Source organism: Myotis yumanensis, unplaced genomic scaffold (genome assembly GCF_028538775.1).
Source record: "Myotis yumanensis isolate MYYU_CA2020_CCGP unplaced genomic scaffold, mMyoYum1.0.hap1 SCAF_13, whole genome shotgun sequence".
NCBI lineage: Eukaryota > Metazoa > Chordata > Mammalia > Chiroptera > Vespertilionidae > Myotis > Myotis yumanensis.
Window position 1 is genome coordinate 21,343,639 of NW_027223764.1, and position 144,179 is coordinate 21,487,817.

At 39.7% G+C, this 144,179-nt stretch overlaps 1 protein-coding gene across 6 annotated transcripts; it reads right to left on the minus strand.

Annotated features, from left to right (window-relative positions):
- Positions 1–325: 325 nt before the first annotated feature.
- Positions 326–115,345, minus strand: LCOR (ligand dependent nuclear receptor corepressor). Of its 6 annotated transcripts, XM_070432596.1 has the most exons (8): positions 115,231–115,248; positions 114,125–114,198; positions 69,883–69,948; positions 69,472–69,551; positions 46,568–46,700; positions 41,272–41,559; positions 38,428–38,521; positions 326–9,495 (listed from the first exon to the last, which is right to left on the minus strand). In XM_070432596.1, exons 6-8 carry the CDS (start codon positions 41,507–41,509, stop codon positions 5,166–5,168), a joined length of 4,662 nt encoding a protein of 1,553 aa, XP_070288697.1. In that variant the 5' UTR covers positions 41,510–41,559; positions 46,568–46,700; positions 69,472–69,551; positions 69,883–69,948; positions 114,125–114,198; positions 115,231–115,248; the 3' UTR covers positions 326–5,165. The 6 variants fall into 6 exon arrangements, with proteins under 6 accessions (XP_070288697.1, XP_070288694.1, XP_070288698.1 ...); XM_070432593.1 differs by lacking the exon at positions 114,125–114,198 and having other exon boundaries at positions 115,231–115,345; XM_070432597.1 differs by lacking the exons at positions 114,125–114,198; positions 115,231–115,248 and adding an exon at positions 114,515–114,527.
- Between the last annotated feature and the right edge of the window lie 28,834 nt (positions 115,346–144,179).

Sequence of the window (144,179 nt, forward strand, 5' to 3'; positions counted from 1 at the left end):
TATATATATTTTTAAATATATTTTTATTGATTTCAGAGAGGGAGGGAGAGGAGAGAGAGAAACATCAATGATGAGAGAGAATCATTGATCAGCTGCCTCTCGCACGCCCTGCACTGGGGACTGAGCCCACAACCTGGGCATGTGCCCGGATCAGAAATCTAACCATGACTTCCTGGTTCATAGTTGATGCTCAACCACTGAGCCTAGCCAGGCTCAAGGGATGAATTATATTAATAGCTGTCTCAAAGGTTTCCCAATTCTGCTGTTTTAAATACAAATATCTTTTTATTCCCCCCCCCCCCCCCCGACGACATGCACAGGGAATACTAACCATGATGTGATGTACATAATAAACATGATTTCTTACTCACATTTTTTATTTGTTGGCTTGTCTTTAATAAAATTAATTTGAAAGAAGAGTATGGGATTGGGGGGAAAAAAATCAGTGCCAATAGTTTTATTTTCCTAGAAGCTGGCCCAAAATATTACATAATCAACAATGCTTTGGGTTTGTGATTGGACTTTGTTTCCTCTCTATGAAGACTTTTTCCATATGAATGTGAGGTTCAAGAAAACTGAACATCAACTAATGCAGTCTCAACGAATTTGGAAAGAAATAAAATCTTGACTTACTTTAAAAATAAATAAGAAGTGAGGCTGGTGTCAGGTCTATGATAGTGAAATGAGCCCTGGCCAGTTTATCTCAGTGGTTAGAGCATCAGCCCACAAGACCCAAGGGTTGCAGGTTCGATTCCTGGTCAAGGGCCCATACCTCGATTGCAGGTTTGATCCCTGGCCCAGGTTGTGTGTGTGGGAGGCAATCAATCAGTTGATGTGAGATTGATGTTTCTCTATCTGACCACCTCCTCCCTGACTTTCTCTCTAAGGATCAATGGAAAGGATATCCTGGGATGAGGACTGGAAAAAAAAAAAAAAAGTGAAATGAGAGGCCCAGGCCTCATAATTTTAGAATTCCTATTTGCTCACAGGCTGACTCTATAGGCCGTCTCGTTTTGGTTACTGTGATGGGTGATTCTAAGAAGGAAGATATGAGGCTAAGGTAGTTCAAGTTTCAGAAGATGGTATTCGTGTGCTAAAGCAATGATGTAACCTGTCTCTTCTGTTGCAAGAAGAAATTAAAAAATGTAAAGGAAGAATAAAGTTGAGGTACGATAAGGAGGAGCAGAAAAGAAGAGGACAGAGGGAAAGAGGCAGAAGAAAGGAGAAGATACATCAGGGAAGGTTGTTCCTGAAAAAGGATTATTTTCTCAAGCAAGGCTGGCAAACCTTTTCTTAAAGGTCCAGACAGTAAGTATTTCAGGCTGTGTAGGCCACATGGTCTCTGTTGCAGCTCCTCAACTCTGCTGGAATGCAGCTGCAGACAACCCAGACACAAATGGGCGCCGCTTTGTCCCAATAAACTTTTATTTACAAAAGAGGAACCAGCCCACATTCTGCAGACTTGATAAATTGTTTCTAAGCCAACAGAGAGCCTTAAAACCGAAAGGACTGGGTGTGGCTCCTGGGCCAGCATCTTGGGAAATGCCAGCCCAGTCCCAGGGACGATGACAACACCAGCCTGTTGATGGTGACACCAGAGCCTCACCAGCCTGCATCACATAGCAGTCCTTTCCTACCAGGCTCTTAGCTCCACTCATGGACAGGAACGCTGCCCCTCATGAGTGACAACTCCCGCCCTCACCACAGAATCCATCACAAGGCAGGACAGAGACCCAAATTCAACTCAAAGTAACTGTCTGGAAGTGTTTTTCTGATGACCGGTCTGAACAGGGAGAGATTCACATGCCCCGAGTGTGTGCTGTGTAGAGGATTCATGAAAAGTACCGCATATGTGAAGGGATGACTAACTGCACCTCTATCTGTAACACCTCAGCAGCCATGAGGCATGGAAGCCACAGCTCACGATTACTTCTTTAAGGTAAGGCCCAGGTAGAAGTCTTTAATGAAATACAGACACAACAGAACTGACTACCCAAGGGATGGAAGGGGCCAGCAACTGCAGATGAACAGATGCTAATAACATTCCTATGTAGGAAAGCTCAAGAGCAGAACCAAGGAGCACGGCCTTCCTGCTGCGCTACATGCCTGAGGAAGTGCGGGGTGAGGCACAGGGCGTCCTCCCAGGCCCAGGGAGCCTCACAGGATGGAAGATGTGTCAGCAGAAGGGGACCCAGCTCTGGGTGGAGCTTCAGTGATGCTTCCCAGCATCTCCCAGCTTCCCCCAAAGCTAAGAGATACTATCAGTGGTCTCTGGGCATCCACTTGGGCTCCATTAGGACAATCACTTCACTGAGCTCAGGCCCAGAAGCAGAATTTCCTTCTGATCTGGAATCCAGAATGTGGGACAGACTGACTTTGCATCTGGTGGCAAGCCATACTGTGGCGATGGCTAAGAGAAGGAGGTCTTTGCAAGAGAGGGGGAAAGGGGAGACTTGAGTCAATATCAAAGCCTGGGCTTGGAGGTATCTGGGGGACAGCATCGGCTTTAAGCGTAAAAAGGCCTTCTGGAGACAGCCCTCAAATTTCTCTCTCCCTTTCTTTCTTTCTTTCTTTCTTTCTTTCTTTCTTTCTTTCTTTCTTTCTTTCTTTCTTTCTTTCTTCTTTCTAGCAAAATTAACTGAATCAGCAAAAACAAGATTCAACAAATACAAAAATAATTCTGAACTTTTAATCTCATAATTATGCAGAATCCCAGTCTATTTAAGTGTAGTCACTACTATAGTGTAAGTTGATTTTAAAGATGATCCACTGCATTAAGTGTATAAATAAATACATACACACACATTGATAACTTTTCTCAAATGCTTTTTAGAATGGGAGAGAAGGCTATTATCTTGAAGTGAACTTTTACAAAAGAAAAAGAATGTAGAAAAGTAATGGAATGAATTATAAATCTGGAACTGGAATAGTTCCACCCACCGACTGCCTCACACCTCTCTCTAACATAATGCAAGCACCCTTCCAAGGTCGTCTATGTGCAGCTAAGGGGGCATCTTGAACGCATGTACAGGAATCCGCACACCTGACATCCTCAAACCTCAGCTATAAGTCACCACAAAAACAATATCCAGTGACGACTCTACATAAAGATTTTTTTAAACTTTAAAACCACTTTTTAAAGATTAAACGAACTTACTCAAAACATATTAATGCTTTTGTGCAACTTAATGCTGAGAAAGGGTTGCCAACATACACACTCAGCAGTTTCATTAACATAGGTAGCTCTTCATTGGCCATAGTCAAAGATATATATATATATATATATATATATAAAAATTGAGACTTATGGGATAGAGGAGACATTAGGAAAAAAAAAATCACGGCTTCACTGAAGATAGGCTTCACTATCTATGAAATTCAATACAACTCTCCATTTCCCATGAATCAAATGCTTTTTTCCAGGCCTATCCAATCATCAGAAGTTTTCATTGTACATATACAGCAAGCCTTTTACAGATTGGATAGAAGGCCTGTTTTATCATGATCTAAACAAACTAAAGCATAAAAAAAGTCCATCTGGGTTTATCTAAACTGGTCTGAAACAATCTAAATGGAACAATTTTTAATAGAAAGGACAGAGCAGCAGCTGTCCTTTTAAGCCTGTGTTGGTGACAGAGCATGTTTGAGAAACTGGTTGAGGCTTTAACAACTAAGCCTTTTTGTAGAATGGCCCAATGGAAATGTTGAGTACACACGGTGTTATAATGGAGCAATGTTATAGGCACCAAGGTAAAGCCAATGCACCCATTTGAGGCTTCACCCGGGAAAGGCAAACATTATCAATTACAAATACTGCAGCTCTCACTTTTGAGCCTGACATGGCAAAGGCAGGAGTGATACTACAAGCATGAACTATGAGTACGGTGCTAACCAATCAGAATGGACCCCATTCTAAACTTGTACTTCCACATGAACATTAGCTCGGGTGCAGGCCATGTGGGGCCACTATAAGATACTGGAGCTGCTTCCTCCAACTGCAAGTCTGCTGTGGCCTTTACATAACTCTGTGCTCTTTTGACCTTTCTGAGCCCAGTGCCAGAACGGTTTGCAGGATGTTCACAGAAAGCCTTGGCACCCAGTTCACGAATCCCCTAGCACAGAACATGGGGAAGAAAGAATTTACTGTGGAACTGGGGTTAGGAGACATTTGTGGCCAACAGCCAGAGGCAAATGTACCCAAATGCACATGCACACACACTCTTAAACTTTTCTACTACTGGAAATAACATTTTGGCTCTTTTTGAATATGGAAGTACTCAGGGTAAAAAAGAAAATTAGCATAGTCACTTTCATCCTAATTGGCATATTACAGCTATAAGCGGGGGTGGGGGGACTTTGTTAGAGTGCTAGCAAGCTCAAGGCCCAAAATGAAAATGATGGTAAGGACAAGAATTGCAAATAATTTTTAGAGGTCATAAACCAAAATCAATACCTGGTAACACACCTTCTGTCTCATGGGCACATAATTTAGAATCCATTTTTTTTCAAATGACAAAAGATCAAAGGTAGGAGTGACCTACAATGAATATGATTTTTAAAAAAGGGGTAACAGAAATATTAATCTTTTACAATAATTATAAATGCCCTCTGCATTCTCCACATACCATAAAAATGATTTGGTTTAGCTTTCAAATATCATTTAAACAGACAAACCAGACAGAGAGGGAAGTTCACTGCTAGGGTTGTAGAGAGGAGCGTCTGCTCACGTACAGACTGCAGGGAGCTGCTGGAAAGCTACTTTATGTGCATGACGGTGGTCTTCTCGGCTACAGTACAAGTGCTTGTGCATCAAGTATAAAATACAAGCCTTTATCACATAGATCAGCTTTTTAGCTTTTGTAAATTTTAAACACAAAAGGGATAAATAAGGCACTGTACTTTTAAAAACTACAACTGCTTGGTTCCAAGTTTAAAACCCAAGGAACAACCAGAATATAATATATAACTTCCCTTACTCAGCCTCGGAGAAAGACTGCAAGCTTCCTTCTCCATCTGAGATGCATTTTCTGGCATCTTAAATTGTGGTGTTCTCCATTAACTGCAGGTTTGAAAGGCTTGATAAGCTTATAAAAGCGGATTTAGTTAATGCAAAATAAAGGGTTCCTTCTATAGAACAGTTTTACTCTTGGCTGCCACCCCTCAGATCACTTTGCGTCCAGCCGCTGCCGTTTGTTGTGGGAAGAGTCCAGCTTTGCCTTCAGCTTTCGCTTTCGCTGGGCTGCACTGTTCTCTGCGCTTTTCATCAAGGGTCTGGCCCCAGCCTTTCCACTGTTCTGCTTTCTGTTGGCGGCTTTCTGTGGCCTTGAAGAGGATTCATTTGCACCTTTTTGCTTTGCAGGTTTAGTCACTGTCTCTGAGGCGGGGGACTGGGTAGGTCTTTTGTTTGTGTTCTCTTTTTCTTTCCTGAAGGGAGGGCAGCTCTTCCCAGAGGACTTTTTAGGGATCTTCACTTTATTTTCTTTCAAAGATGTCTTTTTGGGCAGGTTGCTGACTCTGTCCCTTGCAGCTGGCTTCTTGGCAGCAGGGGTTTTGGTGGCTCCATCAATACGTTTTTCTTTGCTGGCTTTCATCACCAGTCCCTTGTCCTTTCTGTCCTGAGTGCTGCCACCTTCGGTCCTCTTGCGTTTATTCTGAACTTCTGCTTTCGGCAAGATTTCAGATATCTGCTTCCCTTTCCTTCCCTTTGTTCCATCAGCACGCTTGGGTTTAATGGGAAACCCGTAGGCATCCACCTGCAGGGCATGCCTGGGGGACATCAGAGGGTGGATGCACACACTTTTACAACTCTGTCTACCTTCCACAGCCAGACCAAAAGGGCTTTCCTTTTTCTCGTTCTTGATCAAGCGCTGCTGAGCTCTGAGCTTTCCTCGAATATTGGAATACTTTCTAAGGATCCGGGTACTGGCTGGAGTAGGTGAGCTCGTAGAAGGATGGCCATTTCTACCTTCCTTGACTTCCTCTTTTCTGTCTTCAGAACTGGGGCCACGGTTGACGTCACTGCCATTCTCTGGCTCCACTTGGTCAGGATTCTCACGAAATTTGGCCCAGAGCTTCTGCATTTTCCAGTTGTTCTTTGCAGGAGTAGCTCCGGGAAATTTCTTCAAGTGTTTTTTCAAGCGTTCGGCCTGCAGTGAGCTGGGGTACAGGCTGGAAGGTGAGTACTTCTGAAGAGGATGCTTGACAGGAGGTGTGTCTCCCGGAAGACGAGTGTTGAGCTTCTTCACAATGACCAGCGACCGGGTTTCAGTTGTCTCTAAGAACCATTTACAAACATTAGATAATTTAAAGTTTGTCATAAACAGCATCTGAACAGGAGAAAACTTTTGAGCTTCCAATGGACCCTTACATTTCCGTGACCTTTTCTTGCTTTTCCAAATCTCCTTCAGCTTATCCGACCTGTTCCTTGCTCTTGGTGTTGGCTGGCCTTCTTTCTCCAGCTGGATCCAGCCTTTCTGAACTTTCATGTATTGGGCATTGAAGTTGGCGATGAGCTCTTGGTTTTCCTCCTCGGCACACCATTCCATAAACTTGGGCTGGTCGTCGACCACTGCTTCCCCATCATCCTCATCTATGGGATCTCCAATCTCTGAAGCTTCATTGTCCTTGGGTACTGGGTTTTCTTGTGCTGCTTCCTTTTCTGAAGTCATTTTTGTGGTATCCAAGGAGTCCAGAGAATGAGCATGTCTTAGGTTGTAGTTCGAAGACGTCTGTCTCGTGAGCCTTGGTACCCATTTTGAGGGCCCAGCATCATCATCACTTCCACTGCTTGACAACGCGAGCACGATGGATGGCTCATCATGATCATCACCTTTATGCTGGGCGTTCACACTGTCCATCTCACTTACAACCTCCTCCACGTCTTGTGCAGGAACAGGTCCTGGCTTCTCTTCTGACTGCTCTGGGAAAGGACATGGAACACTTTCTAAGAGGTCACAGGCATTTTTCTCACCTAACTTAGACTGGACATAGATTTCCAGTCTCTCTCCAGGCAGGGGCTGGCCAACTGTGGTAATAGGATCACTGTTGGGGAAAATATCTCCTTCTTCTTTTTTGGCCTCTTTTGCCAGCATGTTTTTAAAAGTCTGCCTAGTGATGATCCCACCTTCTTCGCCCTCCTGCTCAGCATTCTTCTCAGAGGGATTTTCATTGACATATGGGTTTTCGGTGTCATCCATAGCTTTTGGGTGGAGACCCTCGGTCAGAAAGTCCTCCGGTGTTGTTCCACCAGGGTACTCTTCTTTTTCAGAACATTCTGCACCAGGATTTTTAGAAACCTTGACCTCAGGGCAAGCAGAGGAAGAATCTGAACTTTGATTTCTTAGGTCCTTATCGGCAGAGGAAGAATCTGAAAGTTGACTTCTTAGGCACCTATCTGAGGCCTCAGGACATTTTTTACCCTTTTTCTTCTTGTCCGAGTTCTCTTCAGGTGAGTCAATGGTTTGTTCACACATATCTTTTTCTGAAGGATGTTTTCTATCATCACCTTCTTCCTCTAATTTTCCTGTACTACTTGCTGCCTTACTTTCCTCAATGTCACTGGGGTTTTTCTTAGTCAAAGTGCTGCTTTCCTTCGAGAGCGGGTGAGAATCCAGCTCCTGGGCATCTTCAGTCTCGGTCTCAGTACTGATGCTTTGTTCATCCTCAGCCTTTCCCAGGCTCGCAGGAGGCTCCAAGCTCACGGGGGCACTTTGATTTTCTAAGCACAGAGGACTTTCTGCCCTTCTGACTGTTTTAGGAGAAGAACTAGGCCTAGACACAACATCTTCTCTGTCTCCCTCAGAAAAGCTCTCAGTAGAGGGAACCAGGGGACAGTCTTCAGGTTCACTCGTCCCCTTTGCATCAGGCAGTTCAGCTGGGCATTGGTCTCGTTCAGGGGAAGCTATCCCACCTGCTGTGGGAGCTGCGACCAAGGAGCTGCCTTCGGGCATGGCCTCTTCCGGAAGGTGAGCTGGGAGAGGCCATGCCAAGCTGGAGGCTGTTGCTTCCTCTGACCTTGGGGAGCTGGTTGGATTGGGTTGGTTCACTGTGGGGCAAACCTCAGGCTCTTGAGATTTCTTCTCAGATGAAGCATCGCTGTCTCCTTCCTTGGGGGAGGTTATTTCTTCACTAGGCTCTTCAGTGTTGTCCTCTCTGGGAAGCTGCACATCCACGGTAGGTCTCGGGGCTGAAATGATGAGGGTCTGTTTGGGAGTGACCAATGCCTCTGATGCCAGTGTCGAGCAGCTTGGTTTTTCTTGGGAGTGTAAGTTTCTGGCCAGTGTGCGAACAGTCGGCAGCTCGCAACAATCACCATTGAAAAAGTATCCTCGAGTACTTTTTCTGGCTGTTTTCCGAGAAGACAACATCGATCTCTGATTCTCAAAGTGGCATTCTGTTATTGGCTGACTGATATAAACGACATCACATTGGTTATCATAATCATTTATCCTCAGCCCTGATGCCCTTTTACTCTTCCGAGCTGTCTTGATGGAGGCTGATAACATCTTGGTTCGAGAGTGTCCATTGGATGCTTTGTGCACAGCTGGCATGGGGCTGGGGACTAACCAACCATCTTTGGAATGATCATACTGGCCCTTATCGCTGGGATGCAAATGGTAACCCACCTTATTTCTTCCTAGTGAGTGAAGATGGTTCTCTTGCTTTGGCCTTGAATCTTGTTCACTTGCCTCTAAATCCTGGCGCAAAGGCATTCTGGAGCTACATTGTAAAGTATTCTCTTTGTCAGCAGTTCTAGATGAATTCCCTGTAAACCCCGAGTCCCAAGCCTCTTCTGATAAAGCTCTGAATGAATGTCTTTGAGAAACAATACAGGTGCTGTTCTCCTCACTAGTCTCAGTTGCCGATTTTCCTGCAACCAGACTTTCTACTAAAGCTGAACTCTGCATATGGTCTTTACCATCCTCACATACTTTCACATTTGTGTCTTGCTCCTGTCCAGTGGTTTGCCCCTCCACGCTCTCAGAGGTGTGATGGAGGTTGAACGGGGAAGAATTAGATGTACTAAGGTATCCCAGAGTGGGACTATCCGTTGAACTCCCAGAATTAGGTTTAGTGGTTGGAAGTTCAGAGGGATCTTTCTGTACATTAGTCAAGGCATTCTCTCTTCCATCTACAGAGTTCGTCTCAGGAGGAGGCTCCTTCAGGGCCTTTTCTGCCAAGGGTAGAGGACTGTGAGAGCCTGATGAGTCTATCAAATCTACAGAATGAGGAGACTTCATATCGAGACACAGAGCATCATTTTCCTTATGTCTGGTGCCTAGCTGGGCACAGCCAGCATTGCAAGTGGATGCATCCATTGTTCCAGAATCAGAATGTTGTAGGTCCTCGGTGTCTGGCTGAGATTCGGTGTACAGATCGTTCAGAACACGAATGAACTGCTTCTGATGATGAGTGCACAATTTGACCATAAACTTCTCCAGGGGGGACTTCGACTGATTGTTAGAATCTACTGCTATTGCCTCTGTTGCGTTCTCACTAGATAGACAAAGAGAAAGAAGGAATTAGAATGGTCATTCTCCAAAGAACCATTTTTACATTTTGAAATTCACCAGATGTTACTCATGTTGTAAAGAGAGTGAACACTGCAGTCAAAACTCCTTCTAAATGCCTATATACTTTTGCTTCAATAAATCAATCTTTAACTAATTAAGTATAAGGCTGTTCTACTCTCAATTTTTAGTGACAACATCCTTCATACTTTTTAAGTGATCATTCACAAATAATTTTTATCTTCTAAAGAAGAAATATTGAAAATAAATCTTTTTTCAAAAAATTAAATTTTGGTCACATTAACTCATTAGTCAATATATACTTTTGTTTTAGATCTGGGTACTACTGTTAAGTAATTATTGCTTTATAAGTCCACAAAACTGACAAAAATTCAGGTACATTACATTACAAATCTTGGTGTAGAAATACTTTGAGAAATTATAGTTTTAATATGGTTTCTCAGCATGACCAATTGGCTAGCCTTTCTAATTCTGCAAATAATAATGCAGGAACCCTCTACCCCTTTCCTGGGGCATGGATGAACTGAGATCAATAATTTCACATTTCATACACATTGAAAAATGGAATGACAAGCCATTCCTGATTCCTGGCCTCTAAGTGAGAAAACAGATGTGAAATGACATTGTAAGCTGTAGGGCTTTGTCAGTGCAAGGCGGTATTATGTCTTTAGTCAAACCCCAACTGTGGCATTGTCTTAGACCTTCAATAACCATTTATAATAATCCACAGGAAAGTCATTTTACATTAAAGAACCCCTTTCACACTTTATAAGTCATCCAGGACACTTCTTAGAGTTTAACCTGGACAGTGGGGGCAGCAGGAAAGGACCATACAAGGTTCAAAACAGGCTAAAGGCAATTCCTGGCTAGACAGCCAAGAGTTTGCAAGAGAGGCTCAGTGTTTCTGGATGTCTGGGTCTTACTAAGCCCATGCAGCTGGAGTGCTCCAATGCTCTGGAGTTTTATACAATCTCTCAATCTCTCTCTCTCTAGATTACATTTCTTCAGGAGCCTATTATCTGACTCTTTATGTAACATGGCAGAGCACTGAGGGCAGCTTAATAAATGTGCTGAACAGATGTTGTTTGATAATATCTCCAAGGTAACTCTTCTTTTCTTCAATCTGTGACATTATCTCCCAGCCATGAGGTGCCTTATAGGAAGGTTTACCCTAGCCAACCTACGCCAGCCTCCTACTTCCCCATCCTCCTCTGGCCTCTGAAGCAGTAGGGTTTTATTGAAAAGAGCACAGATTGTGGAATCTGAAAAACTTACATTCTACTTCTCACTCTGACATTTACTATTTACAGAATCTGGGGCAAATTAACCTTTCTGAACTTGGTTGCTTCGTGGGTAAATTGCACCTGAATATCAGTATTTCAAAGGATTGTTGTGAGATATTAGATAATGAACATAAAACACAAAGCACCAAAAGAGGTCTCCATTTCAGTTTCTCTGTTCCTGACTCAGGGAGAATTTAGGACCAAGTGGTGAAAAGTTGCTGACACACGTCTAAATACTGAACGAAATGAAATCAAGAAACTATTGGTGAAATCTGTTGTTAAAACTTTTACAATCAAAAAGGTTAGACTGTGTTTTATGTTCACAACTAGCAAGAGAGCACTTTTCTTCAGCAGTTCCATGGATATCTGAACGGGTCTACGTTAGGCTCCGGGTTAGATGGGCATGTCTTGGAAAATGCCTACCTCAAACTTGAAACTGATCATGGAATTGTGAGTAAACCACAAAACAATATTATTACAGAAATATTATCACAGGTGTAGGGGATGGTAAACTTTAAAGTACATGATGGCAATGGGGCAACAGTCTAACAAAAAGAAGAAAAGCAACTACAAAAACTCATTGGGCAGTACTCCTATGATACGTGTATTTTTCTTTCTATATATTGTCCTTCAGGAGAAAGTTTTTAAAAGGCAACAGCTGGAAGGGCAACAGAAAGAGTCTCCTCCTGCTGTGTAAGAATGGCAATAACCTCCTTCCCTCAGAACAGGGGAGACACCAATGACACCCTCAGGTGGGGGACTATTAAGTCATGCCAACTCTAGGACTCAACGAGATGCACACAGGAGCTTAACTCCTCATGCAGCTGCAGACTTTGCAGCTGGAGGAACAGAGGGCCCCTGCCAAAGGACCCCACCCAGAAGGTACTTTGGGTACCAACAGTATACTAGTAATACAAGCATATAAACATATTTTTAAACTTATATAAAAATAACGCAATAAAGCAAGTGTCACAATATAGCAAGTCCTAATCATTTTGTTGGTGGAGGGTCTTGCCTTCAGTTGGTAAAAACAAAAAACAAAAAACCACAATATTTGTGAAGTGCAATAAAACGAAGTATGCCTGTATTTGTTACAGGATATAGCACTGTGAGATAGTGGAGAGTAGTCACCACTTCTGGTTGTGTGATCTTGGTCAAAACACTTTACCATTTTGGTTAACCTGCCCCATCTACCACATAGAATTTCTACAAAGAAAAGCCTGCAAAGTTTATACCAATATCAGTTATCATCATTGTATGCCAATCATATTAAATATGCTCCAGTAAAAATAACTTAGAGATCAGGAATGCACATTAACATTTCCTTACAAGTTCATTCCTAATTTAAATGAATTTTCTGTTTTCCCTTCAAGTATCAAATATTTTAAAAATTTTAAATCTTTTTGATGGAAGTCTTAAAAAGTATATCCTCCTCTGAACACAATTTAGTCCATTTAATGACTCAGGGTCATTACCATGTACACTATTATTAAAGTTAGTCATGCTTTTTATTATTCTAAAATGAACTACATTGGTAGTTTTGGGGGCTACTCAATTGAGTGAGTTTGTCTGCCGAAATACAGAAAAGCCACAGTGGCAGTCTGTATTTTATGAAAATCTGTCTTCTTACTGGCTTCCAAATAGAAGCTGTGTGTAGGCGCCCCACTCATACCTTTTGTAGAATACCTCTGCTCACTGTAAGCAAAAATAAATAGGCTCAGAATGAAGGTTTGAGGAATAGTTTTATATGTAAAGTATGTGGATTTTCTAACAACAACTTCAACTGCTCAGAGGCCTTTATCCCTCAGTTTTTGGTTCTTGGATGTGTTTCTGATGTTTCTGAATACGTGACTACACATAAGTGCGATTTTCGACCTTTCCAATGCATCAAAGGTACTCTAAATGCATTTTAGCAATCCACAAAGAAGGCAAAAAGGTTGGTAACAGTGTATGAGATAGATAAAGAAATATCCTGGAATCTTATTGTAGGAAAAGCTGAAGAGAAATGGTTGTCCCCAACTCAAGAAGCATAGTCATCACCAAGTTTGTGAAAATCTTTGGGACACTGACTTATGCCTGAGACTGCTCTGGAAGCAGGCTGTAGCACTTGGGATGAACAGAACAATACGCCTGAGATTAATTAAATCAAGGCATGTGCCCAGTAAGAGGACAGAGTGCTCTGAAGAAAACTGAGGAAGTATTTTCTTCTAAAGTGATGCTCACATAAAATAAAAAACTGAATAAGTCTCAAGTGATCTAACTTCCTTTAAGGTTGTAAGAGTTGGATCTGCTGCTGTTACATATTTCAATAATTTAATAGTGCTTCAATATTTAGTTATTCCAAAGAGCCATGCAACCAACCCTGAAGCAATGGCTGTGGCAATGTGGCTCAGACCACAGGTAGGTATGAGCTAAACTGCAGGGTCATAGTAAGGGGAGGTGGTGTCTTCACAACCAAGGCATTAGTACCCACTGAACTCTGTCTAACCTGGAACACTGCAGTGCAGCACTTGGATGCTGAAACACAGCACCAGAGAGGCGGACACAGGCAACACCAGCCTTAAGAGGCATTTACAGCAGTGGTTTAGGGAAGCTCAGGAGATAAAAATATTAAAGTTGCAAATGGCAACCTGCGTGTGTGTCTTCTTGGTAGAAAGGATCAGGGCTGATGTACTAGTGAACCACAGGTCATCAGAGCAAGCCATAGGATGCTCCTTACCAGTTACACCCTTGGCTACCACAAAGCGATCCCACCTGGAGTGACTGCACGTGTTCCTGAAATCCTATGCCATATGGTTTCATAAAATTCACTGGCAATTATAAGGGGTCTTGTATACTTATTCTATAATTTGTATCTTTTACTGACTCAATTTGTCTGTCTTTGTCTTAGCTTTCCAAGCAGATGTAAGCTATATGTATGTACATAGGGACCACATTTCTGGTTTTCTCTTAGCAAGAAAGAAGGGAGGGGAGAGGGGAGCATCAAGGATGCCTCTGGGTTTTCTTCCTGGGCAGCACCACTTAGTGAGATAGGAACAAAGGCAATGGAGCTGGCGGCTGGTGATTGGTGGGGTGTGTTGTGTATGATGGGTTCTGTTCTGTACACACTGAGTGAAAGTGTTTCTAAGATTTTGAATCTGAGATGTCTGGTTGGCAACTGGACACACAGGCATGAGCCCACTAGCAGCTTCAACTGGGCCTGAAAACCTTGACGTTAATACTAACCGTGTCATTTAGTGGCCCTGCCATAATAGCTAACTTTATAACTATAGTAATAAAATCACTTTTGACTGTGCCTCTGCATTATCCAGATTCCTACCTTGATATTTCTCTAGAAATCTTCTCAATAGTTTTAGATGAATTTTAATTTCATCTCATTTGAATATTAATTTTAAAAATTAACCTCAATTCCCGAAGTTTAATTCTATCACAATTTTTTTCATGTTTAAACGATGGGTGCTAGCCAGTTGTACCCTAGTTTTAAACAGTTAGTCTTTACCTTTGCTTCTAGTTATTTAATTTTTCCAATAGCCTTGGGCCTTTAGTAGAGCCAAAAGGTATCATTTACCCTGATGTAGAATCCTCGGTATAGGCAGTAAGCAGGGAAAATAGAGAGGGTGAGTTTCTGTCCTGCAGACCATTCACTCAATCAGCCAAAGGGGAAGCCCTATGTTTTAGTTCAGTGTTATAGTCAACACCACAGCATGTCCCTCACATCTGACTATATCAGATCTTTGTAAGAATAATAGTTCATCGCAGATTTTGAAGTCACTTGTTTGAGTTCATGTTTTTTCCGCTCAACAACAGGACTCTCTGTAAGAGTTAAGTGAGTTATTTATGAATCAGAAATTACTTTACCACCACCACTGAAGAGCAGTAAGATTCTAGGGCAGCCGTGGGCAAACTACGGCCCACGGGCCGGATCCGGCCCATTTGAAATGAATAAAACTAAAAAAAAAAAAAGACCGTACCCTTTTATGTAATGATGTTTACTTTGAATTTATATTAGTTCACACAAACACTCCATCCATGCTTTTGTTCCGGCCCTCCGGTCCAGTTTAAGAACCCATTGTGGCCCTCGAGTCAAAAAGTTTGCCCACCCCTGTTCTAGGGTCTGGTAAATGGTAGAAAGGGCTGTGGAAAGAGGGGGACTTGATTTCTGACTATCTGGACTAGTTTTGAGTTTCTTATGGCGAGTAATGGCCTTCATGACCTTACATGTCAAATTCTTAAGGGTGTGGTAAAAGGATAAGATAATATTCATAAAAACTTTGAAAGGCATAGTTTAAGAATGATGTTATTTCACAATCCTATCTGTAATGATTTACTCAGCAATGTTTTTCTAGATCAGAGGTTAGACACAGAAGAACTCACCTACTTTGTCAATACTGCAATACTTAAATTACCCCTGTGGAAAGCATTCCTGTGGTTAATATAAATGGTGGATCGTCAGCACTTATGTTATTTAGGATAAAACACAGATCAAATAGAGATGTGGCAGAGAGCTGAAACGACAATTTTAAGAGTCTAGAATTTGGGATTGGTAGATTCAGGTAGTCAATATCTGTTCTCTACCAATAAAACTGCTTGATGGCAAGATTAACATAATTAATAATCAAAATATATTCTTCTTGACTAAAAAAGATCATTAGAGACAGTGAACGATATTTGGATGGGGGCTAGTCTTAGTAGCAGGAAAAGGTAGTTGCAGTAAATGAGAAGGGGAGAGAAAGCTAGAGAATACATTAGACAGAGTAGACCCAATAGTCAAGAGCTGTAAATTTGGCTTAAGTCTTCTCTTTAAATATAAGAAAACATAAACATAAAAATGCGTCATCAGCCCCCCTTCAAGGCAATAAATCTTATTTAGTGTTTTGTTTTTTTGCCAAACAGTAATCTGAAATTATGTTCTCTAATTCCTTACTCTGATTCTTTTAAATAAGTACCAAAAATGTTAAATGTATTCAAGGGCCTGAATAAGTCTGCTGACAAGACTTTGCCCTACACTGGGAAATGCATCTACCCTTGGGGGGAGGGTTCAGAGGCTGTGAAAGACATGGAATTTTGAACCAGATGGCATACATTTAAAAAATTATAGTTGTTGGAAGTGGGGGTGGGGGTGGGGGGGAATATCCCTAAGTGATATAACTAAGTACTAAGTGATATAAACTAAGTAATAATTTAAGTACCTAAATTATTAATCTAATGAGTAGTATAAGAATTCTTTTTTTTTTAATATATTTTATTGATTTCTTACAGAGAGGAAGGGAGAGAGATAGAGAGTTAGAAACATCGATGAGAGAGAAACATCAATCAGCTGCCTCCTGCACATCTCCCACAGGGGATGTACCCGCAACCCAGGTACATGCCCTTGACCGGAATCGAACCCGGGACCCTTCAGTCCGCAGGCCGACGCTCCATCCACTGAGCCAAACCAGTTTCGGCAAGAATTCTTAAAAAACACTGAAATATTCTTTAAGAAATAAGATAATGATTTCAGACAAAGGGGACAGACCTCTGCCCAGGGCTGAATTGAACAGAAAAAGAGTGTCTATTACTAGCCTGCCTAAGTTAGTGGAACCAGATTAAAGAGAGATCTGGATGTTAAAGGCATAACTGGCATAAGGTTAGGCTTACATGGGAGCTCATGACAAGCTAGTAAGACTGGCGCGCGCGCGTGTGTGTGTGTGTGTGTGTGTGTATGCGTGCACACGCCAGGTAGGGGATTAACAATCTATGTTGTTCTTTGGGGGAAATTTCCCTTTAATTCCCAATTTAAATGACAAGGACCATAATAGATTAAAATAATACCACTGCTTAAGCAGAATATAGAGGTGCTCACTCTCTAAGTGAGAGAAAACACACCATATCACATGCTCTTTTAAAGACGGTGGAGGGAAAGAAACATTTGCCAAGGTCTAATAGAGGCCAAGGACTGCACAATTTCCCTGGAGTGGGACTGAGAGAAGTCAGAGTCCAGGCAAGATTCCCATTGCAATGGGAATGCACTTCTTTTGAAATAATAATGATGATGACAATAAAAATAAACTCAAACAAAAACCCACACCACCACCTTGCAGGGCAGTGTGTATGCAGGGGGGACGAGAGGGACCTAAAGGAGGCATGGGGAACATAAACCAACAAAAAGACATTTAACAGTCAAATATTCCTAGTTTCTCTTAGGGCAGCTAGCAGATTATATATCTAAATATGCAGTTATTTGATAGCATCCTGAAGTTTTCATGATTTTATGGGATCTTTTTGAGGTTCTTCATCTCCATTCTTGAAACCATACTAATCTGTGGCATGATGCTTAAAAGTGGCAAGTTCTACCCGTGTTGTCATATAGTAAAATCACTTAAAACTGACACAATGATGGCATTCTTAAGAAATAACTATAATTAAAGGACCCAGACCATCACTTTATAAAACATAAAACATTAAAAGGATTTCTAGGATACCTTCTCAAGATTTAATATTATTTCCCATTTGTTCACCTCATTTATGTTAGAGGATATATATATATATATGTATATATATATATATATATATATATACACACACACACACACACACACAAATAAAATACAAACATGCAAATTGACCGTACCTTTGCTATGCCTTAAGCCACGCCCACCAGCCAATCAGAGCTACTATATGCAAATTAACCCAACCAAGATGGCGGCCGGCAGCCACGGAGCTGGAGCAAGCAGGAGGCTTGGTTGCCCCAATGATGGAGGAAGCCAACATCACGCCTGCCACGGCTGGCTCTGAGCTCCACTCAAAGCAACAAAGTTTCAATTATGTTAGGTAAATAAACCCCAGATACCTGCTGTCAGCCGGCCATGGCCACAGAGCTGGAGTGAGCAGAAGGCTTCCCTCCTGCCCGCCCTGGCCGGCTCTGAGCTCCTCTAAAGGCTACAAAGTTTCAATTGTAGAAGGTAAATAAATCCCAGAATAAAAAAGAAAAAAAGAAAAAAAGGAGAGGCTGGGAGCTTCCATTGCTGGAGGGGTTTGGCCAGCCTGAAAACGGCCCTCAGCCCCTCATCCAGACTGGTCAGGCACCCCAGTGGGGACTCCCACCCTAAAGGGGATGTGGCCAGCCTGAAAACAGCCATCAGCCCCTCACCCAGGCTGGCCAAACCTCCATGGAGTGAGGGTCCCCACTGGGGGGGGGCTTGGCCAGCCTGCAAACAGCCATCAGTCCCTCACGCAGGTTGGCCAGGCACCCCAGTGGGGACCCCCACCCTGAAGAGGGTGTGACCAGCCTGCAAACACCCATCAGTCCCTCACCCAGGCTGGCCAGGCACCCCAGCGGAACCCCCACCTTGATCCAGGGCACCCTTCAGGGCAAACCAGCCGGCCCCCACCCATGCACCAGGCCTCTATCCTATATAATAAAAGGGTAATATGCAAACTGACCCTAACAGCAGAACGACTGAGAATGACTCGTCACTATAACACACACTGACCACCAGGGGGCAGACGCTCAATGTAGGAGCTGCCCCCTGGTGGTCAGTGCGCTCCCACAGGGGGAGCTCTGCTCAGCCACAAGCCAGGCTGACAGCTGCCAGTACAGCGGTGGTGGTGGGAACCTCTCCTGCCTTCTCAGCAGCGCTAAGATGTCCGACTGCAGCTTAGGCCTGCTCCCCGCTGGCAAGTGGACATTCCCCGAGGGCTGCCGGGCTGCCAGAGGGATGTCTGACTGCCAGTTTGGGCCCAATCCCCCAGGTGGACATCCTCCGAGGGGTCCCAGACTGCAAGAGGGCATAGGCCGGGCTGAGGGACCCCCCCGAGTGCACAAATTTTTGTGCACCGGGCCTCTAGTGTGTGAGTGTGTGTGTGTGTGTATGTATGTATATATATATATATATATACACACATATATACATATTTAAAATATAGGGATAAGCAAAGTACTTTTATATCTACCATTCTCTCTGGGGTGCTGTCAGAATTAACAGTCCTTTATAACCATCCCATGCACCTCTCTTTGGAAACACTCAAGACTACTGTTGGAGATGTACTAGTAGAGTGAACCAAGCAGAATCATCTGAATATTCAAGTCTTTACTCAGGAATATTGGAAAACAAAATGTAACTAAATGTACATACACACACACACACACACATACACACACACACTAGTATATACATACTCAACTTAGGTATTTATTATACCTCAGTCTTATCCCTAGTTCCATGACCTCTCTTGCTCCCAGTTCAATTACACTGATTCGACTTCCCTTGGAGAATACTATATTCTAAGCTCCCTGCCACTAGTCTTCCCTCATTTTAGACTTTGCTTCATATTATCCAGAACAGCCATCTTCTCAAAGATTAAAATCAGCTTCGTACTGCTCACACTCTATCCTCCTCAGCACCTCTTCCCCGGGGCTGTTAGATACTTCTCTGCTCTCATGCTTTGTTTCCACCTTTTATTCAATAGCACTTATGCTGAATGGAACGGTTGACTTGGCTGTCTCCTCCTCTGGATAGTGAACCATCTCTAGGTCCAGGACTAGGGAGCGTCGCTGCCTAAAACTTCGGGCTTAGCTCAGCTCAGGCGTAAGTAACTAATGAATAAGTTAACCCAATAAATTACTATAGAGTGAAAATAATTTTCCTAAGACACTTTTCAAAGGAATTGAAAAGGGCAGAGGAAATATTTTGACACATAATCATAAGGGAAAAGAAGAAACTTTCAATGAAAATGAATTCAAATCAATGATGTAGGGAAAGAAGAGGGAATCTTAAAGGTCCGACAGTCCTACTGTAAGCGCACAGGAGGTGTGCTAGTATATTCTCCAAGGTATCAGAAAAACAGGGATGAAAGATATGATTTACATAATGGCTTTCAACAGCAATTTGATTTTGACTGCAACCCAGAATAAATACTTTTTATAAAGTGACCCAGTATGTATATCCCAGTTTTGTATGTGTATAACACACAACTTTTAATGAAATAGTATTTATCCTAATGTACTCTGATCTTTTCTCTTTTTAAAATGTTGGTTAGGACCCACAAAATTGATCTTACAACCAATAGGTTGCAACTAGTTGATCCATTTTGAAAATCTGGTCTACACAGACTCACTAATTCCTAGCACCTCATAAGAATTTGCTATTCTGGTTACTTTCTTTTTAAAAAAAATATATTTTATTGATTTTTTTACAGAGAGGAAGGGAATGGGATAGAGAGTCAGAAACATCGATGAGAGAGAAACATCGATCAGCTGCCTCCTGCACACCCCCCACTGGGGATGTGCCCGCAACCAAGGTACATGCCCTTGACCAGAATCGAATCTGGGACCCTTCAGTCCGCAGGCCGACGCTCTATCCACTGAGCCAAACTGGTTATGGCTATTCTGGTTACTTTCTTAATCCATCTCTGTCTAGCTAAAGTTACAGTGCCAGGTTTTCCTGACTGTCTCAAGTCAATTTAGTAGACACTGGAATGAACACCTTGAACTGTGCTAGCTAGGATCCGAATTATCTGTTTGAAATGTGCAGAGCTCCCATTAGATAAGAATGCAACTAAAACCACATTAAATAGGCAGAAGATCCCCCAAATTATTTCACTGGAAAACTAAAGTTTTGATGATTAAACACTGTGCATGCACAAATCCCCATACTTCTACACTTAGCTAAGTGATCTTTCTAGTATATACCAAGTTGAAAGAAATTCCAAGTACCAAATAATCCCTTATCATTTCATATTGCTGATCAAATAAAGCTAAAGAGTGCAATTAACATTCTAAAACTACTAGTCAACAAACCATAGCATTCTTACATGCCTATAAAAAGCTCCAGACTCAATATTTAATACTTGGAAATTCTGATTTATTTTTGCTTACTTTCCAAGTAACTCTAACTAAATCATGGCTTAAACTATTAATTATATAGTAATCAACCTTTTAAAAAGGTCTTGTTTTGAGAACATCTTTTCCAAACTTCTGAAAACAAGCCTATTTCACCTGTAAATGCAGTCTGATACTCACTACCACTTCTCCCCAAAACAAAAAGTCAACAACTTATAAATTGAATCTGATAAAATTCTGTGTTAAAATGCTTACCATTTGGAAAATGATAAGCATTTTATCATAATGATAAAGTGGACACTCAATACAAGAAAGGTTATTTACTATGTTACTTAATGAATATTTTCTATTAAAGAAAGGATTTTTTTTCACTTCTTTCAGCTACAAAATCTAACATTACATGACTTGGGTATATGTTTTTACATTTGAATGCAAATATCTGGTGAGAAAAATTCAATCCTTGGGAAAAAATAATTCCACAACTCAGAAAATGGCAGAAAGCAATACCGTTTTCCATTTTTTCCACTCCATTTCCCTGATGCAATTTCCCTGACTCCTGTACTTTAAGACGAAGGGTGCCTGAAATAATTTGAATATCAGGAGAATCAGAGAAGAAAATTCTGGATTAAAAGAAATAACTTTTTTTTTTTTTTAAATCCTCACTGGAGGATATGTTTTATTGATTTTTTTGAGAGAGGAAGAGAGAGAGAAACATTGATGTGAGAGAAACATCCATTGGTTGCCTTATGTGCCCAACCAGGGATCGAACCCACAACTTAGGTATGTACCCTGATCAGCAATTGAACTCACAACCTTTTGGTGCACAGGAGGAGGCTCCAACCAACTGAGCAACCTAGCCAGACCTTTTTTAAAAATAAGGTTGTAACAACTGAAGAGATAAGTATCAATTTGAAGAAAAGAGAACTAAAATTCATTCATTTGTGAGATGCTAGATTATAAACCTATTACACCGATCAAGCCACCAGTTTAGAATAGATAATGACAAGATACGGCTCAGTTGGCTGAATGTCATCCAAGAGGTTGCTGGTTCGATTCCCAGTCAGAGCACATGCCCGGGTTGGAGGCCCGATCCCCGGGACAGGGAAGGCAGGAGGCAGCCAATCGAGGACTCTCTCTCATCGATATTTCTATCTCTCTTTCTCCCTCTCTTTTCCTCTCACTACAAAATCAATGGAAACAATACAAACAAAAAAAGAGAAATAAGTAGTTATAGCTTTGAAATTTAGTAAGGAATAATAATTAGTTTTCCAGAAAAATGTTCTATAAAGATGTGGCATTATTTTCCAATTTTATAAATACCAGACCAAAAGGCAGAAGTAGCTAGAGAGTCAAAGAAGAAAAAATCAACTAGAAGATAGTCTATAGGCCAATTACCAACAATAGCATTATTTTTTAAATATAAAATATCATTAGAAATGATCAGAAGTCGCTTTTAATTACATATATATTATGAGCTTGACAAGTTTTCTAAAATATATTGATATCATTTCTACTTTGTATTATTTTTTTTTAATATATTTTATTGACTTTTTACAGAGAGGAAGGGAGAGAGATAGTTAGAAACATCGATGAGAGAGAGACATCGATCAGCTGCCTCCTGCACATCTCCTACTGGGGATGTGCCCACAACCCAGGTACATGCCCTTGACCGGAATCGAACCTGGGACCTTTCAGTCCGCAGGCCGACACTCTATCCACTGAGCCAAACCGGTTTCGGCTACTTTGTATTATTATAATCCAGCTGTTCTTCCCTATCCACTTTACGACAGGAATCTATTCTATACTAATAGAGAACTATGCAAATTATGTTACAGTGTCCCCGCCCTCTGCTCAGGCAGCTGCAAGGGCCCGGGGTAGGATAGGATACGATAGATAAGAAAGGAGAGGGAGAGGAAGGCAGGCCTGTATGTAGACAGGCCAAGAGGAGAAAGAGAAATACAGAAAGGGAACAAGAAAAAGATGCAGGAATGGAAAAGGGAAAGAAACGCAGGGCTGCACGCAGGAAGGGGTGGTGACTGCAGCAGGAGCAGGTGTGCCCGGTGAGGGGTGGGGCAGGAGCACTGCCCAGACACGGGAGGTTTGCCTTGGCCCCCGGTGCAGGCCGTTGGTGGGTAGGTGCCCATGGGTCCAGAACGGAGTGGTAAACGGTCTGAGGCCTTCTGGGCAGAGACGCTCCTGCTTCGCAGCAGCAGCAGCAGTGCCCGGGCTGCCTGGGCCTCTGCCACCCTTGCTGGGCTGGGCGTCCCGGGCAGGGAATGGGAGGACAGTGGTGGGGAGGCCAGGGAAGGAGGGGTGGTGAACAGCTGGCCGGGGCTGAAATCTTGCTGGGGGTTAACGCCCCCCCCCCCCCCCCTCACAGAAGCTGTAAGAAGGGAAGGAGGGAGGGAAGAACTTTATAAAGGAGTCTGTAGAGAGCAGAGTTACAGGAGGAAAGAGGATGTATGAGTGAACTGTAAGAGCTATAATGAAAATCAAGTATAGTTGTGTACTGGACACAGATTTTAAAAGTAGGAGTCAGAAAAGAAAAAAGATAAATGACAGTGAATAATTAGGCAGGTAGATAGATATTAAAACAGTGGAAGTAAGTAGAGAAGAATGTATGGCAAAGGTAGGATGAGAGAGAAAGAGGGAGGGAAGAAAACTTTTAAAGGGGAGCCGGTAGAGCTTAAAAAGAGAATGGGAAGAAGGAAGAAATGAGGGAGGGAGCAAAGCAGGTCCGGGGAGGAAGTGAAGGAAAAAATTAAGGTGGGAAGGAGGGCAGGGGTAAAGATAAAGGAAAGAAGGAATGTGGGGAGGGAGGGAGGGAGGGTAGGAGAAAGATGGGAAGAAAGAAGTAGTAAATAAGGAGGAAAGAAAAGTTTATAAATGATTCAGTAGGAAAAAGTGTTACATAAAGGAGAGAGCAAAATTGTGTGAGAGGGAGAAGCCAATAAGGAAGTCAAATACAATTGTGTGTAAAGGGGATAAGATTTTTTAAAAAAGTTAATAGGGTCAACCAGGCCAGCAGGGGAGGGCAGTTAGGGGGATCAGGCCAGCAGGGGAGGGTAGTTATGGGAATCAGGCAGGCAGGCAGAGTGGTTAGGGCAGGCAGGCAAGTGAGCAGTTAGGAGCCAGAGGTCCCAGATTGCGAGAGGGCTCTCGGATTGGAGAGGGTACAGGTTGGGCTGAGAGACGCCCCTCCCCCCATGCATAAATTTCGTGCACCGGGCCTCTAGTCAATTTATAATATGAAACTTCTTTATACACCTAGTTTCTAAAAACCACAACATAAATATTGAGCAAGATACAGGGTAGGGCAAAAATAGGTTTACAGTGGTCTGAATAGAAAATACTACAAATAAATAATAATACAAAAATAAACTGTTTCCCATACTCACAACTGTACACTTACTTTTGTCCCACCCTATATATGCTGTTCTTTGTCCTGGTAAAAGGAAATACTGTACTAGCACCTTCCCAAGAATCAGAACTGCTATGATAGCTTTCATTAACTGATAGTTATTTTCATACTTATGTCTCAAGAAAAGAGCAAACAATTAGCAAACCATTATTCCTTTTAACAAGCAATCTCAACATAAAGTTTTACTCTAAAAAATTATGAAAAACTAAGCATAGCAAACAGGTCTTATTTAGCTGGAAATATTTTTAAGTGAATAATTCAATGCTGAGGCAGGGAAGTATCCAATTAATAAAGGTCAAAAGTTCCAAGGCAGAGAGACCAAGATGGCGGCATAGGTAAACACCAGAGACTGCGGCCGCAAACAACCACTTCAAAAATACAACTAAAAGACGGAACGGACATCACCCAGAACCATAGGAAGGCTGGCTGAGGAGAGACTCTTCAACTAGAAGGAAAGAGAACAGCATACCGAGGCTCAGAGGAGGCGCAGTGTGGAAAATACAAAGGTGCGGAGGTGTGCGTGCAAAGCGGGCTGTTGGCTGAGGGCGCGGTTGTCGTTTTCAATCAGGAGGAAGTCTCAGACTCTGAGCTCCAGTTCCGGGCGAGTCTCTAGGGACTCAGACTCAAACGGGAGAGGTGGGATTGTCTGGCATCAGTTGGAACGTGAGGGCAGCTTTCTCTCTGAGGTTTGCAGCGGTTGCTGGGGTTCTGAGAAGCAGAGCCTCTGGGAATGGGACTGAGAGCAGCCATAACTGCTCCCTCCGCCCGCCATGTTGATCCCCTGCGACCCGCCCCGCCCAAGCCCTACGCAGAGCCATTGGCTGGATAGCCTCAGGCAAAGGCTAGATTAGCACCTCTCCAGAGGACAGAAGTTTTCCCACTGCAGATACAGGTGATTCTCACAGCCAGTCAGCCTGGTGGTCAAATCCCTCTAGTATTAACTACAACAATCAAGGCTTAACTAGAACAAGACTGTGCACAAAGACCACAAGGGGGTGCACCAAGAAAGCATAAAAAATGCGGAGACAAAAAAAACATGACAGAAATGGAGGATATAGAGCTAAAAAACGCAATCTTGAGGGCTTGCAATAATGTGCTAGAAGCTGCCGATAAACTTGATGAGAGCCTCACGAAATCTAATGAGACCCTCGATGCTGTGATAAAGAACCAACTAGAAATTAAGCATACACTGACTGAAATAAAGAATATTATACAGACACCCAATAGCAGACCAGAGGAGCGCAAGAATCAAGTCAAAGATTTGAAATGCGAAGAAGCAAAAAACACCCAACTGGAAAAGCAAAATGAAAAAAGAATCCGAAAATACGAAGATTGTGTAAGGAGCCGCTGGGACAGCTTCAAGCGTACCAACATCAGAATTATAGGGGTGCCAGAAGATGAGAGACAGCAAGATATTGAAAACCTATTTGAAGAAATAATGGCAGAAAAATTCCCCCACCTGGTGAAAGAAATGGACGTACAGGTCCAAGAAGCGCAGAGAACCCCAAACGAAAGGAATCCAAAGAGGACCACACCAAGACACATCATAATTAAAATGCCAAGAGCAAAAGACAAAGAGAGAATCTTAAAAGCAGCAAGAGAAAGAGACTCAATTACCTACAAGGGAATACCCATATGACTGTCAGCTGATTTCTCAACAGAAACTTTGCAGGCCAGAAGGGAGTGGCAAGAAATATTCAAAGCGATGAATACCAAGAACCTACAACCAAGATTACTTTATCCAGCAAAGCTATCATTCAGAATTGAAGGTCAGATAAAGAGCTTCACAGATAAGGAAAAGCTAAAGGAGTTCATCACCACTAAACCAGTATTATACGAAATGCTGAAAGGTATCCTTTAAGAAGAGGAAGAAGAAGAAAAAGGTAAAGATACAAATTATGAACAACAAACATGCATCTGTCAACAAGTGAATCTAAGAATCAAGTGAATAAATAATCTGATATACAGAATGAACTGGTGATTATAATGAATCAGGGACATAGAAAGGGAATGGACTGACTATTCTTGGGGGGGGGGGAAGGGGAGTGGGAGATGCGGGAAGAGACTGGACAAAAATCGTGCACCTATGGATGAGGACAGTGGATGGGGAGTGAGGGCGGAGGGTGGGGCGGGAACTGGGAGGAGGGGAGTTATGGGGGGAAAAAAAGAGGAACAAATGTAATCTGAACAATAAAGATTTAAAAAAAAAAAAAGTTCCAAGGCAGTATTGAATACAAATACTGAAGCACGATTTTGAAGCTGCAACTTCTAGTTATCTAAGAGATTTCATCTTGAAAGAATTTATCAGAAAAAATTACTGACATTGATTACCATGTGCATTTACAGTACATTTCAAAATTTCACCCCCTTTGTGGATTTTTAAACGAACAGCATTAAAATCTTAAGAAGCAGATACCAAACTTTTAAAAGTTTTTCACAACAAATTTATTAGAAGAATAGTGGTTTTGAAAAGTCTAGCATCCAGTGAGAACTACCATACACAACATTACAGCTGGGAATGTTTCTCCAAAATGTCATGGTCAAATAATACAATGGAACCATTAAATCTTACACATGCACGAAAGAACTAGCGCTTTTGACATACAATGCAAAAAAAAGGGGATCACATGGATTAAAGTTTTAAGTACTCATCACATACATTAAGACACAGCTTATTTTAGTCCAGTCAAAAATCAGAACTGCATTAAAAAATTTAATGTAGTGCAATCAAACCAAAAAACTTAATTTGTGATCGTAAGTGCTCTACTACATAAACATTGATCATAGCAAGGAACAAAAAGTTCAAATCACACAGTACAAAAAAATCTGTAAATAAATATAAACTACAGTACAAGAGAAATATTAAATTATACAATTCCGTCAAACTGTAAACAGTATATTGAAATGAGGTCCATAAGAGTAAAGGGGGTTCCTGTTTTGTTGAGTGACACTTGGAACTTCTAGAAATTTGAAAGATGCCATTTTCCTTATCTTCAAGGCTGTGGGTTTTGTATGTGGAGAATTCCTTTTAGATGTAAAATATCAAATATTAAAGCAGAGGAATAATCTATTTTGTTAACCACAGATAGTGCTGCAGAAAACAAAAGGAATATTAATGAATAAAGACCTCTAGTAGACAAGTCTTAACATTAAAGATGCAAAGGGCTAAAACTCTGGAATTAGAACTTCACATCAGAAGAAACTTGTCACTGAGGACTTCAAGGCTGCAAAATACATCGATAAAATCGTCTGCCGATAGGCAGACCCAGACCTCTGCTAATTTTTTGACATTTACATACTCATGTTACAACACCAACTTTGGCAGAAACACTACTAATAAACTCAAAGCACTCCTGGCCCAATGGTTCCATCACAGTGGCCAGTGCACAGAATTCTCTAAAGACATTGCATAAACTAGAATGTAGAGGTCAGACACCCAAGGACCAGTGCTTGAATTTAGTAGTAGTATGGTGAAGAACGAAGAGCCACATCAAGAAGGAACTGCATCTGTTATAGTTTCAGAAGCAGCAAGGAATGTTGTTTAATTGTGCTGGTTATTTAGTAGCATTTAAAAATATATAGTTTAACTATGTGTGTGTCCCATGTGCTGGCTATAGATTTTTGCACATTTTGTTTTGTCTTTTAAATACACTGTTAACAGGAACCCCCATATTATCTGCTCAGTAGTAATAACTGAATATATAGAATGCCACTATAAGAGTGTGAGGCACCGTGTGCTGGAGTTATATGCAGCTTTAAAATGTTTGGCTGAGTTATACCTGGATACCTGAACTGAGTTTTTAAGTTGACATTCATCAAGGATGTGCTACCAGCACGTCGAAATAAAAGTAAAACAGAAAAATACAAGTCACTGTTAGGTTTAAGAATAGCATCAAAGTACCTGAATTGAGTGAGAATAGTGTGTAAACTGTCCCTGAGGGTTTTTAAACAGTGTGTACAAGTTGTATTCCTAAGAACATTAGTTTTAATCAACAGTGTGGACTGATAAAATACCAATGTCTGACAGTTTAAAGTGGAGGTTATAAAGAATTATATGCAAATACTCCAAATGTATAGTTTATACATTTCTTCCCGAAGCAGCAGTAAGCTGCTGTCTGTATACATCCCATCAGAACAAGCAACATGTGGGCGTCAGATAAAGGTTTCTACCTCAGTCTGGTTTTCTGACAGCACAGCATATCAATACCCAATGACTATATCTTTCCTAGATCAGAATGTAACTAATTTCGACTAGCAAGATAGGATTAGACTTTTAATCAAACACTTTGCTATTACATACTAAAATTCCTTAAACTTACTAATGCTGGTATACTAACCTAGTTAATCACCCACCCCCCATTTTAGAAATATACCCTTCCACAACTTAAAAACATTAAGATCCATTTTCAGTCCTCTGATGTAAAAAGCATGTCAGTGAATTAATATTAAAAATTTACACAGTAAAAAGGCTTGAATTTCAGCCAAAGATTCTAAATACTGCTCATTCCCTGAAGACTTAAAGGGAGAGAGAATCCCTACCCATTTTCCTAGTGATTTATTTTTTTAAAATGGTCTGACACAATTTTTCATATTGGGGAATTTTCCCCTCACCTCCTCTCAAATTCCAAATTCTTAAGCCTGAAATGCTTAATAAAATGGGGAAAATGAGGCAATCACTTGAATTACTTGACAGGTACAAAATGTTATTGTCTTTTTTTAATAAGACAAGATATATAGAAATGTGATTTGACCCCATATTATGTAGTATGTCTTACATTTGTAAGTAATCACTCTAAAACTTACAGTACCTAAGACTGAAGATAAATTAAGACTTTAGTGTTGTAACTGAAAAAGTGCTAAATTATCCCTTTTCTAGTATTTTAAACATTTCAAACAAGTGCTTTCCTAGTGACAATAAAGTTTACTATATACGCTTCCACCAAGCAGAAAAAAAAATGTCACCTGGATGAAAGAAAGTATTTTTAGGAGTGTAGCACCGGTTATTTACTGAGTAATAGATAATGTTTCACTCATTCTGAGGGGGTAAAAATAATCTAGATTGAAATTCTATTTGGCTATTGAATGTTAAAAATCCCTGCTCTTACTGAGTCAGTGTCCTGTGTCCAACCCCTATCCCTGCCCCCCTCCCCAAGTCCCCTTACACACTATCCACTGAGAAGCTAATCTCTAAAGAGATTATTTTAAAATTTATGTTTTCAGGACATACCTGAGAAAGGGTGCAATTATGCAGAACGAGGAACCCAAGACTGTACTAATACTGGTTATAAGTTCATAAATTCTTTCCCAAGACAAGTCTAAAGTCTAAGAGGTATGGATCTTCAAATATGTCTTAACTGCTTTAGATTTTTTTGGTATGTGTGTAGGGTCATTTCCAGTGTTAAAAAGATCATCTTGGCCTGTTCAATGACAGTTCAAGATAGGATAAAGAGTTCATTTCCATATTCAAACAATAAAGGTTAAATATTATAATTATAATATTTGCTTTATCCAATAAATCTATGATTAACTAAAAGTGCTTGCTTTACGGCTTTTGATACAGATCTAAATGAACTGGAAACTTTAAAATTATACCCCTCCCCCAACAGTTGCAGAATTAATGTTATGGTTTGTCAAATCAACATTAGCCTTGATTCTCATTTTCAAACAATCTAAAAGATTTTTCTGCTATCAAATGAAGATGGCCCAACTTCACCACATTATCTATCCTGTGACTCATTTTTAGTATTATAGGACAGAATCTTTAGCCTTTTCTCAAGTCTACATACTTTCCCATCCTACTTTCTTTTTAATCTTTCCCCCAATCTCCTTCATACCACTGAGGGCACACAGCTACAGGGCTGATATCTGCTATTTAAAAGGCAACTGAGACTTTATCTGGGAGTAAGAGACAGAGGATATGCACAGAATTTCCTATTTTCTCTTCAGTCACCACATCAACAAATCCTACTCAAGTCTCAGGGGCAGAATAATCCAAACAACAAACAAACAAACAAAAAATCTAAGATGACTTTGGAGGTCTGCATTCCTTGTACCACAATTATAAATTTTTCCATTTCAGTAGAGTTTCAAAGCAATTACATTAAAAAATAAAAATCCTTATACAGCTTAATAGTCTCCTAAATGGGCTATTTGGCTGAAGCCATTAAGTTTTTAATAACACTGGCCTGACTGTAGTATTAATGAAGACCTAATTACAATGGAATAGTAACAAGGAAAATTATCTTTGATAGCTTCATGAAGGTCAAAATTTAACCTATAACTTTCAATGTCTCCTATAAAAGATTAAGTGGAACAATTCAGTCTATTGCCATATTCTATTACCAATGACAGCAACCTGAATATATAGAAAAGGGTGGTTCATATGAAAACCATCTCTGGAGTTTAAAAAAATAATAATTACAAAAGCAAAAATATGTGGTTTCAAATTTAAATCTACGGGGATAATACCTGTTAAAGAAAATGATATTGAACTGTCATAGATCTACTATAATGAAAAATAATTTCAGGTTCTGACACTGGGTGACTCATTAATTTGTTTTATAAAAATAACTGAATCCAAGCTTCACTATTATGGGACAATGAAATGTAAGAGAATCACAAAGTCTTAGAACCAGGCCTTGCACCATGTGCTTACTTGGGATAGGGGGAGAACACAGCTCACTAGCAGCTCCAGGGTTGCTATGTACTGCCTAATGAGAGAAGGTAGTTATGTATGATACGGGCCTTTGCAGGCAGTCATTTTTCATCTAATTTAGAGTTCTCTCCAGAAAACTGGGAACTAAATTTCTCATTGTGCCTTATTTGTTTTACTATCTGATCCCATATAGCTCACCTTATAGCTCAGGTAAAATGTTGAAGAATGGAAATGCCAATTGGTTGAGGTAATGGTTTATATAAGATAACCAGAGTTCTAAAAGCACTTCAATATTGTAAAGTAAAAGTGTACCAAATAAAGCTAACACACACTTCACACTTGTTAAGCTTGCTCACCAGAACTGAACAGTAATTAACTTCACATAAGGACCCCTATTATTACACAAAGCCTTACTCATATTCATGATCTGCTGTAGTAAAGGTTTATCAAGCAACATCTAAACTTCAGAATAACAACAAACTTAATATTAAAAAGTATTATACACAAATATAAATTATTCTTCCTGAAAGAGACCTTGTCCTTCATGGTTCTTGGGGGACAGAAATAAACGTATAGCTCATCACAAACAGTTCAGAGTCACTTATAAGCTACTGAACAAAGTATTACACTACTTTACTGTCAAGTTTGATGACTGACTCAGAAATGAGAAAACTAATGATAAAAATACCAACTAGATATCCTTCCACAGAATTAGTGTTTTTTATTTATAGCATGATAGCTTATCTACTCTATGTGAATGCTCTCTCATAAAAAATGCAAGAACTGATCTTAAATACATTATCTCCTAACATTAGTCTGAATACTATCATATAGTAATGTCATCATCTGCTACTGGAAAATGCAAGGAGAAAAGGCTTTTGTGACACAGACAGTTGTGAACTATACTTTCCCATATCATAAAAATGGTCAACTGTTGTTTGAACCATGCAAAACTCTGATGAGCAGAAATTAAGCATGCGAATAGACCAATTTCTTTTACACCTTTATGAGGACGTCCCCAAACTAGAATATCTACACTGAAAGTGCCAAATCAAGAGAGAAATCAAATATTAAGGGATCACTGCGGCACCAAGACTGACAGCCAGCCATCATGTGATGAGCCACCTTCAAGAAATACATGGTATAATGGAACTCTGAACACAAAAGTTAACATTAAAAGTGCACCTGAATATTACAAACTAACTTTACAAAACCTACAATAAGGTAAAATATATATTTTTTGAAATATTCAGCAGCTTTCTGTATTTTTTTTAAGTTTTTTTTTTTGAGAGGCTCATGAAATTTAAAAGGGACCACTATCTAATTTCAACCATGCTTCACAAAACAATAATGGCTATTTTATATTGCAGTTACCAATGTAATGCAATTAGTGCTTTAAAATAATCTACGAAAAAGAAAGAGACCGACCGACCTTTGGAGGAAATATACTTATTCAAAAGCTTCTTGGAAAAGAAAATTTACCTGAATATCAAGTCATGACTGATCTCAAGTGTAATGTTTAAAAGCTTCACAGACATGAATATTACAATCTTCAGGTCTCAGGACTTTTAATCTGGGAAAGTTTAGAGTTTGGTTTGTTTTTAAAATTCACTTTCTAACCAAAACAAATAATAGAAAAACTCAAATTTTCACTATTTACAACTCTCAGCCTACAATCTGAAATGACATAATACAAGTTCTCTTATTTAAACTGCAGCATTAAAGGGTAGGCACACCATTCTTCTGCTGCTCGATTGTCATCCACTGAAACACACATAGAAAATATTTATGTTAGTAAAATGATCACTCCATGTACACTACTGTGACAAATTTTACATAACTCAACTCATACATCACTTTATAGACTACCACATAGGATAAAACCTCTCTGAACAGTAAAACTCTACAAAAGTTGAACTTTTACGGCCAAATTTTTAAATGGGCCACTTTCTGAGAGAGGATAAAAGCAAGCACAAATTAATTGCTCAAAGTACCTTTTTGCAGCAATCATGGGCTACTGAATACCCCAAACATCATGCAAAAAGGTACCACGGCTACAATTAATTGTGTGCGACAAATTATTGAGTGTGGAACAAAGGAGGCTTTCCTTCATAAGCTTAGCCCTTTGCTTCCTTCAACTGCAGATGAAAACCATGTTTCAGAGTATTTTTATTGCAACTTCCAGCTAGGCTAGAAAATACTGCAGTCATATACACTGCTCTTTCTGTTGAGAAGACTAGAAAGCTAAGAGGAAACAGGCTTAGTCATCCACCGAATAAATAACCAAACCGAAAGAGGAACACAAGCCCAGGCTATGTAGTATGAGCAGTGCATGTATTTTAAAAACAGCAATGGTGTGCCTAACCTTTGAACACATAGGTTGCTGAGGGAAAACTATCCTTAACTTAATAAACTGCTCTGATGTTTCTAGGCAAGAATTTATGCCTTGGGAATATCTGGACCTACTTCTCCTCAAACTGTTAGTATCCACCTGAAATCATCAGCCTCAATTTTAATGCTCTAAGTTTGATTTTATACAAAAACTTCAATGACTTTTTAAATTTTTGGTTAAGCGTTTAGAAGAGCCAGACCACCTTTCTCAGCAGATTAGAATAAAGGGTGAATGTGGTATGATTTTGTTTTGCACAAACAGTAATTTCAATTTGGTCACGATGCAAAATTAAATTTCATGGGCATTATCAGGTATTCTTGCAAAAAAAAAAAAAAATGTGGAAAATAAACGTCCCCAACTTAATTAGTGTAATTTAAAAAGCCCATCTCAGAAAAAAAGGACCTGCAACACTTTCAATAATAAAGATAAATTATTTTTTAAAAGTCCATCTAAAAAAAAGCAAAAAGCTTAGATGTTCTTCAAGGAGTGCTTGTTCAAACATGATCTGAAAGGTCTTGAACTGTGTGCTAAACAACCATAAAAATAAGCAAATACCAGAAAAAGTTAAAAAGGGGATATTATGGATGCCAAATAAAGAAAAAAAGATTTAAAGCAATGAATTAACTAAAAACACCCGCCCCCTTGTACTAGTATTTGCATTAGTTAAAAAAGAAACTCTTAATGAGCTTGATTTCTGATTGAATTATTATTAGAATTGAAATGCAACCTAAATCATAATAGGTTGCCTTGGGGCTGTGTTTTTTCTCTCACCACAAATATGGATCCTTCATTCATGTGGATATTTGGGCGGACTACTGAGGCTGTAAAATCTAGATACCATTTTACAATATTATAATTACTTATACACATTTCTTTTCCTATTTCTCCCATTCCCCAATAAACAGATCTTGATTATTTTAAACTAGTTGCTGCAAGGACATTCAGTCTTTTGTTAGCATGTGATCAAATTTATAAAAGGAATTAAGAATACAAAGAAACTGAGTTTGCTAAAATGAGGCATCCTCTATTGTTATGTAATGTACCCTGACTGCTCCTGAGTAAGAACGGAGCTCGTCCTCCATGAGATAAGGCTATATCCTCACTTGTTGGTGAGACCAAATTCTACCCTTAGAAAATCCCAAATGAAATCACAGCAAAGGTAGTGTTACAAAGTAATTAACCGAAGCATTTCTGAAGGTAGTGTGTGCACCTTTTCCACCTTCTTCCCCTCTGGGTGAGCACTAAACAGACTGCTAATTTGTTATGTAAATTTAACAGTGAGAATAAAATCATAACATGTAAAATTGACCCAAATAATTATTTATCATGGAATAAACAAATTTCTTAAATTCAAAGGTTCATGTTCTTAAGAGATTTTTCTTTAGTTTAATCCTTCAATTAGTTGAATCGTAGAAGAAAAAATGTGAATAATTTTATAAGATGGCTTCCAATTTTCAGTGATAAAGCTCCCCGTATACAGAGGTGGTTTCTAAAAGAGGGGCTTTTTATCGTTTTTAAATAAAGGCAAATATAACTTAAAAGAAAGAATAAAAAGCATGCAGGCTCTACAGGCAAGGAGTCCGCTTCCATGTATCTGTTCTCTGTGAGGTAACTCAGTTCTCTTGTAGAGAAACATGCAAAAGGCCAAACAATATCCCGAGCCATACTGCACATGAAAAATTTTAAATATGCAACATTCAGAAAGCACCTTTCACCTCTGTACACACAAGTTAATGCAAAATCTGCAGAGAAACAAGCGTCACAGTAAATGAAGTTAGGTGCAAGCAATGACAGCAGTAGTGCTCACCCAGTTTGTACAGTAATTGGCACTCTACAATATTCCTACTCATTTTTTGATTCATTTGCACTTTGTGCTGCCTCTCCCTGGGGATCTAATTCAATCTTTACGGAAACATCTGGCCCCTCCGACCTCATTAATTTCATCTTTTTCTTTGGAGGGTTTTTCAAAGTGCCCAGCCTCTCCTTTACTTTGTACTCCAGTGTACTGTGGGGAATCCCATAAATACTCTGAGCTTTGGAAACACTCATTTTTCCACTCATAACCACTGAGATTGCTTCCTCCAGTATCTCACTGTTGTACTGTCTGTAACGCCCTCTTTTCTTCCGAGGCTGCTTGGAGCCAGGGTCTCCTTCTTGATCCGATGTGGGATATGGCTGTCCAGAGGTAGACTGCTCAGCATCTGAGCCCCAAGAATCGGGTCCAGCATCTAACATGCTTTTTCTATTTTGTTTTGGAAGAATAGCCCTCAATTTTTTACTAAGCGCGCTCTCCGTTTGTGAACCCATTACCAAAGAGCTATAGCTGTACTGATCACCAGTGCGAGATTCCCAAGAAAGATCCATTCCTCGAACTTGTGGTATCTTTAAATCTACAGGAGATGAATGGCTCACATCCTTTTTTCCATCTTGTTTTGCTTGAAGTGCCACTTTTGGAAAGGCAGAGTTTTCTGCAAGAAAAGGAAGGTCACTGATGTTGCTGAGTGCACCATTTCCCCTGAACTTCACACGGCTGAGGTTGAACTCATAATGTGGTTTTGCCCAAGAGGCTTCCCTGGATAATATTAAGTGCTGTCCATGATTCTGTAATCCAGATGGCCCAAGGCTGGCAGCTGTGGACAATTGGTTTCTGCTCAGTAGTTCTTCACTAATCTGCAGGGATCGAGCCAATGGAACTTTGAGTGATGTGGAGTGTCCAAAACCTTCCCTGGTTCCATCCTGTAAGCTTCTTGGAGGTACCCCATCACCACTCCGAAGTCCGTCTGGGCGGTACTGGCTGGGTCTCCCAGGTCGCCTAATTGGATGGAAGGAAACTGATGTGAGCAGGACTTGCACAGGTAGGGAGGGATGGGTGAGGGGACCACTCCTTTATTAGAAGGCCTTGCTTGGGTAACATCACTTTGTGTTATTTATTTATTTTTCTCTAAAATTAAAAAAAAAATGGTCTCAGCAGTTAGTTTTAAAACGTGTTCACAAAAAAAGAAAAAGGAAAAAAGAAAAAAAAAAAAACAGGAGCTTTTTGGGCAAAGAAAAATTAAACCTGTCAGCTGGTCTCTGGTTGGGTTCACAAATTTTCGGAGAAAAAGTTTCGCGCAACTGTCTGAAAATAGCACCTTAATTATTAATTACAAAGTAATCATCAAGTCTCCATAAATCTACACAGAATTGTGTTATCAATGTGACGTTACCACTAAACAAGTACAGTAATAAAAGAGTAAGCCAAATTATTTATTTTAATGTAACATTTCCAACATTCATAACAACCAGTCATAAAACTGGAACCATTTACATTGGTGGAACCCATAGATAATTGTTCATTTATCCCACAAACAAGTTGATGTTCACTATAAAAATCAAACAACTCCAAATGACATTTCTTATTTGTTTGGGAAAAAAAAAAATATGGCTACCAGCCCCAAGAAGGAAAAGTACCCCAAACCAAAATACCCATCGCATTATAACTTACCACACTTCTTCATTTTAAAACACTATTAGTTGCAGATACATGAGTACCACTGATTCTCCATTTGAAATAACCCAAGCTTTAAAGAAACTATACTTTATTTCCCCCAAAACTTTGTTCCTTAAGTTCTAGTCAAATAATTTTCACAGGTATATAAGCAATTTTGTAGTCTTCTTTATAAAAAACACCTCTCTTCTTAAAATACCAAACATCAATTTTGAAATTTGAAGTAAATAGCTTTTGAATAATATTTAAAAAGTCAATTACTTACACAAAGTTAATTCTTAAGGTTTTCTATTTCACAATAGAGAAAGATTACCATTGATAAAACTGGCAACTGGTAAAGCATGCCCAAGGGGAATTATATTACACAGGCACCAAAGTGGAACTTTGCAGAAATAATGATAAACTAGCTTTGTTCTCCAAAAGTCTACAAGGATTCTGTGCTATTATCAGTAAATAACAATAAGATAACAATGAATATTCAACTAAAAGATGGGCAGTACTGTCAGTGCTTTTGTCTTCCAGAAAACAATACCACAAAGAAAACTCTTTCCATTTACAAGGATAAACACAGCAAGTTCAACCATATAATAATACATGAACCTGATGGCCAAGCTTAAAGTGAATCATAAGCAAGGAATTCATTTATACAAATCGCACTTAGGCTTCTACTTGTGTTCTGAATTATACAACTCAAATTTTTTGATATATAAATGGAATCCAATGATTTGGGACCATGATAGCATCTACCTAGTACATATAAACTACCATGAAAAGAAGAGCTTAAAGGAAAAGATTAGTAAAATATGCAAAATAGATTAAATGAATGTTATTTTTAGACTGAACATAAAGGAGAGAAAAAGGAAAATTATGGAATTTTAGAGAAAATAAAGGGCACATTTTAGCAATCAGTAAAGAAATCCTTCAATTTGAAGGTAATTAAGTATAAATTGAAACGGTTAGTACATTTAGTGTCTACTTATTCCTATACCATCTAAACAATGCCCCATGTTTGATGATCGGAAAGTTAAATAAATCTAAGTATTAACTAATTTAACTTACTCAAGTTATTTTTCATATCTAGATGAAGTTGATTTTTGGTCACAACAAAGTTTTATGGAAATTTCTTCCCAATATGGCATCTATATATCTTTATTAATACCTCATTTTTCTCCAAATGGTTAATATATACACATAGAAGGAGACTTAGACAATCTTACTGTAAAATTAGGAGGTCAGAAAATTCACTTGAACCTGCTAAAGAGTTACCAAAACTATGCATGTAATAATGTCTTGACAGCATAAGATAGTTATTTGTCAATATTTACAACCAGTCTTTATCTACTTTAAAACAAAAAATACAATCAGATTTTCTGAACTGCCACACAGTTAAAATTGCAGTTCAAATCAACAAAACAAACAGCCGACACACATCCACACACTACATTAGAGATACCAAGTTAATTACTAGAGCCCAATTTTTATTCAACAACTTCAGCACACATAATACAGTACTGCCTTTACATCTGAACTCTGAAATTATTTAGGTTGGGGTTCACACTACCAAATACTCAACAACAAAAAGTCCAAAGACATTCTTGCCATGCTTCTGATTATACACTATTTGTACTAAACTGGCACAACTGATTTATACCAGCCAATTCTAGATCAGAGACTGTGCTTTTACTTGCTTGGTATACTAAAAGTAATTTTACTAAAGGTATTCCTAGAAGAGTATTACTTTGAAGAATTAATTTTTAAAACATACAAAAGAAACTGGCATCAATCTTTGATAAATTGTCCCCTAGAAAACTGTGGAAGGCTACAAATATTTTCCCTTACCCGTTCCCTGGAGTACTGGAGCAGCCTGGAGAATGGCTCAGGGAAGTGCTGCCAGCACATGGACTTTTCTTAGTGGATAGATCAAGTACACCGTCTGTAGAGACACAAAGAAACACCTGAGGATATTAAAAACTAGGAGCAAATGTGATCTGAACAGGCCAAAGATGACAAAGCAGTGGGCTTAGTCAACTAGCAGATACACTAATCATATATTTGAGCTATAAAGTCAATTCATTAATAGAGTCAGGATATTTTTCCTCTTGAAGCAACATAAATTTAGCAAAGCTTGTTATATCTAATATCTAGAAGTGTAAAATATTTTACTATAGGGCAAAATAAAAGGTAAAGCATATCACTATAGATGTTAAGATACAGTGAGATATTAGAAATAGTAGTTTATATAGTTTGAGGTTCAGCCATACAACTATTAGACTTCATTTTCTAAATAATCTTACCAAAGCACTAAAAGTACATAAAAGTTTAAGTAATAAGTAGTGCAAAAGTCATTTTAAAATATAAGTTTACATGGTTAAATTACACATATACACTCTATAAGATGAATCAGTTGTTAGCTGTTTATACAATGTGCATATATTGTAATTACGCTTTGGACACCTCTATAAAAAACTACATTTGTCAATCTTTTGAAAAATATCTGCAGAGGTTCAAAATTCACAAGCTGATATTTATAAAGGCAAAGGGTTGTTTTTTGTTGTTGTTAATAAGCTATTATAAATTTATGGGCAAAGTTTAAGGGAAGAAAGAAGAAAAAAATAGTCTTAATAATGACTGAACCCTAGAGGTTTAATGTCTTAGAAGTTAGACCAAATCCCAAGTTCATGTTACTAGAATAGAAAATCAGACAACTTTCTTTTCCCACAAAGATTTTTATTCCCCTTACAGACATGTCTAGAAAAGAAAACTTAAGAGTCTGGACAACTTTTAAAGTTGCCATTCTGTCCAAAATTAACCGAGTAAGATAATACTCAATGCACCCCTGATTTTCAGTTGGCCAGCAGAGAGGCTTAGCTATCTAGTTATGTTAAAAACTGCCCCAATATTAAACCCACTTAGAACTTGTGCCTGAAGACACTGTAGCTCCCAATTTCAGGCTCTTAGAAATAAATATTCAATTGAGTTTATAAACCCAAAAAGCCCACACTCATACAAAATAAGTATTGTCCTGTCACAGTCACTAATATTTCTAAATATATAATTGTAATTTTATAAAACCAAGTATCCTATTACACATCTAACCCAATTAGCTATCTAACAAGCAAATATACTAATTAAAATATTTCCAACCAAAGACAGTATTATTTAAAGATCTCTAAGTCCGTGTAATCAAATAGGCAACAAATTCATTTAGGAAATGTAATTTTAAAATGAAGCAATGAGCTTGTATACTAAAATCCTATCACCTAGTTCAAATTTTTCTTTTTAAGTACATGCTGTCAAAACAATACACCTTTTAAGCATACCACTAACTATACGAAGTTAAGTTAGACTAGTGGTATCTTTTTATGTTAATCTCCATTATTAATACTTTAAATACAATCTCTATGCTGTCATTCTCCCATTGTAAATTTGAAGCTTTTAGTGCAATATTTTGAGCAATGAAATTTTAATGAAAGCTACCAATTTGGTAAAGAAAAAAAATCCTCAAAACAGAAAAAAACAACTTTGCAAATATGTAATCAAAGGTACACTGATCAATGTGAACACAGAACAACTACTAGGTCTTGTACTAGGAATTCTCTTAGAAAAACCTGGACATTCTGATTGCTACTCACTATACAGAAACAGGAAAAAAGCAAAGGAAAATTATTTCGTCCATTAAGTGCAAATCCTTCGTAAATAATTTACAATAAGCAAAAGAAAGTCCTTTAAAACAGGTTTTTATAAGAATTAAACTTAATTTACTTTGTAAAATAAACATGTATTTCTCACTAATAAATCCACATATCTGGTAACTTTTCTGCATACTCTTATGAAATTTCTATGACAAAATCTCATTAGTACAGACATTACCAATTTAAATTTTCTACTTGTTTGAACAATGGCAAAGTGAAAATGCTCACTTCATCTTTGTGAAATTAAGGTAAAATGAGATCACAAAGCAACAGAAATGTTTAATCTATTTAAGAAAGTAAACTTTTCAAAGACTGAAGAATTATTTGCTAAGCAAAACTGATAACCTCTTAACCTACTACTTAATTAGGATCCTCACCAACAAATGATCTGGAAATGCTTGTGGGTTAGTTCACAATATAGTGCATATATGAAATATGTGTGTGTGTTTTTTAAATAAAATAATGAATACACTTAACAACCTAAAGTGTGTTTACTGTTTTCTCATTATTTCTAACCCTAAGAACTTCTTTTTTAAAACTGCAAATAATACATTTTTGTCTTATGATCTCATTTGCAGAATATAACTTCTTCTACCTAACAAACAAAGACATGTTTATTTCTCAGGTGCTAATCCTAGAACATTGATGGAGAAGGGGGAAAAATAATTTTTCAGGTTTTTTTTAAAAACAATGGATATGACAACATTTTGGAAAGTATAAAATGCTTATATAAATATCAAGTAACTTAAAGATCAGCAACAACTGTACCTACATAACTTTTCTGGGTGGTATATAAAACATGACTATGGACTCCTGATGGGTAAGGTAGCCAATTTATCTGAACTTCTCTATCATTGCATAGTTAGCAATTTAAGAATCACATTAGTTTTTATTCTATTATTGCTACTGGTGCCCTACTTGCCAATATTTTTTTTCTCCCCAAATTAAAGTATTCTGATTGGACAGAGGAGACCTTGACATCAAACCATACCTTGTTCACTAGGTTCTGACTGAGACTTTCTGACAGTAAGGTCCAGAGGTGAGTCTTGGTCAGCCATGAGAAGTTTGCTGAGCACAGGGTTCTGAGTAGTTGCAGCCGTGGGAGAGGTGGTGACTGGAGATGCTTTCGGCAGGCTTTGGTTCTTTGTGCTATTGGGCTGGCTGGGGTCCTGAGTAGAGCTATTTTTTGAGGTATATTCAGCAGCAAATTGTTGGATCATTCGCTGCATGATCTCACGGGCCACTAGGGGAATATTGGGGTCGGAGACCCAGGGACTGTCTGTAAACAAAGATTTATTTACTTTTAAAGTGGGACAATGTACTAAAAAAAAAAAAAGACAGCTTTTAAGCAAACATAAAATTTCATTTTATTTTTTCTTAAAATGCAGTATCCTAAAATAGCATTTCCTCATAGTTATATTTCTAATCTGTAAGCTTATGAGCTGCAGATTTTAAAAAATAACATTTTCATAAAATTAGTTATAAACATCTCCCCAAGATTATGAATTAAATAAAAGGATAACAACTATTTTGGGGGCAAGAATCACTTACCTGATACAGAAATCCCCCCAACACTCCTTTTATAAAATAATTACTACCCTACTTACTACCTCTAGGTCATATCTGTTGTTCTTATCAGCAGTTTCTTCCTAAATTGCTGAAGCATGGATTACTCAGTTCATGAGTGTTTACTTTCTGTTAAGGACTGAAGGCATACCAAGATTATAAAAGGAGATACTTAATATTAAGACCAATGATAGGCTAGGGCAATAATCCTCACACTTTAATGTTCATCCGAATCACTTTGAGAGCTTGTAGAATCAGGTCTGCCTCATTCTGCAGTTCTAGGGTGAGGCCAAGGCATTTCTAACAGGCTTCTCGATACTGCTGGTGGAGGGGCCACAACTTTAGAACCCTTGGGCTAGAAGTTTAAATGACAAATCTCATATTTCCTATGAGTTCTTTAAATACACTGTGCCAACCCCTAAACATAACAGCTAGGGAAGCAATAAAAGAAATATCTAAGTTATCATTTTGTAATCAATATTAATTTTAAAAAATTCAATTTTCAGCACTGGAAAAAGACCTTGAAGGTCAAATGGGTTAAAACAAAAGGCAAAATGTTTTGCATACATTTATTATCACATCTGTATCAATACGGATCATATCATCAGGGAGTCTCAGCTTCACCAGAGATTATGTTTATTCACCACTGTATAGTTAGCACCTAATATAGCCTGCTGTTAAGTATGCATTCATATTAGTTAAGTAATAAATGGATCAATCAAATCAATTGCCATTCAATTGCTGTGTTTTTTTAACAAATGAAGGAAATGTGCTCTAAAGATCAAATGGCCTCTTCAAATCTGTATAGATGGTTAGTGGTAGACCCTTGATTAAACCTCTCCCCCTGCCCAGCTGGTGTGGCTCAGTGGTTGAGCATTGACCCATGAACCAAGAGGTCACTGGTTCAATTCCTAGTCAGGGCACATGCCCAGGTTGCGAGCTGGATCCTTGGTAGGGGGTTCAGGAGGCAACCAATTGATGTTTCCATCTCTCTATCCCTCTCCCTTCCTCTCTCTAAAAAAATAAAAAATAAATCAATAAAAACATATTTAAAGAGGGGCAATCTGGCTCCTGAGGCCACCACAGTACACTGCCTCACCACATATTTACCAAAAAAAAAAAACCCAAACAAACAAACAAAAAAACCTCTCCCCCTGATCTTAATGTTCCAACCATGATCTTTACTTCTCCACGATACTTCTGAGGTTTTAGAAGATGGAGAACCTAAGTTTCCTTGGTCTTTAAAGATTAACTATAGAAGATAAATTACGTTACCCAGGGGTAAGGAACTTAGGTTGATTTACAAATTTAGAAAAAACTGACTCATAACTAAAATCTAATGTTATCACAAAACACACACACACACACACACACACACACACACACACCTCAAAACCTCACAGGACTCCTAAAAACAGACAATTCTTTTTCCTGAAGGACAATATTCAATACCAGAGAATGATTTAAAGTCAGAATATTTATTTAATTCTCTGGAGTTTAACAAGGTTTTGGTTCTACCAATAACAACAATACTAAAAAGTATTTTCCACCCTAAGTTTCCTCTCTATAAATAAAAACTCTGAGTATGCCAGAAAGTATAGAAATAAAGATACTCAAGTTAGGTAAGATTCAGAAGTGTTTTTTAAAAACATTTTTATTGATTTCTGAGAGGTAGGGAGAGGTAGAGAGATTGAAACATCAATCCTTGATCGGCTGCCTCCTGCACGCCCCCTACTGGGGATCAAGCCTGCAATCCAGGCATGTGACATTGACTGGAATCGAACCCAGGACCCTTCAGTCCGCAGGCCAACACTCTATTCACTGAGCCAAACTAGCTAAGGTGGTAAGATTCAGAAGTTAATATAATCACTTAAAATGGTTCCTTAAATGTTTTTAATAAACATTTTAGCTATACATTGCTTTAAAAATCTCTCTACCGAATGGGTTTTCTTATTAATATTCATTAGACTTTCCACTTAAGATCCATTTTTTTCACGTAGCATACAAGCATACAATCCTCTAAATACAAGAATATATATATATAAAAATACACACACACACACACACACACACACACTGTAATTTCAAGTTTTAATGTATTAGTGTATATTTTCCCCCTGAAAAGTTGGAGAATATGTAATACATAAAGAAGTTTCCAAACAGGAAGCAAAATGAAGTAATTTATTAAATGTCTCTTTAACTAGATTAATAAATGTAATTAAAGATTCATAAGAGTCAAAGGTTTTAGGACAAATAACACAAATTGCTACCTTTGAGCTTTAAATGGCTGCAGCATATTTTACCTTTTTGTTGCATGAATAACAATCACAAACCACAATTCATGTTTATGAATTGATGACATCTCTGCATTTGAATTTCTGTCTTTTGAAAGCTTCCTCAACACTTTTCATTCCTTCACTTTCTTGAAATATATCTATAAACCGAGTCATGTCTCAGGGAATATGCACAATTGAGTCAAATAAAAAACAGCAAATCAGATCAAAATTAAAACTACAGAAAAACATGTAAATGCTGCCTCACAGCCATCTGCATATTTCAAAAATGGAAATCTAACATTTAGACAAGTATCATATTTCCTTAACACAAGTGACAAAACACGCTGAAAAGAAATATGATCATGACAACTGCAGAAGGTATACTGTCCTTAAATTGGAATTTATTATAAAATCCATATCACAAAAGCCTACTTTTATTGCATTAATGTTTCTATTTAGTGATATAATTTTTACATACTCAATTATTTATAACATACAATTTGCAATAGTTGGAAACAAAGGACTAAATCCAAATATCTGAAGTAGTTACTAAAAACAAAATAATCACTTCAGACTAAATTGCCTGTCATATCTCTGGATAATAAACATTTTAGATATTAATTTGAAGACTATTAATACTCATCTTTGAGATGTTTCCAAGATGATTAATAAAATATCTAAAAATAACAACATTAATAAATAAAGCAAGGTAGAAGGAACTTCCAATTGCAAAGCAATAGTTCTTTTTCTGAGCATCATATTCCAGTATACAAAAATATACAAACTTAACTTTACATACAAATTTAAGGAATTCTCATCTCTTGAAGTTTATTCAAAGACTGATTTCAAGGTAACAATTCCTCCCCTAAAGGTTATGTTCTCAAAAGTTTGATTTCTAAATAAAATTTTATGAACTTCAATGTAAATTATTTCTGCATGACAAAAAATGGGACTAGTAGAAAAGTAAGCTAACTCCCTCCAAGCTACGAGTGAATGAAAAGTGGTTGCTCCATGTACATCAGGTAGAGTTCCTCTTTTCAGATAATGACATTTGCTGTAGCACTAGACCCATGATTCAGTACATAGCAGAGGAGCTGTCAAGATATTTTATTTAGTTAATAAACTGATAGACCTATTAGTCATTTACACTTTAAATGTGAATTACTAGAACTATTTGTCATTTATACTTTAAATGTGAGTTATTTTAGTAAAACAATCAAATGTTCATAAAACGAAATAACAATATTACTGTTTTGAACGTAATTTTGGAATTCTGGGTACTTTATTGAGACAATAAGGTGAGTCCAAAAGCTTCAGTTGGGAGCTTTAGTCAGAAAGTGCAAGAAGGTATTATTTAAAAGAGAAGAGAGGATGTACAAAAGATTTAATTTTGTCTAGGGAACTGATAGAAGAAATTTTTTTAAATGCCATTGAAAACAATAATCTTGTGAATTCCTTTTTCTTTCTTTTGCATTCCTTAATTTTCTACTACACTTCACCTCATACACCCTTTTGAAAATACTAATTACATTATGCAGAAGCCCAGCTGGTCTCCAAATGTAACCAACCCATTAGAATCAGCACTTATCAGACTTTTAACCAGCGTACAGGTGAACACCAGCTTTTAAACTTAAAAGGGAAGAAAGAAATTTCCAGAGGAATGACAGGTGTAAACTAGAACACTGAAGAAATATTAAAGAAAATGGAATCATTGTGTCTGCTGAAGATTAAAAATCTATTTAGAAAGAATATCTTGAAGGTAAAGACTCTTCACTAATATGGCTCATGAATGGAAACTTCCTGAAGGTCTTGGCTGGTAGCAATTATTCTTTGAGGACAGAGAAATGTAAAACAAGCCTACAAAAGTTTCAAGGAGAAAGATAAATTGAAAAATACAAGTGGTGAAGCTACTAAATGCCACCTTAAATGTATGGGGGAAAGTTTTATTTTATAATAATAAATTTCTTTTTCTAATTTTAGTAACTTAAAAAGCTAGTGAAATAAGACTACATCAAGGAGAAAAACTGCTTGCAAATCTAATTTTAAGACATAACTTTACATTTTTCTCTGCAAACAATAGTTCAGTGAGAAATTACTAGAAATTTACAGTTAGTTTTATGGTTATCACTGATAAAAACAGTAACTGTTTATGTAAGAAAATCTGACTAACAATATATAGAACTACTGAAACCTTGCAACTTTCAGACTTTCACAATAATTTTAAGAATTATTTAACTAAAACCTATCACTTCAGAATAAAAGGAGGGAGTGGGGTTGCCTTACCCTATTTCAAATTTAACTTGCCGAAGAAACATGGAGAATTATAAAGTGTATTATCAATAAAGAAAAATACTTTTTAAAGTAACTCTTTAAAAATGACATTGAAATTAAGAAGGTTAATACAAGACAAGCAGATGCTAAATGTCATTCTTTATTGGAACCAACCTTTTCTATAAAAGACTGCATTGAGGAACTCTTCTGCTTGTTTCTCGAATCGAATGATTTTTGCTTGCTCTTGTTTAAGCAGAGCTTCCCGCCCAGCTCCTGAAGCTGGTTCATCCAGACCGACTAAGTGTCCCTGCAAAAAATTTGGTGACATATTTGCACAAGTATCTATCTCCATTCAATATCAAAAGCATAGATGTTAAAAAAAGGAACATTAAAAACAGATAAGACAAATTAGCTTAATACAATTAACATATTTTAAAACTTCAAATCAGGATAAAATTTATCTCCACAAAAGTATAAAAGCAAAGTGAATATGAAAATATACTTTGGCCCTGGCTGGTCTGGCTTAGTGGTTGGAGCTTCATCCTGTGCACAAAAGGGCTGTGGGTTTGAATTCCACTCAAGGGCATATACCTGGGTTGCAGGTTCAATCCCCAGCCCTGATCAGAGCACGTAGGGGAGACAACCAATCAATGTGTCTCTCTCACATAGATGTTTCTCTCTATTTTTCTTCCTTCCTCCCTTCCTTCCACTTTCTCTAAAAATCAATGGGAAAAATACCCTCAGGTGAGGATGAACAAAACTTCTCTCTCTCTCTCTGGCTTTTAACCCAAGTGTGTGTTTTTTTAAATTATGAGTTTTGTTTAAAACTTACAAAGAAACTCTAATTAATCTATAATTATTAAAGGGAAATTTTTTGAGCATTCTATATAACGGTTCTTGGGCATCTTTTCATGTGTGTATTGGCCATGTATACTACAGCAATAGTTCAGACAACTCAACTCAGTAAAAAAAAAATCTTAAAACTCCAAGTCTCATCTGTGAATCACATCTGCCTTCCTAGTACAAGATCTGTTTTCTCCAGACACAAAACAAAAATTTGTAAAGGGCCATTTGGAGGTAAAACTCAAGAAGGATGTATTTGAATTCACAATTCTGTCCCTAGAATACTATTTTACAAACTGAAGCTTTCAAATCTTTAATGGGTTGTGAAATTAACAGGTCAAAACTCACACTAGAAAAAATAACTCAAAAACAGAGTGCATCACATGCTTTAAGGGGAAACATTTCAGTATCTTAAGGGGAAACACTTCAGTATCATATGTCATCCCACAGACTGTCAAAACCTGCTCTCAGACTGCAGGAGTATTGAACTTGGTTAACAACACTTTGCACTGCCACCCTTGTACTAATAAATAAAGAGGAAACTATGATAATAGAAAAAAGATTATAAGGAAAAGCAAAGTACATCTTTTAAGTGTTCTTAGAAACAACTATTTTGTTTTTAAATACCAGTGTTTAAAATACCAGTGCATGTAACTTACTTCAAGTTACTACAATGAATCAACACATGCATTTAGTTATATAACGGAAAATTTTAAAGTGCTCTAAAGAAGAAGATGGGGAAATACCTTGGCACAATGTCAAACAAGACACTAAAGGCATGTTATAATTCACAAATGATTTCCTCAAAAATTTTAAATACACTTAGTGATATTTGTAACCATCACCCAAATTGTGTCAACAGTGCAATAAAAATACGTATTTTTCAAAGATACATTTAGCATCAATTACAAATCATAAACAAACTAGAGGCCCTGTGCATGAAATTCGTGCATGGGTAGGGTCCCTAGGCCTGGCCGACGATCAGGGCCAATCTGTGGGGAGACTGTGGGGTGGTCAGGGGGCCCCCTGCTGGCACCCACCTTGGCCAGCCTGGTGCCACCTGCTCGCTGGCCCCCCGCTGGTGCCTGCCTTGGCTGGCCTGGGGGCCTGCGGGCAGCTCCCGCATTGAGTGTCTGCCCCCTGGTGGTCAGTGCGCGTCGTAGCTACCGGTTGTCCCACCATTGGGTCGATTTGCATATTAGGCTTTTATGGTATAGGATAGTTTAATATGAAGAACTCTCTTGCATACTCAAACTTAAACAATGGTGACTTAACAATTCCATTAAAGACATGCTAAGTTTGCCACATTGTTTAAAACTTTTTAAACAAAATATTTTAAGTATTATAAATCATTACAAAAGCCTTTATTATAGTTGCACTTCCCAACATTCTCTCTCATGGACTAAAAAATTATTAAGAAACTGAATTTTAAAAGTGAATCACAAATAATTTAATTTTGATATAGATTTACCATCTAAAATGTATTAGGAACAGGTAGATATATATACCTTGGAAATACTTCAGGTTTGGTTCCACACCACCACAATAAAGTAATTCGTAATCTTTTTGTTGGTGGAGGGCCATGACTTCAATTTGTAAAAAAACACAACATCCATAAACCATAATAAAGCAAAGTGCAATACAACAAGGTATGTCTGTATTAATTAAACAGTCCAACAAAATCCTCAACTATTGATGCCATTTCATTGTTTAGAGATTTTTTAAAAACAGACATTAAATGGCATAAACTGGACTTAAACTTAACTCTGTAGCCCTACAGTCAGTCAATTCAGTCAGACCTTGAACAAAATATCTATCCTTAAACTATGTTTCATATAGCATTCTGTGTTTAGATTAGAAAGCTACTTTCTAATCTAAATCAACACAGAGCAACTAACTAAGCATTCTGTAAGGCAGGTGATAAATGTTTTTTTCTTGAATCAAATAATTAACCATTTTATCAACCTGGCCTCTGAAATACACATGACTTTAAGCTGGTACATATCAATTATGGTCACATCTATTTCTTTTTTGTTTTTAAACAGTTTTATTGAGATATAATACATATACTATACTATTTACCCATTTAAAGGGTAAAATTAAATAGATTTCATACAACTGAAATCATACACTATTTGTGGGGTTTTTTGGGGCAAATGACTTTTCTTCTAGAATAATGTTTTAAAGATCATCCAAGTTGTGGCATGTAGTATTTACTTCCTTTTTATTCCTAAATAATATTCCACTGTATGATATACCACATTGTATCCATTCACCAGTTGATGAACATTTGGGTTGTTTCTACTTTTTGGCTACTATGAATAATGCTGCTTTTAATATGTGTAAGTTTTTGTGTGGATGTATATTTTTATTTCTCTTGGATTTATATACTTAGGAGTGGAATTTCTGGATTGTATGTTAACTATGTTTACCATTTTGAGGAAGTGCCAAACCATTATCCAAAGCAGCTACTCCATTTTATATTCCCCACAGCAATAATAGGAATTCCATTTCTCCACATACTCATGAACACTTGTTATCTTTTTTATTACACCATCCTAGTAGATGAGAAGTTGTAGCTCATGGTTTACATTTGCATTCCTGTAAGGACTAGTGTAATTGAGCATCTTTTCATGTGTTTGTTGGCCATGTAAATATACCTTCTTTGCAGAAATGTCTATTCATAAGCTTTGCCCAGTTTTTAATTGGGCTATTTACCTTTTTATTTTTGAGCTGTAAGAATTCTTGACATGTTCTGTATACAACTCTACTATCAGATATATGACTTGAAATATTTTCTCCCATCTGTGAGCTATCATTTCACTGATGCTACTGTTGGCAATACAAAATTTTTTTAAATTTTTTTTTTAAATATATATATTTTATTGAATTTTTACAGAGAGGAAGGGAGAGGGATAGAGAGCTAGAAACATTGATGCGAGAGAAACATCCATCAGCTGCCCCCTGCACATTCCCCACTGAGAATGTGCCCACAACCAAGGTACATGCCCTTGACCAGAATCGAACCTGGGACCCTTGAGTCCGCAGGCCGACGCTCTATCCACTAAGCCAAACTGGTTAGGGCAATACAAAATTTTTTAATTTTAATGAATTATAATTTATTATACTCTTAACATTTGTGCTTTTGGTATTGTATCTGAAAAACTAGTGGCTAATCCAAGGTCATGTAGATTTTACTCTTATGTTTTCTTCTAAAAGTTTTATAGTTTTAGGACTTTTAGGTCTATGATCAATTGAGTAAATTTTTGTATAGGGTATAAGAAAGGTCCAACTTCCTTTGTGAAAAACCACTGGCCATAATTTTACTTCTGGACATCCAATTCTATTCCATTAATCTATATATCTATCCTTATGCCAGTAACACACTATGTTGATAACCATCATTTTGTAGTAAATTTTAAAATTGCAAAGTGTGAATCCTCCTAATTTGTTCTTTTATAAGACTTTTGGCTATTTCAGGTCCCTTGAAATTTCATATGGAAGAGGCCAGCTGGGGAGTTTGATGGGAATGCAGATTCTGCAAATCAGTTTGGGGAGTAATGCCATCTTCATAATATTAAGTCTTCCAATTCATGAACATGCGATGTTTTCCCATTTACTGTACTTAGATCTTCAATTTCTTTTAACAATGTTTTGTAATTTAAAATATATAAGTCTTACACTATTGTTAAATTTATTCCTAAGTATTTTATTCTTTTTGATGCCACTGTAAACTGAATTTCATGTTCAGATTGTTCGCTGCTAGTTTATAGAAATAAAATGAATTTTTAAATAATGCTTTATTCAGCAGCCTTGATCTTGTTGGGTGAAGTGCTCTAGAGATGTTATGTCTCGATTCATAGTGTTGTTCAAGTCTTCCATCTTTGTTGATGTTCTGCCTATTGCTGAAAGTGGGGTGTTGATGTGTCCAACTATTATTGTTGGATTATCTATTTCCCCTTTAATTCTGTCGCATTTTGTTTCACCCATTTTAGGACTCTGTTGTTGAGGATTTAATTATGTCTTCCTGATAAACTGATCCTTTTATCATTAGAAAATGTCCCTTTTTACTTCTAGTTCATTGAAGTCTACTTGCCCAGCAGTGTGTAGCCTCTGACACCATTTCTCAGTGGATGCTGTCTTGAGCATGCACAGTCTCTCTGTCCACCAGGAATGACTGAGGTTTCAGTTGGACTCTGGCAGATTCTTTCTTGGGTCTTCCTTTTATAAGCTTCTGGCTGATCCGTCTGTAGTGGTACCATACACCGAGCTGTTAGCATCTACTAATTGTTCTATTGTTTTTGCCACACCCTGGGGCATACATAGCACCAGTCTGATCCTATAAAAGTGGGGCCTCTCTGTAGGGGTAAGGTGTTGCCAGTCTTTGAGACTTGCTCCAACCCCTTTGCTATCTTTTTTAAAAAATTCTTTTAAACATTTAACTTGTCTGCTATTTCACTAGTTGCTCTAGCATTGGGGAACTACCAGCATCCTCTTAATTGTTCACCACAAAGATTTTCAACATCTTTTTGCCAGCTCTAGTCCAAAAAAGTCAGTTCCCTTGGGAGAGCTAGTCCCCTTAAGAATTCTCTGTTCTCACCCTAACTGGTTTGGCTCAGTGGATAGAGCATCAGCCTGCGGACTGAAGGGTCCCAGGTTTGATTCCGGTCGGGGGGGGGGGGGGGGCATGTACCTTGGTTGTGGGCACATCCCCAGTCGGGGGTGTGCAGGAGGCAGCTGATTGAGGTTTCTCTCTCTTTGATGTTTCTGATTCTCTATCCCTCTTCCTTCCACTCTGTAAAAAAATCAATAAAAAAAAAAGAATTCTCTGTTCTTAAGGCCTCCTTCCTTCAGAAGAACCTCTGTGCCACGGCACAAATACTGGGGGCTGGCACAGTGTCTCCCTTATCTGAGTAAGACCTGTGTTCTATAAGTGGAGGTGCTGGATGACTTGTCCCTCCAGGCACCAGAATTTTGCCTTATGAATAAGGCATGGCCCAGGACAATGTTCTCAGCCTGCTGCACCTAGAATACACTTTCACTCAGTAAAGACTGAGTGCTGAAAGGAATCCCAGGAACAGTAGTTCTCAACCTTCCTTATGCCGCGACCCTTTAATATAGTTCCTCATGTTGTGGTGACCCCCAATTTCATTGTTACAAATTTGACATAATTAAAGCATAGTGATTAATCACAAAAACAATATGTAATTATATATGTGTTTTCCGATGATCTTAGGCGACCCCTGTGAAAGGGTCGTTCGACCCCCAAAGGGGTCGTGACCCACAGATTGAGAACCGCTGCCCTAGAAGAAAGCATCAGCAACAAGAGGCTAGAAGGTATGAGAAATGCCCTAAATCTGCTCCTCCTGCTTAGAGAAGAGCTTCCCTCAAGCCGAGCTAAGGGAGGTGGGTGGGAGTGAATCATGGTTTGAATGCCACAGATTCTTGTTGTTTGTACTGAGATTTAGATTTTTAAAAAAATAAATGATTCTCCGTTTGTTATATGCTCTTAAGTATTTCCAGAGTTCAAACGTTGTTTAACAATAATTTTCACCAAATGATTGTTTAGCTTGTTTTCTATCCAGAATAACCGAAGATAAAATATATAACACAAAGTCATATACCTTCTTCAATTGAATCTGTTCCCCATGTTAAAATTTTATAGCAAAAGCCCAGCTGATTGAGTCCCTCCCATGCACCAAGAGGTCGCCAGTTTGATTCCTGGTCAGGGCACATGGCCAAGGATTTTGGGCTCAATCCCTATGAGGGATCATGTAGGAGGCAGCTGACCAATGTTTCTCTCTCATCGATGTTTCTATCTCTCTCTCCCTCTCCCTTCTTCTCTCTCTAAAAATCAGTAAGAACATATTTTTTAAAACAGTTATAGCAATGATGTATATGCACAATATAGCTCATTCTCCCTTACTGGACATACCTGTACCAAAATTAAATGTACCAAAAAGAACAAAACTGTTCATATGACAAAGAGCTATAAAGCTAAAACAATCACTAGGAGATAGGAAGTTAAAGAAAAACAATTAAATGTCATTTCCCATCCCCCACGTCTAAATTCTAGAAGGAATCATTACATACGGTACTGCAAAATATAACAAAATGATGTGACATAATAAAAAACAATTGTTCTTCTTTTGCTTTATTATCCAGAACTAAAAAGCAATCAACTTGGAGATTTGAACTGAAATCTCCTATGAGTTGTTTCCTTCAGGATTCAGGAATTGGTTCACCTATATATACATACCTGGAACATACTCCCAGAGCTTTGATTCTGTAGCTCTGGGGTAGCGAATAGTCATTATGTTTTTTTAAAAGCTTTTTCCTTAATAAAGAACTAAAAAAAAACATATCAGTATCATACTGTGAAAATTATTTTATATTTATAGTAAGTCTTGGGAAGGCAAATACCCACTTATTTAAATTTTCTCAAATGTCCCAGCCATTCTAGCTTTATTCTTTCAGATTATACTCAAAATAACTTAAATTCTGTTCTTACCACCACCAACTCCTCAAAGAAGACAGTGTTTTTTCTTATTTTTAAAAAAAAAATAAATAGAATTATACTTATAATCAGGAATAAGTAACATACTTAAAAATATTGTCTTTTATAAAATTGCTTGTTTTATATTTATCCAAGTGGATGTTACTGAATCTCAATTAAAATTCTGTTGTTTATTTATATTGTTCCCATGCATTTATTTTACACTAGTGACCAGGCACGCGAAATCGTGCTGCCCCGCCCACCCGCCCGCTGCCCCGCCTTGACACCCTAACCTCTCCACCCAGAGCTCAAGAGAGCCTGGCCCCGCCCCCAACTCCTCTGGCCACTTCAAGCCCCGCCCTCGGTCCCCCCCCCCTCCCCCAGCTGCCTCGAGCTGGTCCGCCTCCTCCAGGTGCCTCCCCGCTTCCGCCTTGAATGAGGCAGCTTCGTCCCATCATGGTGCCAGAGGAGAGTGTGGAAGCCTCCTGCCTCCTGCCTCTTGCGGAATTTTGAGTGCCACTTCCTGCGCTGAGTGCGAGCAGTGGGAGGTGAAGGACTGGTGGTGGTGGGAGGGGGGTGTGTGTGCTATGGGGCCTCACCCCGCCCTCCCCGCCACGGGATGGTCCCGCCTCCTCCGGGCACCTCCCTGCTTTTGCCCCATCTCCAGAGCAACCCGGCGGCTCTGCCCTGCCACGCACGCAGCCTCCTGCTGAACAGTCCTTACGGCATAAGGGCGTCATGACCATTAGCATGTTAGCTCTTTATTATATAGGATTCTTTCCATCATGTAATGCTTTTATTTTATTTCCTTTATTTTCTAACTGCTAGGGCTGGCATAAATGAAGAGAATGTGTGTAAAACTTAATTTTGCATACAGCTTTTAAGGAAAAGTGTAGATCATCTTTCTTCATTTGCTATGTTCTCTGGTAACGTCACTAATTTTTGTCAATTTTCCAATATCATTTTAAGGACATTTCTTTTAAGGGAACAGTGAAGGTAGCAGAAAGGAGAGGTAAAGAGAAATGCAGAAGTCTTTAACACTTTGTGGTCTGATGATCCATCACCCAAAGGAGGAAAGGAGATATAGTACTAAATGGGTTAAGAAAAGACCTCAATTCTTTACTAAGCTTTTGGTTATCTCTACCTATATATACTCCATATAATATACTCTTTTATCATCATTTATGACCATTTTGAGATTGACAATAAAACAAATATCCAAAAGATATCTTCAAATAAAGAGTTCATACTTTTCTCTACAACTTAAAGTAGCTACCTTTAGTACTAGAAATACTAAAGGAAATTATTCAGGTTGAAGAGGAATGACACTACAAAACACTGCTAAGCAATCTTAAAGAAGACATACATAATGATGAGATAAACCATAACCAGAAATTGGAAGACTCAATATTGTTAATGTAGCCATTCTCTCTAAAATGATCTATTGATTCAAGCAAACCTAATCAAAATTCTAAAAGTCTTTTTGAAGAATTGACAAATTGATTTAAAGAAAGGTCAAGGACCTAGATTAGCAAAGCAAGTTTGAAAAACAAGTTTTGAAAAAAAACTACTTGATTTCCAGATATAAAGATAAAATAATCAAGACACTGTGGTAATGATATAAGAATAGACATACAGTTCATACACCCACATGTATATGGCCAACTGACTTAACAAAGATGCCAAGATAATTCAATGGGGGCAAGAAGGCCTTATCAACAAATGGTGCTAGAACAATTGGATTACCTTGTGAATTATAATAAACCTTAACACTTAACTCACACCATATAGCAAAATTAACTAGAAATGAATCATATATCAAAATATGAGTTAAACTAGAAGAAAATATGAGATTTTCCTGTGTTTGTCTGTGGATTGGGCAAAGATTTCTTAAATAGGACATAAAATTTTTTAAGAGAAAAAAATGACAAAGGGTTTTGTACGAATTACATAAAAACTATTACAGCTTAAAAAGTGTTTAAAAATTGGCAAAAAATTCAAACAAATGTTTCATATACGATATGTATACAGAAGGATGCTCAATATCTCATTATGAAAATTAAAATTACAATGAGATACCACTACAGATCCACTAGAATGCCTAATGTTAAAAAGACCAACATTAAATGTTGGCAAGATGTGGACCAATGGAACTCTCAAACATTGCTGATAGCCTACAAAATGGTTCAGTCATTTTGATGAACCACATGGTAGTACCTTAGAAAGTTAAATATACAATTATAATAATACTCAGTAATTCCAACTCTAGGTTTGTATCCCAGAAAAATGAAAACATATGCTCAAAGGCTTATATTTATATGTAAATAAGTCTAATAGCCAAATCTGGAAAAATTCAAAAGTCCATAAAAAAATGAATGATAAGCAAACAGCGGCATCACAATGCTATAGAGACCTACTCAGCAATAAAAAGAAACAAAAGATTATATATAAATACAAGAATGAATATAAAAAAACTATACTAACTGAGGTCAAATACAAAATACTATATACTGTATGATCCTAATATGTAAAATTCTAGAAAAGGTAAAACTATACTGACTGCCTGGGTCTGGGAGTCTGATAAAGGGATTGACTGACTACTAAGTTCAAATATGGACTTTTGAATTTTTACAGATGTTGGTTATTAAACTTATTTACATATAAATAAAAGTCTTTGAGCATATATTTTCATTTTTAGGATGATGGAACTGCCCCACACCTTAAATGTCCTGGTAGTTTATAAACTGTATACATTTATCAAAATCCACTAATCTGTACTCTGAAGTGTATTATTTATATACAAAAAATTTATTGTATATAAATATTACCTCAGTAAAGAAATCATTAAAAATAGGCTCAGGGTATTAAAGATGCTAAATGCTGAATGTATCACTGAATTTCAACTTCTGAATTAACCACTTGAAATTAAAGAAATGAACTTACATTTTAGAGTTACAAAGAAATATGACACTTATTTTTTTTTTAAAAAAAGCTCTTGTGCTATCTTTTTCTTCAAGCAAGCATACTCTTAAATTGAAAAAAAAAAAACCCAGTATCTTTTATTTGCCATGCACTTATTTGCATAGTATTCTGAATATACTGTCAGTGGCCATCATTTATGGCATTTCACAGTTTTTGCTATATCCTTATATATAAATGGTGATAAGTAGGTTGATTGTTGCCCAATCGTTAATACCACCTACTGAACTGACATCTATATATCTATATATATAAAAGGCTAAGTGACTGACCATCTGACCATCCGGTACATATGATGGGCACTGACAATTTAAAAATAAATGTTTACCACACAAATCTTTCTTGTAATTAATTTCCTTTCAATGTGCACAAATCCATGCACCAGGCCACTAGTTTTAGATAAAAGGAGACTAAAGAGTAGTGAAAATCAAATTCAATGAATGATCCTATATTGAATTTTGAATTTTAAAGGAGGGTATAAAAAACTACCAAGTCTTTGGGACAATTGGTAAAATCTGAAGATTTGTAGATAAGCACATATCAAAGTTAACTTTCCTAATTTTTGACAACTATACTATGTAGTTAAAGAAGTCGATATCCTTATTCTTAGGACACAGGGAAATATACACGAAAACATTTAAGAATAAAGAGGTATGCAGGATATACCTATATCTTATTCTCATATGGTTCAGGAGAATGTGTGTGCTACATGTAATATCTAAGAGAGAGAATGAATAATAAGGCAAATTTGGCAAAAGGTTAGCAATTGTTGAATCTAGGTGAAGGGTACACAAAAGTTTTTATACTATTCTTATAACTTTTCTATAAATGTGAAGTTATTTCAAAGAAAAAGCTATATAGTGGGTAAATGCTAACCCCTACTTTTCTCCCACAAAACAGATCTTCCTTGTCTCTTCTTCCATTGTCTCCTCCATAATCCCCAGTCTTGCCATTAAATTATATTTGCTTGTGTTATGGGTTGCTCTGATACACAGTCTGAGGAAGATGAAGAGCAAAGAGAATAATAGGTAGGATATGGAAGTTAATTTTCAGGCTTCTCTTAATATCTCAATGACCTAATGAAGATAGCAAAAAAAGAAAAAAGGAAATAAGAAATGTTCTGTCAAGGGCAAGATAGTAAATATGTTAGACTTTGTAGACCACACACAGTCTCTGCTGCATCTCTCCTTTTCTTAAAAAAAGTATTTTAGCTTGCAGTATTATAAAAACATGCTGTGAGACAGGTTTGGGAACAGACCATAGTCTGCTAACCCTGGAGAGAGAGAATTATTAAAGGTCTCCAAGAACTATAACAAAAGCTCTAGTGGTTCCTGAAATAGCAAGGACATTATTGAATAAAGCAACAAAATTATGTTGGCATGGAAGTTAGACCTCAGGGCAATAAACAGTTAAACTTTAAAAATTTTCTTTTGTAACTCTAATATTTGTCATCTTATGAGTGTGGGTGTTTTGGAGGAAACAAATGGGGGAGGACGCTTACATAGTTGATTATTTTCTTTTTCAGAGTTAACACCTCAGGAAAGGAAATGGAAGTAGTAACGACAAGTTTCACTTAGGAAAGACAAGATGGTCTAGATTTCAGTAGGATGACACAAAACTTAAGGGGTGACATTTTAGAGCCATTCCTGTCTAAATTCAAGACCATGCCCACTCTGTGCCTGAATTAATTTAAATGGTATTTAAAAATTCATACCATATGGTATAGAAAATCGGAGAATCAAAAGCATGTGTATGTATGCGGGTTTATAATAACTCCGTTAGAAAGGCCTACCTGAGTAGATCATGGGCATACAGCTACCCATTGCTTACTGACATTTTAAGCAATGAACTAAAAAGAACAGACAAGATGCAACTCATTGATTTAAATGCCACTCTCCGACGTCCTTTTAATTTAAATGCCAGCAAATCTTAGGATTTTTAAATGGCTCCACCATTTAAAAAGCTCATACTCTTTAAGATCAGTGATGTAAAAGGAATCCTTCTTACTCCATGTAAATTACTAATTTTTACATTAACAAATATGAGTTGTACTTAACGTAATTTTTACTGTATGTCAATGTTACCTTAAATTTTGTTAAGCAAACCATCAAATTAAAGAATAAGAAAATAATAAAAGTTGAAGCAAGAATTAAATATGGTATTCAAAATGCACAACAAATGGGCCATGAATGACTCAGTATATCTAATTGCTATTACTGTTCATGAAAATAAAGCCTAGAGTGTAAGTGGCAAGTGACTCTTACTGCCATTATCTTTAATTCACCAGTATCTATAATAAACATTTGCTGTTAGAGCTTTTCTTCCATTATACATGTACAAGTTATTATGAATATTAAAAGACAAATACAAGCCACCCCCACAGCCAATAGCAATGGTTTTTTATATCCTTCCAGTGGTTAGAAATGAAAAGTTTGTACTATCTCAATTCTCATCCACAACCCAATCTCAATCAGAAGATTTCCTGAATATCTATCTGCTCTCCATAGTGACTGCAGATGTATAGATGCCCAATGATATCCAACTGCATATTTGAGGCAACAGTATTATAAAGCCTGGCTGAGGGTAATCTTGCCTTTTTCAAAACTCCTACAGCACTTCATACTGCTCGGACAGCAGTGGTTTTATTACCTTTATTATATTTATACTAGAGGCCCGGCGCACGAAATTTGTGCGCGGGTACGGTCCCTAGACCTGGCCTGTGATCAGGGCCATCTTCCCTGGCTGCCAGCAGCTGGCCCTGCCCCCTGCCACCACCCACCCAGGTTCCCAGTTTGTCATCAGGCAATCAGAGCCTGAAGGCCTAGAGGGAGGGACCGAGAGGTCGGCCGATCCCACCCACTCGTGGTCCTGCCCCTGCTGCCACACACCCCGGTTCCTCGTTTGCCATGGGATGATCAGAGCCTGATGGCCAGGGGGAGGGACCAAGAGGTCGGCCATTCCCGCCCGCAAGCTGGCCCCGCTGCCACCCACCCCGGTTCCCTGTTTGCCATTGGGCGATCAGAGCCTGACGGCCGGGGGGAAGGACTGAGAGGTCAGCCATTCCCACCTGCTCGCTGGCCCCACCCCAGGTCGCCCTCTGTGTGTGGGGCGACCGGTGGGGAGGGGGCCTTGGCCTGGAGCCGCCCACATCCCCCGCCACCCACCCCCAGGTCCGCATTCACCATCAGGCGATTGGAGCCTGCTGGCTGGGGAAAGGGACCGAGAGGTGGTCAGTGCACCTCATAGAGACTGGTCAAGCGGTCATTCTGCCGTTATGGTTGCTAGGCTTTTATTATATAGGATATGTATGTATTTCTAACTTCCTCCACTGGACTATAAATTTCTTGAAAATAGCATCTGTGGCTAAAACATCTTTTTAATCACTTGAAATAATTCAACCACAGTAGCTGGCACTTTTGACATACTACTAACAGTGAAATACATAGTTGTTGATTTTAACTTTAGAAATAAGAAACTGAAGAAATTTTTTAAAAGAAAAAATATAAGCAACAAACAGGCAAAGACTTAATTTTGTTAAGATGTCAATACTACGCAAAATGATCTACAGATTTAATGCAACCTCTATCAAAATCCCAATGACATTTTTTTCAGAAATTAAAAAAAAAATCCATCCTAAAATTCATATGGAATTTCAAGGAACCCCAAAGAGCCAAAACAATCTTGAAAATGCAACAAAATTGGAGATACCACACTTCCTAATTTTAAAACTAATTACAAAACTATAGTAATCAAAATAATATGATTATGGCAAAAAGATACAGACACATAGAATAATGAAATAGAATAGAGAACCCAGAAATAAACCCCGACATAAATGGTCAAATGATTTTTGATAAGGGTGCCAGAAGCAAAGACATTCTTTTCTAACAAATGATGTGGAGAAAACTGAATATCCATATGCATAAGCATGAAGTTGGATCCTGCTTATACCATATATAAAAATCAACTCAAAATGGACCAAAGACCTAAAACTCTAAAACAGAAGAAAACACAGTGGGCTCAGGGGGGAATATTACACTGGATTTGAACCAAAAGAAGTGAGACCTATACCCATAGCCAGAAAGAAATGATAGACTCACTTAATAAACTATTTTTTTTCTTTCTCCCCACCCCCACATTCTGTTTGCTCTGGGGAAAGTCAGTAATTGTCTGACTATCTACTGTTTCTTTTCTATGAAGGTAAATCAGAGGCATGCTTAATAGACTAACAATAGACAAATTAAACCAAACAACAAAGACAGATAAAACAACAATCAACACTCATATATATGATATTTACAAGCGTGCATAACACATAGACAAGACTTAATAAATCAGATCTTTTCATGGACCTTTCAGATGTTTTACATTTGCCTGGGACTTACAGCCAGCTGCGGCCTAGGTCTCAGCCTAGGTTCACAGATCTTACCATATTCCGCTCTCTGTCGCATTGACTGGCATCTGAAGTCGTTTTAGCTAAAATCTGCCAGTCCCAAGACGTCATGTGGTAATTTTCAGATAAAGCATTAAGGAGTCCTTTTGTGAAAGGACTGTTAGCCCCATTTTCTCTAGTTGATAAGCTTCCCACACCAGAGGCGGAAGATCGGGGGCCTTAGGTTCTGTATACTTTTCTTTTCTTTATTAAGGTATTACACATGTGTCCTTACCCCCTTGTGCCCCCCCAACCCCACTCATGCCCTCACCCCCCTGGTGTCTGTGTCCATTGGTTATGCTTATATGCATACATATAAGTCCTTTGGTTGATTCTCCCCCTTACCCCCACCCTCCCCTACCATCCCTCTGAGGTTTGACCATCTGATCAATGCTTCTCTGTCTCTGGATCTGTTTTTGTTCATCAGTTTATGTTGTTCATTATATTCCACAAATGAGTGAGATCATGTGATATTTATCTTTCTCTGACTGGCTTATTTCGCTTAGCATATGCTCTCTAGGTCCATCCATGCTGTTGCAAATGGTAGCAGTTCCTTCCTTTTTTCAGCAGCATAGTATTCCACTATGTAGATGTACCACTGTCTTGGGGTGGTTTTTTTAAAAAAAATTAGAATTTATTACGAATATATATTATTTTAATGATCAAACTTAATAAATTATTCTTCAAAAAAAAAAAAAGAACAATCTGAATAGACAATTTTCCAAAGATGACATACAGATGGCCAATAGGTACAAGAAAAGGTACTCAACATCACTCATCATCAGAGAAATACAAATCAAAACCAATGAGGTATCAGCTCACAGCTGTTAGAATGGTTATCAACTAGGGGCCCAGTGCACGAATTCATGCACCTTGAAAAGAACCGTGGGCTGCGAGGTTGCGGTGGGCACAGGGGTGGGTCTTGGCCCATCCTCCACACCCCCACCCGGCCAATCCTGCTGCGGCCCCCGGTCCCGTCTGCCGGCAGCCCCACTCCCGTCACCTCCACTCCCATGAGCTGACAGCACCGGCCCTGCTCACACCCACTGACAGCGCAGAGCAATTGGGGCCGATGCCAGTGGTGGGTGTAAGTGGGGTCAGGGCCATCAGTGGGTGTGAGCAGCGGCTGCCCTGATTGCCCCTCAGGAGCAGGGGGAAGTGGAGAAGCCCTTAGGGACGACTGGGGCCAGCAGCCGCCACTCGTACCGGCTGATGGTGCCAGCAGTGGGTGAGAGCAGTGGCTCTGGCGCCAGCTGCGAGTGGGAGTGGGGCTGAAGCCGGCAGTGGGTGCAAGCAGTGGTTCCGGCACCAGCAGCAGGTGTGAGCAGGGCCGTCACTGGCAGCAGGTGTGAGAGGCAGCTGCCGGCCCCAATTGCCCCTCAAGAGCAGGGGGAGGTGGAGAAGCCCTGAGGGGCGATCGGGACTGGCATCTGCCGCTCGCACCTGCTGACAGCGCTGAGCGATGGGGACTGGTGCCGGACGCCGGCAGCAGGTGGGAGCGTCAGGTGGAACCGTGGCATGCAGGAGCAAAGAATTTTCAGTAACCACCAGAGGCTCGTCCCAATGACAGCAACCGGTGTCCCATCTTGGTCTGGCACCCCTGCTCACCTGCTCCACCATCCTGCTGCGGCCGATGCCCGCCATGTTCCACGCTCTGCTGCCTGCTGCCAACACCCGCCATGTTCCACGCGCGCCCTTTGGTGGTCAGTGCACGTCATAGCAACCGGTTGTTCTGCTGTTGCGTCTATTTGCATATTAGAGTTTTAGATAGATAGATAGATAGATAGATAGATAGATAGATAGATAGATAGATAAAGTGTTGGCTAGGATGTGGAGAAAAGGGAACCATTGTGAACTGTTGAGAAGGTAAATTAGTGCAGTAACTATGGAAAAGAATACGGATGTTTCTCAAAAAGTTAAAAATAGAAATACCATATGATTCAGCAATTCCACTTCAAAAACACTAACTCAAAAAAATATATGAACCCCCCCTGCCATGTTCACTGGAGCATTCTTTACAATAGCCAAAATATGGAAGCAGCCTAAGTGTCCATAGATAGATGAATAGATAAGGAAAATGTGTTCTATCTATCTACACACACACCCACACACACAACACAGGAATATTATTCAACCATAAAAAGAGAAAATCTTGCCATTTGTGACAACATGGATGAAACTTGAGGACATTATGCTAAGTGAAATAAATCAGACAGAAAGACAAAAAACTTATGATCTCACACGTGGAATCTAAAAACAAACAAACAAACCTACTCACAGATGCAGAGAATGAATTGATGGTTGCCATGATCGGCGTGCAAAATAAATGAGGGTAATCTTTTTTTCTTTTTTAAACATATTTTATTGATTTTTTACAGAGAGGAAGGGAGAGGGACAGAGTTAGAAACATCGATCAGCTGCCTCCTGCACACTCCCTACTGGGGATGTGCCCACAACCAAGGTACATGCCCTTGACCAGAATCGAACCTGGGACCCTTCAGTCCACAGACCGACACTCTATCCACTGAGCCAAACCGGTTAGGGCGAGGGTAATCTTTAAGGTACTAACTTTCAGTTATAAAATAAGTCCAGGGGACACAGCATGGTGACTTAGAAGCAAAGATGCTCTAGTACCAATGAATACACCCAGTGCCCAAACTTTGCTTTCTTATACAACTCACCAAATAAAGAAACTAGAGTTCCTTGAAGAAATCCAGGTTTGGGACAGGAAAAGCAAAAATAAGCCTGGAACATTTTTTGGTGCCAAAAAATAAGCAAGTGCTAAAAATAAATTATAGAAACATGTCAAAAAAGATAAGGAGCCAACCTGAAAGGGCTCTCAATAGCCAAATCTAGGATAATGTCAACTAAAAAAATAAATAATAACTGTAATGAATTATAGTCCACAGAATGAAATAAGAATCCATGAGTCTATACTGGTAGGTAAACAAATAAGTACATAAATGGAGGAGAAGGGAAAGCTCTTCCTTATAGAAGAATTACAACTAATAGAGGCATAAGAAGTAACAATAGAAAACCATCATTAATCATCATTACCACAGTTAAGTTTTTCAAGCAAGATTCATCAATGGATGCTAAAATTACTGTATGATGGAGGAGAAACTAGTATGATGACAAAAAGATATTTACAAAATCTCAAAGTGCCTCACCCCAAGATACCTTCTAAGTACAACAGGGGGGTAAAAACAGAAACCTTACATGGGAAAAAACTGGCAGACACCACCTTAACTAAGTGATTGAAGAAAACATTAACCATATGCTTCCTGATATAGAACACTAAGGATGACACCACATCAATTCTGTGAAATTCTTGCCAAAAAATGCTTAAGTGGAATTTAATAATGAGGAGTAATTAAACAAGTCTAAATTGAGGAGCACTCTACAAATCATTTTGCCAGTATTCTTCAAAAGTGTCAATATTATGAAAGGTAAAGAAAAACAGAACCATCGCAGACTAAAGGAGATTAAGGAGGTATGACAACTAAATACAAAGCGTGAGCTAGATTGGATCCTGGACCAGAAAAATGACATTATTGGGATAGCTGGCAAATTTCAAAAGGCTTGCAGATTAGATAATAGTATGGCATCAACGTTAATTTCCTTACTTTTTTAACAGTAGGTGGTTACATAAGATGTTAATATTTGGGGACTCTGAGTAAAGGGCATACAGGAATTATTTTTACAAGTGTTTTATAAACCTAAAATTACTTTTTTGAAAAGCTAAAAAAACATATAAAAGACACATGAGTAAATATGCTTGGCACATGTAAGCATTCAAAATAGTTAGCTATCTATATAATAAAAACCCAGTGGTTGCAATGCCGTAACGACCAAAGACCGGTCACCAGGAGGCTGTGTGCCTGGCAAGGCGCACGAGGGTGAGCGAGGACTTGACTCTGGGTTCCGCTGGCACCGCTGGCACCGCTGAGAGGCGCCAGCAGGACTCGGGGGAGTCCCGCAGTGCCGGCGGCACTCCGGGTCTCGTGCGATTTCACGGCTGGGTCACTAGTTCAGTAAATATTTTACTGAGTGCCTACTATGTGCCCAACAAACAGAAAAGGAAGGAAAGAAAGAAAAAAGCAAGCCAGGCAGGTAGGCAGGCATTCACTTACTAAGAGATTCTTAACACAGATGAGTGTCTATTTGAAATAAACTCATGTCTATTTACACTCATATTCTACTACTCTTTCAAACTGAGTAATTCTAAGTCTTACTTAATTCTTGCTCTCCAATTTCCATATTCCTGTTCCTAGCTTTGTTATCAAAATGAATGTTTTCTAAAAAAATGGATCAAGTCCCAGGTATTTGACTGTGCCCATAATTTAGTCACCCTTAACTTTCTTATTTCTTTATTTATAAAACTAAGATGACTTTAACCAACTTTATAGGATTGTTGTAAGAATTAAATGGGAACAAATATAAGTAACAGGCACATAGTAGATGCTCAAAAGATGTTAGTTACTTTTCCCTTAAAAATTATACAGCTGACCTTTGAACACAGGGGTTAGGGGCACCGACCCACTGGCGGAGTCAAAAATGTATAACAGTGGTTCTCAACCTTCCTAATGCCGCGACCCTTTAATACAGTTCCTCATGTTGTGGTGACCCCCAGTTTCATTGTTACAAATTGAACATAATTAAAGCATAGTGATTAATCACAAAAACAATATGTAATTATATATGTGTTTTCCGATGATCTTAGGCGACCCCTGTGAAAGGGTCGTTCGACCCCCAAAGGGGTCGCGACCCACAGGTTGAGAACCGCTGATGTATAACTTTCTATTCCCCTTAAACTTAAGTTGTTCTTGGTATCTACAGGGAATTGGTTTCAGGATGCCTCTCCTTCTGATAAATATCAAAATGCACAGATGCTTAAGTCCTATATATAAAATGATGTAGATCAATGCATATACTCAGTGGACTCCCAACCACAGATCAAACACAGTACAGGTATTTACTGAAAAAAAAAAATACACATATAAGTAGACCCATGCAATTCAAACCTGTGTGGTTCAAGTGTCAACTGTGTTTTTTAACTGTTGCAGGATCCTGAAGTGCAAACCAACAATTTTTTTTAGTAATCTCTAGGTGAATCCCTGGTTCTATTTTCCTAAGAAGTGAATTTGTATTTTTCACCTACATTTTTAAGAAATATAAATAATACTATAGTATATATTTTTTATCCATTTTAACAGCTTCAGTATCTACTAAAAATTCAAATAACTAAAAAAATGCACAGCTCCCTCCTCTTTCACAAATGTCAAATATTTCTAACAGGTTTTCCAAACATTATTTCGATTTTCTCATGCCAACCTCACACAAGATTCCAACAGCATGCTCTGCTGCCACCTATTGGCTGTTACCATACTCTCCTGATATTTCCTTCTTTTTTTGGAATCCTAAAGCAGCCTTAAAGTGCAAGCCTCAAGCCAGTGGAGTACAGTCCTTCTCAGATGAAATGTTCCAAGTGCCTGCAAAGAGTTCCAGCACAATCATTTTAAATCTAACAAAACTAAAGATATGTGCTTGACAATTCATTTTCTAGTTTCTCTTTCTCTTTCTCTTTCTCTCTCTCTCTCTCTCTCTCTCTCTCTCTCTCTCTCTCTCTCTCTCTCTCTCTCTCTCGTCTCTCCTCACCCAATAATATTTTCCCATTGATTTTTAGAGAAAGGAGAAGAAAGAGGGAAAGACAGAAAGAAATATCAATGTGAGAGAAGCACATCAATTGGTTGCCTCCTGCATGTGCCCCGACCAGGGCCCGGGCCGGAGAGGAGCCTGCAACCAAGGTACATGCCCTTGACCGGAATCAACCCGGGACCCTTGGGTCCTCAGGCCAACGCTCTATCCACTGAGCCAAACCATCTAGGGCTAGGCTCTTTCTCTTCTTATTTCCCATTATAAATGTTATGGCTGTCTCTGAAAAAAATAAACCAAGTACAGGTAGTGAGGTATCTAAGGGCAAAAAGCATCTTTCCCAGAACTAAATGTGTTGTCAACTGGAAATATTCTAATTAGAAAACCAACTAAAAATTGTAGAACAGTAAGAACAGCTGTTTTAAAACTACATGATCCCCTGCCTTGCTATTTATGTATTTTCTTCTAAAAATATTCAGTCAATATTTCACCATCATATAGCAATGGAAAACTCAATCACATTACAAGAATGTACTGTACTCAACTACTAAACATAGAAGGGCTTTCTGCTCAATACTACCCTGAAAAAAAGGTAACTAATAATTGCTCCTTCTATTAAATGACTTGCTCAGTAAATAGTCACAACATACCAACACAAACACATACACAGTTTAAAATGATGAACTTCAACTTCACTGGCGGTTGCTTAATTCTCTGGTCTCTCTTTTTCAAACCACACTAAATTTCAAAACACTTTCCTCATTAATTCAATGAAAACAGACCACCATGAATAGTCACAACAACTTTTTCATGTAGTAAGCAGAAAAAAACATGCCACCAAAGAACAGTGAGCAGCTCTTAAAAAACCTGCTTTCAGATTTTAATGCACTTGTCAACAATGGTGGTACAAGGCTACATGCAAGGGTAAAAAGAAGCATACAACATGGCTCACAGTCTTCAGAGGTTGACAATATAGTCAGGAATACAAGATTCAAACATAGAAAAGGATGCAAGAAATAATACTGAGTAATAAATGACAAATAACTGGTATAGATAATATTTACTGCAACAGCGTGAAGGGTTGAAACAGCAATAAGAGCAAAGGTTTGCCATTCATAGGAAAGGAGGGGCTTAGGCAAGAGTAAGAGCAAGGGGGATTCAAGCTATTGAGAATAACAGGAGTGCAATGCTGTAATCCAAATAGTAAAAGCATGTTGTTTAATACAAATTATCAGACCAGTTTAGCTAAAAGAAAAATATACAAAACACGAGTGGGACAGCATTAGGAAGAAAAATGAACTGTGGAGGGCACCAAGTCACTGAGTGTTAGGCTAATGTACCCAGAAGACAATGAGAAAATCACTGGAGACTCAGTATAGGGTAACATTCCCACACTATGGAGGGGTGAGGGTCAAGCCTGTAGCAGTGTTTAACAGACTGAAGACAACTGAGGGACGAATCATGCTATTTCAGTAGTTCAGAAATAATGCTAAAAGCTTGAAGTACAATGATGAATGGGGTGTGGAGGAGAGAATGAAATTTGGTGAGGGAACAACTGATATAACCTGGTCAATGACATAAAGCTAGACATGTACAAGGCAGAGGAAGGAATTCAAAATGTTTCCAAAGCTTTAAAACTGGGGACAGAAGTAGCATGAAGACAGAAAACCATTACTAATAAATTTTTCCAACAATTGAAATGTTTTTAAACCAAAATTCTACTTATGTTTTTATTTAACATAAAACAAAGCACAAACCCAAAGGTACAGCCAATTTCTGCAGTTGAATAAAAAGAGCATTCATGCTCAAATATTATGAACATCTTATACTAAAGAAGGAACCACAATCTATCATAAATCTACATAAATTAGTAGCTACTTCATCCAGATCCATGTTGCTATTCTTTTTGTCCAAATGATTCCCATTACTTGAATTACCATACACTTCATATTTAAAATAAATAACTAGGCAGAATAATTAACTGACACCCTGTTAGTTATTCTGCCTAGTGAACTATATGAATAAAAGCAACACATGCTGGACTATAGATTTCTCAAAAGGCTAATCAACAGACTAGAAACACTAAATTGCAAACTGAGTTACCATCAAATCCTTTATAAATAAACTGGTGGCCCGGTGCATGGATTCATGCACATTGAAAGGAAATTGATTAGAAGGTGGCCAGTGGGGCGGGACTGGGTGAGACAGGCTGGACACACCCTGGAGCCAGCCTCCCTTGGTCCCTCCCCACCGGCTGCATCTGGGCAGCACTGTGCCACAGCTCGAAGGGCATCTGCAGTCACCGCAGCTCGGCAGGAAACCAGATTCTGGGTGACAGTGCCCCAGCAACAACATAACCCACGGCTGGCAGAAGGTGGAATTGTGCGGCCTATGAGGAATAAGGCTCCCTCTTCTCTGGTTCTGGGGTGCGTCACCCAAGAACTGCTGCTGCCAAGTCAATGCAGCTCGGCAGCTCCTGCACTGAGTGTCTGCCCCCCGGTGGTCAGTGCGTGTCATACATACCGGCCAGTCAGCCGGTCGCTTAGCCTTTTATATATATAGATACAGACTCATACCTTTCTTTTCCTACAAGTCTCCACCAAAGTAATCAAATTTTGAAAAAATAAAAACCATAAAATATACTAGACAAGTTTCATTGAGTTTCTTGGTTACCTTTACTTTATCTCTTCTCAAGCAACAGAATAGACAATTTTCATCAAAAGTCCAATCAGAAATGCTTTCAGGTTCACAGTCTGCAAAAATAGTAGGAATAACAAATTAATAGTCACAGATGAGGATTTTTCAGGAAACAAATGAGAATGTCAAAAATATTATTTTAACAAAAAAACTTTACTTAATAGTAGACAGGTTCCTATTTATGTAAAATCTTAACAACTGCTCACTAGTTAATATACCTTCTTCATACATATACTTTGCATTATTAACTAAACACAAAAAGATGCTTACATTGATATAGCTTTAACCAACAAAACTATGAATAAAAAGGAGAAGACAGAGGCTAAAATCACCAAGGTTTCATGTCACCAGGATGATTTTTAAATAACAAAAAAATATTTTGAATACCTTTAAATAAACTGAGATCTTTTAAAAATGCAGGTCCAAACAGCCCTTCAAGAATACTTTCAAACCCTGAAAGGATGGAAAAAAATCCATTATTATAATATTCCCTATTGTAATTTAATATTAATCCATCACATGAAAAAATGATAGGGTTTTCCTCCAGTTCTCAAGGATCCCCAGATTATTACTGAAGAGATGCTAAGGGAAGAGTGTTAATGACAAATCTTAAAAAAAGGCTTTGCATTTTTATCAATGATTAACATTCAATACAAATTCAGAGCACATTCAAGAACTATATAAAACAGACAATTGCTAGAAATAACTAATAAAGGAATGGAAACTCATGGGTTCTCTTACCATCTTCCAAAATCCCAAATACCTCTTTATATAAACATTCAAAGTCTAGTTTAAAAGGTGCCTTTCCTAGTAAGAGTCAAACTGCTTCAAAGTTTCCACAACAGTCTGGATTAATCAAATAGTATGTTTCTAAAATCAACTGAGACAACATATTTTCAAGCTAATAGTTTTTTTTAAAATATGCTTTTATTGATTTCAGAGAGAGGAAGGAAAAGGGAGAGAGAGATAGAAACATCAATGATAAGAGGGAAATCACTGATGGGCTGTCTCCTGCAAGCCCCCTACTGGAGTTTGAGCCCACAATCAGGCATGTGCCCTGACAGAATTGAACTGTGACCTCCTGGTTCACAGGTCTGGTATGCTCAACCACTGAGCCACACCAGCTGGGCCAAGCTAATAGTTTTTTGAAGAAGGAAAATCCTCACTGAGAACACCAATATATCACTATAGAAAAAAGCAACTATGTAACATTTTAACAGAAAAACACTATTGTGATTATTTCACATTGCCACAATTAACTATTTACTGGTTCCTTTATGAAGTTAGAACCCACTAATTATACATACAAAAATATGAGAGCCCTGGACGGTGCAACTCCGTGGTTGGAGCATCGGCCCACGCACCAAATGGTCTCGGGTTCGATTCCCAGTCAAGGGCACCTACTTAGGTTACAGGTTGGATCCCCAGCCCAGTTGGGTGTGTGCAGGAGGCAACCAATTGATGTGTCTACCTCACACTGAGGTTTCTCTGTTTCTCTCCCCTCTCTTCCACTCTCTAATAAAGAATTTAAAAAGGAGCCCAGCCAGAGTATCTAAGTGGTTGAGGTGGACCTATGAACCAGAGGTCATGGTTCAATTCCTGGTCAGGGCACATGCCTGGATTGTGGGTTCAATCCCCAGTATGGGGACTGCAGGAAGCAGCTGACCAATGATTCTCTCTCATCATTAATGTTTCTCTCTCCCTCTCCCTTCTTTTCTGAAATCAATAAAAAAATATATTTTTTAAAATAAGGAAAAAATTAAATATACCTATACATAAATGTTTAAACTAGCATCATCTTGTACCAGTATAAAGTAGAAAATGAAACACACACAAAAAAGTTTGATTTATTTAATCAAATATTGATGATCAAAGCAATAAAAAGCAATTTAAAAATATCTTTGCCATCTTGGTGTCTATGAGTTAAGAGAGTAAGGAGGAAAAAGAGGAAGGGTATCAGACTGTATCTTTACACAACATGATAGAAACAATGGATTAGAGTAGTGGTTCCCAAATTATGTGTTGTGTGCCTTACTGGGAGCTCAAATGTATCCATATATACTTTAAGTGTGACCTTTAGAAAAAAATTAGTATGTCTTGTGTATTCAATGTACATACTACTTTTCAAATGCATAGAAATGTTACTATAATTAAGAAAACATAAAAAGTGTTACTGAACTCTTAGTAGTTAGGGGCACTATGTATTGTGTCACCCTCTACTATCACCTAAGGTTTTATAATTTTTAATATTTAACTCCTATGTTCAAAAGAGAGTGAAGCACTAATTTAAAATACTATTAGAGGCCCAGTGCACAAATTCGTGCACCAGTGGGGTCCCTTGGCCTGGTCTGCAGGATCGGGCCAAAACTGGCTCTCCGACATCCCCCGAGGGGTCCCAGATTGCAAGAGGGCACAGGCCAAGCTGGGACCCCACTGGTGCACGATCGGGGCCAGGGAGAGACACAGGAGGTTGGCCAGCCAAGGAGGGACCGTGGGTGTGTCCGGCCCTTCTCGCTCAGTCCCAATCAGCCAGACCCCAGCAGCAAGCTAACCTAGCAGTCAGAGCATCTGTCCCCTAGTGGTCAGTGCACGTCATAGCAACTGGTCGACCGGTGGACTGTCTGCCCCCTGGTGGTCAGTGCATGTCATAGCGACTGGTCAACCAGTTGACTGCCCCTGGTGGTCAGTGCACATCATAGCGAGTGGTTGAGTGGCCTTAGCATATCATTAGCATATTACGCTTTGATTGGTTGAACGGCTGACCGATCGACCAGACACTTAGCATATTAGGCTTTTATTACATAGGACTAGAGGCCCGGTGCACAAAAATTTGTGCACTGGGGGGGGGGGGGGGTCCCCCAGCCTGGCCTGTGCCCGCTCGCAGTCTGGGACCCCTCGGGAGATAACGACCTGCTGGCTTAAGCCTGCTCCCTGGTGGCAGAGGGCACGCCCAATCCCTAGGTGCAGCCCCTGGTCAGGCTCAGAGCAGGGCCGATTGGGGAGTTGGGGCGCTGCCCCCTGTCATGCACAGAGTAGGGCGGATCGGGGGGTTGCGATGCCACCCTCAGTCATGCTCAGGGTACAGCCGATTGGGGGGTTGGGGCACCGCCTCCTGTCACACTCAAGGCAGGGTCAATGGGGAGGTTGCGGCACCACCCCCTGTCACGCACAGAGCAGGGCCAATCAGGGGGTTGAGGCACTGCCCCCTGTCACTCACAGAACAGGGCCGATTAGGGGGTTGGGGCGCTGCCCCCTGTCACACACAGACCAGGGTCGATCAGGGGGTTGGGGAGCTCCCCCCTGTCACACACAGAGCAGGGCGGATCAGGGGGTTGGGGCGCTGCACCCTGTCACACACAGAGCAGGGCGGATCAGGGGGTTGGGGCGCCTTCCCCTGTCATGAACAGAGCAGGGCAGATAGGGAGGTTGTGGCCCCGCCCCTGTCACACACAGAGCCACAGGGTGATCAGGGGGTTTGGGCGCTGCCCCCTGTCACGCTGATCCTGGTGCCAGGAGGCCTCACTGCTCCACTGATCCCGGTGCTGGCAGGCATATTACCCTTTTACTATGTAGAATAGAGGTCTGGTGCACGGGTGGGGGCTGGCTGGTTTGCCCTGAAGGGTGTCCTGGATCAGGGTGGGGGTCCCCACTGGGGTGCCTGGCCAGTCTGGCTGAGGGGCTGAGGGCCGTTTTCTGGCTGGCAGGTGACTGAAGCTCCCAACCGCACCTTTTTTTCTTTTTCTTTTTTTTTATTCTGGGCCAGCTTTAGCTCTGAGGCCTCGCTGCTGAAAGCAGGTTTCTGGCCTTTACCTTCTGTATTTGATACAATGTTGCGGTCCGGCTGGCTGAAGCCCGGCTGACTGAAAGCCGGTTTCTGGGGTTTTGTTTAGCTTCTGTATTTGTTACAATGTTTCTTAGAGTTGCAGCTGAGAGGCTGGCAAGTCAGGCGGGGAACGTTGGAGTTCACCATCACTGGAGCAAGCAAGCCTCCCTGTTCGCTTCAGTGCATGGCTGCCGGCCGCCATCTTGGCTGACAGTTAATTTGCATAAGGATATGCTGATTAGCCAATGGGAAGGGTAGCGGTCGTACGCTAATTACCATGTTTCTCTTTTATTAGTGTAGATAGCCAGGCCCTAGCTCCTGTGGCTCAGTTGGTTGGAGTGTCTGTCAGTGGTGGGTTCAATTCCTGGTTAGGACACATACCCAGGTTTTGTTTCTGTCCCCAGTCCAGGGTCCATGTGGAAGGCAAACAAACAATATTTCTCTCTCTCTCTCTCTCTCACTCTCCCCGTGTGGAAGGTAAACAAATGATGTTTCTCTCTCTCCCTCTCTCTTTCTCTTCCTCTCTCTCCCCCTCCCTCCTTTTGTCCCTCCCTCTGTCTCTCCCTTTCTTTCTCTCTCAGAAATTAATTAATTACTATAGCCAGGGAATACCTGAGGTTCACACACATGTTGCATTTCCTTACCACAAATTCAATTACCATAAAAGGTTTGGAAGATAAGGGGTCAGATAAGATGGTCCCTGGGAACAGTATTTTATTTGGCTATAAGAATAACATCGTAATTTTAGGAATTTCTTTGTCCTTCACATTAAGCCATAATTAAAGAGTAATCTCTAGCAGTGGTTCTCAACCTGTAGGTCGAGACCCCTTTGGCAATTGAACGACCCTTTCACAGGGGTTGCCCAAGACCATCCTGCATATCAGATATTTACATTACGATTCATAACAGTAGGAACATTACAATTATGAAGTAGCAGCGAAAATAATTTTATGGTTGGGTCGCAACATGAGAAACTGTATTTAAAGGGCCAGAAGGTTGAGAACCACTGCTCTAGAGTTTGTCTACATTGTAGTTAGAGCGTTGATTTTTCTGCACTATTTTTTAGGTCCTAGACTTTCCACTTATTATTAAGGAGCAACTGTTTTTTGATTCTCCTTAGTTCTTTCCCATCAAAATTATTCCAAGAATATTAGCAAGATCAAACTACCCATTTAAGAAACTGGGAAGTATGTATGCCTGTTTATCATTTGCCTGCTACAATTAAAACATTTTCTACTAAATTCTTCCCCACACTAGAGAGAAGAAAGGGTTGCATTGAGGTTTTTGAGGGTGAAGAGGCAGTGGTAGGTAAGAGAATGAAAAGGACTTGCTAGATACAATCTATCTCTGCAAACTAGATATTCCCAACACTAGCCTTAAAAAAAAACCAAAAAAATCCCACATGCTGCCTCCAACTCTAAAACCCTCCTACCCCCCCCCCCAAAGGAATTGATTTTACAAATATTTCAGTATCTTGAAAGTACCAAGTACACACTGCAAATAGCTAAATGATATTACAGGTGGCTCTTATCCTGAAGAGCAAATCTAATTTGCTTTCACCTGGGTTTATAAGAAATCATAACAAATTCAAAACTTGTATGCTAAGCACAAATTCTTGAAAAGGAAAAATGTAAATACAGCAAGAACTAATATTGGGAAACAAAAACAAAACAAAGCTTTAGAAGATAAAATTTAAAAATTACAAAGGACAATGGAACCTGAAAGAATAAGAAAACAGAAAAAAACTTCATCACACAACAGACAGTAATAAAAACCAAATCACAGAGCAAAAAGCAGTGAAAAGGAAAGACCGAAATGAAACAATAAAAAAATCTGGTCATAAAGTTAGTAATTGATCAAAATACTAACTTAAACAAGTCACTTTTCTTTTGCTCATATCTGCAACAATACATTAAACCTCACACATATTTCTGATTTGACACTGTAAAGCCATATTTTGCTACCCTCTGTTAACTGAACTTAATGCCACTCAGTTTTATTAATATTAAATATTGGATTTAGCAGTTGCATAGCAACAAGGACTGTCTCATGTGCCATGCTTGACATTAACAAAAGGCAAATAAGGGAAGAACAAATGTATTCAAAATTTATACCATGATCTCATAGAAAAGCCATGAAGATCAATAACAAAATGTCATGGAAAATTAAATAAATACTGAAAAAGATAGCCATGTCATTATGTTCAATCACTAGGATTTAAAAAGCACTTTTATGTAATATATTACATATAAAGAAATACTAATAATTTTACTGAACATGACCACTATCCAAGAATTCCTATCCAACATTACAACTGGTCTCAAAGCTGGTCTCCAGATTGCATTCCTGAAGCACTGCTTTAACAATGCTACCATCTGTTCAGAAAACTTGTACATTATATAAAAAACAAATCCCAAATTCCTAAATCCAGCAATCAAAGCAGCTTATAATTTGACCCCAACCTACTGTTAAAAAGCAGCCAGTTTCACAGAACCTTCCTGCTCATTCTCACAGCTTCAGTCAGGTTGGTATTCTAATATAGTCAGTTATCATTTCTACCTCCTAATATTTTCTCAAGCCTTTGTATCTCATCTCTGCCCAAATAAATTATCTTCTTCAAGGTACTCTTCAATTTACTTAAGAAATACATATTCACTTATTCAATATACATTAACTAAGAGCCTGCCTTCCAACCAGGGTCAGTGGCTGGCACTGAGTAGGCAGTGGTGAGCAGACATGATGCCTGCCCTCATGGAGCTTCGGTTTCTAGTTTTTTCATCTTCAGAATTCATATATCATTTCCTCCTTTTAAGTAAATGTCAGTTGCCTTATGTTTTCTGTCATGTGCAAAGTACTGTCTATGTAAGTATTCTGTAAAATAAAATTTGTTATAGGCTATCTAAACCCTGTTGTTGGTTTTTTAAGAATATTTTATTGATTTTTTTACAAAGAGGAAAGGAGAGGAATAGAGTTAGAAACATTGATGAGAGAGAAACATCCATCAGCCGCCTCCTGCACACCTCCTACTGGGGATGTGCCCGCAACCAAGGTACATGCCCTTGACCGGAATCGAACCTGGAACCCTTCAGTCTGGAGGCCAACGCTCTTTCCACTGAGCCAAACCCGTTAGGGCTATCTAGACCCTGTTTTATTTTTCATACATTTGTATCTCCTCTCCTCACAGAGATTTAATGCTCCAGAAAGGATGGAAAGGTCTTCCTGTTTCCCACAATGTTTCTCTTATACTAGGGCTCTATATGCCTGATTTTGAGCTTCTGGTTTAATCAGAAAACTCTGGAAAGATAGAAGATTACAATTTATCACATATTTTCCTCTTCGATCTAAATCAGAATCTCTTCTCCATTTCTAACTAAAGGGGGAAAGGCAGGTCTTGAAAAGTAACAGGATAGGAACATATCATATACAAGCTAACTAAGGCAAGCAATACAGCTTGTACTTTTGAAATAAAGAAAAAATTACTGAATAAAAAAGGGTTCCTGGGTCTTAGGAACCTCTCCTCTGAAATACCAGATTAGCAATTTGAGAAACAAAAGGGTGCTGAAGAAAACCTAGGAGCAGATCAGAAAATTAGCTATTTTTACATCAAGGTCCCTTGGGTACCTTGTACAACTTGATGCTTGGTATAAAAGAGCTCAATTTTCAACAGAGTATTACTTTATAAAATATCAGTTCAAAGGTGCCTGCTAGTTACAATCACCTACTAATCTACTAGTATATAATACAAGCCTAAGCGACTGTTACCTTGGAACGACCAGAACAACTGGTCGCTATGATGTGCATTGACCACCAGGGGGCAGGTGCTCAACGCAGGAGCTGCCCTCTGGTGGTCAGTGCACTCCCACAGGGGTAACGCTGCTCAGCCAGAAGCTGGGCTCACGGCTGGTGAGTGCAGCAGGCAGCGGGCCTAAGCCAGCAGTTGGACATCCCCTGAGGGCCCCTGGACTGCGAGAGGGAGCAGGCCGGGCTGAGGGAGCCCCTCCACTGAATGAATTTTGTGCACTGGGCCTCTAGGGTCCTAATAAACAAAGTTGGTACTGTCATTATCTGGAGTTCTTTGCTTAAAACTCAAGGGTGTTATTACTTTCTGACATCACACTGAACTCCAAGTGAGCCCCAAAATGAAAGTAATTAAAAAGCACCAGATTTTATAATCTTTTCTGTTTTATCCAAGATAATATAAGATAATTAACAACTCTTTACTGATGTTCCAGCTATCTCAGTATGTCATGCAACTAAAGAAATGTGGATGAACTTCTACAGGTAATGATAAAAAACCAGGCTCCTCTTCTCTTTCCTTTAAGCAATCCACCCCACCATTGTACAACTACATTCATTGAGAGTTCTTCCTCTCTCTTATGGCCCAGGCACTTTGAGGAGCCCATTTGCTGACATGGCTCACTTATTACCCTCAGAATAACACAGCATGAGAAGTGATGAAAAAACCTGACCAGATATACTGAAGAGAAACAATAATTTAAGTATAACTAATGCCCAAACTGAAACAGAATTAGCAAAGAAAAAATATACTAGAACTTAAAGAAAAATTATAAATAGTATTTCTACTGAGACCAGGGAGGAATGGCATTTTTCTTTCTTTTTAAAGAGAATGCTGCTCTAAAAAGAGTGAAAAATATGTTTGGGGGAGGGGAAAAAGAAAAACAAAAATGCTAAAAGAACCAAATAGAGGTACTGAGTAGGAAAATATACAACCAACTAGTGATTTAGAAAGCCAACTTAAGAAATGTCTTCATAATGTATACTGAATCTGAAGACACAGAAATCATGAGAAAAAGATGAGAGAAGTGGCCAGAATATTCAATATCTGTAAAATAGGACTTTCAGAACAAGAAAAGTTAATAAATATAAATAAGAAATTTTAAAAAGTGGGTGGGAGGAGAAGGAAAAAAAATAAAACTTCCTAACATTAAATAATATCTTGAGTCTTGATTATCTAATGGCTCTGAGAAGTACTGAGGCAGAATCCCAGTGGTGGAAAGCACACACATACATATATAACTCTCCTGGTAAAATAACTCAATTTCAAGAATAAAAATTTTTAAGCTCCAAAGAAGGGGAATTTTTACTTAATTTTATTTGAAATAAGAGGAAAGAGACTTAGACTGCTAGTTATTTCATCAGTAAAAGTAAATGCCAAAAGCCAATGGAGCTATGTTCACAAAATTCTGAACTTTTGTACCCAATTTATTATTCATAGACAGGGGTAAAAGGAAGACATTACTAGATATGCTCTGATTTGGAAAGTAAGATAGCCATTCACTCTGAGGAAGGTTACATAAAGTAGTTTAGCTAAATAAAAAAATGACTCAGAACAAAGACCTTAAAAAAGGAGAAAATACTACACACACACACACACACACACACAGCTGGCGTGGCTCAGTGGTTGATCGTCCACCTATGAAGAAGCAGGAGGTCGTGGTTCGATTCCAGATCAGGGCATATGCCCAGGCTGCAGGCTCAATCCCCATTGTGGGGTGTGCCAGAGGCAGCCGATCAATGATTCTCTCTCATCATTAATGTGTCTCTCTCTCTCTCTCTCTGAAATCAATAATATAAAAAAAGTGGCAAGCAATATACCAGTATTAGTTAAGTGTCAATATAGGGATTCCGTTTAACATAAAAAGAATTATTTAAATAGATAAACACAATATAATTTTTAAAATTAAGAATAACATCCCAAATTATTACAACAAAATCTTGGGTGAAGTAGAGTAAAATATGTTAATTAAGATCAAGTGTTTGTGGAGGGAGCAATTTGTAATACTCATAAAATTATTATATCAACTAGTGGCCCAGAGCATGGATTTGTGCACACTGAAAGGAAATTAATTAGAAGAAAAATTCGTGCAGTAATTATGTTATTACAAAAAAATTACATCCTATATAATAACTATCCTGTATAATAAAAGCCTAATATGCTTAAGTGTCTGACCGTTCATTTGCCCGGTCGCTATGACACGCATTGACCACCAGGGGGCAGATGCTCCAACCGGTAGGTTAGCTTGCTGCTGGGATCCGGCCTATCAGGACTGGGCGAGATGGGCCAGACTCTCCCTGGAGCCCTCCCGTGGTCCCTCCCCGGGCCCCGATCGTGCACCAGTGGGGTACCTCAGCCTAGCTTGCGTCCTCTCACAATCTGGGATCCCTCAGGGGATGTCAGAGAGCCGGTTTCGGCCCAATCCCCGCAGGCCAGGCCAAGGGACCCCACCAGTGCACGAATCCGTGCACCAGGCCTCTAGTAGTATATATAATATCCGATATAATAAAAGCCCAGTGACCGAATGGTGGAAGGATCAGAACTGCTCGACCAGTCGCTATGACGCGCACTGACCACTAGGGGGCAGACGCTCAACGCAGGAGCTGCTTCCTGGTGGTCAGTGCACTCCCACAGTGGGAGCGCCGCTCAGCTGACCGGAATGAGCAGCACTCCCAAGTGGGCTGATCCCCGCAGGCCATGCCCCCGACCAGTGCACAAATTCTGTGCACCGGGCCTCTAGTAGTATTATAAAATTAAAATACAAAATATTTTAATATCGCTATTCGCCCTTTCTCTATAATAGAAGTGTCAGAGATGAAAGAAAATTAGTAAAATGTATATGAAAATAATATATAAATTGGTTAATAAACAATAACATGATATAAAAATAAAAACATGATATAAAAACATTGACAAAAACAATGATTGATAAATTGATTAATAAACAACATAACAGACATGATATAAAAACAAAATGTGATATAAAAACATTGATAAAAACAATGACTGATAAATTGATTAAACTTATTCTAATATCTCCCTGTACACCACATTAAGAGTAAAAACACTTTCAGAGTGCTTGACTAATTTCCCTTGTGATGAAGTATTTACAACTTTAACGTCACACACTCTTCGAGCTCGAGAGAAAGCAACATATAACTGACCATGTCCGAAAACGGGGTCAGGTAGGAATATTCCTACTCCGTCTAGAGTTTGTCCTTACGATTTACGAATAGTCATCACAAATGCTGGCATTACGGGAAACTGTCTTCGAATTAATTTAAATGGGAAGCCAGTGTCAGATGGGAACAAACTAATTCTTGGAATCTGAACAACCTCTTCTTCCGCAGATCCTGTTAATACTTCAGCTTTGATTATGTTAGGTCGTAATCTTTTGATAATAAATACAGTACCATTACAAAGACTCCATTTACATTCTGGCATCACATGCGATTGGCACCAGTGAGAGATTTATATGTATTGCGCATGTGCGAGGCAACGTTTATTTTTAAATTGCCAGTGCGCGTCAAATGCCAGTGCGCATCATATGTGCTGGCCAGCCGGTCAGTCAGACGGATGGTCTGTCACTTAGCCTTTTTTTAAAAATATATTTTTATTGATTTTTTACAGAGAGGAAGGGAGAGGGATAGAGTTAGAAACATCGATGAGAAAGAAACATCGATCAGCTGCCTCCTGCACACCTCCTACTGGGGATGTGCCCACAACCAAGGTACATGCCCTTGACCAGAATCGAACCTGGGACCTTTCAGTCTGCAGGCCGACGCACTATCCACTGAGGCAAACCAGTTAGGGCTAGCCTTTTATATATATATAGATTTTTTTACTGATAAGAAAATGTAGGCTTAAAATGCATTTGCTTAAAATGTATGGGTAAAGTAAAAAAATTTGGGGCGGGGGGGGGGGGGGGGGCGGGGGAGGGGGCTTGTAGGTAGAAGAATTTTTAAATCACCAGAGGATATAACAGTAAAAATGGTCAACTATAAAATAAAATTAAACAAAAAGCAGGCATACTAAATAGAAAAAACAAAAAAAATTTCAGGAATAATACCAAACATGTTTATGTTATATGTGAACTGATGGAATTAACCAAGTAAAAGAGAGAAAATTGTCAGATAGGGCTAAACAATATGTGGTTTATAAAAGTGACTCAGATATGTTGAAATTATAGAGACAGGCAAAGAAAAATGTAGAAAAAAAAGAATAGGTGGCAATGAATATCAAAGAAAAATTCAAAGATAAAAGCATAAAACAAAATGAAAAAGAATTTTTATATTACTAAAAGGGTAATCTATTTCATGAGTGGAATGGACCTATCATTTTTACCTTTTATTTCTGTTTGGGTTTGGCATCTAGCCTCCTAGAAAGACTTGGGATGCTCTCTCTTTCTTAAAAGATGGGTTGAACTCACATGCAAAACCATCTGGGGTTATTTTCTTCAAGAGAAGAGTTTTAACTATTAAATTTATTTAATACTTATAGAACAATTAAAACTTTTTATTCCTTCTTGAGTTGATCTTTGGCAAGTGTTATCTTTCTTGAATTTCAAAATTATTGGTATATGGTTGTTGATAGTAGTTTCCCTTGTCTTTTTTTAAATAGTGGTAAAATATACATAATATAAAATATACCATTTTAAGTGTACCATTAAATATACTATTTACATTGCACCATCACCAGAACTTTTTTCAACTTGCAAAATTGAAACTCTATACCCATTAAACAATAATTCTCTATTCTTCCCATGAGCCGCCTCACCAACAATTATTCTACTTCCCATTTCTGTGAATGTAACTGCTCTAAGTACCTCTTAAATAGAAATCATACAGTATTGTCATTTAGTGACTGGCTTATTTCACTTAGCATAATGTCCTCAAGGTTTATCCACGCTGTAGCATGCACTTCCCTTTTTGTTGTTGTTGTTTGTTTGTTTGTTAATCCTCACCTGAGGATATTTTTCCCATTGATTCTTAGAGAGAGTAGAAAGGGGGGGGGGGAGGGGAGAGAGAGAGAGAGAGAGAGAGAACACTGATATGAGAGACACACATTGATTGGTTGCCTCCTGCACTCACCCCGACTAGGGCCAGGGATAGAGGTATGTGCCCTTGACAGGAATCAAACCTGGGACCCTTGAGTCCATGGGCTGATGCTCCATCCACTGAGCCAAACTGACTAGGGCAGGATATCCTTTTTTTAAAGGCTGAATAATATTCCATTGATGCATGCATCAAATTTTGCTTATCCATTCATCCACGGATGGACAGGTTGCCTACCGCTTCTGGCTATTGTAAATAATGCTGCTATAAATCCCTTATCTTTTGATACCCAAACTAACCCATCCAAAGCCAGACCTCTATCTAAATCCTGTATTTCCTAAATCTCTTTAACCTATAGTTATAATCTTCATTTTGGTAATACTATTTGTGTGTTTTTTAATCAATCTTGATCAATCTTGCCAGGTTTGTTTTCTAAGGTTTTATTTTCCCCCCAAAAATCCACTTTTGACTGTTTTTTTCATCTTCTTTATCATATCTTTGTTTTCTGGTTCATTAATTTTCATTCTAAGTTTCATTATCTTTCTATTTTCTTTGGATTTATTCTGTTATTCTTTTTTAAAAAATATTTTTTTATTTATTTCAAAGAGGAAGGAAGAGGGAGAGAGATATAAACATCAATGATGAGAGAGAATCATTGATTGGCTGCCTCCTACACGTCCCCTACTGAGAATCAAGCCTGGAACCAGGGCATGTCTCCTGACTGGGAATTGAACTCTAACCTGGTTCATAGATCAATGCTCAACCACTGAGCCACTCCGGGTGGGCCTGTTACTCTTTTTCTAAGTTATGATAGCTTGGTTCACTTACTTTTTTTTTTTTCTTTAACAAAGAATGAAGTATAGGAGTGATTTAAGAGAACTAAATTTTTAATTATTTTGTATTAAGAAGCAATCTAGGATAAGTAAAATATAATATATCCAAGTAATGGAATATTACCCTGCCAAAACTTTTGATGGCTTTCCACTGACAATATTGAAAACTTCACATTCCTGGATGACATGCAAGATCACTGAGTTCTCTCTTAGTTCCAAACTACTTTTACAGTCTCCCCTACCCCTATTTTCTGTCACATAAACTATGCTCTGGCCAGACTGGTTAATCTTCTATATACATAAAAGCCTAATATGCAAAGTGTTCCCTCAGGAGTTCAACCTACCGGGAGTTCGATTACTCGCTATGATGTGTGCTGACCACCAAGGGGCAGCGCAGAATGAAGGGAGGCCCCAGCCGGCAGCCGCTAGGGACCCTACCCATGCACAAATTTCATGCACTGGGCCTCTAGTCATTACATACATATCAATACTTCCATGCTTTTTAAGCAGAGCATGTCCTCTGACTAGAATGTTCTCCTGCAAGCCTCAATCTACTTAATTCTAAGGCATCCTTTATCTCAGTGGTTCTCAACCTTCTGGCCCTTTAAATACAGTTCCTCATGTTGTGACCCAACCATAAAATTATTTTCATTGCTACTTCATAACTGTAATTTTGCTACTGTTATGAATCGTAATGTAAATATCTGATATGCAGGATGGTCTTAGGCGACCCCTGTGAAAGGGTCGTTTGACCGCCAAAGGGGTCGCGACCCACAGGTTGAGAACCGCTGCTTTATCTCATCCCATAAACCCCAGGCAAAGTTAGGAACATCATCATCAGTGCTGAAGTTGCACGGCTTATAAACTAAAATTTGGGGGGCATTTTATCCACTAGATTTTGAGCAAATAAATAGAGTCTATTCATCTTTTTCTTAACATCAGCCTGTTCCTTAAACTGCAGTCAATACTGTTTGTTGGATGAATGCAAACACAACTTTCTTAATTCCTAGATCCTTATATTTACCTGAGTGGTTTGAAATTCCACAATGACTCCATTTTGTGTATCTGGCATGTTGAAGACCCACAGAAATAGAAATAAAAGAGAAGTGTAATTGATATCTGATAGAAAAAGGATGGTTTTCTGCTCCAGCTCAACCAAGTTTCCTGTATCTATGAACTAAAACCAGAACATAATTAATGGCTTGCTTTGCTGGCCCATCACCAGAGATGACAGGACACTTTTGTGTGTGTGAGTGTGTGTGTGTGTGTGTGTGTGTGTGTGTATGCATGCGTGCGCGCACAAAGCTGTAACCACAGCCAAGACAGAAATAAAGGAAAGATGAAGTCCCTATATAACAGTGACATTAATAGATTAAGGAGAAAAAGAAATATGTATTGAACAGCTGGAACATTACCAAAATAATTTAATATAATTATATCTACATACCTAATTCCATAAATGAGGTTCTAAGATGTTAAGTAACCAAAATCATACAAATAGTAAATAGCTAGGTCAGATTAATTTAGTTCTTTGGAAATCCAAGGGCAGTTTTGGTTCATTTTTCCAGTGATATCAAACTGTCTTCAGCAGAGTAATTATGCTAAAAAGAAGCCATTTAAATGCAAATCTAAAGTTGATTAGAAATGAGTCAATTACACCAGGAGTCACAATCTATGGGCCAAAATTCCTTAGAGGAACTCAAGCCATTACAAGGTCAGTAAATCCATATGAGCACTGTTTGTAAATTAAGTAAAAATGTGCTTGCATATACAACCACTACTCTACTGAATGCATTATGCTGTGAACAAAATACATGTTTCTTTTAAAAGCATTACTGAATTCATAATGTCCTTTTATTATATTTTCTCAAAGACACTAAAAATGCAATACAATGTAAGAGACCAGAAGTTTCTTTTGCCTTTTTGATTTGTTTTGTTTTGTTTTTTAGATTAATGAAGCAAAAAGAATTTCTATTGTTTCTAAGACTCTTTTCCTTGGTGGACCAGATATTGTGTCTACTATGAGTCAGGCACTAGGAATGCAGCTATGAATAACACAGACAAAAGTCCCTATCTTGTAAACTTTATGGCAGGGGAGAGAAATGATACAAATAATAAGGATGATGATAAATGTGCGATAAGGATAAGCAGAAGTAGTAGTCAAAGAAGAATATAGCAGAGTAGGGGGATAACAAACAAACCCTGATAAACTCTGACAGATAACTCTGAGAACTGCTGGGTAGGGACAGAGTAAGGAGAATTTTTAAGGCCCAAAAAAGATTCTAGGAGGCAACATTTTGGATACTGAATGAAGTGAGGAAGCAAACCATGTAGGTATCCAGGACAGGAACATTCTAGGCAGAGGGAACAACACTAAAGCAATACATAGTGTGAAGTATGGTATATTTGAGAAACAGCAAGAAAATTGGTATGATCTGAGCAAATAACTAAGATTAAAAGTAGGAGATAAGATCAGAGATCTAGAGACAAGATCATGGTGAGGAGATTGGACTTTGAATTTAATAGAGATCCACTGGGTTTACATTTAGGTGGTGGTGGAGGTAATATGACCAAATTTATATTATTTGAGATAGCTCTAGCAAGAGATACTGGTAACTTGAACTGGTGTGGCAGTAATGGAGGTAGAGAGTAGTGGCTGGATATAGAGTATATTTTGAAGATAAAACCAACTTGTTTGGTGATGCTCTAAATGTGGAATGTGAGGGAAAGGAGCTGAAAGCAATACTTGGGCTTTTGGTCTGAGAAATGGGTATATGGTATTATAACTTTCTAAGATAGAGAAGACTGGAGGAGAAAGCTTTAACAGAGATCTATCTAGTTCAGTTTTGAACACGTTAAGTCTGACATATCTCAGAAATCAACGTGGATTTATGTAGGAGGCAATTGGATAAGTGAATCTGAAGTTAAAAGGAGATACCAGAATCAGTGATATAAAACTAGAAATCATCAAAGAGAGGTAAAATAAAGCCTTACAACTAGATGAGATTGTATTCCGTTAATAAAAGCAGATAAAAAGGAGAGGAGGGTAGAAGACTGAATACTGGAGCATTGCAATGTTTACCGATTAGGAAGAAAAAGACTGAAAATATGACCAGGTCTTATTTTGCATCTGGCAAAAAACTTAGTTGTAAGCACTCAAAAATTACTAGCTGATCTGCATTATTGTATACTAGAGGCCCGGTGAGCAAAATTCATGCACAGGTAGGGTTCCTAGGCCTGGCCAGCAATCAGGGCCGATCAGGGCCTTCCAGCTGCCAGCCAGGGCCTCCCTTTGTTCTGCGCTGCCCCCTGGTGGTCAGCGTACATCATAGCGAGCAATTGAACTCCCAGTCTCCCAGTCTCCCAGTCGAACTCCCGAGGAAACAATTTGCATATTAGGCTTTTATATATATAGATAGATAGAGGGTAAGTAATTTAAATGTAAATCATACCCCCCAACCTCATACAAGAGATGCTTTTGAAAGGAAGCACATCATTTTGTATATAATAAACACATTTAACTACATCTAATTTACATTATTAAAATCATTATTTTATAACATGCCTCCAACATAGTTTAATATATGGCTGTACAAAAGAAAAAACTTCAAGCCCTAACTGGTTTGGCTCAGTGGATAGAGCGTTGGCCTGCGGACTGAAGGGTCCCAGGTCCGATTCCGGTCAAGGGCATGTACCTTGGCTGTGGGCACATCCCCAGTAGGGGGCGTGCAGGAGGCAGCTGATCGATGTTTCTCTCTCATCGATGTTTCTAACTCTCTCTCTCTCCCTTCTTCTCTGTAAAAAAATCAATAAAATAGCCCTAACCGGTTCGGCTCAGTGAATAGAGCATCAGCCTGCAGACCATACGGTCCCAGGTTCAATTCCGGTCAAGGGCATGTACCTTGGTTGCGGGCACATCCCCAGTAGGGAGTGTGCAGGAGGCAGCTGATTGATGTTTCTCTCTCATAATGTTTCTAACTCTCTATCCCTCTCCCTTCCTCTCTGTAAAAAAAAAATCAATAAAATATATATTTTTTAAAAACCAATAAAATATATGTAAAAAAAAGAGAACAAACTTCAATCTGGCTCCCACTAGAATAAGCTTCAGCTTTTTTAGAAATATTTAAATTACACCAAAGTTTGAGTTAGTCTTCTGATTTATAAACATACTTACATATAAAGTAAATTCTTTTTTTTTTTTAAAGTAAATTCTTAATAGTTTTCCCCTGCTCAAAAACTTTCAATGATTACCTACTCTCTGCAGAATAAAATCTAAACTATGAGGTCTGGCATTTAAATCCTTCCAAAAGTGAACCTTTTCAACAATCTCTCTTCCAATAGCCTTCAACTACATTCAACTCACACTATTCTGTTTCTTGACTATAACTTGCTTTTCCTTTTCTTGATTCTTCTCCTCACCCTGTTCCTTCCACTTAAAATGTCCTTCTCACAAGTCTTGACTCTTGATCCTGCTTGGTCCTCAAAGCCAAAGATCAAAAGTCCCTTCTGACTATTATATTCCTCTCAATTGACTTCCAATATCCTTCACTTTATCTGTCTGAATTTTAAACATGACTGTGTATGTTTTATGTATCCAACTGAATTTTACACTCAGTGTTGTAATGTAATAGAAGAAACCCTAGTACTCTACAAAGTAAAGAGACTAGTGGTTAAGAGCATGGATTCTGGAGCCAGACTATTTGGGTTCAAATTTCTGACTTTGCCTTTTAATAGTTGTATGGCTTTGGGCAAGTTATTTGTCTTCTTTATGCCTCATCTTCCTTGGCTATAAAATTATTTTGATCTCAAAAGTTTAAAATTATTAAATATTTGCAAAGTGTTTAGAATAGTAGCTGAAAGCATAATAGAAGCACTATATTATAAAGTGTTTAAGGAAAAAAGGAAGGAGTTTGTATTTTGGTTTGTAATTCCTTTTTTTCATATATAATTTGAAAGACAACTACATAAACAATTACAAATCTATGTTGGGCATCCTGTATAATAAAAGCCTAATATGCAAATTGTCCCCTCAGGCGGTTGTTCAACTGGGAGTTCGACTGCTCACTATGACGTGGGGCTGCGACCTCTTACCAGCTACCTGGGGGTGGGGGTGACAGGGATGGAGGTGCGGTGAGAATGTGGAGTGTCCACCAAGCTCACTCTCACTCTCCTTGCTACCCTCCCCCAGGACACCAGGGCTCGTGCGCCGGGGAAGCCCCCATGCTCAGGTGCTAGGTGCCCGCGAGAAGCCTGCCTGCACTTGCATGCCCTCTTCCGGGTAAGCCGGGCCACAGCCGCCGGGACTGCAGGGACTGTTCGGGCTCCCCGTGGTCTGCAAGGCCGGCCTGGAGAGTGAGCGCTGTCAGCCTGGCTTCCGTGTGGCGCCGCTAGGCGGCCCAGAGGCCCACACTGTGGCCTGGCCCGCTGTGTCTGGCTGCGCTCATTGCATCTCCGCATGACTTGGGCGTCATGACTCAGGTGGAGGGGGGGGCCCGCACAGGGGCCCTTCCACACCAGATGCTCGCACTTCAATTGCAGGCCAGGCCTAGGGACCGCACCCATGCATGAATTTCATGAACTGGGCCTCTAGTATAATGTATAAAGATGTAATTTGTGATAACAACAACATAAAGTAGGGGGACAGACATATAAGAGCAAAGTACTTTGTATACTATTGAAACTAAGTTATTAATTTGAAATAGATTCTTAAAAGTTAAGAGGTTAATTATATATCCTCCAGGCAAATACTAAGAAAATAACTAAAAATTGTATAGTAATAGAAATAAAAAGAAAATACCAGAAAATATTTATGTAACACAAAAGTCAATATGGAGGACTTAAAGAACAAAGTTGACATAAGACATGTAAAAAACAAATAGCAAAATGGCAAAGATCCTTTCTTATCAATAATTACATTAAATTTAAATGGATTAAACTTTTCAATTAAAAGGCAGAGATGGGGAGAATGGAAAAAAGAAACATGAGCCAACTATATCCAACAGACTCACTTTAGATCCAAGGACACAAAGAGGTTGAAAGTGAAGGAAAAGAAAGAGTCCATGAAAACAGAAACTGAAAGAGAAATTGAGTGGATATACTAATATTAGACAAAACAGGTGTTAACATAAAACTTGTTACAATAGACAAAGAAGAACATTACATGATAAAAAGTCAATTTATTAAGAAGATTTAACAATTAAAAACATATATGCACCTAAAACATTTACGCATCCCCAAAGTATGTGGGAAGCAAAAAATGACAGAATTGGAAGAAATGCTCAACAATAATAGTTGTAGACTTCGTCCTAGCTGGTTGGCTCAGTGGATAGAGCATCAGCCTGGGGACTGAAGGGTCCCGGGTTCGATTTCAGTCAAGGGCACATGCCTGGGTTGTGGGCTCGATCCCAGGTAGGGGCGTACAGGAAGCAGCCAATCAATGATTCTCTCTCATCATTGATGTTTCTATCTCTCTCCCTCTTCCTTTCTCTCTGAAATCAATAAAGATATCTTTTAAAATAAATAAATAATAAATAAATAAAAATGAGAGTAATATATGCACATTAAAAAAATAGTTGTAGACTTCAACATCCCACTTTCAATAATGGATGAAACAACTACATAAAAGACTTGAACAACCCTATAAGTCAATTATACTTAACAAACATACATAGAACACTCCACTCAGTAAGTGCAGAATATACATTCTTATCAAGTACACATGGAACATTATCCAGGGTAGACCACATGTTATATCACAAAATAAGTCTCAAAAAATTTAAAAAGTTGAAAATCATACCAATGTATCTTCTCCAAAAATAATGAAATTCAAATTAACAAGAAAACTGGAAAATTCACAAATATGTGGAAATTGAAAAGCACATTCTTAACCAATGAGCCAAAGAAGTAAATCACAATGAAAATAGAAAATGCTTTGAGATCAAAAAACCCAAAACATACATATGGGATGAAGCAGAACCAGTGCTCAGAGGAAAATTTGTAACTGTAAATACCTTCATTAAATAATAATATCACAAATAAAAAACTTAACCATCTACCCTAAAATCTAGAAAAAGAAGAAACTAAATACAAAGCAATTTTAAAAAGGAAATAATAAAGATAGGGTAAAGATTTTTAAAAGGAAGTAGAAAATAAAGAAAACTCAGTAAAACCAATACTTCTTTGAAAAGATTAACACTATCGACAAACCATTAGCTAGATTGACCAAAAAAAAAAAAAGACTCAACTTATTAAAATCAAGAATCAAAGTGGAGACATCACTACTGACTTTACAGAAATAAAACAGATTGCAAAAGAATATATAGCCCTAACCGGTTTGGCTGAGTGGATAGAGCATCGGCCTGCGGTCTGAAGGGTCCCAGGTTCAATTCCAGTCAAGGGCACATGCCTGGGTTGTAGGCTCAGTCCCCAGTAGAAGGCGTGCAGGAGGCGGCCAATAGATGATTCTCATCATTGATGTCTGTGTCTGTGTCTGTGTCTGTGTCTGTCTCTGTCTCTCTCTCTGGGTCAGGATACATACCTGGGTTGCGGGCATCCATCTCCAGTAGGGGGTGTGGTGTGCAAGAGGCAGCTGATGTTGTGTGCTCACATTAATGTTTCTCTCTCCCCCACTCCCTTTCACTCTATCTAGAAATCAATGGAAAAAATATCCTCAGGTGAGGATTAAAAACAAAAGAAAACAAAATCCTGACAAAGAAAAGCCAAGGGCCATATGGCTTCACTGATGAATTCTGCCAATCATTTAAAGAATAACATCAATGTTTCTCAAACTTTTCCAAAAAGTAGAAGAGGAAAATGCATTTCCTTAACTCATTCCATGAGGGTACATTACCCTGATACCAAAGACAAAGATTTCATAAGAACAGAAAACTGCATGCCATTATCCCTCATTAATACAGATACAAGAATCCTCAACAAAATACATACTGGCAAATCAAATTCAACAGCATATTAAGCGGACTACAGGCCATGGATTTAAGCCAGTAGGGTGGTCCAACATACAAAATCAAGGGTGGTCCAACATACAAAATCAATCAACTGAAAAGAATTAATCACCATGTTAACAGAATGAAGGGGAGGAAAATAACATGATTACCTCAATTGACAGAAAAGCATTTCACAAATTCCAAAACCCTTTCATGATAAAAACACTCAACAATTTAGAAATAGAAAGAAGCTTTCACAACTTAATAAAGAGCATCTATGAAAAACTAACATAGTCAATGGCAGAACACAAAGCTTCCTACTAAGATGAGGAACAAGACAAGGATATTTACTCTTGCCATTTCTATTCAACATTGTTTGGAAGTTCTAGACAGGGCAATTAGGTAAGAGAAAAAGAAATAACAGGCATCCAAATTAAAAAGCAAAAAGTAAACCTATCTCTTCTTGCAAATGTCAGTATCTTATACATAGCAAATCCTAGCCCTGCCTGGGTGGCTCAGTTGGTTGGAGCATTGTCCCATACACCACAAAAGGTTGCAGGTTTCATTCCTGGTCAGAGCACATAGGAAAAGCAACCAATTGATGTTTTCTTTTCTCTCCCTTCCTTTCTCTCTAAAAAATTTCAATAAAAAGATATCCTGCCCTAGCTGGTTTGGCTCAGTGGATAGAGCGTTGGCCTGGAGACTGAAGGGTCCCGGGTTCGATTCCAGTCAAGGGCATGTACCTTGGTTGCAGACTCCCGGCCCTGATGGGGGGCATGCCAGAGGCAACCAATCGATGTGTCTCTCTCACATCAGTGTTTCTCTTTGTCTCTTCCTCTTCCTTCCACTCTCTCTAAAAATCAATGGAAAAAATATCCTCGGGTGAGAATTTAAAAAAGAAAAATTAAAAACAAAAAACAAAAACATACCCAAATATCCTTGGGTAAATATTTAAAAAAACAACAACTCCTAGACAGTCCACAGAAAAACTACTAAACCTAATCAAATAAGTTCAACAAGATTGCAGGATATAAGTACATACAAAAATCAGTTATATTTTTATAGTGTATCAGCTATACACTAACAATGAACAATCTGAAATTAAGGAAATAATTCCACTTAGAATAACAGCAAGAATAAAGTACTTAGAATAAATTTAACCAAGGAGGTAGAAGACTTGCACACTAATAACTACAGAACAATGAAAAAGCTCCCCTGCCCAACCACAGAGGAAAGGCCATGGGAAGACATAGTGAGAAGGTGGGCATCTACAAGCCAGGAAAGGAGTACTCAACAGAAACCAACCATGCTGAGCCTTGATCTAGGGGTTACGGCCTCCAAAAGTATGAGAAAATAAATACCTGCTGTTTAAGTCATCCAACATTTTGTTATGGTAGCCTAAACTGATTAATACAGTAATGAAATACTGATGTGTACAACAACATGGATGAATCTCAAAAATACTACGCTAAATGAAAGAAACCAGATACAAACGGCCATATATTGTAAGACTGTTTATATGAAACTAGAGGCCTGGCGCACGAAATTCATGCACTGGGGAGAGAGGGGGTCCCCCTTGGGGGATGTCCACGTAAGCCAGCACACAGACATCCCTCTCGCAGTCCAGAACCCCTCGCTCCTTACCACCCGCCTGCCACAGAGGCGGGAGAGGCTCCCGCCACTGCAGCTGCACTCTGGGCTCACTGCTCCTAAGCAGAGAGGCTCCCGCCACCTCTACTGTGCTCACCAGCCGTGAGCCTGGCTTCTGGCTCGCTGCCCTCCTCCCCCCGCCCATTGGTTGTTCCAGAAGGTCAATCTGCCGTCTGCTCTAATTAGCATATCAGCTCTTTATTATATAGGATGTCCAGAATAGGCAAATCCATAGAAACAGAAAGAATATTAGTGGATGGGTGAGGGAAAATAAGGAGTGACTATGTAGAGACATACCTCACTTTATTGCACTATGCCTTGCTGTGCTTCACAGATACTGCATTTTGCTATTGTTTTTTTACATATTGATGGTTTGTTGCAGCCCTGCATTATGCAGGTCTATCAGCGTCATTTTTCCAACAGGCTCAGCTGATGATTATAATTTTTTAGCAATAAAGTATTTTTAAATTAAGATATGTGCATTGCTCTTTTAGACATAATACTATTAGACACTTAATAAACTATAGTATAGAGTAAGCTTATAACTTTTACATGCACTGGGAAATAAAAAATTTGTGCAGCTTGGTTTCACTTTATTACTGTAGTCTGGAACTAAAACTGCAATATCTCCAAGGTATGCCTGTAATGGGTACAGGATAGCTCTTTGATGTAATGAAATGCCAGGAAATTGGATAATGATGATTACTGTACAACAATTGAGTGTTCTAAAAGCTACTGATTTACAGTTTAAAATGGCTAAAATATCATTTCTTGTCCTTTTGGCTAAGATAAAATGTAAAATTATTAAAACAGTAAATTTTACTTTAATTTTTAAAAAAAAATAATAAATATTGAGCCTGGCTGGTGTGGCTCAAGGTAAATGCAAAATGAATTTAACCATGAGGTATCTCTTCATACTCACTGGGATGGCTATAAAGGAAAATAACAAGTGTTGAGCGTGGACCTATGAACCAGGATGTCACTGTTCCATTCCTGGTCAAGGTACTTCCCCAGGGTTGCAGCTCAATCCCCAGTAGGGGCTATGCTATGCAGGAGGCAGCCGATCAGTGATTCTCATCATTGATGTTTCTATTTCTTTCTCCCTCCCTCTCCTTCCTCTCTGAAATCAATAAAAATATATAAAAAATTAAAAAAAACAAATACTGATAGATACAACTTCGATGACTCTCAAAGGCATTATGCTGAGAGAATGAAGGCAGTCTCAAATGGTTACATCCTATGTAAGTCCATTAATATACATTCTCAAAAAGACAAAACCATACTGATGATAAGATGAGAGGTTGCCAGAGGCTTGGAGAAGGATGATTACAGAGGAGAGCACAAGGGAGTTGTTAAAGGTGATGGAGCTATTCTGGACACACAAATTTATGCATGTAATAAAATTCCTAGAACTGTATACAAAATGGTCAATTTTCTATGTTAATTTAGAAGTAAAATTTTTGCTACAAAATAATCCATTTGGAAAGTTCACTGAGTTATGTGAATCCCACCAAAAAACAAACAAACAAACAAAACACTTTAATATCACCACCAGTCTCATCAAAAGGTTTTTTAAGGGAAATTGTCATGCTCACAGTGGCAGATAATATGTTTTCCTATATTTTAATTTTTCTTTAAAGCTGAAATATTATCATTGGTAACAATTACTGTTATTTTCCCCCCTTGATGTGGCAGGCTCATTTCATTCGTTCTTGAGAAAATGTCTGTCAAATACTGAAGTTTGAATAACCATAGTTGGTCAAACATTTTTTCTAAGTAAAATGGTATTCCATGAAATATAAAAACACTTAGTTTAGCTCACACTCAATCATATGAGTACTTTATGCATACTTTCCATTTCATCACATAGAATACTAACAAGACATGTACTAAATGGTCGAGATTTAGTAAAAACAATACTTACTACTGCCTCTCCAGGGCATTCTTAGGTAAAAATGACATTTTTTATTGTGTGTGGCAGTCAAAGACTATAATGAGTACTCCAGTGGTTTGGTGCCACTGCCTTGATTTGTGCACCAGCGTTTGAACTACCACTTTCTTGCAACATAAGTACAAATATCAACACAGTGCAAAGGATAAATAATGTCTTAATATCATCATGAAAATAGTTCTGACCTTACAGATCCCTGAAAGGGTTTCAGGAACCACCAGTGGAATCCATGAACCACATTATGAACTGGAATGATCAAGTCAATCCATTTTTGTCACAGTTTTCTTGCCCTGTCTATTAGAGCTGGAATTAATAGTTATATTTTCAGAATACTGCTGCATTTCTTTGGTTCTCAATTTGCTGAGGAAAAGAATATATGGCTACAGATAGGAAACAAACGGGTACTTTTGACAGGAGAAGTGTAAGCACTAGGATACTTCAGCAAAATTTAGTCTAATTATTTACAAGTGCTCAGAAAGAGAGGCAGAGGAGAATTTACAGATGGCATAAGACTACATAAACAGTCCAGGTAAAATCTCTTAAGGCTGTGCAAAATAGATGTTAGTACATTCAAGTGAATAAGCACTTGTTAATACATTTAAGAAAAAAAATATCTTTATATAATGACCTAAAGTAATCAGTACGTACCAAATGTCATTGTATAATCTTTTGGCTCTACAATTACTAAAGGTGTGTTTATTAAACACACCCAAACAGTTGGATATCTTTGGGAAGAGAATTGTACACTAAATGGTATCCCTACTACACGGTAATGAATTAATCCTTGAAATTCTGTGTCATTCAAGAACAGTAAGTATAAAGGACTAGAATGGTACATGACAAAGTCTTTAAAATCACTAAGGGGATGCCCTAGTAGCTGATTTGACTCAGTGGATAGTGTCGGCCATAGACTGAAGGGCAGCAAATTCGATTCTGGCCAAGGGCATGTACCTGGGTTGCAGGCTCAACCCCTGACCCTGGTCGGGGTGCATGAAAGAGACAACCAATGGATGTCTTTCTAGCACATCAATGTTTCTCTCTCTCTGTCTCTCCCCCTCCCTTCCACACCCTCGAAAAACCAATGAAAAAATATCCTCGGGCGAGGATTAACAATAAATAAATAAATTAAATAAATAAATATCACTAAGGGGAACATATTAGATCAAGAAATATTAGAATAAATATTTGCATATTTGTAAAATGTAAAAACAATGTTCCTTTCTCACTTTATATTTTTTGTTTTAATAAACAATGATTCTTACTAAAATGTTGTTTAAAATGTACTAGATTAGAGAACAAGCTGATGATAACCAGATGGGAGTGGGGTTGGGAGGTAGGTGAATAAGGTGAAGGGATTAAGAAGTACAAATTGGCAGTTACAAAATCATCATGGAGATATAAAGTATAGCATAGGGAATATAGACAATAATATTATAATAACTATGTACAGTGCCAGGTGAGTATGAGATTTACTGGGGGGAATCACTTCGTAATTATATGTGTCTAACCACTAATATAATTTTCAATGTCACTGAAACTAATATAATATTCAATGTCAACTTAATTGAAAAATTAAAATAAAATAAATAAATAATATGTAACAGGCTGTTACTTTCAAAGGAATTTTTAATATAGTAACTCTTCAAAGCATTCTCAACGACCAGAAATTTGAGAACTGCTTCTCTAGGACATCGAAACTCAGTAAGAGAAAACTCTATAGGAAGACAAAGTCAGTACACGAAACAAAAATAATCAAAATAGTGCTATTCAAAGAGAAAGAGAAAGAGAAAAAGAGAGACTACCTTGAGAAATGATTTACCAAACACTAAAATGCCCTAACATTTAATGGGTAACAAATTCGTTTTTAAGAGTACCTTCCCACTCTAAGAGTCCATAAATTATGGTACTATGAATACTAGCTAGTATTCTCAATTGAAATGACACTGCTTCACATCACAACAGAACAGACTTGATATGTGCTACATACCATATTCATAACAGCATATGTAAATACCATTATCACTTATTTTGCATATTAAATATACTGTGATAACATTCATTAAGCTATATCGTAAAACTTGACATTATTATATGTAATCTTCACAATAATTCTGAGATAGGTACTATTACTGTGCCCCATTTACAGTCAGATACTGAATCAAACAGGTACAAAAAAGAGAAGCTGGGTTTCAAATTTGGGTATTCTCCTCTTAAGAGAGTTGGACAAACCTTTTCTGTAAAAGTCCAGACAGTAAATATTTTAGGTGTTGCAGGCCATATATAGCCTCTGCCCCTGCCTTTTTAAAAAAACAAAACAAAACAAAACAACCTTTTACAAAAAAAATATATATTTTTAGCTCTTGGGACTTACAAAAACAGACTAGAGCCCAGCCTTTCTCAAGTAGGTTCCATGAGAGAATTAAGCATCCTTGTTTGTCATAAATTTACTTCTCTCTTATATATCTGGAATAGTATTTGTTATATATGATCTTTGGGACAACTAATTTTCACCTGCATTCAGTAAAACAAATACCAACAGTTGCATCTTATCTATCTCCAACAGAAAAAGCTGTGAGCTTTTTTAAAGAATTGTGTTGATGACTCACAAACACCAAAAAAGAGAAGGAGAAATAGTGTTGTGCTACACTGTGGTGGTCTTCACCAAGAATATTGATAACCTAAAAAAAGTTATCTTTAAAATATATTTTCTCAATGCTTGAAGACCAGCCACTACCATAGTCACCTTGTACAGTCTAATTATACCCTCAGGGAAAAACAAATGATTAAAACACTTTACAAGATATATCATTTCAAAACGACAGCTGTAAAGGTCACAGATTATTGAAGAGGACTCTGAACTAAAAAGCTACCCTGCCTTGTGGGGCAATGACAATTTAAGCCAAATGGAGCAAAACCAATACCTGAATGCAAAAAGGCCAGCCAACTCCTTAAGCATTTTCAACATTAACAGTCAAGCAGCTCGAGCAATATTAAATAGAATATATGGAGTATCTCAAAGATCATCAGTCCATAAATCCCAAACCAATACTTTTTGCAACATAGCAGACATGTAAACAGAATCATAAAGATGTAGTATTGATAGATATTTTCCAACTTAGATAACCATTACATTCCAGAAGGTCTCACATAAAACCCCAAGTTAAGAACACCTCGAAATATAATTTCTAGAGCTTTTGTATTAGCACCTATGATTTTATTTTACTCACTTTATTTTATAATATGAAAATAACCAAAACTTTTAAAGCTAGACAACCTCTATGTGTAAATGCCTTGAAATAAGCTTCTGGACCTTTGCTTGAACCCTCTCTCTTCATTTATGACTACAATAAATCAATGGGGGATAATAAAAAGGAAAGCACCATCGCATAGCAGTTTAGAACACAAATTTTGGAACCAAAGTTTGTGGATATGAGTCCTAATTCTACCTTCACTAGCTATGTGACCTTGGGCAAATTCCTTAAGTTTTCAGTGCCTAATCTGTAAAACATGCATGATAATAATATACTTATAAGGTTTTTATAAGGGTTAAATAAGTTAGTATTTGAAAAATTAGATAAAACAGTTCCTGGCATAAAGCAGGTACTATATACATATCTTAAATGGAAGAACAGCCCTAGCCAGTTTGGCTCAGTGAATAGAGTGTTGACCTGCAGACTGAAGGGTCCCAGGTTCAATTCATGACAAGGTTGTGGGCTCGATCCCCAGTAGGGGGCGTGCAGGAGGCAGCCAATCAATGATTCTCTCTCATCATTGATGTTCCTATCTCTCCCTCTTTCTTCCTCTCTGAAATCAATAAAAATATTTTTTTAAAAAAGAAAGAAAAACAAGACATACAAACAACATAGAAACATCAAGCTAAAAAAAAAAAAGAAACATCAAGCTGATGAAGTGAGAACTCACACAATTAATAAACAATGTGAGCCTGACAATGAAAGTTCTTCTCAGGGCAGTTGTCTCATATCCTTGGTTCTTAACATTCAGCAGTACTATAGTCACAATGAGTACCTACTATATGGAAAATATCAAAATTGAATTCTTTATCTTCTCCAAAACAGCTCCTCCCACAGCCTCTCCCATCTTGGGTAAAGGTAACTAACTCTGTACTTTGAGTTGTTTAAGCTAAAAACTTTAGAGTTTTCATTTCCTTTCTCTAACTCCCCACATTAATCCCTCAGGAAATTATGTTGGATCTACCAATCCTACACAGTCTTCTACCAATCTAAAATAGTCACAGTCCAAACCATTTCCCCCTTCCTCTACTTACTAGTACCCAGTTCAAGCAACCTTCACCTCTCACCTAGACTAATGCAACAGCTTCCAAGTTGGTATTTGTGCTAATACCCTGCCCCTCTTACTCCCAGCCTATTCTCAACACAGCAGCCAGTTAGTTTGTTAAAACTAAGCCAGATCATCACCTCATTCTCCTGCTCAAAAGCCTATTATGCTCCTGATTTTTTCATAGTAAAGCCAAAATCCCACCTTCCCCTCAACTTTGCAGTGAACTTTAACGTGCCTAAAGGGAAAAAAATGTCTTATTTTTTAAAAAAGAAAGGTTTAACTGCCTAAAGTGCAGCTGAACCTGGCAGGCGTGGCTCAGTGGTTCAGTATCGACCTGTGAACCAGGAGACCACGGTTCAATTTCCAGTCGGGGCACATGCCCGGGTTGTGGGCTTGATTCCCAATAGGGGCCGTGCAAGAGGCAGCCAATCAATGATTCTCTCTCATCACTGATGTTTCCATCTCTTTCCCTTTCCTCTCCCTTCCTCTCTGAAATCAATAAAAATATATTTAAAAGAAAAATAAAGTGCAGCTGAGCCCAGCTGTTGTGGCTCAATGGGTTGAGCATGGAACCATGCACCAAGGGGTCACTGGTTTGATTCCCGTGACAGCCAATCCATGTTGATGTTTCTCTCTCATCAATATTTCTCTCTCTCCCTCTCCTTTCCTCTCTAAGAAAAAAAGAAAAAGCAGTGAAAACATATTAAAGTGCAGCTGAGCTTTCCTCAAAGAATTAGGTAAACTACAGGGGAAATGGATCATTGGAAACATATTCCACACCCATACCACTATTCACACTCACACCAAAAAGCCAAAATCCTCTCAATATATCCTATATACATGATCTATCGGCCCTATTACTTTTCTTGATTAGGTTTGGGTTAAATTTTTTTGTGTGGGTAGAATGCTATTTCATAAAATTAAAAGGCATGATGTCTGTCTGTCTATTTTTAATGATGTGAAAATTGATCAGTGAATTCAGGATATTAAGTCAGTCCCACCATGATAAAGTCACTTGTCACCTTTCACCTAATAATTTTAGCCTACAATAATAATCTGCCTGGATCCATAATCCATAGAACTGTGAGTGCAAAATGGTGACATTTCTAATACTTAAAAATTATTTTTAAAAGGGAAAAAAAATAAACTTATGTCCAGAATAGACAAATCTATACAGACAAAGTAAGTTAGTAATTGTCTATGGCTGGAGGGGGGAAAAGAGAAGGGAACAGAATAAGGAGGAGCTGCTAATGGGTATGGTTTCTCATCTGTAAACTGAGTATGATACCCATTGGGGTGATAAAAATGTTCTAAAATCTGAATGGTAATGGTGGCATAACTCTGAATATAGTAAAAATTACTGAACTATTTGCTTTACCTAGGCTAATTGTTTGCTATATGAATTATATCTCAATAAATCCATTTAAAAAAGGAATGAACCATTAATGTAACAGCACACATAAATACTATGTTTAAGCAAAAGAAGCCAGACACAGAAGAGTACAAACTGTATGACTCCTTTTATATGAAATCCAGATGCAGGCAATACTAATGTATAGTGATAAAATCAGTTATTGTGGTGGTGGGAAATTGGCTGGAAAAGGACATGAATGAACTTTCTAGGAGGCTGGAAATGTTCCATATCTTGTTTTGGGTAGAGGTCACAGGGATGCATACAGTTGTCAAAACTAAGAACAGTACATTTTAATTATATCACAACAAGAAAGGTGGTTAAAAAAACACATTCCTATTTGAATTTAGGAAGAAAAGAGGGTATGAACAAAAAGCACCTGTCAGCCTGGCTAGTGTGGGTCAGTGGTTGAGTGCTGACCTAGGAACCAGGAGGACACAGTTGGATTCCCAATCAGGGCACAAGCCCAAGTTGCAGGCTCAAACCCCGGGGCGGGGGGGGGGGGGGGGGGGGGCTTGCAGGAGGCAGCCGACTGATGATTTTCTCTCATCACTCATGTTTCCATTTCTCTCTCCCTCTCCCTTACTCTCTGAAATCAATAAAAATATAAATAAATAAATAAATAAATAAATAAGCAAGCCTGCCTGCCAAAGAATGCCTTCATGCATCCCCAATGGGAGTGATAGCACAGCTGTTCATTTACAGAAATATCTGGTGCCTCAGTACACTCTGTCTTTTCTTCCCATAACATCTTAATAAACTCATTCAGCGCTCCCCTTGCCTCAAATTTTCATACATATCAGTTTCCCTAATTTAAAAAAAAGTGCAAGAATATTCCACAGTCAAACTGGGCCTAGTTAAGCATGTTTAAGTATCACCAAGTATTGAAAAGGAAATATAAATATTTACATAAACCAGAGCTCTAAAAGAGAAACCAAGGTCTAATTTTTCTTCTTCTGTCTTCTGAAAACATATTCTGATACCCTGCCTGGAAAAATCCTCTCCACCTACCTTTCTTCTCCTCCTCTACCTTCCCTTGATTAACTCTCATTTATCCTGCACCTCTCAAATGAAAATTTCTCTTAGAAATTCTTCTGAATTTCTATTACTCCAATCTGCTCCCACCACAAACACAATTAGACACAGAGAGAACAATGTCTCCTTTCAGAGTTCTTATTTCATTGTGTAGTTATAGGTTCCTCATGTGATTAATGTCTCTATTTCTCTCATTAGAATCTAAGTGCCATGCAAGCAGGAACAGTCTGCTATGCACATCACTGTATCCCTGCATCTAGCATAGGGCTGGGTAGCTAGCCTAAATACAGAACATTTGGCTCAATGAAAAAATTAAAATGCAAGTCAGCCAAACCATCTAAATAAAGACTATCCCGAAAGCAAAGAGGTTGTTCTTGCTTGAAAAATCCATTATTATTTGACAGAGAACATTTTGGTTCTGTATTTATGAGTCACTGGGTATCTACTTCCTTGTCAACTTGGCTTTCAGAATATAGCATTGTCCTCTGAGTCATTAGTTTCTACCCTCATTCTGCCTGTTGTTCTTTTAACTAGGCACACTTACTTTTACCTTTATTCTCTGGTGAGTATTTTACTATATGCTTCTCCTGTAGTTTCCACAATATGAAATTTTAAGAAATTAAACAATAATGTTCACAAACTATTGCCAACACAATATTTAATGGCATTAATAGCTGTATAAAGATAACCTCTTAAGGAGAGGAGTTTTAGTTCAGAATGCAAACAAACTGACATTACTACCAAAAAGCTCAAAACAGTTCTCCCAACCTTCACTAAACAGAATGCTTACTGACACAAAAAGTGCCAAAAAGAACAGACACAACAGGTAAGTTGGAGACAATAAACAGCATCATGAAATAAAGTGTCTAGCATTTTGTAGAACATGCTAAAAGAAAGCAAAAACATTTATAGAAATCAACTTATACTAACTAAAGACTAGTTTAGCAAATGCCTAGTAAATATAAGACCAGGCCTTTGAGCAATGTTTTACAAAATTTGAGCAATGTTTTACAATCCTTTGAAGCAGTTCAAGGAGAATGCATAACAATCTATGCTTTCTTGAAAAAGGTGGAAAAGGCATGAAGGTAGAAAGACCTGGATGCCTTGACTGTATCTATCACTCACTGCAGGCCTCCAAAAGAGTAACAAAACAAATGAACTTTCAGAATAAATTCTGAATATGTGAAAATTCATGAATTGGAAAAGGAGAATCCAAAAGTCCTTTTTCTAGTAACAATCATATCCTGCCTTTCCTCCTCTATTAAAACATTATTTACAAAGGGTCCCCTCGGGGAGTTTGATGGCTTGCTATGATGTGTGCTGACCACCAGGGGGCAGTGCAGGACAAACGAAGGCCCTGGCCTGCGGTTGGCAGCCAGGGGAGGAAGGCCCCGGCCAGCAGCCGGAAAGCCCCAATAGGCCCTGATCGCTGGCCAAGCCTAGGAAGCCTACCCGTGCACGAATTTCGTACACGGGGCCTCTAGTGCAGGGGTCCTCAAACTTTTTAAACAGGGGGCCAGTTCACTGTCCCTCAGACCATTGGAGGGCCGGACTATAGTTTAAAAAAAAAACTATGAACAAATTCCTATGCACACTGCACATATCTTATTTTGAAGTAAAAAAACAAAACAGGAACAAATACAGTATTTGTATTTGCATGTGGCCCGCGGGTCGTAGATTGAGGACCCCTGCTCTAGTGTATCATAATCATCACTGCAGGAAGTCAATTCAAGATCATATACAGGAATGGCCTTAAAAATAAGCTCAACCTCACTCCTAGGAAATGCTAATAAAAACCATGCTCAGCCCGGCTGGTATAACAGCTCAGTTGGTTGAGCGTTGTCCCATACATCAAAAGGTCGGTCACTGGTTCGATTCTCAGTCAGGGCACATGCCCGAGTTGTGGGCTCCATCCCTAATAGGGGTGTGCGGGAGGCAGCAGATAGAGATGTTAATAAATCAATGTTTCCATCTCTCTCTCTCAAATCAATAAAGACTTTTTTTAAAAAAAATAATTTATGTACAATATTATTCATGGCAACACAATTAGTGATAGTGAAAAGTGAAAACAACTCATATATTCAATAACCACCTAGCTAAATATATTAGTCCATCCACACAATGGAATGCAATGCACCTGTGAAAAACTGAGACTGTCCTCTATATACTGATATGGAAAGATAGCTAAGGTATATTAAGTGAAAAATGCAAGGTAAAGAACAAAGTTATTTCTATGTATTGTTCTACTAGTATGTATGAAATGGAGGAAAAAGTAAGAAAAATATTAACATTTGCTTTCATTTTCATAAACACTGAAAGAATAGATAATAAAAGTGGTTACAGGATGAAAAGTAAAACTAGAGCAGAAGGGGCAAGGATGGAAGCAAGACTTGTCATTATATACTTAAATATAATTTTGTTTTATTTTATTTTTCAGATTAATTCTGAGTTTTAAACTGAAAAAACATTACTAAATTTTTTTTAAAAGGGCACTATTAGCGCCCGACTGGTGTGGCTCAGGGGTTGAACCTCAACCTATGAACCAGGAGGTCACAGTTCGATTCCTGGTCAGTCCACATTCCCGGGTTGTGGGCTTGATCTCCAGTGTGGGGGGTGCAGGAGGCAACCAATCAATGATTCTCTCTCATCATTGATGTTTCTATCTCTCTTTCCCTCTCCCTTCCTCTCTGAATAATTTTTATTTTTAAAAAATAAAAAATAAAAGAACTACTATCAAAATATTTATAATGAGAACAGTATTGCTTTTATCATTACTAATTCAAGATGACATTTTCTTTATTGTTCCTATTTCACTCTAGTGAAAATGGGGGGGGGTATATATGTATTTTAAAGTGCTGGCATAGGTCCCCCAAACTATTTTCCAATAAATTCTTAAGCTTCTTAAAAATAAAATTTCCTCTACTACAAAGGTTCTGAGTAAGAATTATAGTGCTTATAGAAAATATCCACTTCCTATAAATTAGAAACTAGAAGAATATTCATAAGATCATATTTTTTCAAAGTTTAACCAAACCTTGTAGGTATTAACTGACTCAGTTTGTAGAAAATGAATAAGAACCCAGAAATACTGTTCAAGCTACTCTTATTTTTGGTTAGTCTCACCAAAATACTAATTTTTCCCACCTCAATAACCAATTGCCCTAGACATATTTTTATTTTATATTCAGGCTGTTGGAATATATTTACTCTGGGTGTTTCATTTTATTTTACCACTGATTCTCACATGGCACTGTGCTATTTGGGAGTCAAACACATTGAGAAATAATATTCAATTGTTCATCAAGGACCATGGCTTCAGTTCAGCAGTTCTCAACCTGTGGGTTGTGACCCCTTTGGGGGTCGAACGACCCTTTCACAGGGGCCGCCTAAGACCATCGGAAAACACATATATAATTACATATTGTTTTGGTGATTAATCACTATGCTTTAATTATGTTCAATTTGTAACAATGAAACTGGGGGTCACCACAACATGAGGAACTGTATTAAAGAGTCGCGGCATTAGGAAGGTTGAGAACCACTGAGTTAAACTATAACTACAAACTCTAAAACGTAGAATGTGATAAATATAATCAATCATACAATATCATGTCAAATTATTATGGCTAGGGGAAAATTTTAACCAAATAGTATATACAGGGTGGAGTAAAAGTAGGTTTACAGTTGTTCATATGAAAAATAATACAATAATTAATAACTAATAATACAAGAGTAAACTGTGTTTCGCATAGTCACAACTGTAAACCTACTTTTGTCCCATGCTGTATTTTTAAATGCCAAACCCATAAATTCCAAAATCATGCCAAATCCCTACAAAATCTATTTAAAAAGCAAAAGATATTTATTGGGAAATTTTATGGTCAGGATTTTATTTTAAGAGGATAAACGGAATAAAAAAATAAATTTTATATGTACCGCATATAGTCTGTATTAGTTTCCTAGAACTATTGTAACATTACCACTAACTAGGTGGCTTAAAACATCAGAAATGTATTTGCTCACAGTTCTGGATATTAGAAGGCAGAAATCAAGGCATTGGCAGAGCCATGCTATGCTCCCTCTAAAGCAGGGGTGGGGAACATGCAACCGCAGGCCGCAAAAGGCCCGCAAAGGCATTAGCGGTGAGTAAATTAAATGTTTGACCAAATATAGCAGGCTAACTTTAAAAAAAAATTTTTTTTTTTTTCAGAGAGGAAGGGAAAGGGAGAGAGATAGAAACATCAATGATGAGAGAGAATCATTGATTGGCTGTCTCCTGCATGCCCCACACTGGAGATCGAGCCGGCAACCTGGGAATGTGTCCTAACCAGGAATTCAAACCGTGACCTCCTGGTTCATAGGTCAACACTCAACCATTGAGCCACGCCGGCCCAGCCAAGTTAATTTTTTTTTTTTTTTTTTTTTTTTATTGCTTAAAGCATTACAAAGGGTATTACATATGTGTCCTTTTTCCCCCCCACCCTTGACAAGCCCCTGCCCTCCCTTACCCCCCAGTGTCTTATGTCCATTAGTTATGGTTATATGGATGCATACAAGTCCTTCGGTTGATCTCTTACTCCCCTCCCTCCTGTCCCCCAACCCTCCCTGGCCTTACCACTGAAGTCCGACAATCGGTTTGAGGCAGCTTTGCCACTGTATTTATTATTGTTCAAAAGTTTGTAATGGTCTTAATTATCCATGAAAGAATGAGATCATGTGGTATTTTTCCTTCATTGACTGGCTTGTTTCACTTAGCATAATGCTCTCCAGTTCCATCCATGCTGTTGCAAATGGTAAGAGTTCCTTCTTTTTAACAGCAGCATAGTATTCCATCGTGTAGATGTACCACAGTTTTCTAATCCATTCATCTACTGATGGGCAACAGCCAAGTTAATTTTTAAGCTGATAATTTTGTAAGGTCCCCGAATGATGTTATAAATATCCAAAGGGCCCTCGGCAGAAAACAGGTTCCCCACCCCTGCTCTAAAGGCTCTAAGGAGGAATCCTTCCTTGCTTCGTTGTAGCTTCTGGTGATTGTTAGCAATTCTTGGCATTCCTTGGCTTGTGGCAGTGTATCTCCAATCTCTGCCTCTGTCTTCACATAGCTGTCTTCCCTGTCTGTATTCAAATTTCCCTCTTCCTAAAAGGACACCAGTTATTGGATTAGGGCCCCATATCTAGTATGGACCTCATTTTAACTTCATTACAACTGCAAAGACCCTATTTCCAAATAAAGCTACCACAGATACCTGGAGTTAGGACTTCAGCATATCTTTTGGAGGGATATAATACAACTCATAACCTGGTCCAAATCAACTTCTTCATATATGGAACATTTATAGATTTTTGCCTAACCAGCATCCATCTCCCTTTCTTAGGTAATAGCATCCAATTTTCTTTTCAAGAATTAATCTGCCCTTCCTTAAAGTCTCTCTCCAAAACCAAGTACCCGCCCCCCCAGGTTGGGTCAGAGAATCACCCTCCACAGGCCTTGAGGACTGGTTCAGGGATAGGCCACAGGACCCAAGCCTGGCCAATGAGTCCTTCCATACACCCAATTGGGCTGGCTCTACTACAAGAAAAAGAGACATGTGGATTTTAAGAATCACATAAATCTAGAGCTGCCACTGATCATCTTTACCATCATATCTGCCAAAGAAGGAAACCAAAAGATGAAAGGAATGTTTAAAGGTGAAGATAAGAAGACATTCCTGATGACACAAGTCAAACGTCTAAATAGTCATGTCAGAACCTACCTTTAGCTTTTTACTCTGTGAACTTCCCAGTTCATAAACCTACAAAATGATCTTTTTGACTTAATTTGAATTGTGTTTCTGATGAATCCTGATAAATAAAGGCAGAATATTGCAATGTGCCATATGATTGAAAACAGGGCCTCATTTTTCCCCCAGTTATTTTTCTAAAACTTGGCAAAGAGACGTGAAGCTATAATAGAAAAATAGTTTGTATTCATATACATTCTCTTACCACCAGGCCATCTGCCATGAAAGGTTTTAGAATCTAAACTTTCAAATTCATTCATGCTTCTTCAAGTATGAATCTGTGAGCTCCTGATAGCAAAATATGAACAATACCAGGAACCCTTAGAGTTATAAAAACCTAAGTACCAATACCTAAAAACAAAGCATTCATAAAATATTTTTTTCCTCAGTTACATGCCATATCACCCCCAACCCTAAAGCAATGACAGTACTAGGTCAACATCACTATATAGTGTCGGAAATGGTGACAAAGTCACACTGAAATTTCCATATCAAGAACATTCACAACAATCTTGCCCTTTAATATGGCTATCATTGTTCATGGTTCATTTGTTTCTACTTCAAGCAAACTTTGTCACACACATGGTATGCCAATAAATGTCCCTGGATTTCTGAAAAGAACACTAAAATTTTATACTCACATACAATCTAAGCACGCTTCTTCACCTACTGCCCACCTTCAACTTTTACCCATTTGTCCTTGGAAAATTCCTAGTCCATTCCTATTGCTTTTAAGTTGAGGTATGTCAGAAACCTCAAATTAATACACATATTCTGAATGAAAAGGAAAAGATTACATTTTGAGGTGAAACAAGACTAAATAATGTTTTACCTGTTAAAGGTCAGGTTTCACTTGTGTCTCCATAAAACTCATGTGCATAGAAAATGAGTTCTTAGTACCTCTAATATAGTGGTTCTCAAAGGGGTAACTTGCCCCACCAACCTCCCTTAAAAAAAAAATCACTATGTTAAAACCACTAAGAATACCACAAATTGTGACCAAAATGCCTACATTCCCTCTTTCTCGCACTAATTTTGATTTTATTTTTATTTTGCTTAAGCAACTTGAGTCACTATAAATAGAAGACTGTCTCTTAATTTCAGTCACTTGTTTAGTCTGTAATATTTCAAAGTACTGTTTTCTACCTTTCCACAAATATTTACTGAGCATCCATTGTGTGCCAGTACTTTGCCAGTACTTAAAACACACACACACACACACACAAAAATGAAGTACTTAAAAATAAAAAAACGTGACATGAGCATTGACTTCAAGTGTCTTGCAAAGTAGGAGGGGTAGAGTTGGAGAAACAAAGGGAAGAAGGTAAATAAAAGTAGTATAATAATGCTTGCACACTAAAAAAAGTGTCCTATATTTTGTGGTTAGAGGACTTAAAGGATTAAAGAGTGAGAACTGGGCAGAATATACATTCAGCTGAGACTGAAGAAGTTAACTGGGCTCAAATATCTTGGAGGGCCTTGTATGTTGACTAAAGTAACTTTATTCTATATGCGAGTGTTTTTCAAACTTTAGTGTATAAGAATTACCTGAGACCTCTGTTTAAAATACAGATTTCCATGCCCCACCTAAGAAGATTCTAATTCAGCAGATCTGGGGTATGACCCACATTTTCAATTTTTACAAACATCTCAGTGGTTTTGTTCAAATAGTCAATATTTGAAAAAATGTTTTAGAGGAAAATATTTTCCTCAAGTTTTCCAAGTAGTCCTAGAGATGAAAAGGAGAACGTTGGAAAAATATTTCCTTTCAATAGCCTCAATTTCCACTGTTCTGTACGTGACAAGATCATCAGCTGAGAGAGAAGTAGGAGTACACAGGGGCTAAAAGAGAGCCATTGTGGTAAACTACAGGAACTGAGCAAGAATACACAAAAGAACACCCAGTGTTGAGACTCCAGTTTAGGCTAAACACTATAAATTGACAGTAGCATCAATCCACACAGTTATTTTTCTATCTATACATTAAAATAATACCCATCTAGGCCCCAGCTGGGTGGCTCAGTTAGTTGGAGTGTCATCCTGTACATGAAAAAAGATTGCAGGTTTGATTCCCAGTCAGAGCACATACCTAGATGCTCAGTAAATATTTGTGGGTTCGATTCCCAGTCAGGGCACATATGGGAGGCAACCAATCGATGTTTCTCTCTTACACTGATGTCTCTCTCTCTCATCAATAATATCCTTAGGTGAGGATTAACAAAACAATAAAATAATAATGCCCACCTAGTACAATTATTATGAAGGTTTAATTATACGTTTAATGCAGGAAGTGCATTGAAAAGTATACGAGAAGGGTTCAACAACAGACTAGCTGAAACAGAAGAAAGGATAAGTCAGTAAAATATGATTTGTCTAACGACCATGCTGAACACCTGAAACTAATCTAATATAATCCTATATAATAAAAGGCTAATATGCAAATAGACCAAACGGCAGAATGACCAGTCGCTATGATGCGCACTGACCACCAAGGGGCAGATGCTCAACACAGGAGCTGCCCCCCGGTGATCAGTGCGCTCCCACAGGCGGAGAGCTGCTCAGCCAGAAGCCAGGCTTGTGGCTGGCAAGCACAGCGGCAGGAGCCTCTCCTGCTTCCGCAGCAGCGCTAAGGATGTCCAACTGCCGGCTTAGGGGGAATCGGGCCTAAACCACCAGTTGGACATCCCTCTCGAAATCCAGGACGCTGTATGCACCAGTGACCATACTTTTCATTCAGGTGAAAGGCATCTTGCTGTTGTATGGGCAGCTACATTTTTTTGCCCTGATTATAAAAGGTAGTACATACTATGATCCTTCTGAGGCAGTAGTACCATTTTCCCCATCTTATGGGTGGAAAAACTGAAGCAGAGCGAAGTTAAGTAATTGGCTTTGTCACACAGTTATAAGTGTCAGAATCAGGGCTGGCCACAAAATGTGCAAGCCAGAGTCTATACATGTCATCGCTGCATCATCCTGTTTTTTCAGTTAGAGTAGTTTTTATTTTTTAAATCTGCCGGAAGCCGGTCCATCCTTGCTGCTTGACACAGTCGCTGCAGGAAAGAAACATCTGCACAGCATATGTTTCAATGGACCTGGCATATATAGCATACTGTTCTTAATATGTTTGCTCCCTTTAGCGCCATGTGTTTTATCCAAGGTCACCTCTCCGAAAAAGGTTGTTTCCCCAGGTGGGGATCTTTCCCTGAGGTTAGGGAGGGGATACAACCCCTTAATTAAGTGCCAGGCGGGTAGTTAAGCTACATAATCTTTACTCCCTGGAATGGAGATAAGAAACGCCCTAACCTTTGTAATAGAAATTGACAGGATTAAAATCGGCTGGTATAAATACGGATGTAACAAGACAATAAACTCAGATCCTCATCAGCTCCTAACCAGAACTCCGACCAGAACTTTGGCTGGAGATCCTGGCTAGAGGTCCTGACTAGGCTGCTGATCAACTGAAGGCTGTCTTCGTGTCATTCCTTCTTCGCCGACTCCGTCCACACCTTTGGGGACCCCTGGACCCGCTGGGGTTGGACTCCAGCATAAATCTAACAGACTGTTCCCAATATATAGGGTAGAGTCCCTAGGCCTGGCGGGAGAGATCAGGGCCATCTGTGGGCAGGGCAATCAGCTGCCCAACCCCCCCTCCCCCAGCCCAGCCACCCGCCATGGCTGACGGCCTGATGCTGCCCCACTGGCTGGCCCCGCCCCCCATCGCCACTACCGGTCGCTTGGGGGGGGGGGGGGGGCAGGGGCAGACCCTCAACGCAGGAGCTGCCCCCAACTCATCTTTCATGACAGGAATGCCTTTTCCATATTCATCAAAATGAAGCAAAAATCTGCCACATTCTCCATGAAATCTTCCTTCATCATCTTGAGAGATTTCTTTCATTTTTAAATACCACTACCACTCGCCTGCACCATGGGAAGGCACATTTTGCCTTGTACTGTAACTGAATACACTATATTTTCTCTAAGGACTAAAAGGTCCCTGAAGGTTGGGGCAGCTTCCCCAATATCTTTGCTTGCCCACAGTGCCTGGTACAAAGCAGATGCTTAATAAATATTTAACTGAAGTACTTACCTAATTGCCTTTCCTTCCTAAAAATAGCACTACTAAACTAAGTGATTAGGCAAGTACTCAGAAATGGCAAGTCCCCATAGACACTGAACACCTAATCCTCACTCTGTAAAAAAATTTCAGGTCATACTATGTAATCCAAAAGACTTAAAAAATTTTTTAAAAATATTATTATTCAGGTGCTGCCTAGAATTGCTCCAGCTACGAGCACATCTGAGGGAATTAGGCCAATCTGAAATTAATAACTTTGTGTAAGTCAAAGAGATTTATCTTGCTATCCTTCAGCTAAGCTAGAATCAAGTTGAAATCACAACGTTTTTCTACATTGGGAAGAGCTTCTTAAGAATACAGCAAGGATGAGGAGCAGCCAAGCAATAGGCCACATCACACTAGGCAGCTTAGAGAACCTCAATCTTCCTGGAATCTGACTGACAATCCCCATTCCAGAGGATGCCTCAATAAACACCTGGTGACCAAATATTCATCTTGATCATAATCACTGCATGAACCTGCTAACTCCAATTCAACTAAAACCTCATAATTAATGGAGACACCAACACTTCCACCTCCACAATACAGACATGCCCACCTCCCCACATTCTCTTCAAAAAAAAAAAAAAAGAGAGAGAGAGAATTAGATTTTGGAAATGAGAATTCATTTTTAATACTAAGACTGCTATAATTTAACTATAGAAACCAAATGACCCCAAAGTATTAAAATAATCAGTCAGTCAACACAATCAAATAGAAGATTAACTGCTCAGAACCAACCCCACTAAAATAAAAGAGAAATTATTACATCTGCTAGTGACAAACAACATACATAATTATCTTTTGGACTGTACATAAGAATCATTGCCAGCCCTTTTAAATACAGAAAGTTAACACTACAAATGATTTCCTTATAACTTTCCCTTTAAATTACATACAGGGTGGGACAAAAGTAGGTTTACAGTTGTTTGTATGAAAAATAATACCATAATTAATAAATAAAAGTACAAGAATAAACTCTGCATTTTACATACTCACAATTGTAAACCTACTTTTGCCACACCCTGCATAATAAAAGAAAAAATATGAGGCCCAAATGATCCTAATTAGGATACTATCAACTACATATTACTGTTCAGATTAAAATACTGCTCTGCACTCTGGACTCTAAATATCTCCTGAACTTTACTACCTCGAAAGTAGAAATTTGGGAGTCAAAAGTATGCTTTAAGAAAACTGATCACCAGATTAATATCCTCCTTCAAAAAAATGAATCTAAAATTTGATAATCAATTCAGATAGTTACAGAAGGATTTATTAGTCAAGTTTTTTAAAAGCCTTGTAAAGCAGCAGTAACTAATTACTAACACTAGCAATGACTGACACAAGGGGCCTGAGGCAGAAGGTTAGGATTCAAAGCAAACAGAATTAAGATAAACAACTCACTGAAACCATCTAAAACAGCGGTTCTCAACCTGTGTGTGGGTCGCAACCCCTTTGGGGATCAAACGACCCTTTCACAGGGGTCGCCTAAGACCATCGGAAAACACATATATAATTACATATTGTTTTGGTGATTAATCACTATGCTTTAATTATGTTCAATTTTAACAATGAAATTGGGGGTCACCAACAACATGAGGAACTGTATTAAAGGGTCAGGGCATTAGGAAGGTTGAGAACCACTGACTAAAGTAAAGTAACAGTAACTTACGAAATCCTTAGAATTATAGTCAACAATTTCAAAATCTTTTAAAAACAAAAAAGTCCTACTTAAAAAAAAAAAATCACTAAAAAAAGTGAAGCAAATACAAAAACTAAAATTTTTTCACAATAATTTCAGGATTTTGTATTAACTCACAATTCAGAAAACTCATTAATGTAATGCTTCTCAAAACCTTCTAAGTGCCTTTTGTAAGCTGTCTTATATGATGGTTACAACAAATACATAATTCAAAAAGTGCTTATAGCAGACATAACATTTTAGCAAGTGTATGATAGGTTTGAAAGAATAAAACAAGCAGAGACAGAGCAGAGTAAATGAAAACTGATCGACCAAAGGCTGATTCCTGGAGGGCAGAGCTGGACTTGGATTGGCAGGAGGGAAATTTTAAAATATATCCCTAAGACAAATTACACCAAAAACCTGAGTCATGCCTTTGTTATTTACTCACGCATATGTTTTAAAATGTACTTTTAACCTTTGGACAACCAAAGTGATATCAGACACCTTAACGCACTGTATCTATTAACCATGTTCACGTTACAGTCCAAATCTTTAACGAAATTCGCATCCATTTTCATAACGAAACGCGGCAGGAATGGGAAGGCTTCTATCCTCTCAGTAAAGGTTACCTTATTTCTGACTTGCTTAAAGTTTCAGTTTTGCTTTATAACCTATGATGGTGATAGAAACCATCCCTTGTGGGACATGGTAAAGGGCATACCCTCCTGTCAAGCCAGAAAGCCCCAACACAAAGACACGAGCGGACCGAGTGCAGTAATTCTTCCAAACTGAGCCTCTCCGACACCCCCTCTCCCTCCCCGCGACAGATATGTCTATTAAATCAGTGTCTGTTCTCCCCCTCACACAACAAAGAGAACTTCTCACCGCATGAAATTGCCGCTGAATGGACACCAGAAAGCAGGATTTGCATAATTCCTCCAACGAAACCCAGCCGGGAAGGAGGGGACGAGGGGCCCCAGCGAACGGACAGAACCTCCCGGGTTCCGTGGGGGAAGACCTGGCTCCTAGGGGTGCCCCCCGCGGGCGGGGTGGGGGCTGGAAGGCCGGGGCTCCCCGAGGACTGGGCGTGGGGGGCGACGGAGGACGGCGAGGGCGCATCGCCCCCCACGGCAGCAGCGCCGAGGCGAAGACCGGGAAATAACAATACTGGGGGGCGGGAGAGCCCGACGCGGGGATGCACGGGGGCGGGGGGCGGCGGGCGGAGCGGGGACCCCACACGGGCCACTTACTTTTTGGAGGGGGGTTAAATATATGAGCTAAGCCCTTATGGTCCCGCCGGCCGCCGCACAGAGGGAAACGGGACCTTGGGAGAGAAAAACAGACAAAACACAGAGTGTGAGAGGCGCAGCTCGGCCGCCCGGCCCCTCCCGGGGCGCCCCCGACCACGCTCCCTGCGACCCGCGGGGAAAATGCCACCCCGGGCGGCCCGAGGGACGGGAGGCGGGGGGGGGGGGGGGGGGGGGGAGGACGAGGCTGTCGGCGAGGCGGCGGCTCCGGCACACCCCCCGGGAGGGGACAAGAGCGACTAGTCTTCTCGGTCGGACCCGGTCCCACCCCCCCCTCCCCACCCCCGTCCTCCCCGCCGTGCATACACCGAACACAAATACACACACACCGACCCGAGCGTCGAGGATGAACTCCCCGGCCGCCGCCGCCGCCGCCCGCTGAGGAAGTGCAGCCGCTGCCCCCCGCGGCCATGACACCCCACTTGGCTCGGTCAGGCGGACCCCGGGCCTGTGACAGCTCGGGCTCCCTCCGCCCCCATCTCCACCTCACGCCTCGCACACGCCCGAGCGCCCGCCAGCCCGCCCGCCGCGCGTGCACGTGGGGCCGGGGGCGCGCGCCGCTGACGCGCGTGGGGGAGGGGCGGCGCGGGGCGGGGAGGGCGCCCCCGGGAACGGAGGACGGGGCTGCGCGGCGGCCCAGCAGGTCCCCCCCCCCCCACCCCCTGGCCCGGTCCGGCCCCGCGCTGGGCTCGGCGGGACGCGCGACGGCGACCCCCGCCAAGTGTCAGCACGGCGGGGCGAGCCTCCACCATCAGGGGCCGGCGGCGCCGGGCCGCCCCGCGAGGAGGGGAGCACGGCGCGCTCCCCCGCCCGAGAACTCGCCCGGGGAGGGTGCGCGAGGGGAGGGGCCGGCGCGCGCCGCGGCCCGAGCCCGGGGAGCCCGCCCGGAGGTCGCGCGCCCGCACTCCGGGGGGTGGGGGAGGGGGGACGCCCGAGCCAAAGAGGGCGGGCGGGCCGAGCAGCAATGCCTGCCCCGGCTCCCTCCCACGTCCGGGGCGGCCGGCGGCGGGGCGGCCCGGGAGCCGGCGGCGGCCGGAGGAGGAGCTCACCGACACAGTGGAGGAGCTTGTGGCGCCAGGAGTCCAGTTCCTGCCGAAAGCCGCGCTTCTCAACGGAGCATTGCTGCCGCCTACACACCCTCGCCATCTTCTGCCGCCCGCCCGGCCCAGCCTCCGCCGCGGCCCCGCGCACGCCCAGCCGCGTCGCCCGGGGCCGCGCACGCACCCGCGGCCTGGGCGTCGCGCCTCCCGCCGGGGGCGGCGCGGGGGCAGGGCCGGTCTCACCTCGCGGTGGCCCCGGCGCGGCCCTGGAGGCGACCTGGGGGCACGCCCGCCCCGCGCGCGCGGTCGGCCGGGCTGCCTTTCCCGCGGTCCTTGGCCGTGGCCGCCGCCGCCTGGGCCGCCGAGCGAGGCGCCTTCCTGCGGCCGGAGCTCGCCCCGCCGACCCGCGCCGCCGCCGCCGCCCGGTCCTCCAGGCCGCCGCGGCCCCTGCCTTCCCTCCCGAGGCTTTTTGTTTCTCAGACGGGTCCCATCTACCGCGTCCAACCTGCCTGTGGCCAGGCACCAACTGTTGCAAGTTTCGAGTAACTGGTTCTCCGAACTTCTCGGCGGAAACTGCTCCTCCCACCAGCCTGTTTAAGAAGCAAAATTCAGAATAAATACCCGATGCCCGTGGAGGCACTGAGCCCTGAAGTTTTAAAAGATAAAAAGATAACGTTATTAAGTCCTTGGAAGGCTTACACAACATTCGTAAGTCTGGTAAAAACTGAAATCAAGCGTTTTAATTTAAAATTTTTTTTAAAAAAACAAGAGGTTTCTATTAGCAAGACTGATCATAGGTAAAATTCTCAGGTTGACAGATTAAGAACCCCTCCAGTGTTGTGTGGAAGGGGGTTTAAAAACATGGTGCTAGAGCAGAGGTTCTCAACCTGTGGGTCGCGACCCCCTTTGGCGGTCGAACGACCCTTTCACGGGGGTCACCTAAGACCATCCTGCATATCAGATATTTACATTACGATTCATAACAGTAGCAACATTACAGTTATGAAGTAGCAACGAAAATAATTTTATGGTTGGGGGGTCACCAAAACATGAGGAACTGCATTAACGGGTCGCGGCATTAGGAAGGTTGAGAACCACTGTGCTAGAGTGAGAATGACGTTTGAAAAGAAGGCTTAACTAAGTGCTGGAAAGGACTCCATTCCGTCTTTCAGGAAAGACTGGAAAAGACGGATTTTTGAAGGGGGTTTTCGGGTGGAACCCTGGAATAGTTCAATAATCCTGGGTAGGGCACTAGCTATTCCGTGCCAACATAATGCTGGCCTTACTTGACTGTTACCTGAAAGTGAAAAGAGAGAAGAATGAAAGGGGGAAAGGAGACAGGTGGGCGGGCTGGGGAGGGAGAGGGGGCGTGGAGGGAGGGTTTACAAAAGCAAACGGAAAATAGATCCCTCTTTAACAATAGGCCCAGTACCCTGGAATGCTGGCTCTTCCTCACCTTCAGGGTTTAAGATTAAAGACGGTGCATTCCTGCTTTTAGATATGTAAATTTAAATGTGAAGCCTTAATTTTAATTATTGTAGCAGGTAAAACAAATCAGTTAAGTACTTGGCATCAGGGATCCCATTGGTGTATTGATTTATGTCTCTTCAAGGGTAGTGGTCTTGATTCTCTGAACCAGGAACTTGTGGAACGGGGACGTCTGTCCATAAAGAGAGTGGGCCTCTTGGGTTGGAGTGGTTTGAGATGTATGAATAGAAAAGCACTTTCTGGCCCCCAAATATTAAAAACCAATGACTTTTTCCCAGTTCTCAGAATTCCACAGTACTTCACTGACTTAAGAGTACTGCCAAATGAACAAGCTATTATTAAGTCATGAAGTATTGAATTTCTGTGTACATAAAACTGTCCTAAGTGGTGAGGGGAGAGCACAAATGAGATAAAAAATTGAAACTTCCTTTCTTCACCGCTAGGTGGTAGGTTTGAGTCTTTTGTAGCTTTTAACCAAGTTTCTATGGTTTTTGGAGGAAGTTGTTTCATAAAGTTTGAAATAAATGAAAAACATTTAACTATCAAATAAATTAATAATGAATGTATTTTCCAATGACCCCATATATTTTGTTTAAAAGTAATCAAACCAATGCTAATACTTCCAGCATAATCTCTTAGTCTCACAGAGATTAAGAGGATCTTAATCCCCTAGCCGGTTTTGCTCAGTAGATAGAGCCTCGGCCTGCAGACCAGAGTCCCGGGAGGGCATGTACCTCCGTAGCAGGCTCCTCCCCCACTGGAGCCCGGTTGGGGCTCCTGCAGGAGGCAACCAATCAATGTGTTTCTCTCACATCGATATTTCTCTCTGTCTTTCCCTCTCTCTAAAAATCAATGGGAAGATATCCTTGGGTGAGTGTGGATCTATGAACCAGGAGGTTCACGGGTTCGATTCCTGGCCAGGGCACATGCCCAAGTTTCAGGCTCGATCGTCAGTGTGGGGCATCCAGGAGGCAACCAATCAATGATTCTCTGTCATCATTGATGTTTCTATCTCTCTCCCTCTCTCTTCCTGTCTGAAATCAATAAAAATAACAGTAAAATAAAATTTAAAAAAAGAAAGAAAGCTTAAAGTTGAAATGTATTAATTAGAAAAATTTAAAAAAATATATGTTAACAGTTTCAAGAGGATGCAGGGATATTTTTATTTTTAAAAAGTATTTTTTTCATAGCCCTTGATATCATATTCTGTGCTGATCTATATTTACCTGAACAAATGGTATTTTGTTCATCTGATTTTCAGGAAAAACCAAACAGGCAGTTCACTTGTATCTTTGTTAGGAGATTATAAGGGGGAAGGGGGGAGGGAGAATCACCAGAAAGGAGTTATTTATAAGTAGGCAGCAAAGGAAGGATGTTTCCATGGAAAATGTGTTTTCATTTTTGAAACCTGAAAGGGTATAAAATGCATCTGAGTTAGGGAAAATGAAAGTGTTTAAAACCAAAGGAAGTCCTTAGGAAAAATTTAAGTAAGTAAAAGAAAGTTTGGTAAAATCACAGAAAGTACTTGTATATCTTTGCTGAGCTTTAGCAAAATGGGCATTGCGAAACCCATTTTGCCCATCTAACAAAACCGACTGAGCAATCGCTCAAACTTGTTTTCATTTAATCTTTTAAAAGATTGGTTATTCAGGGAGAAACCAAGATGGCGGCATAGGTAAACACCAGAGATTGCTGCCTCGCACAACCACTTCAAAAATACAGCTAAAAGACGGAACGGACATCATCCAGAACCACAGGAAGGCTGGCTGAGTGGAAATTCTACAACTAGAAGGAAAGAGAAAAGCATACCGAGACTCAGAGGAGGCGCAGTACGGAAGTAAAATAGTAAGGTGCAGAGTGCATGCGGAGCCGGCTGGCGGCTGAGGGTGAGGTTGTCGTTTTCAATCAGGAGGGAGTCTCAGGCTCTGAGCTCCAGTTCCAGGCGAGTCTCTAGGGACCCAGACTCATACGGGAGAAGCGGGACTGTCTGGCATCAGTCAGAACCCTAGGGCAGCTTTCTCTCCGAGGGGCTTGCAGCGATTACCAGGACACTAAGAAGCAGAGCCTCTGAGGGCAAGACTGAGAGCAGCCATAACTGCTAGTCCCACCCTGTTGATCCCGTGGGACCTGCCCCACCCAAGCCCTGCAGGGAGGCTTTTGCTGGATAGCCTCAGGAAAAGGCTAGACTAGCACCTCCCTAGAGATCCAGGAGCCAGGAAACCCAGAGGTCAGAGTGGGACCATTCAGTTTGCAGCTCTGTGGAACCATAAAAGACACACTCAGGGGGCAGACTCAGTGAGCACCAAAGCCCCATTAAAGCAAGTCTTGCCCCAGAGGGGTGTCTCCAGCACAGAAGTTCTCCCACTGCAGACACAGCTGATTCTCACAGCCAATTGGCCTGGAGGTCAATTCCTCCCAGTGATAACTACAACAATCAAGGCTTAATTACAACAAGACTGTGCACAAAGCCCACAAGGGGGTGCACCAAGAGTGTCTACCTCAGGTAATTGGGACAGTTAGCACAGAAAGGCACTCTATCGACACAGCAAAGCATAAAAAAATGCCGAGACAAAGAAACATGACACAAACGACAGAAATGGAGGAAAGCAAACTGCTGGATATAGAGTTCAAAACCACACTTTTAAGGTCTTTAAAGAACTGTCTAGAAGCCGCCGATAAATTTAATAAGGCCCTCGAAAAGACTGGTGAGACCACTGATAAATGTAGTGAGATCTTCAAGAAGACTGGTGAGACCGCCGATAAATGTAGTGAGATCTTCAAGAAATCTAGTGAAACCCTCGATGTTGTGATAAAGAACCAACTAGAAATTAAGCATACACTGGCTGAAATAAAGAATATTATACAGACTCCCAACAGCAGACCAGAGGATTGCAAGAATCAAGTCAAAGATTTGAAATGCGAAGAAGCAAAAAACACCCAACTGGAAAAGCAAAATGAAAAAAGAATCCAAAAATACGAAGATCGTGTAAGGAGCCTCTGGGACAACTTCAAGCGTACCAACATCAGAATTATAGGGGTGCCAGAAGAAGAGAGACAGCAAGATATTGAAAACCTATTTGAAGAAATAATGACAGAAAACTTCCCCTACCTGGTGAAAGAAATAGACTTCCAAGTCAGGAAGCGCAGAGAACCCCAAACAAAAGGAATCCAAAGAGGACCACACCAAGACACATCATAATTAAAATGCCAAGAGCAAAAGACAAAGAGAGAATCCTAAAAGCAGCAAGAGAAAGAAAATCAGTTACCTACAAGGGAGTACCCATACGAATGTCAGCTGATTTCTCAACAGAAACTTTGCAGGCCAGAAGGGAGTTGCAAGAAATATTCAAAGTGATGAATACCAAGAACCTACAACCAAGACTACTTTATCCAGCAAAGCTATCATTCAGAAGTGAAGGCCAGATAAAGAGCTTCACAGATAAGAAAAAGCTAAAGGAGTTCATCACCACCAAACCAGTATTATATGAAATGCTGAAAGGTATCCTTTAAGAAGAGGAAGAAGAAGAAAAAGGTAAAGATACAAATTATGAACAACAAATACACATCTATCAACAAGTGAATCTAAAAATCAAGTGAATAATCTGATGAACAGTATGAACTGGTAATTGTAATAGAATCAGGGACAGAGAAAGGGAATGCACTGACTATTCTCGGTGGGGGCGGGGGGAGGGAAGGGGTGTGGGGGATGCAGGAAGAGATTGGGCAATAATCGTGCACCTATGGATGAGGACAGTGGGTGGCGAGTGAGGGCGGAGGGTGGGGTGGGAACTGGGTGGAGGGGAGTTATGGTGGGGAAAAAAGAGGAACCATTGTAATAATCTGAACAATAAAGATTTAATTTAAAAAAAAAAAGATTGGTTATTCAGAGCCTACTATGTGCCAGCTACACAAACAAATGGGTGACTGGTTCTGGTCAATGAACTAATTGTGAGCAGAAGTGACCCTAAGACTCCAAGGCTAAGTCATTTTCAAGGGTCTGAAGGTGCAGGTGCAGAGCCATTGGAGATTTAGATCAACTTCAAGGATGGAAGCAGAGCAGATAGAGCTGGAAATAGAATTCACATCTGCTCATTCTTTATGCAATGGTCTTCCAACACTGGCCTTTGGGAATATTAAATATGATGTAATGCTAGGTTATCATAAAGAGTAGTTTCATCATTGTGAGTGAATCTTAATTATGTTCCTTGTAGATAACATAGTAACTATTACTATAAAAAATAATGCAGACATCTTAAGTACCTATCAGTTTAGGGGAAAAAATCAGAGTAACATATGAATTTGTAGAATAATGATAGGAGTTACCATTTATTGAGTGGGAACTCCAAGCTAAGTCCTGAGCTAAGCACTTTCCTTTTCTTATATTATTATTTTTTAAAATATATTTTTATTGATTTCAGAGAGGAAGGGAAAGGAGAGAGAGATAGGAACATCAATAATGAGAGAGAATCATTGATTGGCTGCCTCCTGCACCCCCCCTCCTCCCCCCGGCACTGGGGACTGAGTCCACAACCCAGGCAGGTGCCCCGACCGGGAGTGAAACCTCAACCTCCTGGTTCATAGGTTGACGCTCAACCACTGAGCCTCACCGGCCAGGCCCTTTCATATATTATTTAATACTTAAAACAATTCTGTAAGATAGGTACTATTTTTAATCTCATTTTAGAGATGGAGAAAAGAAAGCACATAGAGTTTAAATAACTTGCTCAAATTCACACAACAGATAGTTGGAAGAATTTGAACTCAAGAGATTCCAGTAATTTGGTTTTTCTCTTTTTTATGTAGTGCCTCAAAGATCAAGTTAAATGCATTTCAAAAGTTTAAGCACTGTTATTTGTCACTAAAACTGTGCTATCCTGAATGTCTTATATAATCACATATGCTTATGACTCATTATTTTGCCTGCAGCACAGGTCTATAATTTCTTCTCAAGCATTGTCTTATTGATCCAATAACAGTTCTTCTCAAATCAATTGAAATGCAGAAATAACAAATTCCAAGGCACACACTGTGGAGTACTTGAAATACTGTAGATACAGTACAACATAAAACAAAGAACAGTTCATCTATTCATAGAATGGGTGACATCTCATATTCAGAAGAGGAAAAATAAGTACACTAAAGTGATGAATGACATCTCAATCTTTTTCTCACATTCAGTTTAAAAAAAGAAAACATAATCTTCACATGTTACTTGTAGTGGATGTCACCTTAGCATAAAAAAAATTTCCCCGTAGAACTTTTCTTGAAAATTACTCTGTAGATGTCTCTGAAAGCTTTTATTCTCTCAGTCAGATTCTTCTTGACAGATGCTCTCCTAGATGCAGTGTTAATGATGCCAATAAACTCGAGGTGTTCCAAACAGATAATGATGTTGCTGTGCAAATGCTTTTTCATAGTGTCTGACACTATTAATTCTGAAAAAGTCTATCGGTCAGTTCTTAGATCTATCACCCTTTCAGAAAGTTGAGGATACCAGTCATCATTAAACCTTTGAAATCAATTCTTCATCTTTTGTGGTAATCAATTTGTTTTATGACCTTCAACAAATCACTCAATTCTCTGACCATCATTTTTTATTTTTAATTCTCAGCCAAGGATATTTTTTCCATCAATTCTTTTTCTTTTTTTTAGAGCGAGTAGGAGAGAAAGAGGGGGGAGGGAGAGAGAGAAAAAAGAATCCATGTGAGAGAGACACATTGATTGGTTGCCTCCTACACATGCCCCCATTCAGGGCCTGGATCAACCTGCAACCGAGGTACGAAGTACGTGCCCTTGACCGGAAATGGGACCCAAGACCCTTCAGTGTGTGGGCCGGCACTTAAGCCACTAAGCCACACACCAACCAGGGTCTCTCACTCTCATTTTATTTATTTTTTAAAAATATGTTTTTATTGATTTCAGAGAGGAAGGAAGAGGGAGAGATAGAAACATCAATGATGAAAGAGAATCATGGATCAGCTGCCTCCTGCATGCCGCACACTGGGGATCGAGCCCACAACCCGGGCATATGCCCGGAAGGAGAATCAAACCATGACCTCCTGGTTCATAGGTCTATACTCAACCACTGAGCCACATCAGCTGGGCTGACCCTCGTTTTAAATAATCATGGGTTAAAAAAGAAATTGAAAGGGAAATTAGAAAACTTTGAACTTAATCAAGCTAAAAATACAGCATATCCAAATCTGTGGGAAGCCTCCAGGACCTCAAGAAATTAAATTTCTGTAGTTTAAGCCACCAGGTCTGTGGTATTTTGTTATGGTAGCCCTAGCAAATGAATGTAATCCCCATACTGGAAAAAACTTAAATGTCTATCAGCATATACATGAATAAGCAAATTTGGCAGCTGTCATCCTAATGAAGTGATCAAAGTTACCATCCTCTTATGATAGGTCGTGTTGATATCATATACCCCCTGGCAGGGAGAAAAGGAGGTGGAGTCTAAGCAGAGCTCAAGATATTGCTGCGCTGAGGAGGCAGTGGTCAGAGTTCCAGACTACTGTAGTGGCTGTGATTTGTGAGGCAGGATAGAAGAGAAGAGAAATATGCACAAAAAAAGTAGCTCAAAAATATGCAAAGGGATTCCATTAATGGAAATTCAGTCTTTGGCCAAATGCTAAGCTTCATGTGCACAGGAAAACATCCAACAAGGCCTGGGAGAACACAGCTACTTGTGTGTTGTAAGAACAGAGATCCCTGGAGTCACAGGGTACTGGGAGCTAATAAAGTTCTGACCAGAAAAAGTAGAGAGACCTTGATGTTTACTCTGGGGCTTGATCCCAAAAGTTCTATGTCTTAGGAACAGAGCAATTTCAGTTTGAATAAAAGAACCCTAGACCAGTGGTCGGCAAACTCATTAGTCAACTGAGCCAAATATCAACAGTACAATGATTGAAATTTCTTTTGAGAGCCAAACTTCTTAAACTTAAACTATATAGGTAAGTACATTGTTATTAACTTAATTAGGGTACTCCTAAGCCGGCCTTTGCTAAAAACGTCCTCAATCTGATTGAGGTACGTTCGCTGAGGTCAACCCCTTCCAACTCTCCCATCCACACTCGTCTTGTATACTTGTTTCATCTATCTCCTTTCCAAAAACCGACTTCTGCACATGGGCCACGAAGTTTCAATCGCACTGTACGTGCGCGCCCGCACATGGTATTTTGTGGAAGAGCCACACTCAAGGGGCCAAAGAGTCGCATGTGGCTCGCGAGCCGCAGTTTGCCGACCACTGCCCTAGACCACCCTATAAAAAAATAAATAAATAAATAAATAAATAAATAAATTAACTGATTTTCAGGGAAAAAACATAGTAAGCCTTAACATTTAATAAAATTTATTTTAGAGAGGAAGGGAGAGAGAGAAAAAAAAGAAACATCAATTTGTTGTTCACTTATTTATTATGCATTCTTTGGTTGCTTCTTGTATGTGTCCGGACTGGGAATCAAACCCACAACCTTGCTTGGCTGGTGTGGCTCGGTGGTTGAGCGTCAACCTATGAAGCAGGAGGTCACGGTTCGATTCCCGGTCAGGGCACATGCCTGGGTTGTGGGCTCGATCCTCAGTGTGGGGTGTACAGGAGGCAGCCGACCAATGATTCTCTCTCATCATTGATGTTTCTATCTCTCTCTCCCTCTTCTTTCCTCTCTGAAATGAATACAAATATATTTTTTTTAAAAAGAAAGAAAAGAAAACAGCTGGGGTGGGATTAGTGAGCATTATGTCGTCTAATCCACTCAAGGCATTAAGCAACTGGCCAAATGGAGGAGAGTGGTAGCTGTGGTCTAGCCTTCTGGGATGAGGAGACTGCCAAGAACATAAGTTGAATCAAGAACTCACATTTCAGAGGCCATTTTGGAGAGAACTGAGAGCCAAACATTACCTGGCCCAGCTGGAAGCACCTTGTCTATCTGTTGCTCTCTATTACTCATTAACAGCAGGCACCCCTCTTGCCATACCCTTTTGTTCAAATATAATTAAATTTTAAAATAACACGACTTCAGGAAGAACTGTACAAAGTGCAGATACCTGGTTTGTGGGTAAGAGTTGGAGTGTAGGCAGCAATGATAGCTGGGAATCAGAAAACACTTTGTACCTGTTTACTTTGACAAAGAATCAAATCCAAGTTCTCCCCCTGGAGTGGAAGAAGGCAGAGAGCCATCAGAACTAGGTGTGAGAAGAACAAAAAGGAGGGAGAGGAGGAGGAGGAGGAGGAGGAGGAGGAGGAGGAGGAGAAAGAAGAAGAAGAGAAGAAGAAGAAGAAGAAGAAGGAGGAGGAGGAGGAGGAGGAGGAGGAGGAGGAGGGAGGGAGGGGGAGGGGGAGGAGGGAGGGGGAGGGGAGGGGGAGAGGGAGGAGGAGAAAAAGCACATTAGTTCCTAAATGCAATGTGGTATATTGGATTGGATCCTGGAATAGAAAAAGGACATTAGTTAGAAAAAACGAGTGAAATCTAATCTGGAGTTTAGTTAATACTAGTTAAAACTAATGACATATAGTCTGGAGTTTAGTTAACAATAATATACCAAGGTGGGTTTCTTAGTTTTGGCATTGCATCATGGTGATATAAGATGGGGTCAGGAGCTGTGTCAGCAGGCAGTATATGGAGCTATGCCGCCCAGTAGGCATATCCACCAAGCCTGGTAATATTTCCTACCTACTCTTTTTGCCTGTGCTCAGCATGAAAGGACAAAGGCTTAGCTGAACTCAAGAGCAAGAAGAATCACATTCCCTCACCAAACCCTTGCTTAGGCCCTTCCATTTACCTTTGTTGGTATGAATTTGGCTCAATGAAAGGAGGGGCATTTTTACCCCCACCTCCCACATTCTGTTCTGGCTACTCAGATCTCCCAATCACAGCTTAGCCCCGGTAACATTCCTCAACTTCAAATTAAATTTAGGGCCAAAGTCCCCTTGGGGCCAGAAAGGGCATAATTTTCCATACCAAGGAGCTGAGCGTGCTCACCTGAGCGCAGAGAGCTGCAGGCAGCCCAGATTATGGCCATAAAATCCTCAGCAGGTATTGGTGGACAAGGCAGATAGATTGGGGGAGAGGAATGTTTCAGCTGAGAGGATGTGGTGCCTCCCCAGAGCCTGTGTCTGGGTGATAAATGGGTGGAGAAGAGAGAGAAGTAATTACTTACTTCCATGTGCAGACAGACTGGCATTTATTGCAAGCTTATCACAAAAGTCCACAAGTTATTGTATTTCACAACAAACAGTTATTGGAGGGATGGAAGGAGTGAGACCTAAAAGAAACTGAAAGGGAGATAAGCATCAACAAAAGCAACCAAAACCCCAAACAAGCCATTTTATAAAGGGGTTCTCTTAAGCATACTTCTCAGAATTCTGGTGCACCCAAAGTGTTAACACAGAATCTTTAAAATAAAATTTATTCTCATTAGTACTAATTAACATGAATATATGTAATTCATGAGATTATCCTCAGGGTAGTGTCAGTGTGGGCTGAAGGGGTTATCCCGGTGGTGGGAAGGAAGGACAAAAACAATGGGGAGAACTGGTTTGGACAATGAACTTGTCTGGAAGGTCAAGGCTATGTGTATTTAGAATACAATGAAAGGAGGGGCATTTTTACCCCCACCTCCCACATTCTGTTCTGGCTACTCAGATCTCCCAATCACAGCTTAGCCCCGGTAACATTCCTCAACTTCAAATTAAATTTAGGGCCAAAGTCCCCTTGGGGCCAGAATTTAGAATCACATGTAGGCAAAATTTCACTCCTTTCCAACTGGGTAGAGAAAAGCTATTGCTTCTTTATATGTTAACTAGAGGCCCGGTGCACAAAAATTTGTGCACTCGGGGGGCGGGGGAGGGGGGTCCCCCAGCCCGGCCTGTGCCCTCTTACAGTCTGGGACCCCTCGGGAGGTAACGACCTGCTGGCTTAGGCCTGCTCCTGGGTGGCAGAGGGCAGGCCCAATCCCTAAGTGCAGCCCCTGGTCAGGCTCAGAGCAGGGCCGATTGGGGAGTTGGGGCGCCGCCCCGTCATGCACAGAGTAGGGCAGATCGGGAGGTTGCGATGCCACCCTCACTTACGCTCAGGGTAGGGCCGATTGGGGGGTTGGGGCACTGCCCCCTGTCCCACTCAAGGCATGGTCGATGGGGAGGTTGCGGCACCACCCCCTGTCACTCACAGAGCAGGGCCAATCAGGGGGTTGGGGTGCTGCCCCCCGTCACTCACAGAGCAGGGCCAATCAGGGGATTGGGGCGCTCCCCCCTGTCACTCACAGAGCAGGGCCCATCAGGGGGGTTGGGGCTCCGTACCCTGTCACACAAAGAGCAGGGTCATTTAGGGGGTTGGGGAGCTCCCCCCTGTCACACACAGAGCAAGGCCGATCAGGGGGTTGAGGAGCTCCCCTCTGTCACTCACAGAGTAGGGCTGATAGGGGAGTTGGGGCACCGCCCCCTGTCACACACAGAGCAGGGCGGATCAGGGGGTTGGGGCGCTGCACCCTGTCACACTCAGGGCAGGGCCAATGGGGAGGTTATGGCTCTACCCTGTCACACACAGAGCAAGGCCTGTGGAGGGGGGTTGGGGCGCCACCCTCTATCACCCACAGAGCAGGGCCAATCAGGGGGTTGGGGCGCCACTCTCTATCACCCACAGAGCAGGGCCGATCAGGGGGTTGGGGTGCCACTCCTTTCACACTCGGGGCAGGGCCGATGGAGAGGTTATGGCTCTACCCTGTCACACACAGAGCAGGGCCGATCAGGGGGTTGGTGTGCTGCACCCTGTCAAACACAGAGCTGCAGGGCAATCAGGGGATTGGGGAGCTCCCCCCTATCAGGCACAGAGCAGGGCTGATCAGGAGGTTGGGGTGCCTTCCCCTGTCACGAACAGAGCAGGGCGGATAGGGAGGTTGTGGCCCCGGCCCCTGTCACACACAGAGCCGCAGGGCGATCAGGGGGTTTGGGCGCTGCCCCCTGTCACGCTGATCCCGGTGCCGGGAGCCTCACTGCTCCGCTGATCCCGGTGCTGGGAGGCATATTACCCTTTTACCATATAGAATAGAGGCCTGGTGCATGGGTAGGTGCTGGCTGGTTTGCCCTGAAGGGTGTCCTGGATCAGGGTGTGGGTCCCCACTGGGGTGCCTGGCCAGTCTGGGTGAGGGGCTGAGGGCTGTTTTCTGGCTGGTGAGTGACTAAAGCTTCCAATCGCTCCTTGTTTTCTTTTCTTTTTTTTATTCTGGGCCAGCTTTAGCTCTGAGGCCGCGGCTGCTGAAAACATCGATACAATGTTTCGGTCCGGCTGGCTTTCAGTCCGGCTGGTTTCTGGGGTTTTGTTTAGCTTCTTATTTGCAACATAGTACATAGTTGCTTAGACTTGCAGCTGAGAGGCCGGCAAGTGAGGCGGCAAGCAAGCCTCATGCTCGCTTCAGTGCCTGGCTGCCGGCCGCCATCTTGGCTGACAGTTAATTTGCATATACTCACTGATTAGCCAATGAAAAGGGTAGCAGTCATATGCTAATTACCATGTTTCTCTTTTATTAGTGTAGATATGCTTCTAACTACTTTACTAAATCCACTTTTTACTAATTTCAATACTTTTGACCAGTTCTTTTTCATTTTCTAATACAAATAATAATTTTTGTTTATTCCTTTTTAAAAAATATATATTTTATTGATTTTTTATAGAGAGGAAGGGAGACGGATAGAGAGTTAGAAACATCCATGAGAGAGAAACATCGATCAGCTGCCTCCTGCACACTCCCTACTGGGGATGTGCCCGCAACCAAGGTACATGCCCTTGGCTGGAATCAAACCTGGGACCTTTCAGTCTGCAGGCCGACGCTCTATCCATTGAACCAAACCGGTTAGGGCTGTTTATTCCTTTTGATGTTCATTTCTTTTATTTATATTTCATATCTTACTGCATTAGGATGAATTTTCAAAACAGTATATAATTATAATAATGGTGGCATCATTATTTTGAAAGGAATGCCTCACGTTTCTCCTTTAATTGTATTTAGTTTAGATTAATTGCTCTTGACCATATCATACCATTTTTCCCATGTACTGACTCATATCTTCTCTTCTTTGCCAATTTAACTCCTACTACTCATTCTACAAAAAAAATGAGTGGATACAAAAGCACATGTAAATAAACACCCAGCTATCCTTAATGTAGTTTTATTACAGTTTACAAAGGACTTTCATATGCAGATTCTCATTTGGTGCTCTTGACACACTATGAAATAGGTATTGTTAGGACTTTCATTTTAGATATTAAAAAACTCAGTATTTGTGTGGATGAGCAATTAGCCCTAGGACATACAGTTAAATTGACTATAGGTTTGCATTTTAGGGAAAATATTTTAAATCCCAAGGAATTGCAAGAGTTAAGACAGTCCAAAGTGTCTCATCCATAAGGTATTGCATCTGTGCTTAAAGCAGGAAGAAAGCATAAAGACAGTGCTTGATCTTTTCATTAGGAAAGCAAAAGTTTTCCCACAAGTTCTTAGGGAGACTTTCCCTTATGTTTCTTTAGCCAGAATTGGATAGAAACAATAGCTAACGTTTATTTAGTATTTACTACAGTGATATATATATATATATATATATATACATACATATATATATATATACTCATTTAATTATCACATTAATTCTATGAAATAAGCACTATAATCACCCTCACTTTATAGATAAACAAACTAAGGCCCAGAGATTAGGAATTTAGCAAATAAGTGGTAGACCCTTTATTTGAGCCTAAGTAATCAGGCCTCAGTCTATACTCTTTTTTTTTCTTTTAGTCTCAGTCTATACTCTTAATAATTGCCTTACTGTCTTCTTGTTAAGAAAGACCTAAAGATACTTATATCAAGAATTTCCCACAAACAGCCCATCCAGATCACTCTACAATGAAACCTCCAGCTGAAAAGCCCTCCTCACACAGAACTTACAATTTCTTATTGCTCCTTTATTAGATATGAGCAGACAGTGAAGACCCCAGACATTGGAGGAACGGTTTTGGGTTTTATTTGCCTTTTTAAAATTTTAATCAACTTGGATATATGATCCAACTAAAATAATATGTACCTAAACAATACTGTATTGTATATTTGAAATTTGTTGAGACTAATCTTAAATGTTTTCACCAGAAAAACAAAATAAGGTGACTATGTGAGGTTATGGATGTGTTAACTAACTTTGTTGTGGTAATCATTTCACAATATGTGAAATGTGTACAAATGTGTACAAATCTATCACATTGTTCACCTTAAACTTACACAATGTTATTTGCCAATTATACCTCAATATATCTGGGGAAAATGCGCCTATGTTAAGTGTACAGTTTGATGAGTTTTGACAAATGTGTATATCAGTGTTACACCACTACAATCTCTATATAAAGCAATTAACACCCATCACCACACGTAGTTACAAAAAGTTTTCTTCTTGTTGCATTTCCTCTTAAACCATTACATCATTTAATATAAAGTTTTTAAGATTTCTGGGTGTAGAATCCTTTAAAATTTTTTATTAATAGTTTCATTTTATTGCATTGTGACCAAAGTGTTGTTTGTGAAATGTGCACCTCATAGAGCTTACTAAAGTTTTTCTTATGCCCTACTATGTGATCAGGGTGTTTCACGGTCTTGGGACCCAGGCATGCCTGGGATTCTGTGCTTCTTATTTTGGTCTTCATTAATCAAATGGGAAGACTTGTCTTCAGGATGCTACTGTTGTCAATGGCAGACAACATTGTCAATTCCACTCCCGTGGAAGTTGGATGGAAGGTAATGATGCTGATCTACTGGACATGATGCGATTCTCAGCTGAGGGCCATTGGAGCCTGGAAGGTTCTGGATGAAGGGGACAGGGCCTGCCACTTGATGACTTAGTTGATGTTTCTTACAATCTCAAAGACGTGCCTCTCATGGGTTATGTCTGGATTCTACTTCTTCCAAGTGCAGCTCCTTATTCTGTTGCTAAGTTGCTCATGAACAACAGGTTCAGCAAGGGCTGAGGTGTTTGGGAGGTTTTCATTTTTTTCTGGGGTCACATGAAGAATCTCCATGTACTCTATGCTGCACACACTTGTCTTCCAGCTGCAGAGTTCATAGCTCACCTGCCACTGGGCACCTTGAGAAACCCTTAGAGCACGGTTCTCAACCTGTGGGTCGCGACCTCTTCGGTGGTCGAACGACCCTTTCACAGGGGTCGCCTAAGACCACCCTGCATATCAGATATTTACATTACGATTCATAACAGTAGCAACATTACAGTTATGAAGTAGCAATGAAAATAATTTTATGGTTGGGTCACAACATGAGGAACTGTATTTAAAGGGCCAGAAGGTTGAGAACCACTGTCTTAGAGGCTGGACAAACTTTACAGTAATAAATTAGGAAGGGACTAATTCCAGAAAATATTTAAAGTGGAGAACCTTTTCAATCTAAAACCCCAAATTCTTTCCTTTATGATAAAAATGAGATGGCTCTCAAAACTGGCTGAGTTTCTGGATTTTGGAGAATTATGATTTTGCAGGCCTGAAAAGGATCTGTCCATAGAAACTAAAGCCCTTCAGCTGGGCAATTAGGAGAACTAGTCCAGCAGTGCACAGTGCCACCTAGTGGTTAGCCTACATCAGAAAGGTCTTCCTTCTGAGAGGCCTGTGATAGCAGAGAGGGGGACTGGACCACAAGCAGATAAAAACCCTTGCAGAATGACCTATAACAGTGATTTTCAACCTTTTCATCTTATGGCACATATAAACTAATTATTAGAATTCTGTAGCACACCAAAAATATATTTTTTGCTAATCCAACAAAAAATAGGTATAATTTTGATTGATTTACAAAATAACAATAATAATAACAGTAATTACCCTTTTTGCTCCAAAATGACTTTTAAAAAAAAATCATGTGCCTGTGTTTGTATATAAGGATTTCTGGTACCAAGAGTTAACCAACCAGACGCAACCTTATTAAGCAACATGACCAATAAGAAGCAACTCTATTATATGACCTACACATAGTTCAAGACAGAACACTCACACCAGACAGCTACTGTATTGACTGCTGCCTTTGTTTTATTTGACAACCTAAGGGAAAAGATGTCAGTGCTCCTGACTAGTCAGGTGTTGCATATTTAAAAAATTATTGAGGCACACCAGTGTGCCATGGCACATTGGTTGGAAATTGCTGATCTATATATATAAAAGCCAAGTGACCAGAACACTGGAAAGACTGGTCACTATGACGCACACTGCGGCAGCCAACCAGCCCAATTGGAGCCCCAATCGCCCCCCCCAACCTCCCATGGCCCTTCCCCCTGGCTGGCCTAATCAGCCCAGCCCCCCAGTCGAGGGCAGGACCTGCCAACCTCCCGTGTCCTCTCCCCCCCCCCCACCCCCCCGCTGGCCTGGCCTGATTGGCCCCCATTGGGGTAGGCCAGCCGGACCCCACCCATGCACAAATTTGTGCACTTGGCCTCTAGTCTGATATAATAAAAGGGTAATATGCAAATTGACCGAATGGTGGAACGACCGGTGGCTATGACTCGCACTGATCACCAGGGGGCAGATGCTCAATGCAGGAGCTGCCCCCTGGTGGTCAGTGAGCTCCCACAGGGGGAGTGCTGCTCAGCCAGAAGCCAGGCTCATGGCTCACAGCTCACAGCTGGCGAGTGCAGCAGCGGTGGCAAGAGCCTCTCCCACCTCCACCTCCATGGCAGTGTTAAGGATGTCCAAGCTGTTAGTCAGACATCCCCCAAGGGATGCAAGACTGCAAGAGGGCCTCTAGTTTATAATAAAGGTGAGTGGCAACTGCTACACATTTACATCTTCTCTGTTTCTTGAGATCTTGCCTCTCCTAGCTTACACTTTCCTCTTCTGAACAATAAGAGCAACCAGGTGAACCTGAGGTTCCCTTTCTGGATTGTGTTTCTTTATGTGGATCAAAATCCCCTCCTACAGCTTCTTCTGATACTTCCTCTTTCTCTACCTGCAAGTAAAGACGAAAATAAAACAAAAGGCTTTATTTGGAAATGAGAATTTTGTTCTTAGTTAAACTTGCACTGTTGGAGAGATCATTTGGTGGAAGAGTAAGTTACATATGGACTGCATAAAACAAGCAGTATGCTTAGGACACAATAAGAGAACACTAATTTTTTTTTTTTCTGATAATTTTCCTCCCAGAATTGTGAAAACCACATTACAGAATATTGGGAAAGTGGAAGGCAGAGCATCACTTCTGTCACCCAGCACGGTGAGCAGACTCCACATGCTACAGTTTCTGATTTGTGTTGTTTCACGCCTCATTCAGGTGTTAGCCTCAGCAGCTGGTGATAAAATGTCATTTGCTTGGAAATACAGTCAATCAAGCAAAAGAAATAAGGTATGAAATAAATGCATTAATTTATTACTTTGTTAGAGTGACCAAGAATGCCCATTACTCAACAGCATTAGATTGTAGCAACATTTTACATGTTTGCCCATATCATGGGTAGTAATGATAACTAGTTGTTTAAGTGTGCATCTCTTTTTTTCTGAAATATATTTTAAATATTTATTTCAGAGAGGAAAGGGGAGGAAGAGAGAGAGAGAAACATCAATGATGAGAGAGAATCATTGATCGGCTGCCTCCTGCATGCCAACACTGGGGATCAAGCCTGTAACCCAGGCATGTGCCCTGACGGGGAATCGAACTGTGACCTCCTGGTTCATGGGGCAACAGTCAACCACTGAGCACACTGGCTGAGCAAAACCTCTCTCTCTTTAATTGACGGTTTTCCCCAGGGACAATATCATCTATACACTTTTGATTAAACAATGTTATAGAAATTTTTAGTATCTTGTATGTCTTGTCTTTACCCTAAAATTTTTTCATGAATTTCTTTACCATCTTCTCGCTCACTTCTCAGACTTTGATTCTTCCTTACAGATAGAAAAAAAGTAATGGGTACTGAGCTGGTTTCCTTGTTTGTTCCCCAGGTCCATTCTTGGCCATCTGCCTGCATCTGTGCCCTGGGAGCTTGGCCTGTGGATTGCATCACCTAGGATTCTTGCTAGTGGGCTTGCCCATCGACTTTGGAAAAAGGGAAGAACCCACAGGAAACTGGAGGGCTGAAGGAAAGCTGTTTCCATCTCAACAGCTCCCACAGGTCAGGTTTTTCTCCATGGTTTAGTACTCACCAGGGATCACTAGTTCCCTATCTTGTCCCTTCAGTCCTGGGAGGCAGAAACAGCTTCCTGCTGTTTTGTCTCTGACTGCCTCACCAGCTTCCCATATTCTATTTACTCCCTCAGTCCTGCCCCAGCTCTGGAAGTAGTGCCTTTATTATGGTCCCTTATTTGAACCATCTGGGATGAATTCTGTTTCCTGCTGGGATCCTTATGGATACAGATATGAACCAGCAATACAAGAAGAGGAGAGCCAAATCTTCAACAAAGATAACAATACCCTCAATCTCACTTGTACCCAGAGAATTCCAAATTTAAGTAACAATGAGGTAGAATTTCTCACTCATTTACATGGGGCAAAAAATGGTAATATGAGGAAATGCTGGTGAATGTATAACATTATTATAGCCTTTTGGAAGAGTAATTTGGCAATATATATAAAAATTAAAAATGCATATATTCTTTGACTCATTTGGGCAATTCATCTTACAGAAACCAAAGCTCTAGGAAGCAAGAATCTATGAACAAGCATGTTTATTGAAGAAACTTTATGGGTATAGAAAGATGGACTTAACTGGAATATTTACCAATATAAGAATGGTTGAATGAATTATAACTGTACAGTGAGATATTAGACACATATTAAACCATATTGGATCTATATTTATTGATTCGGAGGAACATTATAAATAAGCAAATGACAAAGCACTGTGTATAGTCGGTGTGGCAGGGACTGCTGAATGTCCCCCAAGATTCATTCTCCCACACTTTCTCCCCAAGAACCTCCAAATTTTAACCAGGCACATGACTGGCTAGCTAAAGACTATTTCCAAGCCTCCTTTGCAATTAGTTGTGTGTATGGTTCTAAATTATGACCAAGGGGGAAATGATTAGAAGTGATCTGTGTACCTTTGAGATCCCCTTCTTAAAGAAAAGGAAGGCCTCCATGCCCTCACCCTTCCCCCTTCCTGTTGACTGGAGTATAGACATGGTGTGAACCACTGTGGAAAATGTGGTTGAGGCAACCCCAAGGATGGTGGAGTTCCAAGGTAACCTCAGAAAATAGATCCACCTTGCCTTGGATCACCTGCCTCAGGACTATAATGCAAGAGAGAAGTAAATTGCCCTAACCAGTTTGGCTCAGTGGATAGAGTGTCAGCCTGTGGACTGAAGGGTCTCAGGTTCAATTCTGGTCAAGGGCATGTATCTTGGTTGCAGGCACATCCCCAGTAGGGGGTGTGCAGGAGGCAGCTGATTGATGTTTCTCTCTCATCAATTTTTCTAACTCTCTATCCCTCTCCCTTCCTGTCTATAAAAAATCAATAAAATATATTTTTTAAAAAAAGAGAGAGAGAAGTAAATTTCCAGCTTGTTTAAGCCCATTACAGGAATAGAATCTTAACCCTAACTTAGAACAATTTAAGTTTTGCAAAAGAAATAGTAAAAACATTGCATATATGTGTATGTAGAGCTTAGACAAAGATATCTATCTATATATATAAAAGCCTAAGTGACCCTTTGACTGGTAGCTATGATGTGCACTGACCACCATGGGGCAGACGCTCAATGCACAGGCATGGAAACATGGAACAGACTGAAGACTCTCAGAGGGAAGGGGGGAGGGAGGAGGCAGGAAGAGATTAAACACACATCTTATATGCATATTAGAGGCCTGGTGTGCATCTCTAAAATCAATAAAAATATTTTTTAAAATAAAACATGGTTCTTTAAACAAAAAAAAAAAAAGAAAAGAAAAAGAAAAGGTCTGGGAACTTGTTAGAAATGCAAATTCTTGGGTCTCATCCCAGACCTACTACCGAATCAGAAACTCTGATGGGGCTCAGCAATGTGCGTGTGCGTGTGTGTGCGTGTGTGTGTGTGTGTGTGTGTGTGTACTGATTTTAGAGAGAGAGGAAGGGAGAGGGGAAGAGAGGGAGAGAGAGAAAGAAATAAACATCTATGTGAGAGCGGAACATTGATGGGTTGGCTGCCTCCTGCATACCCCCTACTGGGGATCAAGCCACAACCTGGGCATGTGCCCTGACCCGGAATCAATCCAGCGACCTTTCAGTGCATGGGATGATGCTCAACTGACTGAGTCACACCAGCCAGGGCACAATCTATATTTTAACAATCTGTATTTTAGGTGATTCTCATGCATATTAAAGTTAAAGAACTACTGGTTTAGATGCTAGATGGTATTCCAGCTCTAATAGCTACACTCAATTGGCAATAGGTATTGCTTCTTTTAAGAGAGATTCTAAGAGGCTCAGTTTATCTTTTTATTATTTATTATTTTTTAGCCAGGTCACACAAATGATATGGGTCCCTGGGAGGCTGATGGATTGGGTGAGGTGTCCATCCTCATTCTAATCAATCTTTGCAAAGGGTTAGGCTCACAATTGAACTCTTTCCCTGTAGCTGGTCATTTAAAAAGCACCATTTTTCTTTTGCCATTGTAAATGTTCCTATAATGAATAGCTACACACACCTACACACATTCACAGAATCGAAAAGAATGCACAGTTTAATGGACTTGTATCATTTCCCACTGCTCTTAGTGCCATGAGATTGTACCAGTACACTAGCAACAAATATTATTTAAAAATTTTTAATTAAATTATTTTTGCTTTTTGGCTAATTTAACAGCATCACTCTAAAAATAAAACAATGAATACCTTTTCTTATAAGAAGTAGGGGGGATATATGGCAAGAGTCAATCAACAGGCTTGAAGAGTCAGTTTCAGAGAGACACTGTGTTGTGAGAGACAAATTTGTGGGAAGCACAGAACTAAAGGAAGACAAGTTCATGGACAGATGTTGAGCAGGGACAATGGCAGGGGTTGGAGTCAGGGAAAGCTGTAAATGTTGGGAGATGTTCCCCCCGCCCTCACCCCCCACTCCCCACCCCCCTACCTCCCGCCCGCTGCCTCAGAGCCTTCCTGCTACGTAAACAATGACTGAAGGAATCCATGAGACACCTGGTAGCTCCTTGATTAAAAAGTCCATTAAAGTATGCTTTATAGATCTATAACTTGTTTACTTAACAAAAGAAGAAGAAGACTTGGAGGCAGTGTGTTTTGATACATGTTTGCTAACATTTCCCCCCCCAGAGAAGATATGGGACATGAAGGTAGGGGGAAAGGAGAACAAATGGAAGACAATTTTAACCTCGTGTAGCTCATGAGCTTATTGATTTGAGCACTAATTTAGCTCTGCACAAGAGGGAGAAGGGGAAACAAGTTCTATTTGCTGAAGCAAGTTAAGGTCCAGAATCCAAGGCAACCATGTAGATTAATATAGTAGTGCCAGCGTTCAGAATGCAATTGCTTTAATTTGCATAACTTTGATTACTAGCAATTATGAGACTTTTTATATGTCTGTTTACTATTCATTTCCCAATGCAAATTGTCTGGTCATTTTCTTTACCTATTCACCAACTGGATTCCTTTTTCTTTTCTTTTCATAGCTAGAATGAGATCTTTGTACTAATCCTTTGTCTTTTTAAAATAAATATTTTAATCTGATGGCATTTTATTTTAATTTTGTTTAATTGTCAAGGTGTACAAATGAAAAAAATTACTTTTGAATGTCTGGTTTTAGTGATACTTTTCTATTGTATTTAGAGTTGAGAAAGTTACCAGTCCTCTGCAGATCTGATAAACACTCGATTCTCATTTCCTTTTTATTATATTTAATATGATTTTTATATTGAACACTTCAATCAATCTGAAGTATCTTTTTGCAATGTGTTGTAAGATAAGGATCTGATTTAATTTCCTTCCCAAATTACTGTCTAATTATTCCAACACCATTCATCAAAGAAAGTGTCCTCACCCCAGAGTTTTAAAAAGCTTACAATATCATATAATGAATTTATATTTAGCTGATTCTTTTTCTGGATTCTCCATTTTGTTCACTGCTCACTATACATTGCTTTTTTTTTTTCTTTTCTTTTTGTATTCCTTCCCATTTTTGTTGGATCACCTACCCATGTATAAGAGTAATTATCCAGGGGACCCGAGGCAAAGTCTTATTACAATAATTTTGAAATTTCAGTGGCAAATCTCTAATACATAATAAATATGTATGGTAATGTATACAGCTAACATATAAAATCACTAACTTTTATTAGCATAAAAGTAATACATGCTCTCTGTAAAGTTTATATTAACAATTTATTGAGGTACAATTCACATAGTGTACAGTTGACCCATTTAAAATGTACAGTTCACTGGCCTTTATTGGCCTTTATCACCACCATCAATTCTCATTACCCCAAAGGAAATCTTGTATTCCTTAACTTTCACCCCCTCACTAGCCTTATTCTCCCAACTCTGGGTGGCCACTAATCTACTTCCTGTCATAAATTTGTCTCTTCTGGACTTTTCCTATAAATGGAATCATATAATATGTCACTGGCTTCCTTCACTTAGCATAACATCTTCAAAGATCATCTATACTGTAGCACATATCAGTACCTAATTTCCTTTTATTGCCAAAAAAAAATCCACCATGTGGATATACCACATTTTATTTATTCAATTATCAGTTGATGGGCATTGGGTTATTTCCACTTTTTGGCTGTTATGAATAGTGCTGCTATGAACATTTGTGTACAGCTTTTGTGTGGACACACGCTTTATTTATCTTGGGTATATATCTAAGAGTAGAGTTGCTGGATCATATTGTCAAGTTTTTAAAATATAGAATCATGTAAAGGAAAAGTCACTTATAATGCCCCCAACCTCCTCCACATCCCAAGTGAGCCAAGTACCTTAATATTTGGTAGCATGTCCTTTTTCTGAGCATGCCTATACATAATTTTCTTCTTTGTTTAATATTATTCTTTCTTTTCCTTTAAAACATTTTCTTTTTTCTTTCTTCCTCTGTGTCTTTAACAAAAATGGGAAAAATCTCAGAACAGTTGTGGCCAGGGGCAAAGCCTTCCCTGCTGACCATACATTATTGTGGTCTAGTCTCCTTTGCTGAGAGCTTTGACCTGGGGAACAGATGAGAGGGAGTGAGAGAGAGAATGTCAACCTTGTTCTCCTCTACTCACCAGCCCCTCTCTGTACCTCTGTAAGAAATGACCACCACATGGAGTGAAATTATTACATGTAGCCAAAGCGACATTTATGGCAATGCTTAGTCCTCATCACCACCCTGCACCCCATCCCTGCTAGTGGGTTTAGGGTGGGGAGTGAGGCTTTACCGTTGATATTTATCAAGAAAAATAAAACCATTGCATGTTTCACAACCATCAGTCAGACCTTTTACAGTTAACCTGTAAATGCTACCATAGTAATCTGTTACCAATTCTAATGCATTTTAGTTGACTTTCTTGAGTTCTAAGAATACAATTATACCTCTAACAATCAGCTCCTATTTTTTCTTTCCTCTATTATCTTTCAATTACTTTGTTTGTTGCACTAGAGCAATGGTTCTCAGTTCCATCTGATTTATAACAAAAATTATGTAACAGCACCTTTAATCATCTGAAATGAAATTCATAGGTAAGATAAACTACTTAATATCATGATTTCTAACCATTAGTATGAATGATAATGTAATGTAGGAAGAACTAAAGGAAAAGCATTTTATTATATGACAGTATTATTTCAATATGTAAATGTTTGTGACATAAATATACTAACAGCCATAATGAAGTTGTCAGATGCTTCTCTCTATGGCCATTATCACAGGGAAGGTGACAACTACAAATGTAGACTAATACAGGTGTGTTGTTCAGGCTATTCAAGTATCTACGGTGTTGCTACAGGTAAGAAGATTTTTCTAAAGAGTCAACAACTCCTGGTAAAGTTTGGGGAAAAAAACAAGTACATACAATATTCCTTCAAATTATTTCATTGTTTAATTTCTGGAAAATTTTAAGCATGTATTACATTTTTGCAAAAAAAAAAATGCTTTGTGTTTATTTATAAAACAGAGTAGAACATTAGAAAGTTGTGTGGGAAGTGGGGTCTTGGATTGCAAATATCTAGTATCTTTGGACCCTAATCAATGTTTGCTATTATTATACTCCTGATCATTATAACCAAATACACTCCCACATCCTTCCAGCACATTTTCTAGGATGTATGTATATACTAGTATGTATCTCCTAGGATGTATGTACTAGTATTTCCTTTGTTGAGTCCCAGTGATGACTCTAGAATGAGCCTCCAGAACAATGGCACTTGTAATTGAAATGCTTGATTCACCCTTACATATGATGTTCACTGTTGGCTTCTTTCTTTATTTAATTTTCATTATTGATTCAGAGAGGAAGAGAGAGGGAGAGAGAGATAGAAACATCAATGATGAAAGAGAATCATTGATCAGCTGCCTTCTGCACTCCCCCTACTGGGGATCAAGCTGCAACCCCAGCATGTGCCCTGACCAGGAATTGAACTGTGACCTTCTGGTTCATAGGTCAACACTCAACCACTGAGTCATGCTGGCTGGGCTGTCACATAGTTTTAATGTAAATTATAATAAGTTAAAATAGGTGAAAAGTTTAAACTTTGGTTTCACTTCCTTTTCACACTTTTCTTTAATATTCTTGCCTACATGTTTTATTTTTTATTCAACTTTTTTGGGGAATATATTGCATATAATGAAGTCTATTTAATTAAAGTATGTATGTATTTCAATGAATTTTGGTTAATTTATATACCCATGAAATCACCACCATAATTTAGACACATAATATTTCCATCAGTCCTCTTATGCCCTTTTATTGCCGATTCCCTCCTATCTTTTAGCCCAGGCAACTTGGATATGCTTTCTGTCACTATAGGCTAAGTTGAATTTCCTAGAGCTTTATATAAATGGAATCAGACAGTATATACTTTCATTAAGCATATTTTTGAGATTCATTCATATTTCATGTGTATCAATAGTTCATTCCTTCTTACTTCTCATTAGTGTTCCATGATAAGAATATATCACACTTTTTAACTCATGAACATTTGGGTTGTCTCCAGCTGCTATTATGAATAAGCTGCTATGAACAATCATGTAGAAGTCATTGCATGAATATGGGTTTTCATTTATCTAGTTATAGAATGGCTGGCTCATGTGGTATTTATTTAACTTTATAAGAGATTGACAAACTGTTTTTCAAAATGGTACATTCCCACTGATAATATTAATTAAAGCCTAATTCTTGTTTTTAAGTAGTTCTCCATCCCCAGGGTGGGGCCTGGCCTACCTCTTCCCAATCTACCTCTTGCCTTCCTTTGGATGTGTGGCTGCCTAAGTTTGAGGGAGAAGGAAGGTGTGAGGCTACCATTTGAGCATGCCAAGTTACATAGTAGCCCCCTGTGGGGACATCATCTGGGCAGGCAGTGGCACCTGTCTTTTTAGACTATGGGGCAATGCTCCCAAATTCTCACCTTGGGATTTGATTCAGCAAGTGCTGAACATAGAAAAATACTAAGAGACCACGGGAAGGGAAAGTGATAGAAAGGGCCCATGGTCATGGTGTGAATGAATGACCTTTGTGCTTGTGTTTCATAGGAAGGGAATCCTCAGCCACTTTCTGTTTTCACTATTTGTCAGAGAAATGTGCTTTGGGGGTTATTGTGTCCTCTCCCTCAGCCCTTCACCATGCAGCCCGGCCAAAGAGGAACCAGAAGTTCTGTAGTCAAAAGGGGAACACAAGGTTATGGTGACTGTCCCCAGACAGTAAAAATTCACGTGAAACTAATTTCAAGTTAACACAGTCCCACACAGCCAGAGTCACTTGGTCTAAAGGATGTGGGTCTTCCTTCTGCTAGACAAGCAGGCTACGGCAGCTGGATACCATTGTTTTATTGGAGTTCTCATGTGGCATCTGTGGGCAGCTCTAGGCTCGTACTGCCATCCCAATGTCATTGAGGTGGGCCCCAGCACGTGCTGTGGGAGCCCCTGCAGAAGGACTTGTTCAGCTGCAGGGAGTGGTGTCTGGGAGTGCAGTCTTCAGCTGTCATCTCCTTCAGCGATGGCCTCAGCAGCAGACAGCTTCCTTGTCCAGCTTCCTTGGTCACGGCTATATAGGCATCTTGACTTCTCCCTTTGCCCACTCCTGCTCCTGCCCTCCATTCCACAGAAGTTGCCCCCAAGAGCACTTCCTAGTAAGCATTCTGCATACAAAAGTCCATTTCAGAGTCTGCTTTGGGGGGAACACAGCTAGGACAATGATTTAGTGAAAAAAAGCTGTGAGCTTGTATGAGACTCTTTGTAGAATGAATGAATATGTACTTCCAAATGCACAGAAAATGTTGTGGAACCATACAGAGGATACTGTTAACCATAGCTACCTCCAGGGACTAGAGCTGGGACTTTTGGAGAGCAAGGAGGTGTTATTTTATACTCTTTACCATAAGTGTGAATTACTTTTTCTTTTATAATTAAAAACAATCTATAATTTTAAGGGGAGATCAGATCACAACATAAATGGTTGTCATAGTTACCATTTGTGGAACAAGTCACATCAGTGCTTTAGCATGCATTCTCTGGGCCTTCTGAACTGTGAAAAATGAATTTCTATTCTTTTAAGCCACCACGTTTGTGATCATTTATCACAGCAGCCACAGGAAACTAATACAAGTGTCATGAAACAATTTTAGTGGCAACACTGAGAAAAGAATGAAAATAAATAGACATCAAAATATTTTACCATTTGATAAAATATTTAGCATCAGGCACTAGAAATACAGATCTCATGTAGATGACATGCTAACCTTCTGAAACAAAGTCACACAAAAGGGGAAGTAGGTTAGTAGAATCAATAGGAGTTACGGGTAGGAAACAAAAGAAGACGTGTAGCATGAAGTGAGAGACAATTGCCATTTCAAATCCTGCACCAATAATGGCAAAATGGATTTCTCAAACGCTGGAAAATTAGAACATAGAGAGGATGAACATGTTTCTGTTAGATTAACAAAAAAAATTAAAAATATAAAGGAGAAGGTCAAGAGGTAGAAAGGCCTTCCTTTTTTAAATTGAATTTATTGGGTGACACTGGTTAACAAAAGTACACCGGGTTTAGATGCACAATTCTATAACATAGAATCTATACACTCTATTGTGTATTCACCACCCCAAGTCAAGTCTTGTCCATCACCATTTATGTCCCCTACACCCTCCTCCACCTCCCACCTCCCATCTTCCCACTCCCTCTCCCCCTGGCAATCACACATTTTGTCTGTGTCCATGAGTTTTTTTCTTCTTTTTTACTCTATCCCTCCATGCGCTCCCTCTCCTCCCTCCACCCCCAGAAAGGACTTCCTTTCAAGAAGCCAAAGAATATTGGTATGTGCCATCCTCTCAGAGTCAAAGGCATGAGAGGGACAACTGACAGACCTCTACTGAATACTGTGGAGGGATGGAATGCATCCACGGGAGAGGGTGTGAAAACAACCCAAAGGTCCAACACCCGAAGCCTGTCTAAAGTGACAGCACAGTCACATACTGGGATGTAAGGCAGGTCCTAAAGCTGTAGGTTAATATTCACTGAAACATTCTCTTGAAAGATACTCAAGACACATAGTAGGTCCAGAAGCACTCGATAAAACAGTAGGTGCAATATAATCCCTTTCCTCATGTCTAAAATGGAGGTGAAGAGAAATGTACCTACCTTGTAGGGTGTTAATTAATTAATATATGCAAAGGCTTAGCAATACCTATAGCATGGAGCTGCCCCACAGCATCATCATTATTATCATCTTCCTCCTTTTAAGTGTTCAGGCCCACAGTTTTGAGCCCTAGAGGTCAGATGTGCTTTGGAATGCAGAACTTTTCAGACTTTACAAAGGTGTACAATTATGGAAATCCCTCAGTGTCTGAGGCAGCAATTCACAATCAAACCCATTAAAATGTATGCAGTGAAACATGACTATTCACACTCAGTGGGATGACTAGGGACTTTATCAGTTTGGCTCAGGTTGTGCAGCCAAAGAAATTTGCTGCAAACGTAGAAAAACAAAAGCAAAGGCACAACAACCTTGTGGTCCCGGGGCTTGTACTTGTTGGGCTTGTGGATGGGGGCCTGTGGCCCCGCGTTCCGCACAGGCATGGGAAGGCCGGAAAGCCTTGCACTGCTGCCGCGTGAGTGTGCTCTGTGAGTGCAGGCCGATGAGATCGCAGCTCGTCTTTACTTCTGCCTTTTGAATTGCTTATATTTTAATTTTTCTGCAATGAGTATTCATTAATTTTTGTATCTAGGATTTCCTGAATTTTAATCAACTCGGATACATTTAACATAGGGGGAATATTGCATTGCCCCATGGACCTCAAAAGGGTCTTCCTACCATGGTCACGCTT

Excerpts from the sequence above, each read along its gene's own strand:
- LCOR (XM_070432593.1), bottom strand. The coding sequence starts at position 115,327 with ATGGCGAGGGTGTGTAGGCGGCAGCAATGCTCCGTTGAGAAGCGCGGC. Across the intron at positions 41,560-46,567 it reads TGCAGTCTTTTATAGAAAAG|ACAGTCCCTGGGTCTCCGAC; the intron begins GTTGGTTCCAAT and ends CTTTGTTTACAG. Across the intron at positions 9,496-38,427 it reads TCCAGTACTCCAGGGAACGG|TGAGAACGCAACAGAGGCAA; the intron begins GTAAGGGAAAAT and ends TTGTCTATCTAG.